Source organism: Oryza glaberrima, chromosome 9 (genome assembly GCF_000147395.1).
Source record: "Oryza glaberrima chromosome 9, OglaRS2, whole genome shotgun sequence".
Taxonomy (NCBI): Eukaryota; Viridiplantae; Streptophyta; class Magnoliopsida; order Poales; family Poaceae; genus Oryza; species Oryza glaberrima.
In genome coordinates, this window is record NC_068334.1 from 14,384,241 (window position 1) to 14,505,747 (window position 121,507).

A 121,507-nucleotide genomic window follows, 5' to 3' on the forward strand; every position below is an offset into this window, starting at 1 on the left:
AAGTTTTGCATGATCGATGCGATGCAATTGTCAGCATAAGAGATTCTTGGTCTGAATCACGACTCCTCCAACTTGCATTGCCACCATTTCTACTCCTCTCGAGCTCGTTCTTGGTAGCTGCTGTTCATCATGTCCTCCTTCCTCTATAAATTTGCACCGCTTCCCGCCATCTCCCACACATTGCCATCGATCAGCAGCTAGCTTTGCAATCGATCAGAATTCAGAAGCTATGAAGGTTATTGTGGCGGCGGCGGAGGGAGGCGTGAGGAGGAGGAGGAGGTACGCGCTGCTGCTGGCGGCGAGGGACTCGGACTACGTGCGCAAGGTGTACGGCGGCTACCTGGAGGTGTTCGTCCGGGCGTTCGGCGACGATGGCGATGTCGGCGACGGCGGCGGCGAGGAGTGGGACATGTTCCGGGCGGTGGACGGCGAGCTCCCCGGCGCGGACGAGGTCGACGGGTACGACGGCTTCGTCATCAGCGGCAGCCCGCACGACGCGTACGCCGACGACCTGTGGATCCTCCGGCTGTGCCTCCTCGTCCGCGACCTCGTCGCCATGCGCAAGCGTCTCCTCGGCATCTGCTTCGGCCACCAGGTAGCTACCTCAATGCAGGCTGCAGCTCTGTCCGGCCGGGCCGGCCATGTCAACCGTGATGTCATCCTCGTCGTCTTCCTCTCGTGCGTCTCATCCAGGTGATATGCCGCGCGCTGGGCGGGCGCGTGGGGAAGGCGAGGGGCGGGTGGGACATCGGCATCAGGGAGGTGGCCATGGCGGAGTCGCTGCCGCCGTACAGGTTCCTTGACGACGCGCTGCAGGGGATCACGGCGGCGGCGGCGCCGTACGCCAAGATCACGGAGGTGCACCAGGACGAGGTGTGGGAGCTGCCGGCGGGCGCCGAGGTGCTCGCCTCCTCGTCCAAGACCGGCGTCGAGATGTTCTGCGCCGGCGACCGCGTGCTCGGCATCCAGGGCCACCCGGAGTACACCGCCGACATCCTCCTCAACCTCGTCGACCGCCTCTCCTCCGCTGGATCCATCACCGTGAGTGTAGCATGACTTCTGCTCTCTCTTTTTTCGCACGCACACACGGTCCCCAAACGGTTAAATGGTACTACCTCGGAGATAGATTCTAATAGCCCCAGTGGACATCCACCCGTTTATTGCATGTCAACTTGATGGTTACGAAAGATTTTCAAAAAACAATTGACAAGATAGATCAATATGTAATATATCACTTCACAAACATGCAAGTTTAAATTCAACTTCTACAAGTTATAAAAAAATAACAAATTTAATTGTAAATATACATATAGTAATTTGAGTTTTGTTTGTTATTTTTGTTACAATTTGTAGAAGTTGAATTTTAACTTGCATGTTTGTGGATTGATATATTACATATTGATCTATCTTATTCATTTTTTTATTTTTTTCATAATCATTTAGATGACATGCAATAAACGGGTGGACATCCACTTGAGCTGTTAAAACACTTTCCCTACTACGTCCATTTTTATATGTATTATGTTGGCTAGCTAGTTAAATTTTAAACTAGCCAGCGTCATATAAAAAGAATTGGAGGGAGTATGTTTTTCGAAAAAAAATTGTAGGAATATTGTATTAAAAAAACCATGTTAATCTATTTTTTAAGTTGTTAGTTACTCCCTCCTTCCAAAAATCTGAGACCTATTTCAAACCTATTTCATTCTTTGGTTTCTCCAAAAATCTGAGCCCTATTTGTAGTCACCATGTGCTAAATTAAATTGTTGATCGGAAACCAAAAAGCCATTCTAGTACTTATTGGTTGTATGTTCATTGGTTTTACCACATGGTGAGTGAGTTAATTGCTTCTTGGTTTTGATGAAAAAGAAATAGGTCTTAGATTTTTGGAAGGAAGGAGTAATACTTAATTAATCGTACGCTAATTCATCGCTCCGTTTTGCGTGCTCAGGAGGGAAGGGCTCCCAACCCCCAAAAGAACACTATCTAAAATCTCATCTAATCGCTTTGTATTAAACACCCAGAAATCAAGAGCATTTGGTCTAGAATCTAAAAGTATGTATGTAATCTAATATATTGACGTAGAAAATTCTTGTAACTTAAAAAAATTACCGGGTAGAGATTCAAATATCAATGATAACCGATCAGATATTGTGATTATTGGACATATCAATATTATCCTATATGCAAAAAACAGCTCAATATTATCAATACAACTATTAGAAAACCTAAAAAATTCACATTTGTGACAAATTTTTTAAAGTTCAATGGGTTTTAGTCGATAATGTAGTTGTTACCACCATCCTTACCACTAGGGAGCGGTTTTCGACTCATCATCATAGTTATAGATTAATCTTGGTATCGAATGGTATCACAATTTCTGGTGTTAATCTACCGCACATTCCACGGTAACTTGCAGATGGCGGTCGCAGAGGGAGTGAGGAGGCAGCTGGAGGATACTGGGCCTGACAGGGAGTTCTGGATCAAGCTGTGCAAAAGCTTCCTCAAGACTGAAGAAGAATAACACATGGCCATACAAATTTTGACATATATACCTTGTATTTGTAGCCTGTGATATGTGTTATGACAGTGTGAGGCACAGATGCCTGTTGCTTCCTAGTTTGTGCTGGTAGTGGTAGGCACAGATGCCCACTTTTAGCATCAAATTTATTGTGAATCAGTGTGTTGAAAGTCTCTATCACCAGTGTTGACCTGCAAAATTGGAATAAACAAAGCTTGATTTTCAGGTCATCTGGTTATGTGTGTGGAATTTTGCATGCTCATGCAAATTAATGGTCTACTTTATTTTGCAAAGAAACTAAGTTTCTGTGTTTGTGAACTAAGAAAAAGCGGCTAGTTTGTCAAAATACCTGAACCTGTTCATATGCCTCTTCCTGTCTTGCATGATAAAATAATACTGAATACTGATGCTGACACCTCGCCCAATAGCCCATGGGCCTCACGAACCGAAGTTTCTTGCCGCCAAGCCTGGACTTTGAATTGTTTCTGGTCTACTGCTAATCATTTGCAGAGTGAACTGGTGTATTTTTCTTCAAAATTTTGTCAGGCACATAGTTGTATAACTAATGCATGTTCTAAAGGAAGCCTGAAAATTGTAAGTGTAAAAACAAGAGCAGCTACTGTGTGACTAAAAACTGAGATTTTGAATAACATGTTATCTTATTTTATCAAATACGTAAAAGTTTTGCACGTCAATATATTAGAAGCACTGAGATACAACGGTGACTCACTATGACGGTCACATGGGGTTTTATAGAGAGGAGTGAAAGAAGATGTTGTCCTTGTCATACTCATACTACAGCCTGCAGCATAAAATGGAGACACCATGAAGCCAAAGATTTGTCCATGCTCCATTTTTCAAATGGACATTTCAAGACATTGACACCTTTGCAAGGTTATTTATAAGTAGTCTGAAAATGATTCAATGGTCCATTCTCCATTTTTAGCAGCCACCACAGAGGTCAAGCCTCCAGATTTGTGCCAAAACAGAGTGGGGCCTCGATGGCTTAGTAAGATCACTGAATCATGTTGATTGTATTTTATTTCCCATCTGTTCCATAAAATGATTATGTGAGCAGGGTTCCTGGAAGAAAAACAGGCATGACAAAATTTCTTCCTAACGAGAAACTGTTTTGTTCATTTCCAGTGGTCAGTCTTGTGTTCATAATCATAGCAAATTTGCTAACACGTAAAGATTCAGATTAACAACCAGAGCTGGTGACAACTGACAAGTGACAACACCATTGGCACCTCTATAGTATAATATGAAGACAGATCTGTTGAATGATCAGACACACCCAAATTAAAACACAAATAGATTAAAGAACACTACTAATGAGTCATACCATGGGACTGAACCATTACATTGTCCAAGAATAAGTTACTCAAAACTGGGTCATTACATTGTCCAAGAATAAGTTACTCAAAACTGGGTCATCAAATTCGTGTGCTTAATAAGATAGTGTGAAATGTGCAACTCCTCAAACATGATATAGAAAACCTATTTAACAGTACAGACAACTCTGCAATTATGCTGAGTAAATCACTCTATAAAATCAGTGAAAATGTGACCAGGCTCTTTCAGAGAAAAACAAACAAACATAACCAATGGACAGAAAATTATGGAAGTTGCAATAGTTATTGAAAATAATCGAGTTACATATCATTCTCCCTTAAAGAGCATCGGCAACAGATAAGAATTCTACTACAATCTGAATTGCTCACTATGGCAGACGCAGCAAACCATCTAGAGCACTTATTTGGGCAGACAGATATAAAAGAACAATGAACAAGTAACATATGCTTTGCCGGTAGCCCAGCCAGCTGCTTAACCGAAACTGCAAGAGCAGAACCAAATAAGGCGTCTCAGAAACTTCAGATGAATCAAACTTGCAACTTGAGGTTGAAGAACTGCCGATTTCTCAGGCATCTGCATCTTTCTTCTTCGCCGCCTTCTCTCCTTCCCAGCAGACACTCATCTCTTTGCTCTTCGCAACCATCTCTGCTCCATCGCTGTTCCAGCCATCCAAGGTCGACCTCGGTGACACAGCACCAGGAGTAACAGCAGTAAAACTCTGATACATCAGCACACCGCCACCAGGAAGCTCTTGCTCAACAAGATCATCGCACATGTAGGAATCAACCTCTGCACCTTTTGCCCATGATTTGGCAAAACCATGCCCACCGAAGATGGTAACAGCGACCGAAAAGTCTGAAGGGCAGAAACAAGCCAGGACCTTCTTGATCAAATCATCGTAGACCAAGGAGCTAGGATTGAAGTTCATTGCTTCATAGCTTGCATAGCTGAAACCTTCCTCAGGAGTGACATGGATCGTGGAGACGGCGGGACCAAAAATGCCATTCATTGAGTACCCACACGGGTCAAACTCAAAGTCACAAATCTCCATCTCAGGGATGATTTCAGAAATCCCAGAGAGCATAGTCATCTCCTTAGCTGATGAGCAGGAGCCATCAGTGGAATCCTTGAAGAACACCTCAGCTTTCTTAGCATCCAGCCCAGTCATGCACATCTCGAGTGTAACCATGGGCTGCTCAGGCTCTTCTGTGGCATAGTAGACATGCCACTTCTTCTTGGGCTTGAATGCATCACCAATGACATAAGCATTGCCACCTGACTTGAGGCCACCAAAGAAGCTGTTGAGCACAGAAACCTCCTCCGAGAAGCTGCGATGCGGTGATGGCTGCGCTCCAGGGAAGATGAACATCCCATGAGAGTACTTCACTGATAGAACAGGCAGTGACAACTCTGCAGCAAGCTCAAGGATGCGAGGAATGGAGAGCAGAAGCTTTGTTGTACCACAGGTCTTCAGAACAACCTTGTGGGGATAAACAAAAAGGCTCGACTCTGAAAGCACATATGAGTCGAAGTGCTTGTTCGAAAGATGGGATACAATGGTACACTTTGCAAGATCCAAGAACGAGTCGATCTGCTCACTTGAGAGGGCACGAAGGCCGCGACCACAGGGGTCCACAAAGACGGGCGCATCAGACAATGTTATCTCAAGGCGCTTCTCATAGCCTTCAAACCCAATGGGCGAGGCAGGGGCAGAGCCCCAAGAATCAGCCAAGGACATCGACATTTGATCAAGTGTTGCAAGGAGCAGTGGACAAGACAGGAAAGAAGAGATCGGAGAAGACAAGGGAAGAGATTGAGAAAGCAGCCAGCCAAGGGAGATTTACTGCAACAAAACAAAGGAAAAATTGCAGGAAATTCCTACTCTACGGGGAAAGGCATGTGAAGGAATATCAGGATGGCTTGCGAGCGCACTGCAAAGGAAAAGATAAACCAAATAAGCATTAGAAACCAGAGTTCATAAATGTAAATATTTTTGTTATTTAAAGTATGCTGCTTAAATCTTTTGGTGCTTACGTTGGAGTAAGCAGCAGACTGGAACTTCTTGATTCCTCCGGCTGGGCGAACGTCCTCAATCTTGTAGCCTAGGGGAGCTTCGTACATGGAACTACTACTGCTAGACTTCTTTTTGCCACCTTTTGACTCCATTAGAACATCAACAAAATGTTCCTTTATGCTGTTAATCAAAATATAATTAGCAATCAGTAATTCAAATAGTGTAGTTTTCTCAGCAGTAGAGCAGCATAAGAATGGAAGGCATTATTCAGATTGTAAGTAGCATATGCAGATCATCAAAACATATTCAGAGGAGACAAAACACTACTAGATAACATAATTGAAGTACTGATAGTGCACAATTTTTAGGCATTAAACCAAGAACCGTGAAACTAAGTATAGAGCATCAGTTGCGCTTATCTAGTTATCTCTCTTCTTTTTTACAACGTCAAATAGAATTGTGTGGGGATGCAAAAAAAAAAAAGATAAGCAGATTGCTGAGATACATAACAGAACGGCCATATGGACAGAGTTTTACTCAAAAACATAGAATGTGAAGAACTGAGAGGCAACTAATTAAGCACTAGAACAACACAGACAAAATTAAGGAAAACAACCAGAAAAGACAAGATCAAAGTATATATCAAACTGACAAGAAAACTAGTGAACTGGCAGGATCTTATTTCTATCTTAAGTTAATAGCTAGGAACTAAAGCATGAATAACTTGGAATGATGCCAATAGGCACAGTGAAGGTAATTTCCCCTTGTTAATCAACAACGAGCAAAACTAGAGCCTAACAAGGAAACCTGGCAGAAACAAAGAACATATATAAACCCAGCGCCTAAATCCCCACTTGTAAATAAACAAGAGCAATCAACAAGGGCGCACAATAAACTGCTCCTTGAAGATTTCAACAATTTGAAATAAAGAATTGAGCACTAGATGTTTCCAACAGAAAGGTTGCTTCTTGGGCATCGCAAACTGGGAAAGGTACGAATATGACAAAGAAAGACAGGACATAGGACAAAAAGCATGAAACTTTCCTGGATTCACCGTATCAGCGATTCAGCTAATAATAACCATTAGCAAAAGAGACACCTTTCTAGAATCGCCCAGGCACCCGAACAGCTCGCAATACGTTCTCTAATAACTAACAGCCCGGTCGCCACAAAGAACAAACAAAATTCCCAACGCATGCAAGAAAGGAACAGGGGAAGACAGGTCCTAAATCCCCTCCCAAATCGATCCCCAAGAAGCTAAATCGGGATCCAGACCCCCAACGCGTTACGAAACGAAACATCTCCGCGACTCGCTAAACAATCCAAGCGCATAGTACATGCAAATATGCAATCTTCTTCTACAGAATAGCACAGCAACATGAGCATAACCACAAGCAGAGGGGGGGGGGGGGGGGGGGGGGACTCGAGACTCACCCAACAATTCTTGTCCAAGAATGCGGCCGCGCTGCGGTTCCTCCTTCCCTGGAAAGATGGCAAGAAACCAGGAGGAAGGCGAAGGAGGAGGGCGCTGGCTGTTCTTCGCGTGGGGGAATTTGGAATAGAAAATCGAGGCAATGGATGCTCTGCGAGGACGAGGAGGGCTTTGGATTGCCGAGGCGTGGGGGAAGATGGGGCTCGCCACCGCCGCTATTTATAGTCGAGCCGGCTAAGCTGTCCCAAAAACCCTAACCTTAGGCTCTGTTTGTGAAACGGCTCCTTCAACGCCAGGTGGTCACGCCGTTAAGCGCAGGGATGCACGCCTAGTTTCCTCTTAATTTCACTTCAAAAAATTAGTATGCTGCGAAGGTTAATTTTAGTGAATTTTGTACTCTATCCATCCCAATATAAGGACACCTTAAACCAAGGACACCAAAATATACATCATACTGAAATTAGTTGTCATCGATCGAGGTGCTTTGTCATTTCGTGTCCAATAAAAATTAACTCACAGTTTAAATGTTGCATAGTTTGAAATGATAGAATTTAAAGGAGCCATCGTTTTGCTTATTCGCAGAATAAGCGAAACGGCATATTTATAAACGAAAAGTAATTTATGAATAAAAGTTTTATATACGTGTTCTTAGCGATGTAAAAGCAAAAGCTGAAAAATAAACTTCGATAAAAATACCTCAAAATCAGCTCCAAATTTAACGTTGAAAATTCAAATTTTGGCTGATAAGTATAAGCATAAGTAAAAAGATGATGACTATCTTGGTTGTCTAGTTGCATGCATACAGGACATTCCACGATACACATTTACTTCTTATAGAAATAAACAAAGAGATATTTTACTAGATGATAATCATTTTGAGAAAATCTCAATAATTTTAGGTGGTGATCAAATTGGAATAGAGGGAGTAGTTGCTTGCAAAACATTAGTGGCTACTAGTACGCTATGGGAGTATTCAATAATTGTTGACTATCTTTCACGCCACTAAATATCAAATGACATAAGAGATATAGTTCCATGATTTTAACCGTGTATGTCCAGTTGAACGTATAGGCTCTGTTTTAAGAATCCATTATTTAAAAAAAATAGCTACCACTACTTACAACTTTTATTTGATTATCTTTTATAATGCAAGTTTAATTGAAATATCATTTTCTTAATTTTTATAGTGATATACTGTATCATTTAATTTATTTGTATTTATGTTTGGGAGCAGACTGTTTTTTTTTCATGGGAGGAAGATACTTCCTGGAATTAAAATTGAAGTGGAAATTCATGACAATAGTGGGGTTTGACTGTGATTCCAAAACCCACATTGCAGTATAACTTGCGTGATAGGATCATACATTTCTGGCACTTCATGATTAAAAAAATGCCCAAAAGCAATGGCTCAGTATCAGTCCACCTTTGATTTACAGTTTATGTTAATTAAAGTTCTTTCAATGGGAGATCAGGAATAAAATCTCACTATAAAAGGCGAGGAAATAATGCTCTTCTACAGAATAAAACCATGCGAGATTTGACTATATATATTGGCGCTTCACATGATCAATATGTAAGATATATATACACACAAACTGAAAAGGACTTGGGTTTTTTTTGTTTCAAAACTGAAAAAGAAAAAGACTTGGTTTTGGCCTGTTTTTCCCCTGTTCCTCGTTGAAATTGTACCGCTAGCTACAGATCAAATAGTAGAGAAATAGTATATCTTAATTAATGACAGGCCTGATAGGTCTTAATTAAACAATAGTTGGAGCCTGATTAGCTCTAACAATAGTTGTAAGCTTATTACTAACAATAGTTGGAGTATTAGATTTGAGAATTGACCAATAAAACGAGTCATTAACTTGTACGAGTAGTACAGCACTAGCTATTAATTACTATATGCGGTTTGCGATAATTGGACATTAGTGGTAAACTAATCCAGGTTAGGAATCGTTCCAATTCCCACATTGAGGCAAGCCGATCTACTTCAGCTTGTCACCACTCACCAGCTTATATTGTACTCTAGAGCAATAATGGATTAATGGGGGGACGCGTGCGCTTCGATTAATAATGCACCATCCATCTCCGTGCCTATGTGGCAATCCAAGCACTACGTACATACATATAAGCACTATCTAGGCATAATAATCCTTTGGTTTCTTGTGTGTTAATTATACCCCTTTAATCTTTCTAAAATGTCGAGTTGTATAGTCTCTCTGGTTAGTAATTTTTATTATACTAGTTGATACCCCACGCTTTGTCGTGGAATTTGCTAGTTTTATCGTCAAATAAAATTAATATTTTAAACAATTAGATATAACTCTGTATATATACAAAATGATAATGCGGCTTCATAAATAGCCTCTGCTATTAAAATACAATTCATGTTTTATTTTTTCAAAAACGTCATTGTGTATTTTTATGGTATACGAAAGTTATTTTCATGCACAATCTGGATTTCGTCATAATTAGGGTAGTTTGTACCTCTTTGCTTTTATCTCAAGCTTGTTTAAAAATAGGTTTAGGTTAATGATGCTTAATTACTATGTGTTATCCAATTGTTTATAACAAAACAAAACTCACATGTTATAAAATAATTTGAGTTGTATTAAATAAATGTGATAAGTTTGCATTATCTTGGAGGATTTGGGAGGAGAAAACATAGTATTATGTGAAAAATAGATAACAATGTCACGCGCGATTATGATCTAAAGGGAGGTGACTGGATAAGTAATCAATGATTAAATTAGGCCCTGTTTGATTCAGCTTAGAATTATGATAATCTGGATTATTAGGAGTAAGTTGAAACAAACAGATAGCTTATTATGATATATTATTATAATCTATAAGCCAGATTACTATAATATGGTAATCCACTCTAAAGGTGCTTTTTCTAGATTATTGGGTGACTAACAGCTAATAATCCAGAGAATCAAGCAGCTAACCGCTTATTCTATATCGGCTTATTATAATCTAGCTTATAGTAATCTGGTTCAATAATCTAGATTATAGTAATCTTAAGCTGAAACAAACATGACCTTAGATGGATGAGTAGCTTCTTGATCCAATGACTGATAACTATGTACTAATGCGATCCAATTGCTCAGAATTATTGATGATGTGACTTTTCTTGCATGCTGTGACATCCCGGCCTAGGGCTTTAATAGGATTAATAGAATACTCATATCAACAAGTTGCAACTTCTTTTCCAGAAGCCAATCTCCAAAGAACTCTGAGGTTAAGCGTGCTTAGCCTAGAGCAATTTGGGATAGGTGACCGACCGGGAAATTCTTCCCGGATGCACACGAGTGAGGACAAATTGTGCAGAGCCGATTAGCCAATTCTCACGGTTTCACGCACTACTGGAAAGCTGATCTTTGCTAGGTCGCCCTAAAACCACAATAGTCCCAGTTCCAAAAAGAACCGGGACTAAAGATGACATCTTTAGTCCCAGTTTAATCTCCCTCTCCTCCTCCCCCCTCCTCCCCTTCCTCCTCCCATCCCTCACGGTTTCACGCACTACTGGAAAGCTGATCTTTGCTGGGTCGCCCTAAAACCACAATAGTCCCAATTCCAAAAAGAACCGGAGACTAAAGATGATCTTTAGTCCCGGTTTAATCTCCCTCTCCTCCTCCCCCCTCCTCCCCTTCCTCCTCCCATCCCGCCTCCTCCCCGTCCTCCCTTCCCATCCGGCTCCCAGCGGGGGTCGTATGCGTCAGGCAGTTAGCGCCATCCGGCGCCCAGCGGGGGTCGCACGCGTCAGGCAGTCAGCGGGGCCGTGCCTGGCAGGGCCGCACGCGGCAGGCGGTCGGCGGGGCCACGCATGTGCCAAGTAGCGAGCGGCGGCAGGCGGCGCTCCGACATCCATTCTTTTTTTTTTACAATTTGTGATTCACTGAGATGTATAATTTTGTGATTTGTTGCATGGATCTGAGATGTATAATATGTGATGTATTTGGTTTGTGTGTAATTTTTTTAAGATTTATGATGTATTTGATTTGTGTGTACAAGTAACTTAAGATTTGTGATGTGAATGTTTTGGGATGTTACTTTGATTTGGGGTTTGATTTGGAAATATGCATCCAACTCGATTTGGGAGAAAATATAGGGATTAAACTCTGGCTAAAAAACAATGAAAAAAAAGAGGAAAGGAGACCTAATGGGACTGCCACTACCCTATCTTTAGTTACCAACCGGGACTAAAGATAGATTTTTAGTCCCAATTATTTCAACCGTCTCGGATTGCTAGTCCCGGTTGGAAAACCGGGACTAAAGAAGGGTTACCAACCGGGAGTATAGATGGTTTCTCCACCAATAACGGGCGCGTGTGTCGCAGTTGCGTAGGCATGGTGCGCATGGCTGGTGTGGACCCGGAGTGGTCACACAGCATGGTACATGCGCTGGCACTGGACACACGGACGTGGCCAAGAGGGGACATTCCTGGCCTAGGGTTGATCGACGGGGACGTTGATCTCTCTTAAGGGGGTGAGGATGTGAGATGGGTAACCGCGGGCCCGGCCTGGGAGAGGCGGGGCGTTACACATGACTTACTTTATAGGAGTATAAATGCTTCTTAGTGAGTACCAACTATATAGGAAGATAGGATTCACAAAAGGTATATATTGGAAACGCTAAACGCTGGCCTTCTCTTTCTTGAATTGCCAAATGACGAAATAGTTGAATGATGCTGTGATAAACTATTCGAAGCTACAAACAAATAAATTAACTATTATAAAGTTGAAAATTAGAGTTATTAAGAAATTTATATATAAGTTTTTTGTTACTGAAAATCGCACTATTTAGTAATCCGAAAAATATTTCTAAAGTTTTTCACATGGATTAAGAAGAAAGATAAAATTAAATGATAGTTTATTGAGATGAGAAAGTAGGTGGAGAAACTAAATAATATATTATTTGATCGGTTGAGACCAGTAGAAGTTACTCCCTCTGTCTCAAAATATAAACATTTTTAGTTATAAACATGGACAACTTTGTATCCAGATATAGTTAAAACTTGTTATATTTGGGACGGAGGTAATACTTAATTATATTCTAGAAAACGATATTATCAACCCAGTATATGAGCACAAGACGAGGTCCAATAAGTTCGGCGTCTACCCATCAAGTTCCTAGAGCAGTTTGTTGCTGTTGTAGTATGATATTTGTGCTTTTGAAATCTAGTTAATTAGATAAGTATTTATCAGTTTCTGTAAAGTTAATTTACAACTTTAATCGAAAAGTTCTTTTTAGTAACAATTGAATCAAATTTAAAATTATATGCGTTAAACCACCAAAGTATCAAATAAAGCCAACGTTTACAACAGTGTTTTACTGCTAAACGTCCATGATGCCTTTGATGCAAGTTACAAATGGTCATGTAAGAAAAGAAAAATGAAACCAGCACGCATGCAATCGAACCCCCAATACAACACCATTCGTGCCCTATACCTGCCATATGCGTCCCCAAGAAAGAAAAAGAGAGGAGATCGAATCTCGCTGCCTCTAATCTTACTCATTTGTACATTAGTCTCCCTAAAGTAAGGAGGGGCGACGGCGTCAGTGGCACAGCGAGAAGAGACAAGTTACAATATTTAAGCTTAAAAGCAGCGTACATAGTCATTAGCTAGGGACAGTACATAGGAGTAGTCATTAGCGTCTTACTAAGAAAAGGGGCAATTATTAGCCATTGTCGCGTGCAGCCAGCGTGAGTCACCACCAGTTCACCGTCCACTAAGCTGAGAGCAGGTATAATAACAGGCTATTAGCCGGCTACAAATATATTTTAATAAGATAAAAGATGAAAGAGAAAAGCAGCGGGCTAAAGATCTATAGCTAGCTGCAGCATGGACTTCAAAACGCAATGTGTGTATGACAGGTGGGACCATATATTAATAGTATAGTAAGCAACTATTGTATGAATTGGCTATTAGATTAGCTATAGATGAATTGAAGCTAGGGCTATACTATCAAACTTGCTCTAAGCCGGGGATGGGAAAGCGACGAAATGGTGCCGGTCTCGAGACGAATAGATGCTAAACACTAATTCAACCCTTTGATAAAACTTATTTAAAGAATGGGTCCACAATTTATTTACAAATGGGCCACAATTTTAGCGCTAAGCACAATAGCATTAAAGTTCGACATCTCAACACCAGATGTTTTTACACCGAACCCTTGTCAACATGACGTCCTAAGCAAGTTGGCGCACGATGTGGTGCACCAACCAAGTGCCTTGTCACTGATCTACCAACCTCAACGCTAATTGATCTGGCTGTGGTAGGGGACTTGAACATGAGTCCTGACTGGAGCTCAAATGAGGGCATGACGTTGTTGGAACTCGGGACGGCGATGATGCCACATGATTTGGATACTATTGTTCTTGTCGAAATCTTGGTCAACTCTTTTACCTAAGAGGGTTGTACAAGCTACCATATCATATTTATGCTTATGTAGAGAAAAGAGGAGAGGAGAGAGAAGAAAATCGAGCTACAAATTTGTACTCCCTCCATTCTATAATATAAGGCACAACTCTGTGTGAGAGATTGGTGGATTAGATATTAATGATGCAATATATACCTATAACTAAATATTGTATGAGTAAGCTATTTAGTTGACTATAGATGATGGTCTAATTTTTAGAGCTAGTAGTCGACTAAACTTGTCCTAGCTAAGTGCCATACCCAACAGCGTTTGAGGTTGGGAGGTCAATGTTAAAGCTTTGCACTTACCGCTCACCATATCAATCAGCCAAGTCGAACCAGAGGCCACGATGGCAAGGAAGTTAGCGCCACTCGCTGGTGCTGAAACGTTGGATATTACCATCATTGCTGTTCAATTTTTTAAAATAAGTTTTTAATGTGGACTATTCTTGAAATAAATTTTCCCAAAGGGCCAAACTGTCAAAATTTTCGGAGCTCACAAAGTCGCAACTCACAAGTGAAAAAGGTCACCCCGCATGCAGCCGTGGCCCCAATCGATCGATCGATTCTGCGATGGGAGGAAAGAGAGGAAATGGACGAAAAGGGAAGCCTTGGGATCAGAGGAGGGCATCGTCCTCTAGCGCCCACTCACCCCGGTGACTCGGTGAGTGCGTGGCTCTGCCTCGCCTTTTTCTGCAACTAGAGCGTGCCCAGCCGTTGCTTCATTGCTCGCTCGCTCGCTATACCAAAGTGTGTAGTATAGTGGAGTACCTAGCCAGCAGCTGCTCGACTTGCTCGGCTAAAGTTTCGGCGAAAGAGAAAAAGGGGGGAGATGCCGAGATCGTAGGCGGAATACGTAGGGGGGAGAGGTCACGGGACACGGGAGAGGCCGGCCGCGCGTGACGATGTGGGTTGTGGTGGGTTGGCCTCACGCGGCGCGGATCGGAATCGAGATCGCTCGCCCGGCGCGATCCCCGCACTCTGCGTGTACGTTGTGAGTTTGTGACCCCCGGGCGCACTGTGCGCGCGTACGCGCCACGCCCCGGCACAGCATGGGACGAGGTGACGCGCGCGCGCGCGCATGCGTGCTCGTGCTGTGTACTGTGTGGCTGTGGCTGTGGGAGTGTGGGCAACGGAGAAGCTGTCCTGTGTGGTTGCGGTTGTGTTGTTCGCGTCGTCACGGCGTCACGTACGTACGTACGTGTGGTCGATCGGATGGGGGCGAGCTGCCTCGATCTGGTCGTCCCACGTCGGAGCCCGGAACCCCACGTGCTGCGTTGCATCGCGACGAGTGGCCCACCGACCGATCAGGACATCTGGTTAATTAGTGCTAGAGCTTCGATACAAACAGGTTACAGGTTGACGAGTGTGCAAACAGAGCAGCTCGTACGGCAACACAAGTGTGTGAGACAATGACTGTGACTGACTGTGAGAAAGTGCAACGACTGGGAGTACTACTCCCACCCTAAAATAAGATAAGTGTAGCCGTGAATATCCGTGCCCAACATTTGACCGTCCGTCTTATTTAAAAAATTTATGAAAAAATTGAAAATATTTAGTCATACATAAAGTACTATTCATGTTTTATCATCTAATAGCAGTAAAAATACCAATCATAAAAAAATTTTAAATAAAACAAACGGTCAAACGTTGAACGTGAATAGTGCAAAACTGCACTTATTTTGGGACGGAGGGAGTAATACAAGAGATAATGGGTAGATGTGACACATCCTAATACAATAAATTTGGACACTTATACTAATATGTGTCACATCCTAATACAATAAATCTGAACACTTATACTAATATGTGTCACATCCACCCAAAATTTCTTATATTATAGGACGAAAGGAGTATATTTTACTACCAGTACCAATTTACTGTAGTATAAGTTATTGGACACACATGCACACAGAGTACATACACGTGGTTTTAGCCATAGGATACCGCATGAACTCACTCTTGAGGGAAAACACCCTATAAACATGATTATTTGCTAATGGACACAACGCCTATTAAAATATTAATTTTCAGTTAAAAATGAGCGATAAATAGCGTGAAAGGTCAAGAAACAAAAAACAAAAAAAAAACCTAACTTCACTTCTCATATTCTTCTTCATCCTTATTTCTCCTCTTCTTCCAATCTCACGCTGACAACTACGATAGGGCTCAGATCACCGAATTTCGGAACGACGATCGGGCCAGGCTGGCAACGCTGGAGTCGGACAGGATATGCGGCACCTTGAGGCGACACGGCCTGCCGCGGGGAGCTCTCACTGCCACGGGAGGAGGCGGCAGCTGCTACTGTTGCTGCGACTGTGAGAGCAGTGGCAGCGCCGGGTGGTGCTTGGGGAGAGGCGGCGGCAACGAGGACGACGTCATGGATAACAGAGACTCCGGGGGGGGGGGGGGGGAGGGCATGGTGTGGAGCACCGGCACGGAGTGCTGGGACACGGCGAGCGACGGGTGGCCCTGCGTGGAGCGGAAGAGCACGGCGGCAGTGAGCACGGAAGGAGTGGAGTTAGTCGGCGTGGGCCGAGGCGAGCTGTTGCTGCTATGCCACCATGTCCTTCTTGTGTCGCTGCCGCTCCATGCACCGTTGCACCGTGTCCTCCAACTCGACCTTGGATGCCGTGCACCTTGTCGCCCCCCGCTAATCGATGTCGCTACCGCCAACTCCGGGCCATGCACCACATGCTACCGTTGGTGCTTCCCACATCCTCCTCCCATGCCTCACCTGTCCTCCGCCGCAACTGCTGCCGCCGATGTCATCGCTTCGGGCGTGAACGTCGTCGCGCAATGTCCACGCACCGCCGCCGTCCTGACCGTTACCGTTCCTCCGTGCACCCCTATCATCACTGCACACTCTGCCTACTGGTCGCGCCACCGCTCGCGGATCGCAATCCTCACTAAAGAAGAGAGAAAGGAGGAAATAGAGGATGAGATAAGGAAGAAAAGGGAATGAGGAAGATAAAGGAGGAACAGTTTGATCACTCCGCATAAAATTGAACCCCCTATCTCCTTGTCAGCACGGATGTATTATTTTAGTGGGCGCGACATCCGCTGACAAATAACAATGTTTAGAAAGTGTTTTTCATCGAAAATGTGTTCGTGCGTGTTCTAAAGGTTCTAAAACCACAAATTCATGATGTTATGTAGTAAAATTTGCATCAAATTGCACTCCCGATCAATCTCACGTAGTAGTTCCGTCCAAACTCCAAAGCCAGTCGCTGCGAACGCATCACTATACTTATAGTTCCGTCCAAACTCCAAAGCCAGCACACACCTAATAATTTTAGCTTGACGATTAGAGCATCTAGCCGAACGAGTGGTCGCTGCGAACGCATCAATATACTTTACACGAGTAGATGCGTGCGTGCGTGCTACCGTGCATGCCCTCCACGCGCCAGTGCTGACCACACGGCTCCTGAGCCTTCCATGTGTCCATGCAGTTTAGCGAGCGCGCGAGACACCTCCTCACCTCGCTGCTACGTAGGCGCGCCGGGGTCTCGATGGCCCGGGCGCATCCAGCTGCTAGTAGCCGCATCCGCGTATATGGTAGTACGCACACCTGCCCCGGCACGTACGGCGCGCGGCACCGGTGAACCGATCGATCGATCATCGATGTGTCGTCATGTGTGTGTATAGGTCACGACAACGCACATATATCATCAGCTGTGAGTGATTAGTTAGCCTCCATCGGTTAGCTAATAGATTTTCAAAATTAATTTTAAGATGTTTTCAATGCAGTTGTTTTATATGTTGACCGGAACCGATGGACTGTTGACTCCCGAAGACCATGAGTACGTATACGTCTCGTAATTTGGTTATTTGTTGCAGACTTGCAGTCACAGTTGATCACTCGACCATCCGGTTCCCGTCAGTATGTACGGACTGCTGGACTGGATTTAGATGCATGATTGAATTCTGTTTAGTTCGCGAAAAGAAAAGTTTTGTGTGTTACATCGGATGTTTGATCGGATGTTGGAAGGGGTTTTTGGACACGAATAAAAAAACTAATTTTATAACTCGCATGGAAACCGGTTTTTGGACACGAATAAAAAAACTAATTTTATAACTCGTATGGAAATCGCGAGACGAATCTTTTGAGTCTAATTAATCTGTCATTAGCACATGTTGATTACTATAGTACTTATGGCTAATCATGGACTATTAGGCTCAAAAGATTCGTCTCGCGATTTATCCTCTAACTGTGCAATTAGTTTTTTAAAAATCTATATTTAATACTCTATAAATGTGTCCAAAGATTCGATGCGATGTTTTTGGGAAAAAACTGCTTGGGAAATAACAGGCCCGCGTTGTATGCATGCTATGCGTGTCAGTACGTACGCGTGGTAGGCGCGGACTTGCTGGGCTTGGCGATCGATCAGCTAGATAGCCAAGCGTAGATAGATTATCGTGTCATCCAAATAGAAATAGCAGTGAGTCGATCATACTAGATATAGTTATAGTTCCTTTTTTCATTTATATATAGTAAAAACTTTTAGTGGGATTTTTGTGGGGCTCTCATAGTTTTCATGTGCTCCTGTACTGGATCCGCACCTGGCGTGTCAATGCAAATAGAACCCAATTTTCTGGATGAAACATGCATGCGCACAATCTAGAATACACTCCCTCCGTTTGTTTTCATGAGACGTACCCCTTCATATTATAGTTGTTTTAGATTTGTACAATATTTATAAAAAACTATAATAAATTTTAACACTAAATAAATATAATATTAAAAATATATCCAATAATTGATTTAAGGGAACTAATCTGAACAAGTTCGGGACACCACTAAAGGGAGAAGTCCCACAGACAGCAGTGTCATATCCCGTATTAGGTTTATTTATTATGAAATGAAGAGAGATAACTCTATTTACATCTTTTTTTAATGCCAAATATACGTATAATTTATAAGTAATTAATGGCAAAAGTTCACAAACTTTGACTTTTGAAACGCTATTATACGCCTTGTAAAAAGAAATAGGAAGGAGTACCATCAACACTTTTGGGCTTTCCAGCCGCATTTGTCTCGCGGACTTCAGTAGGCCGTCGACTGCGTCGAGCTACATCTCCACCGGCGGCCCGGGAGACCGCGAGTCCGGGCCGTGCACGCGAGCGCTATGGCTATGGGCCGCATCGCGCTTATGGGCCGCAACGTCTGGTTTTTCCCGGGCCTTTTCGCGGATTCGCCGGTGGAAAGCGTAGCGGTGGGCGCCCACGGGGAAACACCGAGCACGAGGCCACACGAGATAGGCTGCAACTGCAAGGGCCTGTGCCCTCCTGGGGCCCACGAGTCGGCGAGACGGCAGGTCTTACAGGTGGGCCCCACGTGGCAGATTCCCCACATCACTTTCCCACCTTTCGCCTAGGAAAAGCCGGCCGTCGCCGTCTCCCGCCTTCGTCCTCCCCTCCAGCCGCCGACCGACCGAGCGCGATGGCGGCGGCGCGGCTCCGGCTGCTGTCCGCGGGGCTCCTCTCGCCGGCGGTGTCCAGGGCGCGGCACTCTTCTTCCCTGCAGGGTACTACTAGCTCGGCTGCTCTGCTTGCTGTGTTCCTCTCTCTCTCTCTCTCTGCCTTCGAGGCGTTCGACGTAATGCCGACGCGGCGGTGGCGCTGATGATCGGTTGGTGTGGGGGGTGGCTTGGTATTGCAGGTCTCCGCGCGCTGTCCACGCTCTCCACTACGCTCGGGTCCGGCGCGGGGGAGGACGAGATCGAGCGCATCCGCCGCGAGTTCGAGGACGCCAAGCGGAACTACCTCAGCATCCCCGTCGCCATCAAGGACATGGCCAAGATGAACCCGCAAGGTCTCAGTGTTTGTTCTTTTTACTATCCGCATCCGCTTCTTCTTGCTGTATGAAAAAAATAAGGTTCTTGAATCCGTGCTTGGGGGATGTTGCTTGGTTCGCCTTTGCTGGGTTTTCAGGCATTTATGTGAACAAGAACGTCAAACTGGATGACCTGCAAGTCTATGGTTTTGACTATGACTACACGCTGTCCCACTACTCCGAGCACCTGCAGTGCTTGATCTACGATCTCGCCAAGAAGCACTTGGTCAATGAGGTTTGATTGTTCGTGGCTTTAGTGGCTTACTGGCCTTTCCAGTCTTCTGCATGAGTCACGCTGTTGTGGGTTGTGAGCGGCTGATGTTTTGTGCAGTTGAAGTATCCGGAGAGCTGCTTGAAGTATGAGTATGACCACGGCTTTCCCATCAGGGGGCTCTATTATGACAGATTAAAAGGTTGCCTTTTGAAGCTTGATTTTTTCGGGTCTATCGAACCAGATGGTTGCTTCTTTGGGCGGCATAAGGTGATACATTCACTCATTCATATTTTTTATGTTCAAATGTAAATAAGTATTTTCTTAATATAATCTTATAATTATGTTAGTGATTGGTTGCCTTGTACTGGGTGACTTTTGAATTCAAGCTGATCCAGACAGAATATTGAGAGCTGAATTCTCCTTTAGTCTTTCATTGATCTGAAAGTCTCTGGCCCTGGGGTTATTTGATATTTCTGTGCGCACACTGTTTTGAGTCGATGGTAGATATGGGACCCTCTCCTTAAAAAATCCCATAGTAGTTTATTCATCATTATGGAAAATGTTTTTCATGCCTGCCATTGTCTTCAGCCAAAGCTTTACATTATGGAAAATGTCTTTTTTTTTTGTCAATGACTTACTGATTCTTATCAGTATGTTTCTTGATCAGCTGAGTTTGAGTGAGATAAAAGAACTCTATGGCACACGGCATATTGGCAGAGATCAAGCTCGCCAGCTTGTTGGGCTAATGGATGTCTTCTGTTTTAGTGAGGTACTTTTGAATCGATCCAAACTTCCTCTCACGTTTACTTTATTATCTTCTATTCATGTTGTAGTCTTTCACTTCTGGATTAGGAAAGTACTATCAATGCCCTACTAGAATTTTGTGGACTAAGTAGTGTGGCTTTCAGTTTTCAACCCCCTTGCCTAGATGTTTGCGCTCTTCTATCCATTGTTGTATCATGTAACAACATTGAGAGTTATAATTCACTCAAATGTACCATTGAAATGTCACATAATTTGTTTATTTCATAGAATCACTGTGAGACTGTATCACAAAATTTAACTGGATTTTCAACTGTTCCTAATCTTCACAGGCATGCCTTCTTGCTGATATAGTTCAGCACTTTGTAGATGCCAGGCTGGAGTTTGATGCATCCTATGTATATGAAGACGTAAACCAATCGATTCAGCATGTCCACAGAAGTGGTCTGATTCACAGGAAAATTCTTTCTGAGCCTCAGAAATATCTGATAAAAAATGTACATTACAAATATTCTTCTAAGCATATTGCCTTTCCCCCTCCCCTGCATTTGCCTTTTTTCTAATTATTTTTTATTTTTGCAGAGCAGTGCTTTAACATTCTTGCCTTTTGACTTTCGTTTATTCAATGATATTCGTTCACCAATGCAACTCTCTGAGACCATTGCCTTCTATGTGATCCACAGAGCCAGGTCTTCCGTTTCTTAAAGATGCTAAGAGAGAAGGGGAAAAACCTATTTCTTCTCACCAACTCACCTTTCTACTTTGTGGATGGAGGAATGAGCTACTTGCTTGAGGTCCTTTCTAATTGATCGTCCTTGTAATATGGCAAATCTTTCTCATAAGGCCATCATTTTGTTCACTCATACATTTTGATTTGACTTGTCAATTATTTGATTGAACAGGATGAGCATTTTGATGGGAATTCCTGGAGGGAGCTCTTTGACGTTGTCATTGCGCAGGCAAATAAACCGACTTTCTATAATTCAGACCACCCATTCAGGTAGATCTCCATTCTTCGAAAGAAACAAGAAATGAATTCAATACTTAGCAAAATTATGGAGTTAATGGTTTCATTTACCATTTCCACTGCTGTAATCAGTATTATTGTTGCTTAACCTTTAATGGTTGATTAACAAGAAAGTGTTCTTACTGTGTCTACTCCAATAATTATGTATTCTTAATAATATCTTCTGGTTACTCATAGGGTATATGACACTCAAAAGGATACACTAGCTTTTACTGCAGTTGACAAGTTTCTGCCAAATGAAGTTTATTATCACGGTTGCTTAAAATCATTTCTGCAGATTACAAAGTGGAGAGGCCCAGAGGTTTGTTTGGAACCCACATCATTTTTTCATTCTTTTTTATTTCCATTTCTGCTTATCATTAACCTTTCTGTCCACAGTGATATTATTTTCCATTAACCTTTCTGTCCACAGGGATACTAATTTCCTTTATCAACACACTAATTTTCATATTAAACATATGCACCTCCTGAAGTTAGGAAATTTTCCATTCAAGTCTATCATCTCAAGATGTTTTGGCCATGCTTTAGGTTATATACTTTGGTGATCATCTTCTCAGTGACTTGAGAGGGCCTGCAAAAGCTGGCTGGCGAACAGCTGCTGTAATTCGTGAACTTGAGGTAGACCTTTTCTTTTTGTTGGGATTTACGTCTAAATACACTAGAAAGGAGTGCGTTAAATTCAAGTTTCATTAATTTAACATCAAGATTGACTAGTAACCTCTTAGGTTTTCTTGAATCTTGACCCCTGTTGGTACTAAAGAAGTCGCGTGCTGATGATAACTCATTTTAAACTAAGAAATATATTAAAATCAAACATAATATAACAGGAAGTTCTAATTACCAACCCTTTGATGGTCTTGACCTTGAATAATTTGGGATAAGATGTTACATGGCTTGAAGTTTGTACTTAAAGTGAAAGATCTGAATAATTCTCTTTGATTCTCTTGACGAATTAACATTACATGTCCATCCAATACATATAGTTACATGTTGTACTGTGTATAAAGTTCTATCTTTATCACTTCAGGATGAAATAGAAATCCAGAATGGTGACAGCTACCGGTTCCAACAGGTATATACCATCATCGCCTCTCATATTTAGAAAATGTAACTTAATTTCCATAGAAGGAGTGTGCAAATCAATATGTTGTCCAGTACAATTAAGCCAGATTAGAAATTGAAAATGTTAATCCGTTTAAATTAAAATTATGAAAAACAAAGTATAAAACCTTGTATTACCATATAATATATGTAGGGCAATTATTTTTTTACTGAAACTGTTTGTGAGAAAAATGCTACATGTTCTAAAAACAAGTGTTTATTTTAGTGTGTAAAAAGTGCTGTTATAATGACTACCATACCTCCCTTGTGTGATTAAATAGAAGAATCTGCCCAAAACAGTCTGGTTTCTTGTGTTTTTGGCTTTTGCCAAGGGGGGTTTGGTTTGCTGTCCAAAAATTTGGGCTGCAAGCTTTGACTCCCCAACTATCAGTGAAACGTTTTCCTCTAGTTGGTGGTATCTATAAGCAACATATAAAAGACCTTAACTCTCTTATCATCCTTGTTGCTTGGGAGATTTGGAAGCACCACAATGGATGCGTCTCATCTCAACACAACCATTTCACACTCCAACTTTAATCTCTTGAAAAAAGGGAATATGTAGCTGTATTTTGAGACAGAGGGAGTAGTAAATAAGGCACTTGGGCATGCAAGGGTGATAAATCTTTAAATATATCCACCCTACGTTCCTACCAGCTCATAAAATACGATACACAGACAATCATTTGCACCACAACTTTCGTCCTACAGAAGGATGGTATTATCTTTGTTTACCAGTTTGTATGATTTGGTTCCTCTATCAATATATTGTGACAGTCCATGATTTTCCATCTACATGGATGCTTTGTCAGGTTGCTTTAACTAGTCTTACACTGCAGGCAAAATTAAGTATAATACATGATCTACTTGGGAAAGTTCATGCAACTGTGGTTAGCACTGAGAAAGGACAAGTTTACCGAGCATTGCTTGATGAGTTGAATGCAGAAAGGCGTCAATGTCGATCTGCGATGCGAGATCTTTTCAATAGCTCTTTTGGTGCAACCTTCCTTACAGATACTGGAAGGGAATCATCGTTTGCTTATCACATCCATCAATATGCAGATATTTACACCAGCAAGCTTGAGAATTTCTTGTCATATGCCCCTGAATCATGGCTCCATCCACCTCATGACATAAAGATAATGCCACATAATGCGAAGGTAGCTTATATTTTCTCCCATATGTGGTATTTATATCCACCTGATTAGTTTCAAACTTTCAATAACGGGTACTCTTATGATTATTTTATTTGGTTATTTTCAAACTGAAGCTTGGTCTTTAATTTTTACTGCTCAAGAAATACAATGCATACTGTTTTCGATAAATATAGGGATCCATAACATTTGGTAACTTCTTATACTGTTTGTATGTTTTATTTTCTCCTATCTTAATGGAATTCACTCTTTCAGTCAAAATAAGAAAAGGAATTTACTCTTTGGACGGCAGCAAGCTAGAAAAATCCATTGAAACTGAACACTTGAATTCACCAGCCAAATAGCTCCACCATTTTTATCCAAGTATATTTAATATGCATGCTGAATTGCTGATGTATTGAAATATCGAGTACCACGTGCTGATGCTTTTTGAACATTCCATGTTATAGGTCCCAGCGAGTTTGTTCAGTGGCTCGTAGCTCATTCTATCCATTTCCGATGGAGAACCGTAACACCCATTATGGTTTCTGTGTCCGACCCGAGAGTATGAACTGCCATGCCACTGCATCTGGTTAGCTGATGAATAAAGCTTGGGTACACCCAACCCAACATACGTGGCGCCAACTCAGCAAGATGTGGCTAGTGCTGCGATTGACAGAAGAGAAGTGATGGTTGTTATGTTCTGTACCGTTATTTGAGGATGATTTCGGTCTGACAGGCGTGGTTTTCTGTTTCCAAGACATCCAAAGGACTAAACAACCAACCAAATGATGGTTGCTAATAAGAATTGTTTTCCAATCATCCATCTTGTTTCTCATTGTTCTATTCTCCTTTTGGATGAGATATGTAAAACACACATGATTCGTATTCCGTTAACAGTAAAATCTCCCAAATTATGGGTAATCCTTTTCCTTCAAGCTTCTTTTGAATGATCAGCAAGCAAGGAATGGATAAACATATACAGTATTTGAATTTGACAGCTTCTGACTTCTGAGGTAGTATGAACTTGTAACAACGAAATGCCACATTGCTGTTGCAGTGAATGTTAGATGGTATGCCAGTAAGCCACTGCCATCTTCCTGTTGCAGTTGATAAAATGGCACCACTTAGGGCTTGTTTAGTTCGCGAAAAGAAAATTTTTGGGTGTCACATCGAACATTTGACCGAATGTCGGAAGGGGTTTTCGAACACGAATGAAAAAACTAATTTCATAACTCGCCTGGAAACCGCGAGACGAATTTATTAACACTAATTAATCCTTCATTAGCACAGGTGGGTTATGTAGCACTTATGGCTAATCATGGACTAATTAGGCTTAAAAGATTCGTCTCGTGATTTTCATACAAACTGTGCAATTAATTTTTCATTTTAGAAAAACTAGTCCACGCTATCCGGTGGGGACATGATAGCTTTCTCATCCTCATCCACCCGTATTCTCATACACCCGATCGCTCTGCCTCCGTCGCCATCCTTCTTCTCGCGGGTGCCGGGTAAGCACCTTGCACTTCGACCATGCCGGCGTGACGTCGTCGTCGTCGTCCCCACCACCGCCACTTCCTCCTCCTCCTCCACTGACACCCGCGCCGTCAGTGGCGGCGGCGACAACGCGCACAGGCGCTCGTGCCACCTCACTCCCCTCTGTCTCCCTCTCCCCTCCAGTCTCTCTCTCTCTCTCGGGAGAAGGCTGAGAAGGCGGAGACGAAGCCAGCCGAGAGGAAGGGGTCATCGTTGTCGTCTCCGACGGCCGAGGAGGATGACGACGGCGCGGCCTCGGTGAGGTCGCCCTTAAGCTCACCTCCCTTGCCGCGCCTCTCTGGCTCGCTGCCCTCGTCGGTCTTCTCATCGGCTAGGCATGGCGCCCGCGCTAGGCTATCGCCGTCGTCAGGGACAGCGAACAGCCGCCGCCGGTCACCCCTGCTCTGCCTCCACCTCACGTTGTCGAGGACTTCCGGCCGAACCTCACCACCTTCTGCGTCCGCGCCATAGTCTTCTCCATCAGGTATCAGTCGTGATATCTCAGTATCAGGCCTGGTACCCACAAGTATCAGGCATGGTACCTAGGTACCAGTCGGTACTAAGGTACTAGGTATCAGGTACCCAGGTATTTATGATATCTAGGTACCAAGGTACCATGTACCAATTGATATCCAGTTGGTACTAAAGGTACCAGGTACCAGCTGGTACTAAGGTACTAGGTTCCAGGGGAACCCACCTGGAAGCTCACGGAAAGAAAGGAGGAGTCACTTAAAATATACCGTTCTAACGGGATCTTGTTCTATAGTCTCCCTCTTTTCATTTTACCTATATTTAATGCGCCATGCATGTGCCAAAGATTCAATGTGATGTTTTTGGGAAAAAAAAATTGGGAACTAAACAAGGCCTTAGGTTAGCTTTAGAATATCGCAAACATTTAAATCTTTAAATTTATTTTACTTGCTTTTATATTTTTCAGCTCAAGGCCATTTCCTCACTCAATCAACCCATTCACTGACCGTCCGATCTAACATGGGCGGCCTAGATTCGAGAGTCAGCAGCGTCGACGGGTACGTTTCATACAGGTCCCTCACTTATCTCATATCCTCGTTTTCCAGACCTCCGGCCGCCATGGCCTCGAGCAAACTCATTCCACGGCGAGCCGGCGACGGCGACCCAGAGTGGCCGCCGCCGACCAAGGCTTCGGCGATCAGGTACGATCTGCTCTTCTTCAACCTCCATCCGTTGTAGCGAAAATCGATCTATGTGTGTCCGGTAGCGGTTCACTCCCCGGCCGGGTCACCGCGAGATTCAGGTAAACATTAGAAATTTCACCAAATAGAAATATTAGAGATTCAGGTAAATATTAGTTCATGACAAATAGAAAATTTTATTTGATTTGATTCTGTTCATGTAGAGGTAAGCTATTGTTTAATCTGAGGGGATTTCGCTTGGCATCTGTCAAACTAAGAAAAGTGCTTCCTGTTTCTTTTTTCTTGACATCTAGATAATGGATAAGAACAGAAAATGAGTCTAAAGCTACTTTAAAGCTAGCTAAACTGCTTATACTCTCTAGATCTGATCAACTGGAAACCTGACCAAACCAGAGAAATGTTATTCTATGGTGGGCATTGAGCAAATGGAGCTTGATTGGAGCGAGCAGAAGTGCTACTTGTCCTTGTGTTCTGCAAGCTGGTCATCTTGATCTCCATTGTTTCTGGACATAGTTAACGGCTGCAGCTCCAGTTCCTGCCTGCGTGACCGAGGTGACCTGAGTATCCAAAACAAATGGCAGTTAGACACAAATTCAATCACGCACCGATGATTCATGGGATCTTTTGTTATCATGTTGTGCCTAGCAGCAAATTGCGAAATCTGAAGACTATACTCTGCTGATGCTAGAATGAACAGCACAAAATTCTGAACATGAAACGTGCCTACACACACTCCTTACCTCTGCCATAAACTGGATCTGTTTCCACCTGAGGAGAGCACGGTTGCAGGTGCAGACAAATATCCAGCATCATCTGACGATGAGGTGCTCGTCTTTTCACATTGCAGAACATGGGCAAAATAAATTCTCCGAAAGTTTGTAGATGGAAAGGATAAAAAAAAAAGGATATGCAGATCCTGGTGAGCTGGTGAAAGTTTCAGAAAGAAATGTACTCACATTTTGATGAGACGTGGTCTTCTTCAGCTTACGTGTCTTCTTGTTGTGATTTTTTCCCTTGCCTTTGAGAGCACAGATGCATTTTAAGATGTAATACAGAAGAACACACCCAAGGGATAGCTCAATTGTTAAGGCTGTTCTCAACACTGAAAGTATTTGTAACACGGAGAAATGGTCAGTACAATTTGGTGGATGTAGACATCTAGTGCAGAAGGTTGTGCTAAACACAAAAACCACCAGCATGGACACTTACAAAGATCTCTTGACTTCACAGATTTCCTTATGAGTAGACGAATGGTCTTTATGGTGGACAATGGCGTCCCTGATTTCATTGAACAGTCTGGGTAGCATCCAAAGTATCCCAGGTCATTTACAATAATAACTAAGGTTGTTTCATTGCTTCGACCCTGAAAGAGAAACATAACCCATATTTTAGTCTGAACATTCTCCTAATCTCCTGTGGGGCATGAAATATACCATTTTAGTCTGAACACTTAGGTAATCATTCACAAAGTCAGGCACCAATTCAATCTTTCCAAAAAGCAGTTCATTTGGATTGTCTGAAAAGTTTAGCTTTCCTGAAGTGCAGTAACAGATATGCAATTACAAAGACACCTATGACTTATGCAACGGACTGCATAATTTACCTGGCCGAGGAACACCATATTCACTCAAGAAAGGAGACAAATAATTCATGGAATGAACTAATGAAGTGACCAGAGAAGATAAAATATTTACCTGGTAGAACAACCGCTGCATTGCATTGTTGCAATCAGAGACACTCCCACGGAACCTGATACCAGCTACTCTCAGGACTATGCGATCAGCACTGGAAGTCTGAAGGGGCTGCCAACAGTTGTTCCCTTCAATCTTCACCTCTGCAGTGGCGACGATACCAGCTGTCAAGGTTACCATGAGAGCTCCTTCATGAACTTCTAATGAGAGAACCAGCTGAAGATGGGACTTGTTCCCTGCAAAACGAATGAGAATAAAGCGAGCTAAGTTAATCTGAAAGGCCAAAGAACAACAGTTACATGTCAAAGTAAGCATGATATTCCTCATCTACCAATAATAGAAAGAGGTGATGAAGTACCTGGGAAACTCTGAAGATCTGGTTCAACAATGGAGGACTCAAATGGATCCCTTTGTTTGTCAAAGATTTGATATCCTTCAATTGATTTTTTCCCACCCAAGAAAATCGATTCTGGAGCTAATATAACTGGTGGATCGTTGATTGGCTCTACGAAAATGGGTACTTGAGCATCTTCTCTTCCACTCCTGCTCATGGCATAAATCTTTATAATATCATTTCCGTAGAAGTCTTCGTTTCTGCACATGGTGATAGAATTATGATCATTAGTAAACAACTATATTGACCCTTGTGAAATAAATCCTTGTAAGACTAGGAAGATTCAGATTCTTGATTACTACCCGATATACTTAACAAATTGTAGCGCTCCATTTATTGCTTCGACTGTTCCGTTGAATATCAAATCTTTGCCATATCTATCTCCTGTGCTGATTGAAAGTACGTCATATGATGTCTGATGAAATTTCATTGGCATAGGAGCAAGAGACACATTTCCAGACTGCGCTTGTAGCATAACAGAGATATTTTCTGCTGCATCTGAATATGCTATCTTAATCCCTGGAAACCCACTGCCCAAAACATATCAGCAAGTGATTAGTTCAGAAATCCAAACAAAAGAAGTGATGATAGGTCGGGAGAAACAGCTATTTACCCGAATTGTGGGGCAATCGTGTCTTCAGTAGCATGTAGCTGTTGGGGTAAAGAAATAAACTGGGGTGGTCTGCAGAGAACTGATATGAACACTGTGCCGTATGCAATGTTGTCATGCTTGTCGAATATTATGTACCAAAATGTGTCATTTCCAAAGAATCCTTCGAAAGGTGTGTACCTAAATTTTTTTTGATTGTATTGTAGGACTGACCCATGAAGCGGCTTCAAAAAGGTAGGCACAAAGTCATCATGAATTCCTTGTTTTTTTTTTTAAAAAAAAACAAGGTTATCATGAAATCGAATTGGTGAAATTAAGTAATGGCATGATGAAGTAACTGGAATATTACTCCGATCCACATATTAAAAGACTTTTTTTTGGCTAGATTTATAGTATATTTTAAGTTGGAATATTACTCCGATCCACATATTAAAAGACTTTTTTTTGCTAGATTTGTAGTATATTATAAGTTGTGTTGTTAAAGTGTTAACATGTACAAGACTAATATATCGCATGAGAAAATTTTGTGGTTATCACTAAGAAGTTATAGATAGTTTTGGGGCTGAAAAGACGCGAATATTAGGGAATGACCTAATATCAAATAATTAGAAAGGGTACGGCTTCGAAAAGCCCACCACTTTGTGAAGCTAGCCGAAAGACCCTTGGGTGGTTCTTAGATAGTTTTGGAGCTGATCTGGGGAATTAGTTGACGGCATGGGCTTACCGGATAAAAATTAACTACAGCTTGGCCTCCTGCAATGTAGTCATTTGACAATACATCAAAGGAAACAGATTCATTCTCCCGTACTGAAATTATATCGTTTTGAACCGTGGAGAAGTCTTCATCTGCATGAGATATGTTTTTTTTCAGCTAATCATAGCTATTTAACAATTAAACAGAAGTATTGATGCTCAAATTTTTCTATGATTTTTTTTTGAATTTAACTATGAATCTCATCTGACCAACTGAAATGTTACCTTGAACAACATGCACTTCGAATGGGCAAGGTTTCAGTTGTGCATCCTCAAACTGAATACAAATTCTATATAAACCGGTATTTTTCGCCACATAATAAGTAGTATACGATCCATCTTTGTTGTCAACAAACTCCCCTGCGGTGAAGCTTGGCGCATTCATAGGGGTTGTACTATCTGCAGAGGTTAGCTGAATCCTCAATTTTGATGCCAAGTGTATCATTGGATTCATGAATGGATCAACAAGTTGAACAACTACTTCATTGTGGACTGAAGTTTTGACTTTACGAACGAACGTGACAACTGTTGATAAATCGGTGCTAACTACACCTGCAAGTAGAAAAATGTCATATGGATAGCTAGCATCCTGAAATTGGTTGTTTTGAGCTGCAAGTTAAGGTAAGATGTGATGTAATCATTGGAATTGCAAATGTCTACTGAATCACATCAATATGAAATTGAATTACTAAAAATATACAAAAGAGGTATCAAACCTGTGGAAACTGTCATTTTATAGGGATTTCCACTGTTTATCACTATGTTCCCACACTGAACCCAAATTTCATACTCCCCAGCAAATTTAGGAGTATATGAAACATTAAAACTATTTGGTCGCATGTTTCCTGAAATAATCTGAGGACACAGAGTGTATTTTAGTAACCATGTCAATAAACAATCAAAAGAGGCAGAGAAATAGTACTTTTTCCTGATGGCCAGTAGGTCCTCCACTGAAATGTCCTCCCACAAATGTACTGAAATGTCCTCCCACAAATGTTTCCTCTGCAAATAAATTTAGTTGTTAGAACATACTCCTTATGTCCTAAAATTAGGCGTGTTAGTTTTTTACATGGTATTAACTTCTTTGATTCTTTCATACTCCATCCATCCACAAAAGTTACACCTATTACTTTTGTCACTAAGACCAAGAAAAAATTAAATCATTTTGGATGTTACAAAATCAAGGAGTGAATGTAAGCATGCAACTAATGAGTATTTAGATGACTCCTTGGGTTCTAATTAAATATTTAATTTATCTCTTCATTTAAGTCTCGAATGCATAAAGACTACAAATAGGCCGGAACAACTTATTTGGAAAAACTTAAATGTGAAATATGTCTAACATTTGTGGATGGAGAGAGAGTAATATATTATCATCATCTACAGAGTTAACATCGTGTCAAAGTACTTTCAAATATAAATATATTACATTTGTGACACTAAACATATAAATTACTAGTTTAATATTAGTCAAGAGTAACATATCTTGATTTTCCTAAACATACGGATGCCATATTGGGTCAGAAAAATACTTCTTTTTTCTAGAAAAATATAAGATCAAATGGTTTGATAGCATTACCATTTAATTCTCCTGGAGATATGGTTGAATTTACACTAGCACCATTTTTACTCAAAATCTGTACTTTCAGCCATGCGGATTCAATTGGGGAAGGATAGCTATAGTGATCCTGCAGGTAAACCATAAAATGTGACACTGAACCGGCAACTGAATGTGCTAAACCAGATCCATTAGCAAAACTGTTTGAACCATCGCAATACCCTGTTCAGATTGAACTAACGAAGAGTTAGTTTTGTGATTAATTAGCAAACGGATAGTTGAATATTGAGAAAAAAAAACAGTAGCAACCTCTTAATTTCATAAAACCCCAGGTTTTGAGGTACTTGTAACACAAACATCTAAGTTCTACTATTTGTTTCGAGAAACCCCATGTTTTAGGGCAAAATGTTTCAAGAAACCCCATATTTACTCAAATACTCATAATTTAAATATTATATATGATTTTTAGTATATGTTTAAGCACCAAATACACATCTCATCCTATATAATTTATCTTTTTCCTCACTCTTGAGTTGCACAATTGATAAAAACGCAACATAACCTCATTAATAATGGCACATTAACATATTATTTATACCTATAAACAATCATACTACCCATGACCTATGCTCGTTAAAATGAGGCTAGCATTTATATATACTCAGAAATATCTCGTATTATTTTTTTCAATTATTATGCATAAATATATTAGCCAAAAGCGATGATATAAGCTTAAACATGAGGTTTCTTGAAACATTTTGCCCTAAAACTTAGGGTTCTTCGAAACAAATTGTAATACCTAGAGTTCTGTGTTATAGGTGCCCCAAAACCTAGGGGTTTCTGAAATTCACTCCATAAAAAATGTACACCATGTTGAACATCACAAAATGCAGAAGAAAATTACCTACAAAAACATTATACACGTAGTCCATGTTGGAGATCTTTTGGTTCAGCTTAGGATCGAAAATTGTGAGAACAAACTCTCCAGGATCCACAGCTTTGAAAGAGAGCAGCCGAGTTCCATCGTCCACAACCTCAATCAGTAGATCTGCTACCGGGACGGACAAATTTGTGGCTCGTTTAACTATTCTAGCATCAAATGGATGGATATCTGGAACAGCATTTCCAAAATAATCCTTCTGATGTATGAAAATCTCCAGCTTGGAAAATATCTGCAATACATTAGTCCCATACTTCCAGCTGCATGTGCTTTTAGCTATATCAACAGGGCCTGAAAGAAGTTGATAAAGTTAACTAAATTACTCAAATCCCCACAAAATTATGCATCTGACCGCTAGCATATATTTCCAGCATAATATACTACCACAAATTAATTATGAATTGTATTTCTCGCCACATACAACTAATTTGGTCAAATACATAATCACATAATCTCCAACTCTCCCAAACAACACATATTTTTACTCAAATTTTGCAAATATGTAAATGAATTAGAAGTCAGAAGTTGGAAAACTCGGTATTTACAAATTCTCAAAATTGGCTACAAATCCGCTGCTTCTCATAATTTTAAGCTCCCCTAAACCATGAGTTCTATTATCAATTATTTTTTTAAAAAAAATACTTTGAGAAACTGAATAAGTAGCACTGGCGCTAACCTGGATTGACGGTCAGTAACAATGGCGAACCACGCAATGTGTTGTCATCGCTCTGAACCCGGACAAGGAACGCTCCAGCAACAACCGGAACAAACTCAAGGCTGATGCGTCCATCTTCCGCCCATCCATTGTACCGAAAATCCTTGAATTCCACGATGGCGCCATTGCTACGGGACACCGACACCTTCAAGTTGCCATTGCCGCCGGGCATGTCGGCCCCTCGCGCGACGCCGTTGCCGAACGCGTCCCTGAGAGCGACCGACACGGACGCCTTCGATCCGGCGACGCACGCGCCGGAGTAGGTCCAGGAGGCCAGCGACGCCGACGGGTGCACGCCGGCGGCGGCGACCGCGAACTCGAGCGTCGACTCGGCGACGCCGAACCGCTCCTCGCCGACGAGCACGACGAAGTCGCCGGCGCGCAGCGGCACGAACGTGATGTTCCAGGCGGCCGGCTCGCCGGCGTGGTGCGCCGCGACGTCGGCGATGTAGGTGCTGTTGCCCCGCCTGCCGTTCACCGTCGCCGTGAACGACAGCGACCGCCGCGCCTCGTCCCCGGGCGGGAGGTCGAGCGGCGTGATCTTGATCACCGCGGTGTCGCCGGCGACGAACGACGACCTGTAGTCGAGCCAACTGAACGCGAACGACGGCGGCATCGGCTGCTGCGCCCGCGCCATCGACGCGCGCCGTGCTGCTGCGACGACGCAGAGGAGGAGAAGCCAGAGAGGAGGCAAGGACGAGCGCGGCGAGCCCATGGCGGCCGGCGTTCTTGGCCGGTGTGGAAGGACGTGGAGGGCTGCAGGGTGGATGAACTCCGACGACGGTGTCACTGATCTGCAAGTTTCTGCAACTACATCCCCTTACAAAGAAGTTTTGGCAACTGCAAGGCGGCAATCGGCCTGCAAGTTTTTGCAACTGCAACTCTGCAAGACTGCAACTGCAAGGTGGTTTCCCTTAGCACGTTTTTTAAACTGCTAAATAGTGTTGTTTCGTGTGAAAACTTTCTACATAGAAGTTGATATAAAAATAATCAAATCAATCCATTTTTCAAGTTTTTAATAATTAAAATTTAATTAACCATGTGCTAATGACTTTTCTTGTTTTATGTGCGCACTTAATTTTCATCCTTGTTGGAGAATCAAACAGGGTCGTAGACAGTGGGCTAGTGTCCATGCCTTGGCCATCAACAATTTGAAGATGGGAAAATTTCATCTCTGTGCCTTTATGGCACCTTAAGTTTTTGAAAGAAAAAAGAGTCACGAGTCATTCTCTGTTACCATTAGGGCATCCTCAATGTGTAAAAAAGATAACCTTAAGCAATTAATGCTGCAACAGTACACGACTTTAAGCATTGTGGAGCTACACCATAAGCTTTATGCTAGCAAAAACAACCTTAAGCTTAAGGTATGACACAAGAGAATAAAATACAATTGTTACACTGTTTACAACAATAAAATATACACATCAGTTCAACCGCATTGCTTCTAGCCGTTGTGGCCGTTCCCGCTACACTACTAGCCATTGGCTTCATTTGCTTGCCGCTGATTCCTATAAAACATATGTAGAAAACCCACAAGTGAACGAGCAACACAACCTGATTCATCCATTTCACCACACCATACATGGATCCTTTCAACAAAACTTTTACAAATCTGCTCAATCAAGGTTCCTCAAGCCAAGCAACAGAGAGTGATGGCCCAAACCCTCCTCATCCCCAATTTCCCACAAATTTTCCCCAATATTTGAGACCTAGTTTTCTACATAATTTTCATCCTTTTGGTACTCCAACCAACTACCAGCCATATAGCCACCCTCCTCCAATCTTTCAAGGTACTCACCGACAAGATTATTATGGGCAAACAACTCCATCTAGCTTTCCAGGGGTTCAACTTCAAAAAAGTATGGTATGCTCACCTAATCAAGTGTATGGATTTGCAGCTAGTAGATCATAAGTTGGGATGCAATATAATTCATCACTTGGGGCTGCAGCCAACAACTCTTCCCATGGATCAGAGTCAGCTTCTCCAAGCCTTGCAGGGCAGAAGGAGAAACAAGTAGTTGATCTTGAAGAGGGAAGTGATAGCAGTGAAGAAGGAAGAAGGGGGATACGCATCAATTGGACCAAAGATGACAACATACGACTGATGAGTTCTTGGTTGAACAATTCCGTTGATCCCATAAAAGGCAATGACAAGAAATCAGAACATTATTGGAAGGCAGTGGCTGCAGAGTTTAACACCAATATGCCTAGTAATGGGAACAAAAGGACAGCTAAGCAATGCAGGACACATTGGGATAACGTGAAGAGAGATGTTACAAAGTTTTGTGGATTTTATGCTAAAGCTAGAAATACCCTCACTAGTGGATACTCTGATGAGATGATAATGGAGAAAGCCCGTGAGTGGTACAAAAGTCGAAACAACGATAAACCTTTCACCTTAGAGTACATGTGGAAAGATCTCAAAGATCAACCAAAATGGCTTAGAGTCCTTGAACAATCTAGCAAGAATAAGAGAAACAAGATTTCTGAATCAGGAGCATATACCTCATCATCTAATCAAGACACTGAAGAGGAATCAGTGAGCAAAGAGAAGCGCCCTGAGGGGCAGAAGGCAGCAAAACAAAGGCAAAAGGGGAAATGTGAACCATCACATTTGGGGGACAAGCCAAGTCAAAATATGATTCTCTTTCATGAAGCTGTTACAACTAGAGCAGCAACAATTCTAAGATTAGCAGAAGCAACATTGGTATCAGCAGAAGCTAAAAAAGAAAAGGCAAGAGCTAAAAAAGACAAGGCAAAGGCGAAGAAATACAATACATACTTAAAATTGATGGAGAAGGATACATCAAACTATAGTGAAGAAAAATTGAAGAGACACGAAGATGTGTTGGACCAATTAGCTAGAGAATTAGCCGAGGAATAAAAATCAGTAGCAATGTCGTGTGTAAACAATTCTAGGAATCAGTAGCAAGCAATTAGCAAGGAATGATGCCTATTTTATAATGCCAATGTTCTTATCATATATTAGAATCGTGTGTAACAATGTTGCTTGTAATGTGACCCTATTTATATTCTGCTCTATTATGGTAATATCAATATCAATGTCAATGTCAATGTTGTATGTTACTAATAGGGTATGGAATTACAACATGCTGAGAGAAATCACCTTTCACATGGATCTAGCTGTAAATGTTTTGTCTCCTTCCATGACCAAATCTGCTTATTTTACATCACTTGTACCGTGCCTGTTGTAAACCTGACAAAAGCAAAAGATAGATGTTGGAACACTGCCAAAAGTATACATATCTATTGAAAACCTGACAAAAAGCAAGAGCTAGCTGTTGGAGCACTGATAAAAGCAAAAGCAAAATAGAGCTGTTGTAAACTAAACAAACTAGTTGTTGGAATCTAGCCGTTGGAATGTATCATCTACAAATAGGTGATGTGGTTCAGCAGGACCAGTCATCCTCATTTCCTTCAACTTCATCCCAACAGCTTTCCTCCCACTTTCAAACAAAATGTCCAGCGAGTCACCAAACCAATCTAGTCAGTCAGATGATTCTAGCTCTAGTGACAATCTTGAAGGGTTGATGTGGGAAGAAATCGATGATCCTATGGAGGCTGAGATTGAAGCTGAGATGGAAGCTCAAATTGAAGCTGAACTTCAAGCTCAAATGCAAGCACAAGAAGCTGGTACTTCTAATCGACGTAGAGGCTACAACCGGAGGTACATCAATAGAGATCATGCAGAAGACCACAACAGATTGTTTGCTAAATATTTTTCTACCAATCCTTTATATACCGATAATCAGTTCCGTAGGAGATTTCGCATGAGAAAGCATTTATTTTTTCGCGTTGTTGAAGCTCTTGGCATTTGGTCCCCATATTTTCGTTTACGACGAGATGCATTTGGGAAGGTTGGCCTATCACCGTTGCAGAAATGCACATCTGCCTTATGCATGTTGGCATATGGTACACCAGCCGACCTTATGGATGAGACTTTTGGGGTTGCAGAAAGCACAGCAATGGAGTGCATGATAAAATTTGTTCAAGGTGTTAGACACATATTTGGTCAACAATATCTTCGCAAACCTACTGAACAAGATATCCAGTGTTTACTTCAACAAGGTGAGGCGCGTGAATTCCCCGGCATGTTGGGTAGTGTTGATTGCATGCACTAGGAGTGGCAAAATTGCCCAGTTGCATGGAAGGGCCAATTCACGCGTGGTGATTATGGTGTACCCACTATCATGCTTGAAGCAGTTGCATCTGCTGACATATGGATTTGGCATGCCTTTTTTGGTGCTGCTGGTTCTAACAACGACATTAATGTGTTGGATCAGTCACCATTGTTCACTGAAGTGCTACAAGGAAGAGCTCCTAGTGTTCAATTTACTGTCAATGGGTCAGAATATAACACCGGATACTATCTAGCTGACGGTATTTATCCTGAGTGGGCTGTATTTGTCAAATCAATCATCAGACCTCATGCTGACAAGGCTAAATTGTATGCACAACATCAAGAATCAACAAGAAAAGATGTGGAACGGACATTTGGGGTTTTGCAAAAGCGTTGGGCCATCATCCGTCATCTAGCAAGGATTTGGGAAAGGGATGAACTAGCTGATATCATGTATGCGTGTGTTATTTTGCATAATATGATAGTTGAGGATGAGAGAGACACCTACGAGATACCCGATGACAACACATATGAACAATCACAAAGATCTACACAACTAACAGGATATGATCATGGTCCAATCCATGGATTTGCATAGGTCCTAGAGAAAGACAAGAATATTCGTGATCGATCAACACATCGACGTCTCAAGGCAGATTTGATGGAGCACATATGGCAAAAATATGGTGGTCAGCAACAATAAAACTAGAGTTTATCAGTCCATTATGAACCTTGTATTTTTCTTTTTTATTTAAATCATCAAAATTACTTGTATTCGTAATTGAGAAGGGATCCCTTAGTACTAGCCTATTGTATGACCTCTGCATCACTACATCACAAGCTAAGAAGTATGCAGCAGTACTATTGCATTAATCCCTCGACGGAGCACAAGTTACTTTCAAAACATGTGTATTGTTTCTCAGTTTTTTTTTATTAAGATTTGATGCCGCACAACTAAACGCTCAACCAAAAATCCATGGGAAGGTGAAAGCAACGATTCACATGATGCAAACATAGTTCATCTTCCTGGCAAGACTTGCACAACCAAAAACAAATCATGGATTTAATCACCCGATGGAACGTAAGCAAGAACGTGAAGAAGAAGGGATCAATCACCTCATCCCTAAAACCCTGACGGAGTCGACGCGTACTCGTCAAGGCACGGACGCGGAGGAGCACGGCAACGTGGACCTCGTCCAGCAAGGCGACCACCGCCAGACCATCAGGCTCCATGAGCACGACGCCATCTGCAGGCAAGGCCATGGTGGCGCAAGGTCGGAGTTGCGGCACGGCGAGGTGCTCCCGCCGGCCGCAGATCTCGGCGACCAGATAAGGCATGGGCAGGAGCAGCTGCGAGGTAGACGTGGCCAAATTTCCGCGCCACCGCTAGAGAAATTCTGCCGCTAGAGAAATTGGGGATCGAGTGAAATTAGGGATCGGGCGGAGGAACTGAGGACGCTGATTTTTTCTCGCGCGAATGACTCCATGGTTGTAGATAGGTGTCGATATTTTTTTTACATGGTGGGACCCACCGGGACCCACTTTAACACCTCCCACTCACACTAACCATTGTGAAGAGAGACTTAGCTATTGCTACCTGCACTGGGCCCCACCTTATTGTCCCCGGTTCACACATACATTGGGCTTGCCCTTACACTTGAAACTGTCAAGCAAGAAGAATGTTGACAGCTTGATAGTCAACATTCATCTTTGGGAGTGCAAATTTGTTCACCTTTAACAACGGGAGTTCATTATTTATTTATTTTTATACATATAGAATTTTCATGAGCAAACATAAATTTATAGACACTGGCATGGTGGCAAATTCAACAATTAATTTTCTTATTTCCCATGGCCAGAACCAGAGCCATAGCCATGGCCCTCACCATAGCCTGAGCCTGAACCATTTCCATATCCATTGCCTGAACCTTTACCATATCCTTCGCCATAGCCTGACCCTGATCCTTGGCCATGTCCTGAGCCATGGCCTTCACCATAACCAGATCCTTGACCATAACCGTGGCCCTCACCATGCCCGTCGCCATATCCTGAGCCAGGGGCATTCCCTTGACCATGGCCTTCACCATGCCCCTCACCATATCCTGAGCCAGAGCCATTTCCTTCACCGTAGCCTTCGCCATGCCCCTCACCATATCCTGAGCCAAAGCCATTTCCTTCACCATGTCCCTCGCCATACCCTGACCTTGTGCCTGCTCCATGGCCAGAGCCATAACCTTGACCTTGACCTTCACCTTCACCTTCACCTGTTCCTTGACCTTGATTATAACCAGATCCCGAACCAGCACCAGAGCCAGCATATGAGCCTGCTCCAGAACCAGCGCTAGATCCAGCTGATGACCCTGCGCTTGAACCAGCACTCGACCTTGAGCCAGACCCAGAAGCAGAGCCTGAGCCTAAACTCGAGCCTGAGCCTGAGAAAGAACCTGACCCTGAACCAGACCCAGAGCCGGAGCCACCGGCGCCACCACCTATGCCTATACTAATTCCGGTACCAATTCCAATACCACCACCGCCACCAAGGTCGATGCTTAAGTCTTTACGAGAAATTCGACTCTCAGATGCAAGAACTAGTGTAGCAAGCACAACAATGCCAAGAGCAAAAGTCTTCATATGAGACATTGTGAAACCAACAGTAGGATTATTGTAGGAACCCTAGTATTGCTTCAATGTTTTCAGATGTGTGTATTCTCTAGTTTTCTTCCTTGCCTCCAACAACTCCTGGACATGCAAACACCAAGAGTGCAGTGGTATTTATAGAATCCAAAAGAGGGCTTCCAAAAATAATGCTTAATTTAATTTGTGGCAAGAACCTGTGGTAGTGGCCATTGGACGGCAGATTTTGTTCAGTGGCACCTAGTGGAGCAATGGTGGTGTGCAGGTGTATGGCCCTTAGTGCATAGATAGTGAATTGGAGTGACACGTTTGAACTTTGAAGCATCATGCATGATACTAGCATTAGTAAAAAGGAGCACAAGACCATGCATGCATGCTGCAGATTTTACACTTGCACGCTGTACAATATTTTTCTTTAAAAAGAAATACTTGGAGCATGTTGTAGCATATGCACAGATAATAACATGTTCAACATATGATTATTTCACGTTAAGGGAGGCATGTTATTGTTTCACAGATGCCATTGAATAGTTATTAAAAAATATGAAAAGTTAATTGACAACATATATTATACGATGCCATCACTCTACAAGCATGCATTGCTGAACTTTATTTTTCTTAGTGTTCATCAAAATTTCCATGAATGTATAAAGGAGCGGCATAAATATATATATGGATCTACATCGAAATATCGAATTTTATAATTTTGTATCAATTCCAATACCACCACCGCCACCACTAAGGTCGATGCTTAAAAAAGTCTTTCCGATGCTTAAGGCCTTACCTAATAATCTGCAAAGATAAGTGAAGCGACTTTTGAAGCTCAATGAAGCATGGCATTGGAGGTTTCCAGAAGCTCTTGCTTTTAGTTGGATTGGTAATCAGTGCAAGTTCGCTTGTAAACCTTATCAAGCTGTTGGCCTGTTGCAAGTCCTTTTCATTTGTCAATTTCATTTGTCAATTTCGATTGTCAACTCTGTAGTTGACTTAAATGATTTTCCTTCTTCCATGATCATCTTAATTACCGTTGCCTGAGTAGTGGATATTCTTTCTTTTGACATTAAAGTAGCTAGATGTTCAATTACGCGGTGAACGCTCACATGCACACAAATGTGCACATACAAAAGAAAAAAAAAGAAAGTTCAACTGACAGTTAATTTAGGATTTTTTTACATCATTATGTTGCGCTTTATGTGTAATTGACCTATGATCGAAACCTTGTTGTTGATCTTGATCTTAGAGTAAGGTATTTCAACTTAAGTTGCAAGTCAAGCATTCTGAGTACAGATTTTGTAATAATTAACCAACATATTACCAAATATTATTGATTCTTATATATGCTCCTTTAGTTAGTAAAATATATATCATTACTGAGATATCCGTGTTTCTATAATAGTTACAACTTATCAATATTTTCTAAAAAAAAAACTACTCCCATAACTGAATTTTATGGTAAATTGTAATACTCTTATTCTTATAGGATACCTACAAAAGTTTTTATTCAAGAGAACCATAAGTGATGGGTTATCACTTATCCCTCAGTAATGCATGAGGCTAAAGTATTCTCGGTACGATTGTATCACCTTGGTGTAATTGCTTGGTTTAAATAAAATGTTTCATTATAAAAAAAAGGTGACATTATAATGGAAGTGATTCACTACATCAAAGTAGAAAAAAAAAAAGAAAGTTAATGTTGGCAATGTTTTTTTTTCTCAACAGAAGTCACCAGTGGCTAAATTATGCGGATATATATGTCCACAAACATTTTGATTTCTCAAGAAATCCACTCATATACACCAGTCTTCATAGCCAAACTATACATGAGCACTTGTAAGAATCAGCTGATACATCAAACCTAATTATAATTGATGTAGTTTCAAATCATTATGTATGGTCTACCTGTATGCTAATTTCTAACATGATTAATAGAGAACCAAAGCTCACAGTAACCACAACAATCAATTGTGAACTTGCCTAGTTCTAGACTCAACTCTAGAGGCTGCACTTGATCCTACTCTAGACCCCGCACTAGAGCCTGCAAATGACCCAGCATTACAACCTGAACTAGAGCCTGTAGAGGATGATGTACTTGAACTAGCTGAAGATCCAGCGCTTGAACCACTTCCCAATCTTGATCCAGAGCCAGAAGTTGAAGCCGAGCTTGAAGCCGAACTTGAGCTAGAGCTACTAGTACCGCCAATACCAACTCCAGCTCCAAGCCCAATCCCAAGGCCGCCTGAGCTTGACCCTGAACCAGAAGCTGAAACTGATCCAGAAGCTGATCCTAAGCCTAGACTTGATCCGGAGCCAGACACAGATGTTGAACCGGACCTTGAACTTGAGCCAGAACCACCGCCACCTAGACCAATGCCAATTCCAACTCCAAGTCCAAGGCCAAGGCCTCCTGATCCTGAGCCTAAACCAGACCCCGAACCTGACCCTGAGCTAGAACCTGAGCCAGATCCCGAACCTGAACCTGAGCCACCTACTCCTAAACCTATACCAACTCCAATCCCAAGTCCACCCCCAAGGTTAATACCAAGGTCCTTCCTTGCAAAGCGGCTCTCCCCCACCGGAGCAAGTGATGCAGCAACGGCAACCAAAACTACAAAAGCAATGGACTTCGTGCAAACCATTGTACTATATTGTTTGCGACACGCAACAGCTACTATACTTCGTGCTAGTAATGGAGATGAGATGATGCAGGTGTTTGATAGACCTCATGGGAATTTATACATAGACAGAGATCAGTGCAAGATTGAGCTAGCGATGTGGCTGGTAAAGGTTTCACAGAGTGGTGTAGTTGAGTTGTGCTTGCGTGTTTGCTCTTGAGCGATCGCGTTTGCCTCGCCGTGTGCCTTTTTTTTCGCCGAGATCGAGCGGTGAGAATTCAGCACGAGTGGTGATCTGTGGACAGTGGCGGATCCACCATGGGGTCTCTGGGGTCTCGAGACCCCACTATCCGTATTGTAACCATTCGAGATCCCATGATGACCTCACTAAAATTTTATGTCATACATCTATTAGAAGAGGGGGCTATAATTTTATATGGTTTGTTTAGACCCTCCTGTTAATCTTTTCTGGATCCGGAGATCCCGCCATTCCGGCCGCCGGCCGCGGCCGTGTGTAGTGTAGCTAGTGCGCGGCGGCTGGTATAGTCGTCGCTCCCGGCGAGTGAGCCAGCTATTCTTCAGCGCTGCCGCGACACGTTTGGGCGGCTGAATCCTGAAACTTGTGAGGTGTGGCCGTGTGGGATCGTCAGTGCGCAGAAAAGTTGGCGCATGCATATGCATATGATGGTGCTGCAATTCTGGAAGAAAATGACGGCCGCTTAACTCATGCAAAAAGATTGGTGTGGATTACTGGCTGATGGTAACCATGCATGCTTTAATTTGCTAGCTACGTACAAAGCAGCTGTATATCAACGTCAAATAATCATGGTCCCGTTTCACATGTGGTACTTGGACCTATGGATTTTGTTAGTAGACTTCCTCAAGTATAGCATATTAGCATACTGCATTCTCGGTTTTTCTTATTTTGTTTTTTTAAAAAGTTGACTTGTGTGCATGACGTGCTAATTAATATGGAGTAATTAAGAGAGTCTCTCTTTAATGCTTGGACAGGGGGAAAACTCTGTTCGTGTATAGAACGACTGAGGTCGATCATCCCCTCAGTCTGAGGAAAGAGAGACAGACATAGGAGCAAATTACGGGAGGCAGTTCATGAGAATTTCCTCATTTTCGTTTGTCTGATTGACAGATTGAAGCGCGTGCATGCTCGATCAAAGTAAAAGAGAAAAGATTCATCAGCATCATTCCTGCCACTGCAAGTGTGGAAGTGTGAGAGTCCGAGCGACACCAAGTACGCATGAAAAACGGAACGGTTCATTAGCGCGTGATTAATTAAGTTTTAGTTATTTTCTTTAAAAATAGATTAATTTGATTTTTTAAGCAACTTTCATATAGAATTTTTTTTAGAAAAATACATCGTTTATCAGTTTGAAAAACATGCTCGTGAAAAACGAAAGAGAGGGGTTGGTAAAGGGGTGCCGAACACAACCCCAAGTCGCCAACTACAGCTTTCGTACTGCACGGCTGTGACAACATCGCCGTTTAAAAGAGCTACAGTACAGATTCCCAGTCCACTGGCGAGCATGAATCCCTTTGCAGGTATGGAGCTACCTGCAATTCACACATCCATTGTCCAAGATCCTGATAAAGTTCAGTCATCACCATCTCTATAGTGCATCCGGAGAGATCGATCACGACAAGTACTATTCGATATATGAATTAATCTGCCTAACTGAAGAGTCGCGAACTTTCGACATCATCACCCGATCTCTAAGAACGAGATTGCAGATCGATCGATAGATGAGATGGATCAGGTTATACCAAACCCATCACCTTAGTGCGCGGAGGACGAACGACACGCCGGCCGGTGCGTGCGTACGTTCTCCTGCAGCTACTAACCAAACCGCATGCATCGCAACCACTCCACGCACTAGCCAAATCAATCAATCCATCAATCTGGCAGAGCAGGCACCTTTTTCGCGTTGCACCACCGCGCCACCATCGCGTGCTAGCTCGACCACATGATGAAGCTTGATTCCCGGTACGTTTCGTGCACAAAGCTGAGGGTTTTTTTCCCCACGCCCGACCACCCGATCGATGCTGCGGCCATCGTCCTGTTCCTCTTGGCCTCGCGTGCAGTGCAGACCGCGCCTCCTATAAAAGCTTGCCACCACCGCGCGGCGTTTCGTCCATTGCCAGCTCGGTGAAAAAACGAGGATGGCGGGCGGCAAGGGCGGCGCGGTTGCTGCTCTAGTGGTGGTGGCGCTCCTGTGCGTGATGTCCGGTGGCTGCGTGGAGAGCCGCCGTGTGGCGAGGATGGGCCTCGACATCGGCTTGGGTAGCGGGCAGGGTATTGGGCTAGGGATTGGACTTGGGCTTGGGGTCAGAGCGGGTACGAGAGGTGTCTCTGCTTCTGGGTCTGGGTCTGGTTCCGGCTCGGTGGCTGGGGCTGGGTCTACCTCCGGGTCAAGATCTTGGTCGGTCTCGATTGGAGGGGCTAGTTCTTCTGCTGGGTCGAGTGCCGGATCGTATACCGGGTCAGGTGGATCGGGAGCAGGGTCCTCGGCCGGGTCTAGAGCTGGGTCGGGTAGCGGACAAGGGTATGGCTATGGTGGTGGTAGTGGGTCGGGTTCAGGATCTGGGTATGGTGAGGGTGGAGGATACGGGCGTGGGTCAGGTAATGGATCAGGTTTAGGATTTGGAGAAGGGTATGGTTATGGATCTGGTTCTAGTGGAAATCCTTGAAGTGGACATGATGCTGGTGTAATAGTTACCATGCCAAGTGTACTTTCCATGTATTTTCATTTCTCTATGTGAATTAAATGAAATGCAATAAATGACTATGTCTACTTTTACATAGTTCTTTGTTTAATTATTTTTGGAACTATATAGGGTGTAGAATGGATAATAAACTATAGTGTTTAATTAATTGTCCTCTTTGGTAATATTAAACATCATCCATATTTGGAAAAGGACGGTAAAAGTATAGGTTTGAGTAAAGATTTTACCCCTGAAATGTAGTAGATATATCTATGTCAAATTTATGTTCTGAGCACAAATTAGAAACCCGACCCCCGTGTAGCCCACGTGCGGGCGACTCGGAGGAGAAACCTAGTGCCTCCGCAATCCCTCTCCCCTCCTCTCCCACCCCTTGCCGTCACCGGAGCACGGAAACCGAGCGGCTTAGCTAGGATGGTGGTGGTGAGGCCAAACCTCGATGGTGCTCTGCATCTTTGCGTGGAAGGTGGGTCGGCGCCAAGAGCTAGGGGATGAAAGCATGACATAGAGGCTAAGGATTCGGACTCCCTACGGATGGATCTGGCGCCTCCGCGCTGAATCTGACAGGAGTTGTCGCGCTGGCGATGGCGGCTGGTGGCAGTGGAATGCCTTAGCAGCCGGTGGCGACGAGTGGACGACGTCCGTGAGAAGGCCGCGACGGTGGCGGTGGCAAGGCCGCGTTGGCGACTAGAACAGTGGGAAGGCCGCACCGACAACGGCGGAGGGAGGCCCGCGTGGACGATGACAGCGGGGGACTCTCGTTAGTGATAGTGATGTGAGGCTCGCGTGGGCAATGGCAACAAGAGCTTGTTGCGGCTAGTGGCAAGCATGCCGGTCAGGCTTGGAGGAAGCAGGTGGCCAGTGCGGGTGAGGCCAATGTGGACGGAGGAGAATGACGGCTGTTGCGGCGAGGGGTTGGAATGGCTGCTGGAAGTGTTGGTCGGCGTGGGAGACGGCATTGCGGGAGGCAACATTGGGCTAGCCCACGATGGGGCGCCGGTGTGGTGGACCTGCGAGCTGGTAGAGGTTGTTTGGGCTAAGGAGATTTGGGGTGGCAACGACAGGTTCGGGAGAGAGTGTCGCAGGAGAAAGCCTAGCTTAGGTTTTCTTGAGCTGACAATGTCGATGCCTTTGGGAGTCATGATCCCTTTAGGGGTATTGTCGAGCGGCCACCATTCCTCTACCTGGCAAGACTCGCCAAGTGAAAACCCGGTCCAGCTTGAACGACAACGGTGGCACCTAAGGTGTCATGACCTTCTTGGAGGCGTTGCCTAGGAGGTTTTGTTCCTCGCCTTTGCCGCCTTCTCTTGGTTTGGTCGCCGCCGGTTTTTGGTTGTCATTGTCAGATTGTCACCAGGGACAAGTGGATCTTCTATCCTCTCTCTCTCTCTCTCTCCAACCCCTCTACGTAAGGTTAACCGGGAACTCGTTGACGATCTTCCGGGCGGAGTCGTTGTGCGTGGGGCATTTTGCAACCCTCCTTAGGTCTAGCAGTGATCGACCACGCATAGCGGCGGTCGACTTGGCGCTAGCGACTTCTCCTAGTTTGTGTGAGAAGTTGCTAGTGTACGACAGCGGTGGTGTTTGTTTTTGTTTTGTTTTTTTCCTAGTTACGATCTCTCAGAGATCTATCTTGTATTTTTCTCTGCTATATCAATATGAAACTTCGCACTGTTTGGTGCGGGTCGTTTCAAAATTTATATTTTGGGCATAAACAGTTAATGACAGTCAGTTTCTAATTAGCTTTTTCAAAAAAGAAAAAAATTAAGGGCAGAAGATCTGACATTCATTTCAAGAGAGAAGTATTTTTTAAGTACAGTATAGGACCCCAACCAAGAATACAAGATACCCGAAAGTATTTTTAACACATAGGATATGCATGTGGTATAAATAATTAAATAAATATGTTTTTTTAAAAAATGTAAGATGCATTGCGATCATATAAGTTAGTACACAAACATGCGCATGTTTGTGTCTTTGTTTACAAATTGATCTACACTTACAAAACAAAAAACAACAAATTATGTCTGTGTTTTGCAGTGTCCAATTTTATTGTTTTATAGTTTCTTCAAGTATAGATTATATTAAGCTATGTATGGTTGTATCTTTTATATTTCTAGCATTATACTCCGTAATCAATCTAGTCAGATTTTTTTTTCAATTTTTTCTATGACTATATTTAGTCAACATGTAAGTAATGAGCGCAATCACATCTATTGTTCAACATGCATGTTGGACTAAACTCTGGCAGTCGGCAGTCGTAAGAGCACCAACACCGTTTAGAAGACTTCCAAACAGGCAAACAGCTTTATCATTGCCAAGCTCGTATAGTATTTGGGTGAGGAGGTAATCAACACTGGCAGTCGGCAGTCCTAAGTATACAAGTACAAGGTGGGTGAGTTAGCCTTAAACTAGTACATATGACGATGACCACCATGCTTTATCTTTGCCAAGCTCGTATAGTATTTGGTGATTTGTTATATTTGTATAGTTACAGATTCTTGTTCCTATATTATTTACTCAACCAATCACAGTTCTTTTGTTCTTTGGTGTTGCAAGATCTTCAGAATCCTCCTTATGTGACCTGAGCATCTAATATATTGTTTCTAAAACTGATTTTTAAGGATTTTAGGTGAAAAATTGGATCCAACATATCCTTTTATTTTTTTTATAAAATTTAGGCTTTTCTTTTAAAGTGATCAGTTTATTTACTCGTTAGTTTAACAGAAAGATCCAGATCAATTTATTTACTAGAAAACCTAAAGACATTTTTTTAGGAGGTGATTAGTAATCTCTTGGTGACGCTCTGTAAGCACTCCCCTAACGACTAAAAACACGATTACACTTACGTACAAATAAACTTGGTTTGACCGTTTGAGGCATTTAATTTGATTTCTGTGTCAACGCTACAAAGTTTTCACTTGTGGGCTGCCTGTGGCGTCCATCTTGATGACTTATAAACGATACTAGCTAGATGCGTGGAAAAACCGATGGAATTTTGTGAGCACAAAAGTCTACCACCTAAATTCTGCTTTACAGGAGGTTTAACCTTTTCCCTCAAAAAAAGGAGGTTTAACCTGTCACCTGTCAGTGCTAGCTCTGCAACAGGCAGCGGACAGCATGAGCACCGGCTAAATCCAGCAGCGCGGGCAGCGGGCGAGAACGTCGCGGCCGGCGGTGGCGACGAATTACCGGTCAGAACCCCGTGCGACGGACCAGCCGGCTAGCCGTGGTCACGGTCGTCGCTGCCTGCGCCGAGCACACGGCAACACCCAACATCCCGCGGCGGCGTCCGTCCTGCACCAGCACATTATCCGGCAGGCGCATCACGATTTTTCACAGGTTCACAACAACTCTCCCCACTAGCTTCCAATCAACCAGACAACAACCACATATATCTTTCTCCCCCTTTTTTTCTCCTAATCACCCACCACCGCGACATCTCAACCTCGATGAGTCGCGGTTTGCCCACAGTTATTAGCCAGTAGGCACTAGGCGGCAGTATGGCCGGAGCCACACGACGTCAGTACGTTCGGCGCAAAGGTTGACTCCCATGGCCGGATATCGATCGCGTCACGTTCCACTTGCGTTATGCTCTTTGCAGCTGCTCCTCCTACATAAGCAACGCAAAGCATCACTGCATCTGCTGCACACACTGCACTTGCCTTCTTGCAGAGGCACACGCTAGCTGAAAGAGTACAGTGATTTTGCTCATCAAGAGTTGAGGCCTGGATAAGTAGTGGTTGCGACTTGTGAGGATGGCGAGAAGCAAGGCCTGCAATCTGGCAGCTGCTCTGTTGCTGCTGTTGATGGTGGCCTTCATGTGCATGTCCTCCGGTGGACTCGTGGATGGCCGGCCGGTGGCGAGGAGGGAGGACCTCAGTATTGGGTTGGGTGGTGGTGGTGGCGGTGGCGGCGGCGGTGTTGGGATCGGGGTAGGTGTTGGGGTCGGAGTCGGGTTGGGACCCGGTGGCGTGTCTGTGTCTGGGTCTGGTTCAGGGTCTGGCTCGGCGGCTGGGGTTGGGTCCGCTTCTGGATCGAGGTCTGGCTCGGTCTCTGTAGGAGGGGCTAGTTCGTCTGCTGGGTCTAGTGCAGGTTCCTCCGCTGGGTCAGGTGGATCAAGGACGGGATCCTCTGCTGGATCTTCGGCTGGATCTAGTGGCGGATCAGGGTTAGGCATTGGATTTGGGCAAGGATATGGGTCTGGCTCAAGCGGAAACCCTTGACATTTTTACCATGTTATTTCATTATGGTGGGTTAATTAGACTGCAAAAGAGTGTTTCTTTCTTTGTTGTGAGAGAGATGCAAAAGAGTGTTTCTACACCTGAAGTTATAGTAATAAATCAATAAGATGTCTCCCCTAAACATGCAAGATGTTTGGACTCCCTCTTCCAGCTGTAATCCATCAGTAAAGAACAGGAAAGAAAAGAAGTATTCGATTAGTGAATTGCAATTGTATTTGTACAAAATGTTTAGTTTGCTAAAATGCACAAAACATACTAAAAGCATGTTTATTAGTTTAGCCTGCAAACAACGGTACATGTCCCAACTAGCCATTTTATACCTTCTCCGTGCCAATAATCTTTCTTCGACATGGGCTGAGAGCTCATACTTTCAACAAGACAAGGCTGAAAAGGTTCGGCCTAAAACTTCTTTCAACTTGTTACGGCAGCATATGCTCCGCCCAATCCTATGCGTCCATCTGTGCAAGGCATAAAGTCTACTTCTGATTCCTCATTACTATATGTCGAGTTCCATTCTTATGCCTCAACTGTAAAACCGGCTATAGAGCATCCTCCAACTTTTAAAACTAGCACAAATCAAATCCTCCAGGAGTTTGGGTTGACTTAGCACCTACATAGTATGTAAATAGATCTTTATCTGACGTGAGTCGTGATAGCTGTGGCACTTATGGCTCTCCAATAAAAAAAAATTACGATGGCCCTAGATGGCCGTGAAACATACCATCCCTTCCTCCTTCTCTATTCTCTCTATGTCCTCTTTTCCTGTTTCTTCCAACAAGGAGTGAGGAGTCAACGGCGGTGACGCCCAGTCAATGGCGGATCTAGAAAATTGATTCGTTGGTATCATAACATATCTATCGGTGTCATAGTATGTTAATTATAATTAGATCATAGTGTTATAATATATAGATAAACAGTTTTGCTATAGGTTTTGCTGAAAGTCGTCGGTGTCGCCTGACACTGGCCCTTATACTATAGATCCACCCTAACCTTGACACTGCACCTAGTGAGCTCGAGCTGTGAAAACCACCATGGAACTTGCTTTACACTGATTTAGAAGTTGAGGGATGCTCTATACCTAGCTTTACGGTGGAGGGATGCGAACCAATTTGATCAACCAATGGTTGAGGAACTTAAAGTGGAGAATCTCCCGCGCAATAACCGTGAGATGTAAATGGGCCAACCGCGTTGGGCCTAATCTTCTTTCTGCAATGGACTGCGATCCTCTTTTTATAAGGATCACGCCCACGATCCAAACGACGATGGGCCTATATAGGCCAGTCCATCATTCCGATACGCAGGCCTTAGGCGGCCTGGAATGTGGCAGGCCGACAATACTTAGCGGCCCTGTTTGGGCTGCGAAATTCTCAGTGATGGACGAGCCTATCTGGGCCGCGTGTTCTGACGGCCCAACGTGAAAGAGGAGCCTGACCGGACGTCGTGCTCGAATCCGGTGCCTTCACCGGAACATCAGCGTTGCTTCCATTTCCTCCTCGGATGCATATAGGCAGAACCATAACACGGTGGAACACTGGAATTGGAGGCTACGAACAGCTGAAAGTTTGTGTCTGTTTTGAGACAGATTAGCCATGTGATGGTTGGTGTGTGTGTGTGTGTGGAAGAAGCCAGCGGTGAGAACGTTTGCCCTGTTCTACAGGGCAGGTGAGGCTGGCCCCGTTCGTTTCCACTACAGATAATGGATAAAGTTTTAGATTTTCATAGCACGTTTTTTAAACTACTAAACGGTATGTTCCGTACGAAAATTTTCTGTATAAAAGTTGTTATAAAATATCAGATTAATCATTTTTTAAGTTTGTAATAATTTAAACTCAATTAATCACACATTATTACTATATCGTTTTACGTGAAACACTTAATTTTTATCTTTATCTTTATCTTTAGGATATTCAGAAAAATGCAAAAACAAAAATGCAAGCACATGTGAAATGGAGATTTGTGGACGTCTTCTAGGGAGACCTAGCTGAAGTCAAGCGTCAATATCATCGGTATCAGGACACCACGCGTATGAGCGATCCGTATTCATTGCTTCGGAAAATGAAAGGTGTGCTATTGCTCGCTTGACGAATTCAGAAGCAGGTAGCAGCAGCGTGAGAAGTTGGTACTCAGTACTCACAAAGCTTATAAACTAGCGTTTCATCGCTTGGCGCACACAAAAAGGTCGGTCAGATCAATCAGACCTCGTGCAGCACCTGCTCGATCGCCGATCGGCGTTGTTCCAGTCAAACAAACTCGTTGCTCGGCCGCCATCGTGGCTTCATACTCGCAACTGCTCGATCTTGGCGCCTCGCGACTACTGAATTGTAGTACGTCCCAAAAATAAAAAGATAAGTAAATTACGCTCACGGTATATGAAATTGTGTGGTGGGTGCAAATAAGTACAACAAGTTGTAAATTGCTTATTTCAGTACAATAACTTGCCTAGATTGTGCGAAAGCGAATTGGACCAAAATAATCCAAACAAGCAAAATAAATTGTTCGAACTTAGCACGTATTGATGATGAGGTAGCAGTTTAATGACAAAATTTGCTATAGAACACTCAAAAAATGTGTAATTAGCTGTGGGACACCGCAAAGACGTAAATTTGCCTGACGACACTTAAAAAATGTAGTAATTTGCTGTAGGACACTGAACATATTAAAATATAATATCCACCCAATTGATGAGAGAGAAACCACACAAAATGACAGTTTTGCCCCTATCTTCTTCTCCCCTCTTTCAGTCTTCTTCCAATGCTCACTCTTGCAGTGAGCTCCATTGGCTTGCCCATGGTGGACAGGCGCTCGGCGTAGTTGACGGTGCGGTCACACGGTATGCTGAGAACGAGCGTAGCAGGAAGCTCCTCACGACCGTTTAGATAATTTAAAGGTGACGGATTTCCTCGCTGTTGCCGCCGTACCGGCGTCTACCACCGCGCCGCTACTGCCTGACTTCGAGCCGACGGCGACCACGGTGCCGACACTGTCACTGCCTTACTACCTTGCTCGTTCTCCTTTCAACCAGCTACCATCGCTCCATGCGCTGACGTGGACAGACTTTCAGCGCCATGCCACCAGTACTGCTCTGCGCGTGACCCGCCATGTTCAAGGAGAGAGAGCGCCTCCGCCGGAGCATACATGCCATGCACCGCCACCGCCTCCACTGCACTCTGATGTTGTGGCGATGTGGTCAGCAAGCTCCGAAGCCAGTTCTTGATCATGGCCAGCACAATGCCGCCGTTGCCGTTGGCTCTGTAGTGGCACTCACCATATTGCTGCTGACACCGTCGTGGATGACGAGCTGTGATGAGGTGGCTACCATGACGGAGTCAGCGAAGTGGAGCGAGGAGGAGCTAGGAGGGTACATGTAGCCGACGCTGCTGCCGGAGCTCGCATAGCAAGCGGCACCGGTGCTGCCCTTGCCATGATGCTGCTGTTGCTCCGAGAAGGAGATGATGCCGAGGAAGCCCTCTAGCTTCGGCTCTGCGACGAGTGCCGACAATAAATAAATGGGGTGCTGGGGATTGGGGTCGGCCGGTCGGGGATGGATTGGGGAATCGATGGAGGATTGGGGAGAAGAAGAAGGGCAAAATTGTCATTTTGTATGATTTCTCTCTCATTAATTGAGTGGATATTATATTTTAATGTGTTCAGTGTCCTACAGCAAATTACTACATTTTTAAAGTGTCCTCGGGCAAATTCACGTTTTTGCGGTGTCCCATAGCTAATTATACATTTTTCGAGTGTCCTGTAGCAAATTTTGCCCAGTTTAATTTACATGCTTGATTGTGTTTTGGAGATCTTATTTGCAATCCAAATAAAAAGAGAAATTAGTGATGCAAAAGTTTATTTCATTTCATTTCTCGGGAATTTCCGTTTCTCTATAACTCATCTTATGTTTATTTATATCTTTAGGTCCAAGACAATTTCTGGCATGCCATAGTGCATGTAACACCGGGAAATTCATTTTAATTTCTATGTTCAGAAGCTCCATTTTATTGAAAGTTTATTTTCATGACCGGGCATGTTTAATTGTTTTGGTTTTTTTATCAATCTATATCATGCGGATAATAATAACACATTTTGTAACTTTAAATTTTTATGTGTAATAATAATTGCATATCATTATGCGTCAAGCTAGATCAATTTTGTTTGTATAAATCGTTTTGGCCTAGATTCGTACGAACTAGCCAAGTTATTATACCGAAATGAGCAATTTGCAAGTTGTTGCACCTATTTGCACCCACCACACAAGTTCATGTACTGTGAGTGTAATTTACTCTAAAAAGATTGCAATGCAGATTATACTACTACTACTGTTCAGCAACTTTTTTTTTGGCTGTCTAGATGGCATTTGACAGAAAAACACTTCACAAATCATGCGAATTCTGGACCATTGGATCGCTTTAAGATTCGTGCTGCAGTTCTAACCCTAACCCCTCTCCCTCCCCTCGTCATTCCAGGCCGCCACCACATCTCTCTCGCGCGCAGCTGCCTCCGCCGCCGCCCGGACTCGCCGGCTGGCCGGAAGGGGTCAACGGCGCCGGCAAGCCCCCCTCCTCCCCTATCTCCCCGGCTGGCCTCCTCCCCTACCCCTTACCCCCTCTCTTTCCCAACATACGGTGCGAGTGCCCCTGCCCTGCCGTCTTCCCCGTCTCCGGCGGCTTCCCGCCACTGGATCCGCCACCACTAGCCACCGCCTCCTAACCGCCAACCGCCGGATCTGCCGTCTCCTAGCCGTTTGCCCTAGCCGCCGACGCCGGCCCACCGCCCTCCTCCATCCCCGCGTCTTCGGCGCCGCCACTGGCGCGTCGCCGTCTGCCCGTGTCCACCGCCCACCGCCGTGCCGCCGCCTCCCACGGCCATCCCTTTAAGCCCGGCGATCCCCCCTCTTCCCCCTCCCACCCCCATCCCAATCCGGAACCTAAACCCTAATTCCATTGCTTTCGTCGGGGTCACCGGAGCACGAATCGTAAAGTGAATCCCATGGTTAGTAATCTGTATGACTTTGTGCTCAAAAATCATTCGCCAGCCATTTAGCAATTCCCTTTTTTTTTTTTGTGATCTCTGATGCCTTGGAAAGTTCTGTGTCGCGGATTCTGCACCAGATTTTTCTTACCTCAGTACTATTCGTGGGTGTACCGTGTTCGTGGTTACCATAAGAATGGGTGATCCTCTTTTTTCTACCCCTGTGTTTGTCACTCTGTCTGCATCTTGGGGTAGACTGACTGACGTTCGGGTGAAGTAATTTGCAGAAGCACGGTAAACTGATCGATCATACTGTGCAGGACATTTCTTCAGCGCGTCGATGACATATTACCGTCGCTTTCATCAAATTTGCCGGTGGCACTTACTTATGTTCATCGTCGCGTCGTTGCCAATTTGAAAACCGCCAACAATTTGAGAACGACCCAAACGCGCAAGCAAGACGAGCAATCGTACTACTAACTCGCTTCCCTGCCTTTCCTTATTGCCAGCGGCCATCGAAGGACGTTACAAAATCGAGTACAAAATCTATAAAAACACATATAATTAAATGAAGCTTAGGTAGAGTTTCCCGGTCAATACGCTTGCGTGTGCTTAAGTTGCAAACCGATCAACCACCCACGAACTTTCGTCTCACCACGCGCACGCGTTGCCACTACAAATACCGACGTACACCCACCACCACGTCCACTCACAAACCACGCAGGAAACCTCAGAAAATCACCGTACGCGACGCGGGCCCAAGAAAACTCCGACAGAAACCGCGCGCAGCAACACCACCACCACCACCAGCGGCGGCGGCGGCGATGGCGTTCCGGCTGAGCAACAGCCTGCTCGGGATCCTGAACGCGGTGACGTTCCTCCTGTCGGTGCCCGTGCTGGGCGGCGGCATCTGGCTGGCGACGCGCGCCGACGGCACGGAGTGCGAGCGCTACTTATCGGCGCCGGTGATCGCGTTCGGGGTGTTCCTCCTCCTCGTCTCCCTGGCGGGGCTCGTCGGCGCCTGCTGCCGCGTCAACTGCCTCCTCTGGTTCTACCTCGTCGCCATGTTCGTCCTCATCGTCGTCCTCTTCTGCTTCACCGTCTTCGCCTTCGTCGTCACCAACAAGGGCGCCGGCGAGGCCGTCTCCGGCAGAGGGTACAAGGAGTACAGGCTCGGCGACTACTCCAACTGGCTGCAGAAGCGGATGGAGAACAGCAAGAACTGGAACAGGATCAGGAGCTGCCTCCAGGACTCCAAGGTCTGCAAGAAACTGCAGGACAAGAACTGGGATCAGACCCAGTTCTTCAAAGCCGATCTCTCCCCTCTCGAGGTAACAACAATTAACCAAGTTACCCCATTCGTTTCAGTTCTCAACTTTTTCTTGAAATCAAATTTTATCCAAAATAACTATACCACACATACTAAATTTTTCTTATTAAACTTTTACTAATAATCATCTTAGCCATTTAATTTAGATAGATGGAAGTTATAAAAACTCTAGATAAACTCACAGCATGATACATCGGTTTTAAGTTTTAGTAAGAATTTAGTAAAAAAAAATAATAGTATGTATAGCATTTTCCTAATTGCAGTTGATTGGTCGTCACGTACTTGTTCCAATTGAAAAACAGTTGACATTTCACGAATAGTTCCCGTGAGGATAAGAAGGAAACTGCTAGTGTCACTGTCAAAGAAGCAGAGTTTTGCGAAAGTATATATCTTATCTAGGAGATGATGTTAACGTGTACGGTTGCACCATTAGTAAACCACGGGTAGTATTTTCCAGATGGAAATTAATTATGATAAGGTCATTTGGTGTGCATTATTAGCCTATTAGGTAGGCAAACATCATTTCATTTTGATATATCATCATACTGGTCAGATACTATTTATAACAGTAGCGGGAACAATAGCCTAAAATCTGAACCTTTTTCAGGAATACAAATTCAATTGTCACAGAGTTGAATAATCATATTTTTTTTAAAAAAAAACTCATATTGGGAGTGCTTAGATTAGGAATCACGAGGCATTTGATACTGCTTCATGACTTATGGTGGTCTTCCCAAAAAAAAAAAAAAACCTCCATGGTCTTATTGTCAACGGAAGGATTAGACCTATCTTATGGTGGAGTTTCTTCAACTTAAAGCCATCAACGGACCTGCTGTTGCTCTGAACACATCCACAGTTCTGACCATTTAGGGGAGAAATTTCTTGGTGCCATCTTGGATTCAATGGTCCGGTGCCCTTTCACCGAACTTTTAGGTCACAGAACTCAACTGCCTGACGAAGGTCATGTTTGGCTTCACCTCTATTTCTTCTAAAGCTGGTGCCCAGTCAAAGTGTCAAACAATTTCAGTTTCATCTAAAATAAAACAGGAACGGAGCTTGATGTAGCGCTCTCATAAAATAAACTAGAGAGGTGGAGCTGGGTTTAGGCTGCTCTACAACAACACTCCAGATCCAACTCCTAAACTAAATTTAGGAGTTGGAGCTCTACCAAACATGCCCGAAAAATTCCATTTAGTCACTACTATACACATATGGAACAGATTATTCTATCGGAAGATATCTGAAAGTTTCAGTCTTTAAGATTTTTACAATTAATTTTGTATGAATGGATTAACAAAGAATTATATAATTTCAATATTATGTAAAATATTTTCGGTGGGAATTTTCTAGAAAATAGAGTAAAACCCAGTCTAGTCAATTTTCCATAATCTAAGTCATTCTAGATTCACTAATCTCTATATGAATATGGGAAATGCTAGAATGACTTACATTATGAAACGGAGGGAGTAGCTTTTACATACATTTCCGGTAAAATTTAGTGATTAACCGTGTGTGTGCGTCCATACATTTCTGAACTGAAAACCTCACATTTCTTCCATGTCATCTGCGTGCAGTCCGGATGCTGCAAGCCGCCCACCAGCTGCAACTTCGCCTACATCGGCGGCACGAACTGGACGACGACGCCGGCGTCCACGACGACCCCGTTCTCGGACCCGGACTGCAAAACGTGGAGCAACGACGGCACGCAGCTCTGCTACAACTGCCAGTCGTGCAAGGCCGGCACGGTGGCGACCCTGAAGCGGGACTGGAAGCGCGTCGCCGTCGTCTGCATCGTCTTCCTCGTCTTCATCGTCATCGTCTACTCCCTCGGCTGCTGCGCGTTCAGGAACAACCGGAGGGACAACCGCGGCGCCTACCGCGGTGCCGCGTGGAAGGGCGGATACGCCTGATTTCATTCGATCGATCGATCGATTTGCACGGCGTAATTGATTGGCATGTTCATGCGATCATGTCAGATATCTGTTCATAGGCTTAGCTCTGATATTCTAGCCCTGTACAGGCGAGATTATTCTGGGTTCTGATCGCTTGTTACTCTTTGATCAGGAGTAGTAGGTTTCTGTATGCAGTTCTTTGATGCAACTTAGTTGCACCCTACATCATATTTGTACTCGATCGGATTTATTTCATATATGTAATATAGTATTCCTTTTTATTTGTTTTTCAGTACCGATCTTTCTAAGCTTCATCTTCGAGTACAGCAAATATTTTACCTTCGAGAACAGTTAAAAAATCATCGAAATGCTCTTAGATTACGTTTTGGTTACAAGTTATAGCTAGTACAGTCATGAGTTCTGCAAACTTCTTCAAACGATCATCATCTATCACGTTTACTTTGTAGTAGATGAAAGAAATTAGTACAGGTTTGTTCAGCTAATCGGTGACTGCCAAATTTTGTCTCAGATTGCACACTTATCCCTGGTTTACATGTAATATAGATGTGAAATTTGCAATTTGTGCTACGCAATGCTGCAGGCAAATTGGCAAGGTTCATCACTAAAACTAGTAGGTTGATAGGAAAGAATCTCACAAAGGACAAGACGATGAGAAGGTAATGGCTGGAATTATCGTGCAAGTGAAAGTGAAAGTGAGGATATTTTCAGGGCGTGTTAGGTTCGACTTGTCTCTAACGATGCACCAGCACCACAGCTTTCCTATAATCTCGTCATAGTTGAAACCTTCTTGCTTTTCACTAAATGCAGCATTAGTAGGAAGTTACAAAGTCTTACTAATGCGGTAGTGCCCATTCTTATCTTGTCCTAGTAATGCCAAGACGGTGATGGATTGATGGCTGGTTTGTGTCAAATGTGCTTGCCAGATTATGCTACATGCACAAATAAAAGGACATAAGTTCTATATGTCTCCTTTTGAAGGATAATACTTTCTCCGTTTCACAATCTAAGACTTTCTAGCATTGTCCATATTCATATATATGTTAATGAATCTAGGCATATATATGTGTCTAGATTCATTAATATCTATATAAACATGGGCAATGCTAGAAAGTCTTACATTATGAAACGGAGGGAGTAAGTTGTATATATTTATCAAACTTACTCTGAATAAGTTCCTGAACCATCGGTTGATATATTGTTACTGCGTGTAAATTGCGCTGATGCAGTTTCCAGTAAGAATGCATTCAGAACTACTAGTTGAAAAGCAGGGATTTAAGATATCAGATTTTGATAGGAATGCATATGGAAAACAGATGATGGTAAAACACATGAAAATTATAGGAATAACCGTTTGAATGGGCTAAAAAAAAGAACAATAATTGCATGAGGAAGATACACTCAAAAGAAATTTTCCAAGAGATTGACCTCATACTAATTTTCCTCCAAAACCTCCATACATTGAGCCACTCCAAAAGAATTTCATAGGATTTTGATGGGTACAATGATAGGAAATTTTTTATAGCATTTGAGTCATACAAAATTCCTCCACAAAGCCCTCATTCAAAAGGAGGCCTGAACAAGGAATTCGACCGTTTTAACTACGAAATGCTCTATCGGTGACAGGCTGACGGCAGTATTTTCCTTTTACATGGAAGGTTATATCAGTTTTGACAGCAACCTGCAGCAATCTTCGATTCTTCGTCAAGCATCATGTTGAGCAGTTTGCCAGATTATCCATTTGTTCATTCAGTCTGGTCAAGGACTCTTGAATCATAAACATTTGCCATGCGATGGAAAGTATGAAAAATACCCAGTTCTCAATTCACAGGCAAGTGTCATCAGCATGTCTAAGTATTAGCATTTGCATTACCAGATAACAGTGGTACTGAAAGATTGGTTCCACATTCAACTTTGACGCCTGTACATTCAGGTTCAGTTATCCTTTTGGAATCATTTGACAGGATGGTCAGCCCCTCACTCTTTGCATCATCTGCTTTGCCCCATAGCACAACGTACAACCCAATGATGATTGCAATTGCACCTAATATGCTGCACAAGAGGATACCATTACAACCCAATGATCATTCATGTACACAACAGTACAGACAAAAAAAAAGTATTAAAAGCAAGCAGTTGTATAGTGAAGTAGGAACAACATGGATACCCAAATAATAAATGAAATGAGTAAATATATACCTTCCTATATGAAGTTCCTCATGAAGGAAGATGGTAGATAATATTGTTGTAATCACAGCACTCAGTGGTGTAAAGATTGCGCTATAAAGGGGGCCTTTCACTGATATGCACCAGGATTGGAGAAAGAAGTTTGCGCCAGAGGCAAAAACACCCTACAAAAGTTACTCAATCTTGATCACTTTCTGAACGTCCATACCAGTGCAATTCGAACCAATAAGCACATCAGCGCAGGGCACACATTTTCTTTTATATACTTACTCCATATAAAATGCAGGGGAGCTCCCAAATCGAAGCGAGTTTCCAAATCTCTAAGTAGTTTGATTCTAGGAAGAATGCCATCACGGCGCATTGCAAGGTCGCTAAGAAGCACATCCATGTTGCCAGAGACAGTGGATCAAGGTACGATCTGCAAACCGGCACCTAAGATACAGTGAAACAAAATCCAAAACATTGTTGGTCATCAAATTCATCACTGCTAATTCGGAAACTAAGAAATCCATCTCTTTGCAGAGGAAGAATGGGCAAGTCATAATTTGGCGCAACCTAACAAACCAAGCCTCTTCCTAATGGTTGCAGCACTCACCTGCAAGATGTACCAAATGGAGACGCAGAAAGCATTTCCGATGAGATAGATGCCTCCTTTCACCCAGTCATCATCGGCAGTCGCTGCGACGAGAACCGCACCGAGTAGCTTAGGCCCCTTGAAGAACGCCATGGCCATCGCTCCGGCGAGGCAGACGACGGTGCCGGCGATCTTGGCCAAGCTCCTCGAACTCCTCAAATCCACCTTCTCCAACCTGCGCGCGCACGGATGCAATTTGAACGATTAAACCCTTCGGAATCGCTTAAATAATGGGCCTCAAACGATCCAGCCCATGAATAATCCGGCCCAAAATATCAACTGGGCCGTCGTAATGGGCCACGTGGCAATCCAGCCCAAGAAAGGGGAGAAATCGGCAACCGGACGGCGGCGCCGTCGACGCCGGAGATGGAGACGATGAAGAAGTGGTACCCGATTACGGCGGCGATGGCGAAGGTGATGCCGGGGGCGAGGTTGGTGGTGGCCCTGGCCATGGACGGCGACGCGAGCTGCAGCCCCAGGAAGTAGAAGTACTGCCCCGTCGCGCTGCCGACCAAAATCAACCGGGAGATGAGCTGCCTGCGCCCGATTCGATCCAAGGGCGTGCGAACCAAAATCAGCCAGGAAGTTTCGTGTACCTGGCGAGGGAGGCGGCGAAGAGGAGGGCGAACGCCGGGGCGCCGACGGCTATGTGGCGGCGGAGGTCCCACCCCCTGGCGGCGAGCGAGGCGAGGAGGAGCGTGGCGGCGGCGATCCCCTGGCGGTAGGCGACGAAGACGATGGGGCGCATCCCCATCCCGTACGCCGCCTTGAGCGCCATGTCCACCGCCGCGTAGAACCACTGCACCATCACCATCCCCACGCACGGCCCGTACCGCTCCACCCACCACCCTCCGCCGCCGCCCGCCATGGCGAGATCCGCGAGCTCCGCTCACCCACCACCACCACACAGCTCGCTCGCCAACTAAGCTGGAGCAATCCATCATCCATGTGCAATATTAGTAGTAATTTCGTTTTCGTTCTCTCTGTTTGTTTATGAATTATGATCTCAAATCTAGCGGTCAAACTGATCACGCTGGCTGGGTTGGATGATTGATTGATTAGCTTTGCTTGCTCGAGTTTTTCTCTCGATTTCCTATTATGGCCGTCGCCGTGGCACCGTGACGCCGTCTCGCCGGCGTGATCTGAAATTTTTTAAGCGAGAATTTCTCTTTGACAATCTCCCCTGGTTTTGGCCGCATTTGGCATCGTACGACCAGCCAAATAGCCAAACGTGACACACAGGCTGACAGCGACGGTGTTTTCGTCCCCACATGACAGTATGACACCATGACCATCATTAATTTCCACCGTATAACACTACTTCTTCCATCCTATTTTCTGTGCACAACCTTAACCATCCATCTTATTTTAATTTTCATAAGTCACGTATAAAGTAATATTCATGTTTTATTATCTCATAACAATAAAAATATTAATTATAATTTTTTTAAATGAATGGACGGTTAAAGTTGGGAATAAAAAAATTTATGGTTACATTTAAAATAGGACGGAGGGAGTATCAATCATACTTCATGATAGGCATCGGCAATTCGGCCCACATCTTTAACAAATCAGGCCATTTGCTGGCCGCTCGAATGTCGGAACAGACAACAGGTAAACTAGTCATAAACAGCAAAACTGCACAGATCTGTCGATCCGTTTTTACTAATCATACAAAATAGTGTAGTGTTGTCGTAATGTGTAAACAATCAGAGCTGCTCGCTTGAGACGGCGTCTGCCAGGAGAAGCTCCTCAGCGGCGGTGCGCTCGACGTCGCGACACGAATCCGAGCATGGCTTCGCCGCCGCCGTCGCTGGCTCGCTGCCCCGCTTCATGTCGTCCGCTTTTCCCCACAGGACGACGTGCAACCCGGTGATCACAGCAGCTGCTCCCATCAAGCTGGAAAAAAAAACAGCGTTTGTATGTGTCATCAGAGTTAGATTCAATTATAAGCCATTGTTAAAATGTATCTCATCCATTCCAAAATATAAAAAATCTATTTTCTCCATCCTAAAATATAAAGAGTTTTGGTTAGATAAGACATATCCTAGTACCACGAATCTGGACAAACAGTCAGTCCAAATTTATCGTATTATGATGTATTATATCCAACCAAAACTCCTAATATCTTAAGATGAAGGGAGTAGATTAGATGTGATATAAAGAGCATGTATAGAGTGTTCTTATTATTGGGACGGGTGAGGTTTTTTCTTTTTGTGCGTGTCTGTCGTCGAGAGAAGAGAAGCGTGCCTTCCAATGTGCAGCTCCTCCTGGAGAACGGCGGCGGCGACGATGGTGGTGACCACCGTGCAGACAGGGGTGAACATGGCCGAGTAGAGGGGCCCCCTCACCGAGATGCACCATGATTGCAGGTAGAAGCAGACGCCTGACCCAAACACTCCCTGCATTATTTATGTCCAGCTCTGTTCAGTTCAGATTCAGAAAACCAGAACTTGTCCATTCTGCTGTCCGGGCACACACACAACAAAACGCATGGCAATTCTGAACTCACGGCGAAGGCGTAGCTCGAGAGCTCGAAGAGCGAGTGGATCTTCCATGCGTTCGCGTCCGGGACCAGGAAGACGGCGAGCGCTGCGCATTGCAGCGTCGAGAAGAAGCAGGTCCATGCCGACAGAGACAGAGGATCCACATAAAATTTGCAGATTGGCACCTGAAAAATCAAAATGTTAGAAAATGATCAAGTCGAAGGTTTTTTTTTAATGAGGCGGTGCGAAGTTTATTGATAGAGCAGAAAAAAAAATACAAGATTACAATCCTGAAAGGTCGTAACCAGAAAAAAGGAAAAAAAATATCGATCAAGTCGAAGTTGTGAATGAAGAACAGATCAAGCTAGCTGGCTACGAAATGCCGTTCACTTGTAAAAGAAATTACCTGCAGTATGAGCCAGAGTGACCAGCATGAGCTGCTGACGACGAGGCAGAGCGCGCCGAGAACCCACTTGCTGATCGCCGGCGAGTGGAGGAGCATGTTCAGGTCACCAAGCGTGTAGTTCAGAAGCTTTGGGCCTTTGAAGAACGCCATGGCCATGGCTCCTCCCACGCAGACTATGGTTCCGGATATCTTGGCCATGGTGCCCCGTTCTCTGACGTTAACTCTCCTGCCTGATGATGAGTTAACTGGTTACTACAATTTTAGTAAGATATATTTTGTTTATGCATAATGTGATGTATTTGGTACAATGTGCTACTTTTGCCAAGAAAAGAATTCTTTGATATTAAGAACATATGTGGTTCACGTCCACAATTTATTACAGTTTACCACATCTAATGTTAGACAAGTTTTTGCTGTAGAATCGTTGCTTAGGTTCTACTGTCGTAGCTTTGTGAGGTGGCTTGTGCGACTACGGCCGTGTTTAGTTGTTTTGGCAAAAAAAAAATTTTGACGTATACAGACACACATTTGAAGTATTAAACATAGACTAATAACAAAACAATTACAGAGTCCACATGTAAACTGAGACGAATCTATTAAGCCTCATTAATTCGTCATTAGTAAGTGTTTACTGTAGCACCACATTGTCAAATCATAACGCAACTAGCATGTTGGCCCGCGCAGATTACGCAGCTAGCATCATTATACTTTCTCTCATATAATAGCCTATATGTTTTCCTAATGTATTATTCAAATATATTAAAATGACAACATAATTTTAAATTTTGTACCAACTTTACAAAACTACTAATGTGTAATATTCATATTGTATTTTATATACGTGCTAGTTATTAATTATTTTTAATATCAAATTTTAGTTATTTGTAAATTATATTCCTATATGGACTCTAGACTCGTCTTTCAATATTTTTTTAATTCCGAATTTTCATTATCTGTAAATTATATTTCTATATAGACTCTAGTCTCTTCTTCCAATATTATTTATTTTTAATTCTAATATTTTTATTATTTCTAATTGTATTTTTATGTGGACTCTAAACTCATCTTTCAATATTCTTTAATTTTTAATTTCAAATTTTAGTTACTTCTAAATTGTATTCCTATATTGACTTTAGACTCTTATTCCCTTGTTTTGTTTAAATTCCGAATTTTAGTTATTTGTAAATTATATTTTTATACGGATTCTAAACTCTAGTTTTAATTTTATTATATTTATTTCAAATTTTAGTTAATTTTAAATTCCTATATGGACTCTATACTCTACTTCTAATATTCCTTATTTTTAATTCCGAATTTCTATTATTTATTAATTGTATTTCTATATGAACTCTATACTCTTCTTCTAATATTCTTTATTTTTAATTCCGAATTTCAATTATTTTTAAATTGTATTTCTATATGGACTCTATACTCTTCTTCTAATATTATTTATTTTTTAATTTCGAATTTTTTTATTTATAAATTGTATTTCTATATGGACTCTAATCTCCTCTTCCAATATTCTTTATTTTTTAATTCCGAATTTCAGTTATTTATAAATTGTATTTCTATATGGACTCTAGTCTCCTCTTCCAATATTCCTTTTTTATTAATTACAAATTTCTATTATTTCTTAATTGTATTTCTATATGGACTCTATACTCTTGTTTTAATATTATTTATTTTTTAATTCCGAATTTTAGTTATTTATAAATTGTATTTCTATATGGACTCTAGTCTCCTCTTCCAATATTCCTTATTTTTTAATTCCGAATTTCAACTATTTCTAAATTGTATTTCTATATGGACTCTAGTCTCCTCTTCCAATATTCTTTATTTTTTAATTCCGAATTTCAGTTATTTATAAATTGTATTTCTATATGGACTCTAGTCTCCTCTTCCAATATTCCTTTTTTTTAATTCCAAATTTATATTATTTATTAATTGTATTTCTATATGGACTCTATACTCTTCTTTTAATATTATTTATTTTTTAATTCCGAATTTCAGTTATTTATAAATTGTATTTCTATATGGACTCTAGTCTCCTCTTCCAATGTTCCTTACTTTTTAATTCCGAATTTCAACTATTTCTAAATTGTATTTCTATATAGACTCTGCTTTTCTTTTTCTCCAATTAATGTGGGAATTTTTAAGCCGTGAGAACGAATGTGGAGGCTCCTTTTTCTATTCCTTTAATAAGTTAATATATTAGGCTCAAAAGATTTGTCCCGTATTTTACATGCAAACTGTGCAATTGGGTTTTTTTTTCCACATTTAATGATCCATGCATCTGTCCAAACATTTGATGTGACGGAAAAGTTGAAAGTTTAAAGAGAACTAAACACAGCCTACGTCGACCGCTAACAACACTTGTTTGTATACCAATATTTGTAAACTACTTCTACCTTAATAAAATTGGTCGGAAAACTTTTCGCCTACCCAACGAACAAAAGTTTTATTGAGTTTGACCAAGTGAGACGGTCATTTGGTTGCAGCTACCATTATAACAAGATACTTCCAATAAATTAGGTCCCCTAATTGTTAACTCAAAAAATGTACTCCGTAGCAAATATTTTGAACACTTAGGATCCTAGGCAAGTTTAGCACTTCTTATTGACAAATGGCAACCAAACAGTCCTTAACCCTTTGGTGGCTGTTTTTGAGTTTAGTAGGTACACAGAGAAGGGTATCTGAGAAATGCTATGTTCTGGAAAGAAAAATAAGTAATTTTTTATTGGGAGGTTGACAATGTGAAGTCTTTGATCGCCCACCTTTGCATACGTACAAACCCTGCAGTGGGTTTCACCTTATTTTCTTTTTTCTTTTAAAAAAATGTATATTGTACGTAAGTAACCAGACCAACTTATTTTTAAAGACGTACGTAAGACTGGTATTCATTAAACCTTTTGTTTTGAGGGAAAACTACAATAGTGACCAGCTGGACACAATAATGGCCGGAAGTGAACGCGACCGACAGCAACATGCGCGTCTAGATGCCAATTAATGATCACAAAGATACGTAAACAGAGCAACTGACGAGAACGAGCAGACTCGTTTCATATATGATGTTGTTTAAACATTTTTTTATAAAAAAATATATCATATCTTATTACGTTATACACCCCATAAATATGAATGGCAAAATTCTATTTACATATAAAGAAAAAAACAAACCAGAATATGAAAAGTGTGATCGGATTGGAATTACATTTGAAGAAACACCAATACTCTCTTCGTCCTAAAAAAATAAATCTAGTACTAGATGTGACCATTCTAGTACAACGAATCTGGTATGTCCAGATTCGTAATATTAGGATATGTCACATCCAGTACTATGTTGATTTTTAATGGGACGGATGGAGTATATGTTATCTATTTTTTTAGATTATTTACGACCATTTAGAACACATGCAATGAAATACGGGAAAAAAGCTGCAACCCTCACGAAATTCAGTCAGCTTCGTTAAATTTAAGTTTGATTAAATTTATAAAAAAAAATATAGCAATGAAGGAAGTATTAACGAAGGTGAAATGGCACAAGGATGCAAATGAAACAGTATAATTAAGGCTCTCACCCTGCTGACGCTGCCATCAAGAAAGTTATCGCGGGTATCAAATTGGTCATGGCCGTCGCCATGGATGACGAGCCCAGATGCAGCCCTTGGTAGGTCAGGTTCTGGTTTACCGTCGCCCTGTTCGTCAGAATCAATCCAAGATTGTCGAAAACAAGCTCGCAAAATTAACTACTAGCAGGGTTTCGCGCAGATGAGAAATCAAAGCATAAATACTGCAGAGACGTGTACGTACGTACCCGAGCAAAGCCGTCACAAACACCAAGAACAAGCCTGTCGTCCCAAGGCTCCTCGTCTCCTTCACTTTTGCCCTGGATTTCTCACAAGCACACAAACATGATCAATCGAACAGAGGAGGGTGATGACTACTGACCAGCTAGACATGACCAAATTGATCAATTTAACTAACTATTTAAGTGTATCAATGGTTCAATTGAACAGAAGAGGGTGATGATGATCTGACTGATGATCAGCTAAACATGATCGAAACTGAACAATTTAAGTGTATATATCAATGATTATTGCTATACCTGTTGGCGAGGAGGGTGATGGGGACGAGGACGAGGGTGCCGATGGCCTGGCGGTAGACGACTAAGATCACGGGGCTGACGCCACGGCCGAACATGGCCTTGGCCCAGAGCGTCATGGCCGCGTAGATGCACTGCGCCGCCACCATCGCCGCGCACGGCGTCCACTCCCTCGCCGCGGCCGCGAGCATGAGTGCCATGGTTTGGCTATGGCATATTGGCCTAGCTCGATCTCGATCCGGCAGCGCAGAATTGATGAGATCGCCGGCGCCGCATACAGATGCAGATGCGCGCGCACAAGACGCTCTGCTCGTGCTCGGCTAGCTGAGCGATCGATCGATCTTGCGGTGGTTTGTTTATATATGAGCTTGTGCACTCGGGCAGTAACGGATCCAGAAAATTCGTTGGTGCTATAACGTGTCTATCGGTGTTATAATATATTAATTATGTTTAGATTATACACACCGGTCACCGGTCCTAGTACCGTAGATCCGCCCCTGCGCTCGGGGTTGTGGATGGGCTCGGTTCGGTTTCTGCATGTGCGTCAGCGTGTCACCACGCTGCACGTACTTGTCGTGCTCGCGCGCTTAAGCGGCTGTGTACGCGCGCGCAAGGTGCCAAAGCTAGGTGGGGATGCCAACACCGGAACACAGCGGACAGACGCACTTGGGCTGAGATGGTGGCTGGTAGCCTGGTACACTGGGATAGTGGCACGCACCTCTCTCTTGCGCCTAGCCAGACAGAAAAATACGTCTGAGATTTTTCTCATATTATTATGAGTATTTTCTTTACTTTTTACTAAAGAATTTACTCATGATGGTATAGATAAATCTTGCATCCTACAATAGTTTCTAGGTTTGTACCGTATATTTTTTCCACTAGACCAGAAACCATATTGATATGCAAACCTGGATTAGGCCTTTGGACCTAGAGACGAAAACATCGAATTTCCTGCCGGGGAATACATATCCTCTTCCCTGCTCATGCCAAGTGCCAACTATAATGGGTAACATTTTTTCCCATCCCCATCTCTGCTTAAAAAATCATTTAGAACTTAAATCATATGTGTAATTAATAAATCATCCATAATTTATATAATATATTAGTATATATTTATTACTCACATAATAATAATAATAATACTATATTGTCATTTTTCACTAATTGTAGCACGATTAAACCTTTAGACATGTATAATTCGCATAGTATTTAGACCCTTGTGCTTGTTAATCAGGTCTCTATGGGGAATGGAAATGGGGGATAGAGGATCATCCCCGCCTCTGTTAAACCCAATGGGGACAACTTTTACTCTATTTAATTTCCTGTGGAAAATCACTTTGCAAACATCCCCGTCCCTAATGGGAGAATTCTCCGCAGGGAATTGGGGAACGGGGGCCATTGCCATTCCTATATAGGTCTGGTTCCTGACCTGGCTAAAAAACCTTATTATCAACCATGGTTTAGCGTGTTGTATGGTGTACTTCTAGTTGGTAAATACCTAAAGTTTAAAAACTATTGCATGTTTTTCAGGTAAAAAAGGTTCGAAGATTATATAATATAACTGAGCGAAAATGTCGTTGGACTGGCTATAGCTAGCAGCTAGCACTAGCTCTCTGTTGTGATGTTGGGAGTTTATCTCCCTCTTGTGAAATTTTTTCCCTCTTCCAGCGATTCGGAAGTTCAATTTATTTTTTTTATGGTTAGATTCTGGATGGCTTGCCTTAGGCACCGATTTGACAAGCCGAGTTTAATTCCAAATTTTTTCTTCAAACTTTCAACTTTTCCATCACATCAAAACTTTTCTACACACACAAACTTTCAACTTTTCCATCAGATCGTTTCAATTTCAATCAAACTTTTAATTTTAATGTGGACTAAACATACCCCTAGTATCACACCCCTAGTATGACAATACTAGTTGGTAAATAAAGCCCGGTATATCGCAACTTAATTTTAGGCCCTTTGCTGGTTGTTCAAGTGTCGATACGAACAAACTATATATCAGTGTCAGGGTACTGTAGTAAACAATCAGCGTTCAGCAGCTGGGTCAAACGCTCGACTCGAGGCGTCTCCCAATAGAGGTTCAGTGGCGACGTCGTCGCGCCGAGAATCCGAGGAGCAAGGCTTCGTCGTCCCCGTGGCCGGCTGCTTCATGTCATCCGCTTTGCCCCACAAGACCACATACAGGCCGGCGATCACAGCAGCTGCCCCCAGCAAGCTGAACAGAAAGAACATCGTTCTCGTGTCAGTCGACAGAATCATATACTCCATCCGTTTTAAAATATAAGTACTTTTGATTCTGATACAGTCTCGAAGATACTATTTTAATCTATACTCTCTCCGTACTTGTAAAGGAAGTCGTTTAGAATAATGTTTAAGTCAAACCTTAGGAATATAAATCATGAATAATTCTCAAGTTGTTGAGTTTGAAAATGCAAAATTTATATGAATAGATTTATATTGAAAAATACTTTCATAAAAGTATACATATATCACTTTTCAATATATATTTTTATAGAAACAAAAAGTCAAAGTTGTGATTTGGAGACCGTGTCGCTGTCCAAAACGACTTCCTTTACGAGTACAGAGCGAGTAATATCTACAAAAGTATGATGTTTTAAATAAAAAAGTTACATATTATGATAATTATTTAATGATAAATCTAGTAACATCAATTTTACATGATTGATCTTTTATTTTTTTTTTCTATTAATAGTTAAAGTTATCAATGTTTGACTTATCACTATTTTAAAAATATTTGTATTTTGGGACGAAGGGAGTATCCTTTTCCATTGCTTTTGTCTCGTACCTTCCGATGTGCAGCGCCTCTTGGTGAACGGCAGCGGCGACGGCGGTGGTGAGCACCGTGCAGACGGGCGTAAACATGGCCGGGTAGAGAGGCCCCCTCACCGAAGTGCACCACGACTGCAGGTAGAAGTTGACGCCTGAACCAAAGGCTCCCTGCAGCGTCGCACACACTCGTTAACTCTCTGTATAAAATTCATGTCTCGTTTCGCCGGACGCAATCAAATGCACGGTGTTTCTGAACTCACGGCGAAGAAGTAGCCGGAGAGTTCGAAGAGCGAGTGGATCTTCCAGGCGTCCAGGTCCGGGTCCAGGAAGACGGCGAGCGCCGCGGATTGCAGGGCCGAGAAGAAGCATGTCCATGCCGAGAGAGACAGAGGATCCGCATACGATTTGCACATTGGCACCTGAAAACAAATTAAGTCGAATTTGTGTCTGAACTCTGAATATTACTGAGCCGAGGTGCAGAGTATTGTGGAGAGAAGCAGTGTAAAAAAAAAGGTATTGTGGAGAGAAGCAGTGTAAAAAAAAAAAGGGGGAATTTCACAGTTCTTGAGAAAGTATCTTGAGATACTAAATTTTACACTAGAAAATACGGTGAAATTATCCTTAAAAAATTACTACCTGAGATATGAGCCAGAGTGACCAGCATGAGCTGCTGGCGACGAGGCAGAGCGCGCCTAGCACCCACTTGCTGCTCGCCATGTTCAGGTCACCGAGCGTGTAGTTCAACAGCTTTGGGCCTTTGAAGAACGCCATGGCCATGGCTCCTCCCACACAGATGATGGTGCCAGATATCTTGGCGATGGTGCCCCGCTCTCTGATGTTAACTCTCTCCTGCTTGTTTGATGAATTAACTAGGTACCTCTTATGATGTTTTCACCTTAGCCTTATAGGAGGTATTACAACTCCTAGCCACTTAACCGGCTAAACCAATCAGAGACGGCAAAAAAATTGCTACATGCATCCTTTATTTTAATATATGATGTTTGAACTAATCAATGTCATACATAAAAGAACAATGGGAGTAATAATCAGCAATGTTGAGTTTTTCCTAGTCCTTGAAATGTATTAAGAGGCATATGTACCTCGTAGAGTTAATAAAATAGCACTTACCTTTGTTGGTCTACTTATACCCATACATGTATGGATATGCTAGCCAAACGATAATATACCGATTCGATGCAGGAAAGACTCCAGGCTGTGTTCAGGAGGAGGGGTTCCCAACCCATCCTTCCGGTACGCAAAACGATGTTCGCATTAATGTGTGATTAATTAAGTATTAGCTAATTTTTTAAAAAATAGATCAATATGATTTTTTAAGTAACTTTTATATAGAAACTTTTTGAAAAAAACACACCGTTTAGTAGTATAAAAGGCATGCACACGGAAAATAAGGGTGTGGAGTTGGGAACTGCCAGCAAAGAACACAGCCTAAGTAGGGATATCTCTGGAGCAGATAAGGAATACGAGATCGACTTTGGCAAGGTTGCTAAAGGACCTATCGGGCTTAACCAAGACTACCAAATACCGAGATTATACCTATTACATTTTTGGTAATAGAAAATAAAGATATATAAATCCCATAAGAATATGGAGGATCAAGGGTATAAATATATGGTCCAGGGGAAGTCGGGGCATCCAAACCTACACCGAACAATTAATCCAACAATCTTCCCCACGATGAATTCAATTACTAGCCATATTTGAGCTATCCATGGAGAAGCCTTAATTTGAGCAATCATCAATTTAATGGACGTGACTACACAGTTAGTGGTCTGATTTGTCTAAACCAGCTACCACTCCATCTAAAAGAGACACCATCCACCTATATTTCAAATACAATTTTCTCTTAAACTACTCATTCAATCTACGATCCGATTACATCGTTGTGTTCGTAACAATTAAATCTTTACATCAAGATCTTACATGATTATATTTTGATAAAAAATCACAAATTACTTTTATGATATGTCTAAATTACTTTTAGATTTCACTAAGTTACTTCTTAGACATACAAAAGTAAATTAAGTAAAGCTTAAAAGTAATTTACATATATTATAGAAGTAACTTATAACAAAAAGAAATTAACTTTAATTAATACCTTTTTTCATTGAACAAATTATCATATATATAAATTACTTTTTTTAGATTTGATTAAAATACTTCCTATACATTAATAATGCTCTGAGGTGATTACTTTTATTATTGTTTTTAGTTAATTCCATAATTTGTGCTGATTAATTTAATTTCTAGATATAGTCATGTTTTTATCTCTACAATAGATTTACTTCAAATGACATGCCAAAGTTACATTCGTTTTGTTCTAAGTTACTTCTATAATATATGTAAATTACTTTTAGGCTTTAATAAATTTACTTTTGTATGTCTAATAAGTAACTTAGTGAAATCTAAAAGTAATTTAGACATATTATAAAAGTAATTTATGATTTTTCATCAAAATATAATCATGTGAGATCTTGTTGTAAAGATTTAATTGTTACGAACATAACGGTGTAGTAGGATTATAGATCGGATAAGTAATTTAAGAGAAAATTTCATAAGAAGAAAAAAAAAATGCACAACATGATCTAATCATGTGCGTCGACGTGTGCTCTCGTGCGCTTCAGCGGCTGATCGTATTGACTTCGCTATGGTGGGCCCTGGCAGATAGCGGTTCAGCGATAATTAGAGGACGATTTTGCTATGTATTTATCATCAAATTTCTCTCAAAATTTTTCACAGATATAAGTACATTGTAATTATAGTGTAATTATAATGTAATTTATATGTAACTTTTTACATAACTTTTATATCGTTAGATTTGTTTCTAGATCCATGCAAGTAAAGGGAGGAAAAAAAATCATAGCTGTGTGTATAGGTGAGGAGATTTCATTACGAGACACCCGCTTCACGGAAAGAGTGTGTTACCATTTGAAAGTTACTTATAAGTTATATTATATTTAAATATAAGTTACAATATAATTGTCCTATATTTACATCTGACAAATTTTTGAGAGAAAATTTGACAATAAATATATTGCTAGTCATCACTAAAGGTGACGAAGTCCATTAGAGACATACAGACAGTAAAGCCCATTAGAGATGATTAAGAATGCCAATGGTTCCCCGTCCACCGATCCCCCGTGGTGAATCCTCCCATTAGGAGGTGGGGGTGGTATGAATTATGTCTCCACGGAGGATTAAATGGAGTGAAAACATCCTCCATTGGGTCTAACAGGGGCAGGTTTGGTTCACCGTTCCCTGTCCCCGCTCTCCGTTGAGGCCCGTTGTAATATTTTATGTGTTCCATTTCATGTACATATAGCCCATAGAAACAAGCCCAAGACTCAGAGTATATAAAGCCTCTAGAAACCCTAGCCATCTCTTATCCACTCCCTTGTCCCTTCCGCCCCTAGTCTCCACGTGCCGACAGGTCCCAACGCCCGAGCCGCGCCGCCCAGGTCCCAGCGCCACACCGCCATCCCGTTCCCGGCCTCCTAGGTCACAGCACTGCGCCGTCTCTCCTCAGTCCCTATATTGCTCGTACCTCGTCGACCATGTCCGATCTCTTGGTGGCGCCGAGGACGCCGAGGACTCGGCACTGGCCACCGGGCGTCGACCTCCTCCTCCACCCTCTGTTCATCCATTCCGAATTTCTAATCTGTCACGTGGGCTTATTTGTTTTACTGATGGTGGATGCTCATATGAATTTGTGAACTTGTGTTCTTGTAGTCGTTGCTGATGTGCTGAAATTGATGGCTGGAATGGCTATTTTGAGTGTTAATATTTTGTATCAAAATTATTGTTTGATATATGAAATACATTCATGTTGACTGTTGACTGTTGAGAAACCTGAGAGCGGGGATGAAGGCTCCACGGGGATAAATTACCCGCACGGAGGCGGTGATGGTGAAAGATGTTGCCTCATTGCATTTCACGGGGGCAGGGGTGGAGGAAATTCTCCTCCACAGAGGCGGGTCTGGTGGTGTAACCTCCGATGGGGAATTCCCCGTTGCCATCTCTAGAGATGACGAAGGCCACCGGGGACAACGAAGAGCACCAAAGGCACTACTAGAAGATGACTTGGTGCGGACAGGGCAACAGACGCACGAGCACTGGCTTGGGTGGGGCGGACTCGGCCAGCGATGGCTCGGCTATGACCAGGAGAGGTGCGGACGGGTTCCGACGGCCCTCCACCTTCGGCGGCGGCACGAGGCGGAGCAGGGGCGAGCGTTGCGGCATTGCAACGCCATGGCGGAGCTTTGGGGCGGTTTGGGGTTTGGACGAACGGCGAGTTCTCCGACCAAATTGAGGGGGGGCAGGAGCATCTACGGCGCACGTGGGTTCCGTTTTTCCAGTAAAATAGAAGGGAGAGTCCCCAAGATGGCATGTCCACGGTGACCTCCATGTGCGGAGCTTTGGAGCTCGGGTTTGGCACTGTTATGGCCCAAATCGATGAAATTGATGGGGGAATTAGTTCCAAGGGGACTAGGAGGAGTCACAGGAGCAAGAATTGCCGAGGAAAGAAGGAACGATGAAGTTCAATGTCGTGGAACAGAGGCAGATTGCGTGCCACCCGCATGGCCGCCGTGCCACTGCATCTCGCCGTGCCACCCGCACGGCCGCCACGAGCCCCAGCCGGACGCACCCTACACGGTGTCGCCATGAGCAGCTGCAGCCGCCGCCGCGCCACTACGCCTCGCCGTGCCACCCGCATAGCCTCCGCACCCGCGCTGGACCTCCGCTCGCCGCCTCGCCTCGCAGTACCGCCTGCACGGCCGTCGCGCCCGTGGCGGTCCTCCGCACGCCCCCTCGCCTCTCATACTGACGCTGGAAGGAGGAAGATAGAGAGAGAAAAGAAGAGAGATAGGAAAGCTGACATATGGGCCCAAGGGTATTTTTGATATTTCACGTGATTTCTCTCCTCTTCAACCGGAAATTTTTATTTTAATGAGCGAATATCCAACGTTTGAGAGTGTCCTCTCAAAAGTCACTTTACGCGGTATCGTACAACTAAAACCACGAAGTCGCGATGTCCTGTAGCACATTTGAGAGTGTCTTCCTAAAAGTCACTTCACGCGGTGTCCTACAACTAAAACCACGAAGTCGCGATGTACTATAGCAAAATTTACCTAACATCTCACATGCAAGTTATATACTAGTCAGGGACAAATTCAACGTGGGTGCATGAGGACTTGAGTCCCCCTACATCCACCGGACCCATGGTTCCCCCTGAGTCCCCCTTTGAGTGGCGGCACCGCGGCGTGCAACGCCAGCGGGCGATGGTGCGTTGGCGCGAGGCCGCGAGGCGATCGAGAGTGGCACTGCGGCAACCGGCAAGCAGGCGGGCAACGGAGCATCGGAGCGCAGCCGTGACGGAGCGGCCGCCATAGCATCAGTGCAGCAGGCCGGCTGAGCCGCGGGAGGGCGCTGCGCGCAAGGAGGAGCAGCCGTGCAGCAGCAGAGCCGCGGGAGCGAGCAGGTTTGCAGAGAGCAGCAACAACTGGCAGGCCAGCGGGAAGGTTTGTTTTTTGAAAGAGGTTTTTTATCGTCCAATACCTCCACGCGGTACAAAATCTTGGCCATTCATTGGCAGAGCTCCTGCCTTTCGTTAAAAAAAAATATATATTAGACATTCTTGTTGCTTTCTCCTCTCTAATACAATGGCAGAGCTCCTGCCTTTGGTTAAAAAAAAAAACTATAAGATAGTTACAGAATAATTACACAATAGTTACATTTGAAAATTATCCATACTAAATACTTTCGAATGTTATATAGTTACATCCAAAATACCATGCTCTCCCTACCAGGAGACATAAATAAATAAAAAGAAAAAAAAACGTTTGTAGAAGATACAACTGGCTATCAACTGCAAAATCTCCTCTACCCTACTTCTCGGCCGTGTTGCCGGCCTCTAGGAGCGGCTCCGTGATGCCTTCACCCACGTCGAGCTGCGATTCCGACCGTATCGCCGCCTTCTCCACGTCGTGGCTGTGCTCCGGCACACTCCCGCCGCTCTTGCCGCCGCCATCCGCTGCTTTGCCCCACAGCACGATGTACAGCCCGGCAACAATGGCCGTCGCCCCGAACAAGCTGACACACATTAACCAAACATCTCGTCGTTAGAACAACTCCATTACATGAAATTAGACCAATTGATGGATCGATTTTTCACCTGCCGATGTGCAGCTCCTCGTGGAGGAAGGCCGCGGCGACGACGGTGGCGATGACGGTGCAGAGCGGGTTGAACATGGCGGAGTAGAGAGGGCCCCTGACCGAGATGCACCACGACTGCAGGTAGAACGTCACGCCTGACCCAAACACGCCCTGCGGCAGTGAACATTTATCGAGTTAATTTGTTTGCAACATCACAGTAGAATGATCACCTGAAGAAGAGGCGATCGAGCGAGCTTATAGCTTACGGCGAAAAGGCAGCAGCCGAGCTCGAATAGGGAGTGGATCTTCCAGGCGTTGATGTCCGGCATGAGGAAGGAGACGAGCACCGCCGACTGCAGCGTCGACAGGAAGCACATCCACGCCGACAGCGTCAGGGGATCCATGTACGACTTGCAGATTGGCACCTACAACACATCTTGTCAGGATTATCAGTTCTGGATATATACCAAGATGTACAATTACATCTGAACAAGATTTGGCAATTGGTGGCATGGCTGCATATGGTTGAGTGAGGCGATCGAACTTGGCACCTGCAAGATGAGCCAGAGTGACCAGCAGCAGCTGCTGCAGATGAGGAACAGGGCGCCCATAACCCACTTGCTGCTCGCTGACAAGTGGAGAAGAAAGTTCAGGTCGACGATCAGCGAGGAGGAGTTGAGCAGCCTGGGGCCCTTGAAGAACGCCATGGCCATGGCTCCTCCGACGCAGACGGTGGTGCCGAATATCTTCGCCAAGCTCCTCACTCTCCTGAGGTCCACCTTTTCTAGTCTGTCGGATCAGATCACAGTATCAGATTATCAGTAAGAACACAAAGTAACTGCTTATTCCCTCAAAAAAAAAACAGACTGCTTATGACAGTGTCAGAAAGAGTTTGTTTGTGCGATCATGATACAGTTAAGCAAATGAAAAATCTTGTATGAGTCGCATATTGTCTGTTAACCATAATTGTTTTTCATTATAGTGGTCTAACCGCAATAAACTGTATTATGGATTTTCTAGAATATTTATATTTTGAAAAATCTATAAAGAATCTGCTTATTTGGGGCACAGAAAAAGAATTGCCTTGACAACAAGTAAGTTTTGACCAAAAGTTGTAGTATACTCCTATATGACAAATAGGTGTAGATATAAAATACATTCTCACCAAATCTTAACTCCAAACTTAAGTTCGTTTATGAGAAACAAAAAAGACAAATTTCAGGTGAATAGTGTCATGTTACTATTCACCTGAAATTACCTGAAATTTGTCTTTTTTTTACTTCTAAACGAAGTTGAGTTTGAACTTGAGATTTGGTGAGAATGTATTTCATATCTACACTTATCTCTAGTATTTTTTTTCATGAATTTACAAAACTTTTAGGTATGATTTTCACGAGTTTTCAACACTTAGCTCATTTTCACCGGATATGTCCCCTACCTTAAAATTCCACAAAAAGATGCAAAGAAAATGTAGATTTTGAGACCAGCCCAAGGCATGGGTTTGGACTGGTAACTGGTTCTACCCTATGACTCATTTTACAACAGATTATTGATCGAATTATTGCTCTAGACTACCTATTTAATTATAAAGATAAATAAAATATTTGTAATAAACAAACTTAAAAATAGTTTAAAACAAATAAACTGAGCAATACAGTGAAATTTCTTTTTAAGAAACTGTAGTTTTTTTAAAAAAAATGTAAAGCAAATAATCTGTTCCAACCATATGATGAATTATCTGAAAATACTAAGCCTCAGATGCCCAGGAGTTGGTAATAAACCAAACACGTGCCTATACAAAACCAAATTTTCTTAGCTATGCTCTGCAAACGGGTGTCTAATATAGACTGATTGCTATGCCACTAGTGGTTTACTTTTTTTTTTTTTCCAAACAACAGAACATCAGCATTCAGCAACCAGATTCAGGGGAGGCCAATAGAGTCTCCCTAGTCCCTAGTATATTCTTTCTTTTAGGCTGCAGCGACTATATTCTGGAAACAAGTAGAGACTAATCAATTCTGACACACTTTAATTAAACATGACTAACCCATCATTACGCTCTAATCCGTTGTCTCGAGTGATAACTACGAAATTGATAGCTGGAACCAGTGTTCTCTGCACGAGCAGAAACATGTATGCAGCCTTTGGTTTCTGACAAATTAGTCGGTAACCAAGTACGATGTTTATGACCTGGAAAAGGGTGTGATTCAACGTAGGTCTGCAAAGGCATGTGACAAGGTACGTTCATGCATATGCCATCTCAGGACTTGCTTGATTGATTCAATTAGCCACAATCTTTTTGGATTTGTAGCAAAGTTTAAGCTAAAATCGTTGAGAAACCGAAGAGGAGCTTATGTACAAGTAACTTAGAAGAAGAAAGAGACACACGTTTCGCCATCTGATAGCTTTTTTTTTCCTAATTAACGCAATCTGCTTGCGCTTAGAGATAATTTAATCTGGGCATTTAGCACTTCCCTAATTCGCCTTTTCTTCCCTGAATTTACAGGTCAGAATGATGGCAAATGCTGTTCGATCATGTGCTCTGGTGATTATGTCGATCCGTCCTCTTGTTCCCTCTGCACGTACGTACACAGTAGCTAGCTCGGAGAGAACGCAATTATTGAGTGGTACGATATGCATGTGTTACTTGGTCCCGTTCGTGATTGATGGACACCAACTAATTAAATTTAACCAAATTCTGGAACTAGCTAGAAGGGATCAAGCACAGGATACGCCGTTGCAGAGAGAAGCGAAGAGAACAATGCATGCAGTTTAATTTGCTGTGTTTTACAGTGCATGAACTGACAGAAATTCAGAGAGGTGTATCATCTGTTTGCGAGATGCATGAACTCACCCTACTGACGCTGCCATCACGAAGGTGATCGCGGGTATCAGGTTGCTCATGGCCGTCGCCATCGACGACGATCCCAGATGCAGGCCCTGGTAGTACACGTATTGGTTTACCGTTGCCCTGCAGTCAAACAGAGATCAAACATGGTTAGACTAGTATATCGGAAGAGCAAGTTGATTAATTCTCAGTCGACATTTGATCTTATGATCTTGGCGTGCGCAGGGGATTCAATGTTTCGGATCGTAATTTCCAAAATTTTGGAAATTTTGGGTTACATATTCATTTATTTAATTAAGCACATTTTATTCAAAGTTTAATCAAATTTTGTTTAAATTTCAACTTTTATCAGTCCGAAATTTCCGTGATCTCGGAAAGTTCGTTTCTGTCAATTCCCTCGAAAGAAATGTGCAAACCGGAACCCTGCGCGCCTGCAATTAATTAACAGTTTTTGTGTGATGCTAGCTTGAGCCTTGATTACCCAAAAAGAGAAGCCACGAAGATCAAGGAGAAGCCCGTCATTCCTAGCCTCGTCTCCTTCTTCTTCCTTCTGCAGATCATTTCAGACACCATGCATGAATTAATGAATGAACGTACAAATGAAACTGTCAAGTTTGACAGCTCGAAAGATATACTCCCTCAGTCGAAAAAACCAACCTAAGAAGTGATGTTTCAGATTCATTATACACATCTTCTTCTAGATTGAGGTTCTGAAAAACAAAAAGGAAATATAAATTGGTTGATGGATTACCTGTTGGCAATGATGGCTATGGGGACGAGAAAGACGGTGGCGATAGCCTGGCGGTAGACGACGAAGACCATGGTGCTCATGCCCCCGGTGAACACGGCCTTGGCCCAGAGCGCCAGCGCCGCGTAGATGCACTGCGCCGCCACCATCGCCGCGCACGGCTTGTACTCCTCCCATCCGGCCCCCATTGCTGTTGGCTGTGGCTCTCGGCTGACGCCTCCCGCGAGAGGAAGTGGAGCTCAAGTGCGCAGGCGGCCGGCGGCTCACAGCGAGGAGACGGTGGGGGCGGGGCGAGGCGGTTATATACACACGATCGGGTGGACGCCGATTTTCATTACTCGAGGATGTCCCCTCGTTATTTACATGTCATTTAAATAGTTATTAAAAAAATTTAAAAAAAATTAACAACATAGATTAATATGAAATATATCACTCCACAAACATGCAAGACTAAATTCAACTTCTATAACTTGCAACAAAAATAACAAATTAAACTGAAAATAGTTATCGCACATTCGCAACTATATTTGTTATTTTTATTACAATTTGTAGAAGTTAAATTTAAACTTGTATGTTTGTGTAGTGATATACTACATATTAATCTATGCTGTTAATTTTTTTATATTTTTTTGATATGACATGCACGGAACGAGGTGATATGCTCGGGATGAATTCACTTTCCCCGATCGGGTAGTCTCTCTGCATGTGAAAAGCAAACTTGGCTGCAAGTGTCGCTTGCATCTGACGTTGATGACGTTGCCAAGTTGGCTGCGTGTGTGGGGACGTTTGTCCAGGTAAGGTGGTGGTCTAGAAATTTCTGTTCCTTACAGGGTGCACAACGTGCAAAAATACGAACTGTACGTGCATGGATCTCATTTACAGCGGAGGAGCTGGCCTCTGGGGTACAAGCTCTCTGAAGTATCTCAAGGTTTTAAAATTTTACTCTGAAACATTTTTTTAGAAAAATTACGGTCCTTAAAGTACCTCAAGGTACTTAAATTTTAAGCTAAAAACTTGGTAACTCAAGATAACTATATCTAGAGGTATCAAAGTTTTACACTAAAAAAGATTAATATCTCTTGATATTTTTTTAAAGATTATGGATAATTTTACCACAATTTCCAGTGTAAAATTTAGTATTTCTAAGTACCAAGTCTTTGAGATGTATCAAAAGATATCAAAATTTTTAGTGCAGATTTCCGTACCTCCTAGTACCGAGAGGTATCAAATTTTACAATGAAATGTGGTACCTCCTCAAGAACTATAAAATCACTCAAAATTTTAGTGTAAAATCTTTTTTACCTCTAGATATTTTCTCAAGTACGATGGTAAAATTTATTGGATGATAAAATTACCCAAATTTGATACATCGAGATACCTGGTATGTAGAGATATTAAGTTTTACGCTAAAAAATATGGTACTTCATAAATTGTTTCTCCTTTTCAGCAATATGTGAACAAAGACAAGTCACTAGAATATAGTTAATTAATTATTAAGTATTATAAACTGAAAAAATAGATTTATCTGATCTTTTTAATAAAACTTTCATATAGAAAGTACTTAAAATACACACGTTAATCGTTTAATTGGGATACATACTCATGATAAACGAGACGTGGCCATTCCAAGAAGCACTTTAGAACTTAGCCTTAAACTCTTTTCAAGAGCTCAAGATTTTGAGAAGCACATAGTAAAAATATGGAAAAGATGGTGTTTTATAGCTTTTGGTTTCTAATTTATTTTATATAATCAAGAACTACTAATTCTTATATTTCATATGAGAAATAATTTTTTTTTCGCGAACGTGTAAAAGGATTGCACGTCAATATATTAGACGAAAAGAGTTTTAGTTACACCACACAATCAGCCAGACCAGCTTATGCTAGGGGAAGGGAGAAAAAGCAAAATAAAAAATTAAAGCTAGAGAAACTACGGCGGCTAAGTATAAACTCCAAGCAGCGGGAATAGGCCTAGCCGCGCTACACTCCCAACAAGTCCCCAAAAGCGGCAACGTCAGCTAAAAACCACATATGGCTCTCCGAACGAATGGACTCCAAAACCACTGAGACGAAAGAGAGTGCGGAGTCGAAAACCCTAGAATTTCGTTCCTTCCACAACTGCCAAGATACCAGAAGCACCAGGGAGTAGAAGCCGGCGCGGAGATGCTCAGGTAAGAAGGCCCTGGAGAATGGCCACCAATTCTGGAACCAGCTGCCATGGGGGAGAGAGGGCAGCCCAGCCAGGAGGCGATAACACCCGGAACCAAACCTGTCGAGCGGACATGTAGTCGAGGAGGATGTGGTTCGCTGTCTCAAGATCCTGAGCGCAAAAAGGACAGGCCGAGTGACTATCGATACCACACTTCTGAAGGAGATCAACCGTCCAGCAGCGCTGCGGAAATGCAAACCAAAGAAAGAACCTGCATTTAGCAGGACCCTTTGCGTACCAGAGAAGATCAACACAGGCAAAGGAATGTTGGCCATAGAAGAATGCCTAGTACGCCGAACGCGCTGAGTAGCACTGGTCTGACGTCCATCGCCAAATGAGATGATCTTCGACCCCCGGCGAGAGCTGTACGTGAAGCACAGCATCCCAAATAAGGAGAAACTGGGAGATGACCGGAACAGTGAGGACACCGCAGATGTTAGAGACCCAGGAGTTGTTCGCCAGGGCAGAAGCAACCGTGCGTGAACCTCGAAGACGCTGGAGAACGGCGAAGAGGAGATCTGGAGCCAAGGATGCCACCAAGCGGCCGTCGATCCATTGATGAGAAATAAAATTATTTGGTGAGTTAGAAATTATGTGAAAAGCCTCGGCCTAAATGCGAACGGCTGTCGTGCTTGCCGGATGGTACAAGACGCCATGGGGACAACAGTCGACAGGTAGGTGGACACTAGTGGTTTCTCCAATGGTCTAGCTCGGAGGCATTCCTGACTACTGAAGTTATTGTATGAGAGCAACATGGACAGATTCCTCCGGCGATGAATCTCTAACAGTGACTATTTGGTAGACGCCCACTGTCCAGCGAATATTGTTGTGCAGCTGTGAGGCTGTCAACTACACGTGTAGGGTTCATTTTCTTTTTTACGAGGACACGTATAGGTTTACTAGATAAAATCTCACACGTTGCTACAGAAATTTTATATAACATTAGTAGAAATAACATGTAAAATAGCTATAGTTTATATAATTTTTATCTCTAATCGACTATGGAAGAAAAAAAGGTTATAAACCATTTGATGTGGTTTGTAACCATTAAAATCATATATAGATTGATGTTTAAAAGAGAAACTAACATGATGTGACTATGAGAGAAGGAAAAGAAATAATGTAATATAAATTAATCATTCAAAAACAAAACTAAGGTGATGTGACTTTATAAGATATCAATTACCCAATTATGGCTAAAAACAATTAAGATGATATAGCTTAACGGAAAAAATAGAAAAAAGCGTTAATTACACTTGGTAAGGATCGATGATCTTTATAAATATATATAGGATTTGAGCCACTGTGTATATAGATCTAGATTAATTGTAAGGATTTTATGTTTCCTTCATTATCCGAATGGTTAATTTGTGTTTAATGAACATATATGGGGAAAAACCGTATAGTATACTCCCTCGTCTTAAAAAAAGAAACAAGCACATATATGTTCTAGAATAATAGAATAACTAGCATGGTGGCCCGCGCAGATTGTGCGGCTAGCATCATTATATTTTTCTCTCATATAATAGTATATATGTTTTCTTAATGTAATATTCAAATATTAAAATAATAACATAATTTTAAATTTTGTACTAACTTTACGAAACTACTAATGTGTAATATTCATATTGTATTTTATATATGTGCTAGTTATTAATTATTTTTAGTATTAAATTTTAGTTATTTGTAAATTATATTCCTATATGGATTCTAGACTCGTCTTTCAATATTTCTTTTTTTAATTAATTCCGAATTTTCGTTATCTGTAAATTATATTTCTATATATACTCTAGGCTCTTCTTCCAATATTATTTATTTTTAATTCTGAATTTTTATTATTTCTAATTGTATTTCTATGTGGACTCGAAACTCATCTTTCAATATTTTTCAATTTATAATTTCGAATTTCAGTTACTTCTAAATTGTATTCCTATATTAACTTTTAGACTTTTCTTCCCATGTTTTTTTTTAATTTCGAATTTTATTTATTTGTAAATTGTATTTTTATGCAAACTCTAAACTCAACTTTTAATTTTATTATGTTTATTCTGAATTTTAGTTAGTTTTAAATTCCTATATGGACTGTATACTCTACTTCTAATATTCCTTATTTTAATTCTGAATTTCTATTATTTCTTAATTGTATTTCTACATGAACTATATACTCTACTTCCAATATTCATTTTTTTTAATTCCGAATTTCTATTATTTCTTAATTGTATTTCTATATGGACTCTATACTCTACTTCTAATATTCCTTATTTTTAATTCCGAATTTATATTATTTCTTAATTATATTTCTATATGGACTCTAGTCTCGTCTTCTAATATTTCTTATTTTTAATTCCGAATTTCAACTATTTCTAGATTGTATTTCTATATGGACTCTGTTTTTCTTTTTCTCCGATTAATATGAGAATTTCTAGGCCGTGAGAGCGAACGTGGAGGCTCATTTTTCTATTCCTTTAATAAGTTAATAGATTTGTTATTTGGTCAATCCCTTATGTATCTATCATCCTCTCAATAATCAAGAATTAAGGACCAACTTACTAGTAAGATATACTCCCTCCGTCCCATAATATATATAAAAAAATTTGAAGGGATGTTACATTTCCTAATACTATGAATATGAACAAAGAGTTTGTCTAGATTTATAATAGTAGAAAATATCACATCTCTCTAAAATCCCATATATTTTAGGATGGAGGGAGTATATTACGCGCAAAGAAGAGACCATATGAATTTGACAATAACAAATACGAACTCTATGTTCTAACTCAAACACTCTACGATTCCATCCACTTGTGACTAACATCTGCTAGTGGTCGGTAAGAACCTAGCTTGGCACTTCTCCTTTTGCCTTTCTAGCAAAAACGTACTGGGTCTGTCCCATTATAAGTGTAGCCATAATTTTCCATACCCAATTTTGACCGTTTGTCTCATTTAAAAAAATTTTGAAAAAAATTGAGAACATAAGTCACGTATAGAGTACTATTCATATTTTATCATCTTATAACAATAAAAATACTAATTATAAAAAAAATTAAATAAGACAGAGGATCAAAATTAGGCACGAAAACTTATGGTTGTGCTTATAATAGGACCGGGACGGATGGAGTAGTTTACATAAATAGAAACAACATAAACCATCTTCAGCAATACTCCCGTCAATCAAATCTTGCCTGTCTAAGCGAGAGGTTACATCAGAAAGGATCACATTATTGCACGTATTTTCAAACAAGATCACGCTACGATATACTCCCTCCGTCTAATAAAAAAACCAATCTAATATTAAGTTAGTGCTATGAATATGTCACATCTCGTTCTAAGTTTATTTTTTATGCGACGAAGGAAGTATACCCTTTATGCGACGAAGGAAGTATACACCTGCGCAACCGAGCATATGGCCAAATCATAGCCACCACCCATTGGATTCCCATCATATCACCGCTGCGTCGCGACGCGCTCGTCCTCGATCGATCACAGCGTGGCGCCTAACGAAATCGAAGCCCCCCGGCCGCTCGCTAAATTAGGAATCATCATCGCGTCGCGTGTGTGGCCTCGAGCCAACAAGGCCAAGGGCCCAAGGCGATTTCTTTTTCCGCGTATCGATCAACGGGCGGGGGGCTCTTTGCCCCTCGCCACCACTGGTCCCGCGCGCCCCCAATAATTTTGCCTCCCGTCTCCGTCCCGGCCGACGACGTCCCCGCGGCCGCGAGCGGCGGAGCACGCGGCTGCACCCATGCGCCTCTCCCGGAAGAAGCGGAGGAGCAAGCAAAGCAATGGAGGGAGAGCGCGCGCGTGGTGTGGGAACGAGCGCGGCAGCGCAAAGCAGCGAGGTGTGAGGCTCTCGCTTGCCGCGGGTACGCGCGTGAGGAGGATCTGCGGTTGAGTTGATAGCAGGGTTAAACCTTTGTGTTTAGCCGATTTGATGGGACCTCACCGAAATATCCATGGAAATTTCGGTCTGAAATTTTCAAAATCTTTAAACAAAAGTTAATTGAATTTAAACAAATATTACAAAAATTTACGAAAAAATTGAAAAACTGAAAAATTTCAGCCGAAATAATACCGTATCGAAGGGTCCGAAATGACCGAAATTTCGAAAATTTCAGTCCGAAATTTCCAACCCTGGTTAATAGTGGTATGGAAAGCATTTTCTACACCCAGGTATGGTAGCATTTAGGTGTATTCATACGGTTTAAGTGGTTATATAAAACATTAAAAATTTTGATAAGATAGATTATTATTATAATATCAGACACTAGACGAACATACAAGTCTAAATTCGATCTAAATGCAAAAAAATAACAAATTTTATTTGTGTTGTACATTTACTATTCACGGTCTAATTTTACTAATTTGTTTCTTGATGTGCTCGTTTCCTTGTGTTGGGAACTAATTCCCTCCGCACAGAAAACGGGATACCTTATTAGCGCATGATTAATTACATATTAGTTAAAAAAACTTGAAAATGGATTAATACAATTTTCTATAACAACTTTTCTATAGAATTTTTTTGCAAAAAAAAATGTTGTTTAATAGTTTAAAAGCATGCGTGCGGAAAATGAGGGAGTGAAGTTAGGAAAGTTATCCAAAGAACATAGCCAGTTGTAGATCAAATTTGATTAGTCCTTCATATTTATCTATAGACTTATGTCATCTCAATTGATATTACCAATTTTTTATAACTATTTAAGTGGTATGCAAATAATCGTATCCATGACATCTATGTATAGAAACACCCTGTCCATAGTAGTATAACTAGTTCTGGACGACATGTTGCCAACTTGCCACAGTGGTGGTTAGGGTGTGCTTTATACTGTGGTTGGAGGCAACTTTTGGGTCATTTTCTTCAATAATGCAGCCGGGAGGTTTCACATCGATGGATCGGCAGAAATACCAAGCATGATTCATTCCACGTTTTCATGATATGATTTGTCTAGCTCAATTTAGAGCACAATAATTCACAATTCCGTTTTGAAAAGGAACTGGCAAATCACTATACCATGAAACCGACTTTTCCTTAAGAACGGAGGACATAATTAATTGTTTCTTTTGTGTGTGAAAGGTTTTTTCTTAAATGCATGTCATGTAAGACGTACATACAAAGATATCACTATGCACCATTGCACACACTAAGATTGCACTTCCTTAACGCATGCTAAAAATACTACTCCCTTCGTTTCACAATGTAAAACTTTCTAGCATTGTCCACATTCATCAAAATGTGAATGAATCTAAATATTTATATGTGTCTAGATTCATTAACATATCTATATGAATATGGTCAATGCTAAAAAGTCTTACATTGTGAAACGGAGGAAGTAGACAGTAGGCCTAAGGAAAAATTCTAACCTATCTCACTACATTTGGATTAAAAGCAAAGACATACATACGTAATTGAGCAATCTTATGATCCTTGAGGAGGTATCACACGAGGTACCAATTTATCTATTGTAAATTTGACCTCTTGGTACCTATGTACTAGGAGATACCAAATTTTACACTAAATTTTTTTTACCTCATGGTACTTTCTCAAGAACTGTAAATTGCTTTACATAATTACATATATGACATATGTAGTCATCAAGATTTAAATTAGATATAGTTATGTCACTAATAACTTCAACACTATAATATCGATGCTTCTTTTAAAATAACATGATATAAAGGGAAACAACAGGACAAACAACAAAGAGAGATGGGACCTAAATCTGCACGCTATTTAGAGAAGTGGAATTGAACCATGAGCATAAGAGAATATCGGCTAGACAAGATTATTAATATGGACAAAGACGATAGTTCTCATTATAACCCTGACACGATTCAAATTTGAATTTGAATTATATCCAATTTAAATTTAAATTTAAATTCAAATATTTTATATATATATATATATATATATATATATATATATATATATATATATATAGTATTTCTATACATCTAAAGTTTATACTCCTAAAGTTTATAGACTCAAAGTTTATAAGTCAAAAGTTTACATACATGTTTTAAATTTGAATTTGAATTCAATTTTTTTATATATAGTATTTTCTATACATAATTTATTTTAACTTTGTGTTTTTTATTTTTTTAAAAAATTTATAGTGTAGTAGGAAGAGAAGAAGAGGAGGAGGAAGGGGGAGAGTAGTATATAGGGGGGATGGGGGTGATCGCCTGGGGCGGACACCCGCCCATTAGCCGCCCCCCACATAGATGGGCTAGTTCACATGCACAACTAGAGAAGTTGGCTAACGCGCTGATGTGGCGGGGGACACGTTTGCACGACCCTTCATGCCATAGTAGAAATACTCGGATGGGTGGTTGACCCCGTCCACATCTCGGTTCATTGGTCCTATGGTCTGACCAGTGAATCAGACAGTCAAACCATAGTTCACTTATGTGGATGTACCCTCTATGTCCTATAGTAACACACTATGAAGATGACAGGATGGCTACTAGAGTCTACTCACAACCGTAACAAAGATATCGACTCCCCATTCCGCTCCTTTTTAAGAACTAACTAGGCCTTGATGCATCCCATTTTAAAACATTGATGTCTCCTAGTTCGGTCCGATCAGAGGCGGTTTATTACCCAATTCATCATAAAATCGATCAGTTCAAGCGGTTCAAAGTGGTTCAATTATATATCCAGTCTCTTAATTTATGCAATCAGATAGTTTAAACCCACAACGCAAATCCAAAACTGTTAAATGCGTTTGTTTCAAGTGGGCCAGTAATAAATACCACGTAATCGGGTTCCACTGCTAGTATTAACCTGTTATTATAGTTGGCCAACTGGGCGGCACGGCATAGCTTCGTGCCTGGGCCGAGATTAGTTGGGCCAGCATGGCCCGACCGACATGCCAGGCCGTGCCGTGCCAGCCCACGGGCTGCATACACCGCATAGGCACAGGCCAATACAGCTTGGGCCATGCCAGGCCGGCCTGAAGGCATGATGACCCATCGTGCTTCTCCACAGAAAAAGTCTATTTTTCATCCCTCAACTCTGTGGGTTGTGTTCATATGGCTGGAAATTAAATAAGTCTGTTTTGTATTCCTCTTCTCTTTGGGCATTGCCTTATACGGTTATTTAAGTCTATTATGCATCTCTATATTTTATTCGATAGTGCTATGTCGGGCTGGGCCAAAATGGCATGCCTTGGGTCGGGCCGCGAGCCTCGGGCCATATGGCCATACCTGTTATGGCCCAAATCTGGCAGCATCCACTCCTGTTACACGGAAAAACTACGCAAGTTTTTTTTCTTTTTTTTTGCGATTTTTTTTCCGTGATTTTTTTTTCATTTTCATCTTTATTTTTTCTGAAAGTTTTGAATTTGAGTTAAAAGTTTTCAAGATTGGAGTTGAAAGTTTTTAAGTTTTGGGATGACAGTTTTCAAATTTGAGTTGAATATTTTTTGAATCTAGGATGAAATTTTTTAAATCTAAGTTGAAAGTTTTCAATATTTAGTAGAAAGTTTTTAAATTCGAATTGAAAGTTTTTAAATCTTGACTTGAATAGTTAAAAGTCTTTAAGATTTGAGTTGAAAGTTTTTAATTTTTGACATGAAAGTTTTTTAATTTGAGTTGAATGTTTATGAATCTAAGATGAAAGTTTTTAAATCTAAGTTGAAAGTTTTCAAATAAATAGTTGAAAGTTTTTAAATTCGAGTTGAAAGTTTTCAAATCTTAACTTGAATTTTTTTCAAATCTGACTTGAAAGTTTTCAAATCAAGATTTTGAAAGTTTCAAAATCTGAGTTGAAAATTTTTTAAATCTAAGTTGAAAGCATTCAAATCTTGATTTGAAAATTTTAAACCTAAGTTCAAATCTGGACTTAAATTTTGTTTAAGTCAACTAAAAAAATTGAAGAAAGATGCGTGACGAATTTTTATCTAAAAAAAAGAAAAACATTAGCGCTATACGCTCTTAGCGCCGAAACCCCCTGCGTCACGAGTCAAGCGCGGACGCGCACTTCTTCCTTATCCTTCGCGCAACATGCTTATTCCCGATCCGTTGTGTTGCCAGCTGCTTGTCGCCGCACCCCCGGAAAAGAGGGTGGCAGAGCCGATGGAGGTGTGGATCAATGGATGGGCGCGGAGGTTAGAAAGGACATTGGGGCCGACGGGGCAGTCGTAGCTTGCTAGATCTCCAGATCCTGACTGCCAGGGGCGGATCCAGCATGGGGGCGGCGGGCTCTTGAGCCTCCACTACTGTCGTGAAGACTATGAAAGCCCCTACGAAGGTCCCAGTAAAATTTTTTATCATATATAGATGGGAGGGGGAACTGTAACTTTATCTAGTTTGTTTAGATCCGCCGCTGCTGACCAGCGACGGCGGTGTAGGATATGGCTCGAAGGAGTAGGGGATTGTCGGCCATAGCTGTTGTCGACCTCGAGTACTCGACAGACTTGACAATGACGAACGGTCAAACTATGGCCTGTTGGTGCACACTATGGCCTTATGTGGAGCAAGTGCGTTCTTCTTCATCTTTTTGCTCTACTAAGAAAATTGGATTTGGTCTTATGGTTCATGTGCATGAACATACAGAGGAAGAAAAAAAAATCCAATTGTGCTTAAATTATGTTGAATTTGTTTTGTCTATCTACTACTTGTTTCTGAATTTGTGGATCGATGCAAATCATCCAAAAAAAATCATTCTTTTTTTTGTTCACTCGAAAATTTCATTCTGCAAATGCACTTTTCTATCTCCTTCAGCTTCGTTTCATTACAGCCATCCAAACAGTGTATAATGGAGGTGTTACCGTTACATTGAGGAACCAAACAAATCAAGTAAATTGATACACTGTAATCACTTTTTTTTCTGCAATCACTTTCGTTACCGGCCGTTTACGTAGTATGTTCCAACCAAACACCACACTAGTTCTGGTTAAAACACCAGGCCGGTTTTTTAACTATGCTTAACGCTTAGCCGGTTAGCCCCACCCCGGCCCCAATACCCCATGGTCACCAATTGGAGCCTAGCACCTACATCAACACGGCAACAGTATATTTTAGGCTGATAGTAGACTACCTAATGCACGGTTACGTACAGGTTTTATCATGGGAACAATCCGGATGCGAATACATGCCATTGTTACTTAGCAAGTGATTTGATTTGAGCCGTTAGATTCCCATCGGACGGCATGGAAGCCCTACCGAACGCGTGGTGCGAGGAGCCTCAGGAGAACGCGTCGCAACTCGCAAGCCGTTCGGCCCGTTACTAAATTTAGCCCACACGTTTTCATATTGTTTTGATTAGGGATCCTCTCTGCTCGCACGACGCGGCCCAAAGTAGCATGAAGCGCAAAGCACCGCATGTCCCCCAAAGAAATAAGTTCACCGAGTGTTCCCCAAAGGAATAAGTTCACTTACCATCCCTCATATTTCTATCGAGTTTAATTAGCATCTAAACTGCAATACCAGAAATCTTCGCCCCTCATCTTTGCAAAACCGTCCAAATCAGGTTATAAGGTAGTATGGATGCATGTTTAGCTCACGTGCCATCTTAATCAAAAAGAAAGGGACGGAAAGTGGACTTATTCCTCCCCATTACTGCCTTAGGACCTCAGTTAGATGGTTTTGCAAGGATTAGGGGTGAAAATTCTTGGACTATGGTTTTGAGATGTCATTTAAACTTGATGCAAAGATTAGGGACGGAAAGTGGACTTGTCCTCCCCTAAACGATCGGCTCGAGTAGGACTGGGCTGTGGGTGTGTGGGCTTGTGGCCCGAGCCAGCGAGCCTAGCGCATCGCGCGCTTGTGGCCCACTATGGTTGATGGGTTGGGCAAGGCAAGTCTTTCCTGGCGTGTCGGGCTTGTGCCGGAATAAGTTCACTTTGTGACCATCAAAGTGATCGAAATCTAATTCGTGACCCTAAACCACAAAACTGGATATCTCAACCCCTAAACTCTTAAAACCGGTGCAATTTGACTCTCTCGGCTGTTTTGGAGGGCGGTTTCGTTGACGTGGTGCCTACGTGGCGATGTTGACTCGGTATTCGGTCCACATGGAGCTGACATGGCACTTATGCATACTAGAATTGAAAAAATATATGCAGGACCCACTTGTCATTCATACCAAAATAATAATGTATAGCCATTGACATGTGGGGCCCATATGTCAGTCCTCTTTCCTTCTTCCTCTTCCTCCTCCCTTCATGTCCCTTCTCTCTCCTATTTCTCTTCTTCTTCGTCTGCAGGCGGCGGCGGGCGCTCGAGGGTCCGAGCGGCCGCAGCGGCGAGCGGGAGCGGAGGCAGCGACCCGACGGCGGCAGGAGGAGACGCTGCTCATCGGGTGATGCGCCATCCCAGAGTATGACGCCCTTGAGCTCCTCGCCCACCACGACGCGCTCCACCTGCGCGCTCTCGTCGGGCGGATTCATACCGCCGCCGCATGCCAGGCCGATGCCGCTTATCCTCAAAAGAATCCTACCGTCATTAATGGCATTCCTAGCCTTCTTCTTTTTGCTTTGACCCAGCAAGCAAGAAACTCCTCCAGCGTCTAGTCACCTCAACCACGAACTTAAATCCGTTGCTCTGCTACTGCTGCTGCAATTGTTGCGCTTTGAGTGTGACTACAGTGTCTGCTGCTACTACTACTACTACTCAGCTTTGCCACTACCTGGTTCGCAGGAAGGTGGTGAGAGGGAGAGTGTGAGGAGAGGGAGAGGGATTGGGATGGAGTTCTTGGTGGCTCAAGCGCTCCTTCTCCTTGTCGTCGTCTCCAACTCCCTCCTGCTCCCTTCCTTGGGTCTTGCTGCTAATGGTGGCATGTCAGATTCATACCGCCACTGCCGCCGCCACCGGGTCGCCGCCTCCCCTTCCGCTCGCCGCGGCCGCTCGGGCCCGCCGCAGCCTGCAGACGAAGACGAAGAGAAATGGGAGAGAGAGAAAAAGAGAGAGAAGGGAGGAGGAAGAGGAAGAAGGAAAGAGGGCCCATGGCCCCACATGTCAGTGGTTCCACATTTATTTTTTTTTAATGACAAATGGTACTGAACATATTTTTTTAATTCTAGTACACATAAGCGTCACGTTAACTCCACGTGGACCGAAGACTGAGTCAACATCGCCACGTAGACGCCATGTCAGCAAAACCACCCTCCAGAACCGCTGATGGAGTTAAATTGCACCGGTTTTAAGAGTTGAGGGGTCGACATATCCGGTTTTATGGTTTAGGGTCACAGATTTGATTTCAATCACATTTGAGGGTCACAAAGTGAACTTATTACGGCTTGTGCCTCGCTCACTCAGTCACTCCTAGGTTGGGCTGGGCTGGTCTGGTCCAAGCCATCGCCACATATTGGACCAAACAGAAACCGGCAAACCAGTAGCGTGTGCACCATGCGCATCAGCCCCATCTAAAAGACGGGCGAATCCGGCAGGTGCAGCATGTAGTAAAAGGTAAGGTGCTGAGCTGCTGACGAGGAAAAGCGTCATCAGGTAGTCAGGTGATAGAATTGGCCAAGGACTCACGGGGCATGGGCGAATGGCACGGATGCGATAGAGAAGATGGAACAAACTCACCGTCTCGTTGTAAACCGTATGGAAGTATATGGAAGGAAGTATGGAACAGTGGATGCCTCCACATCCTGGAGGGAGCACACACCAGCAGCTTAAGCCACCCAAGCCCATTTCTCCTTAAACCCTGTTCCGACACGACCGACACACTTCAAATCTCTGAGACAAAATTTCGGATTTCGCAAGAGGCTCGCAACCTCATCGTACGGGAATAGGACATCCTTCTTAATTACGGCAGCTCCATTTTCCAACGTCTTTTCTACTTTTGCGCTCGCTACTCCATGCTACTCGCTCGACAATTAACGAGAGTGTACTGTGAGGTGAGCCTATAGGTATATGCTGCCCACTAATAATATCTAGGCTCACCTATTATACATACAATGTTTTAAAGTATGTGCTATAAATCTGTAATCCGTTTTTCTTCTATCGTCCCCTTTATATGTGTTTATAGCTGACTTATACTTTGCTATTGTAATTGCTCTAAAAATTAGGGATCTCACGCTTTTATATTTCAATCATAAATTCCGAAGTAATTAAAGTCCTATAGTACCATTTTTAAAAGTTATTGGTTCTTCTTTTATTAATTTGGTTACAACTGTCTTGTTTTCTTCTACTCAGATAAGTATTTGAGGATAATCATGGTCGACGTAAAGAGCTACGGCTCATAACGACGATATGTACGTGTGTTCCAGGCATTAAAATTATTTTATTTAATAAAAAAATAAATCACTACATCAAGTAACAATTCTTTCTATAACTTTGATTTTTTTAAAAATAATCAACCGACTTAGTACAGTACCCGCTGCCAATTTATTATGTTGTTTATTGCCATCTTCTAAACATGGAGGGCTTAATTTGTGTTCCACATTAGGGCCTCAAATTGTTAGATACAAGTCCCGTTCATTTCTCCCGTAAGAGTTGGACGAAGGTAAAGATTTTCGTGGCACGTTTTTTAAACTGTTAAATGATGTGTTTTGTGCGAAAACTTTCTATATAAAAGTTGCTCTGAAATATCGTATTAATCTATTTTCAAATTTATAATAATGAAAACTCAATTAATCATACGTTAATAGCACCTCGTTTTGCGTAAAAAACTTAATCTTTATCTTTATCTCCATCTTCAGGAGAAAAGAACACCACCACATTCTTGGCCCGATTGCATTATCACTAGCCCCGAGTCCCCTTTCAGCTCCATGATCTAGGCCCCTCCTTATCCACCAGCACCGCTGTCAACCCTAGAATCCTCTCCGTGTCCCTACTTCATTGCCGCTCAACTCCTCCTCTAGCACTAGCCCCATTGTTCCTCCTCCAATGCCACCGCACACCTCACCACCCTCTTTGGGCCCTATTTATTTTGCGAAAATAAAATTTTTGAGTGTCACATCGGATATTTGACTGGATGTCAAATGTAGTTTTTGGACACGAATGAAAAAACTAATTTCATAACTCGCCTGGAAATCGCGGGACAAATCTTTTAAGCCTAATTAAGCTATCATTAGCGCATGTGGATTATTGTAGCACTTATGGCTAATCATGGACTAATTAGGCTCAAAAGATTCGTTTCGCGATTTTCATACAAACTGTGTAATTAGTTTTTTTTATCTATATTGAATGCTCCATACTTGTGTCCAAAGATTTGATGTGATGTTTTTGGGAAAAAATAGTTTTTATTTTTATCTATATTGAATGCTCTATGCACGTGTCCAAGATTCGATGTGATGTTTTTAGGAAAAAAATTTTGGGGAACTAGACCATGCTTTAGGGTGTGTTCGCCCGTTCCAGTTGGGAACTCATGTCTCACGTACGAAAAACGAAGCGATCCATTAGCACGTGATTAATTAAGTATTAGCAAAAAAATTTTCAAAAATAGACTAATTTGATTTTTTTTAAAGCAGCTTTCATATAGAATTTTTTTTGCAAAAAACATACCGTTTAACCGTTTAAAAAGCGTGCGTGTGGAAAACGAGAAAGGGGAGGTGGGAACCTTGGGGGGAAAGAACACGACCGTAATGTCGTCGCCACCTTTGTTCCACCTCCAGCGCCCATGCACACCTTGAAGTTCCTTCCAACGGCACCAACCCCTCCAGCGCAAACAGTGTACCTTGTCTCCACTCTCTACCCCTAGTGGAGCAGTCGATCGACCTCGGTCTCCTCTTTTTGTGCCGCCGAGGGGAGAGAGCTGAGGGCAGAGAGATATCAGTGTAGAGTGAGTGACCGAGTTAATTTAGTTTGATGTAGCACTACTACTTAGTGCACGATATTTTTTAAAAGTATTTTGCAGTGATTTAATCATTGTTTTGGTGCAAATTTATTAATGTTTTTTTAGTGAAATTTTTTTTAGAGAATTCCATGGAAGTAACTATATTTCATCAATTCTAAATATAGGTTTTGACGGAATGGAACTATAGTTATTTGGCTAAAAAAAAATTAAGTGTTGGAAATAGCAATTGCAAAATGGTACTCTCTCCTATTCCAAAATATAAGGGGTTTTAGAGGGATGTGACAATTTCTAGTACTATGAATTTGGACACATCATATCTAAATTCGTAGTATTAGAAAATATCACATCTCTAAAATCTGTTATATTTAAGGATGGAAGAAGTACTAATTAAAAGAAGTTTATAGAATATAGATGAATGAAAATATGCGTTTGTACCGTACTTCACAGAAAAAAGAAAGAAAAATAGGGGGCCAGAATTAAGGAGTACACTTAACTACTGAAGTACGTGGAGAAATAGAACAGTAATTTGGACAGTGAGGGGGTGTTTAGATAAGGGGCGTAAAATTTTGGCGTGTTATATCGGGTATTATATAGGGTGTCGCATGGGGTGTTTGGGCACTAATAGAAAAACTAATTACAGAATCTGTGCACTAATAGAAAAACTAATTACAGAAACCGTGCACTAATAGAAAAACTAATTACAGAATCCGTCAGTAAACAGCGAGACAAATTTATTGAGCCTAATTAATCTGTTATTAGCAAATATTTACTGTAGCACCACATTGTCAAATCATGTAGCAATTAGACTTAAAAGATTCATCTTGCAAATTAGTTGCAATCTGTGTAATTAGTTGTTTTTTAGCCTATACCCCCTCAATCCACAAAAGTTACATGTATTACTTTTGTTACCAAGACCAAAGAGAAATTAAATCAACTTGGATGTTACAAAATCGAGGAGTGAATGCAAGCATGCAACCAATGAGTATTTGAATGACTCTTTAGGTTCTAATCAAACATTTAATTTATCTCTTTATTTAAGTTTTGAATGCATAAAAACTACAAATATGAACAACTTATTTGGAAAAACTCAAATGTAAAATATGTGTAATTTTTATGGATGAAGGGAGTATTTAATATTTTATGCATATGTTCAAATGTTCGATGTGACAGGGTGTAAACTTTTTACTCCCTCCGTCCAAAAAAAAAAGACAAACTTTAGGTTTTCATGTCCAACGTTTGACTGTTGACTGTCCGTCTTATATGAAATTTTTTTATAATTAGTATTTTCATTGTTGTTAGATGATAAAACATGATTAATACTTTATACGTGACTTGTATTTTTAATTTTTTTTATAATTTTTTTAAATAAGACGAATGGTCAAACGTTGGACACGAAAACTCGGGGTTTATTTTTTTTTAGGACGGAGGTAGTATGTGGTAAAAAAACAGGGCCAGGTTCCCTCTACCCTGAACAGGAAGGCAGAGGTCGGGAGATGCTCCTCAGAACTCTGAACTGCCAGAGCCGTATATCCTCATTAATTTCCACCCAAGAAAGAAGTCAACAGCACCTGCTAACCAACACCAACCGCCGCGATTCTGCACGACCCAATGAATCATCGTCGTCTTCTTTGTTCGGTCAAAAGCAAGCGGAAAGAAAAAAGAATCTTAATCCACCACTATTCGATTGCCACAAGTCACAAGCAACCCGTGGCTACACCAGCTGGTATTACAGTTACATAAGTACTATAATTAACCAGTACAGTACTAGGTATACTTGTGTAGAAGTGGTAGTATTAGGTAGATTGGCCATGGTCAAATTTGGGTTCAGTCAGAGAGAATTTATAGGCTGAAAGGAACCGGGTACAAAAATTAAACCGCAGGTGATCCACCGCACTGCACGAACATACGCAACGCTCATGTACAGGACAACAGGTCGTCTCTGCAATAAAGCCTGATGGTGCTTATGCAGTTCGTTGCCCTTTTCAGGACAGCTGAACTGAGCTACAGTGAGATAACACATACCTGCTGGCCAAATCCTCTGCAATTAGTTGAGTTTGATATCTGTCGTTGTTCAGCTAGGAACGCCTAGCTGCAGTACGTGTTATTATTGTTCTATATCACCCCCAATTAACTTGCCAATAATTTGGATGGCAGCTACTTGCACCGTCGAGATACGGATCTCTCTTTCCGACTGCGAAGTAACAGGGAAATGAGGAGAAATCCAACATCTTTCTTGTGGATAGCAAGCAAGAGAGATGCGCGCTCACACAATTTCTTCCTTAAAAAAATATTTGGAGGAACGTATCTCCCTCAAATCTTGTTCTTTTAATTAGCAATCAAGAAAAATATGTTACATAGCATCATCCTAGAATATGCTAAGATATACATGACAGTGATTTTAGAGTCGTTGAAAAGATACCATATTTTTAAGCGGGTGTTTAGATCCAGTGGTGTAAAGTTTTAGCGTGTCACACCAGGTATTATATAGGGTGTCGCATGGGGTATTCGGACACTAATAAAAAAACTAATTACAGAATCCATCAGTAAACAGCGAGATAAATTTATTAAGCCTAACTAATCCACCATTAGCAAATGTTTATTGTAGCACCACATTGCTAAATCATGGAACAATTAGGCTTAAAAGATTCGTCTCGCAAATTAGTCGTAATATGTGCAATTAGTTATTTTTAGCCTATATTTAATACTTCATACAGGTGTTCAAACGTTCGATGTGACAGGGTGTAAAATTTTTGTGTGGAACTAAACAGGGCCTAAGTGTAAAATTTAATATTTTTTATATCTTCGTGTCATTAGTATTTCGGTATTAGGGGGTAACAAAAATTTTGGTATCTTTGGTAGCTATTAAGGATTATAAAATTTTTCTATGCATAATGTCTGCAATTAAGGATTCTTGCCCCCGCGTCGCTCCTAGGGCAGGGGCGACACGGGTGGCGACCGCCACCACCGCAGCACTACCACCCCGCCTCCTTCCCTTCTTCGCCTCGCCGCCACCCGAGCGGGCCGCTGGAAACTGCGTGGCCGCAAGGACGGCGGCGGCGGGGCCTCCTTTCTTCCCCCGAGGACGCGGTTTGGAGCCCACGACCCCACCTAGATCTGGGGTGCCAACGGCCTCGACGGAGCTGGGTGAAGGGCTAGCTCCCAGTGGTGGCGGCAACGGGGAGAGCGGCAGCGTCGACGGTGAGGCGGAGACGACCGGAACAACGGGCAGAGATAGTGTCGGCAAGGGTGACGACAGCGACGTGGCGTCACCGGATTTGGCATCCCCTGGCCAGATCCGGCCACCCTCGTCCGAATCCGGCCTCCCCAGCGCGGGAGGCCAGCTCTCGAGCCGGCTGCGGTGATGAGGCGGCACGAGGTGGCGAGGCACGGCTGGGTGGCGCGGGAGGTCGGCTCCTAAGCCGGCAGCGGGGATGAGGTGCCGTCGTGGTGACGGCGGCGGCAGTCGACGGCGATGGCCGACGGCGGCAGTTGAGGCAGCCGCGGCTATGGCCCATGGTGGCGGTGGCGGCTGTGCTCGCGGCGTTGCCTACTGCGGCGGCAGCTGGCGACGGTGGTGGAGGATGCAGTGGCCTCGCGGGCGGCGACAGCGGGGGCCGGTGGCTACAGGCTGCGACGACGGACGGATTGTGGCAATGGCCGTGGCGACCGTGGACGTGGCTGCAGCGGAGGAGGTGAGGATGGCGACGGCGAGGCGGCAGGGCCTTTCGGTAGCTGGGGCTGCGGTGGCGGTGACTGGCATGGCAGCCTCGGACGGCTAGCCAAGGGCGTGGCAGACGGCTGCATCTGATCGGCGCGGCTTCGTTTGAAGGAGGGGTTGGAGACCGGCTTGGCGTAGAGAGGCGCAGCCGATGGCATCGGAGGCCAGCTCGGCGCGAGAGGCACGGGCGGCGGAGATGGAGACCGGCTTGGCACGAAAGGCGCGGCCGAGGGAGGGAGGCCGGATTGGTGCGAGGGGCGCGTCCGGTGGAGGAGGCCGGCTTGGCACGAGAGGCGCAGCCGGCGATAGAGGAGGCGACCTCGGTGTGAGGAGGAGCTGCCGATGGGTGTGGCGCGGTCTTCGGCGCACGAAGGCTGGCCGGCGGGGGACGCCTGTGCAGGGATCCCTCATGTTGGCAGAGCTTGAGTAGTGATGGAGCATCGGTGCGTCAGCCGTTGAATCACAGGTGGTGAGCGGTGGATGAAAACCCAGCCCGGCATTAGCTGGCCCGACAACGATGCCCCTCTTGAGGGCGTTGCCATGCTGTTTCACCCCTCAAGGGTGGTTGCCGGGCGAAAGCCCAATCTTGGCTCCTTTGAGCCCCGACGGACGGCGGCAACGGTTTTTCTGTCGCTTCTTTTCTTGAAGACGTCGTTTTGGCATCCCTTAGGGGGCGATCTCGTCTGTGTTCCTTTATTGGTCTTACGGCGGTCGGTCACGCTTAGCGGCGGCCGATCCGGTGCTAGCCTTCTCCCGGGTTGTGTGTTGGCGCTGTCGGTGTGTGGGTGGTGGTATTTTCTTTTTTCCTGGTTACGACCCTCTTGGGTTATAATCTTGTAATTTTTTTTCTTCTCTATCAATAGAACTTCGCACGAGTCGTTAAAAAAAAATAGCACGCTACTGCAGCGGCGTGTGTGAATCCATCGCTTGATGACAATGGCGTGGCGCAGCTTTCACCATGGCTCCACGGGCTACAGTAGGCGACACAATGCACCATGCACTAATTAATCCCTCTCCTTTTCATCTCCTAATGAAATGCAAATGCTGCATTAATTTTAATTTCTGAGCTCAACAAAAAGAAATAGGATATCTGCTTAACCAGTGGCGTAGCCAGGTTTTCAAGGTGGGGTGGTCCAACTCAACTTATTATTTTTAACACTATATTTTCAAGGTGGGGTTGTCCCACTCAACTTATTATTTTTAACACTATAGATGTAAACTTATTATTTTTAATATTATGGATGTAACATGCCGACGTACGCACAGAGATAAAATTTAACAACCATATTCTCATCAAATAATTAAAGAGGTCTTACTAATATCTTAAAATAAATAAGTCTAAAAGTTGCTTATTTCTAAAAAAGAGATGCAATATCTCCATCCCTCTTCATTTTTCAGCAAATCTACAATGGGATTATACAGGATTGCAAGGTTTCAATTTACCATCCCAACTCCAATCGGATATCCTAAAATTGAAATGAGATTGAACGTTTGAACCTAAAGGAAAATTCCTACTGTTAGGGCCTTTAGAGGAGAAAGAGAGAAGCAAGGGCTGCAGGGGGAGATGAGAAGTTGAGAACCTACTGCCGTGTTGTGCTGTGGTGCTGCATGCCTGCTGGCGATGAGTGCTGCTGACTGCTTGCTCCATGCTGGATGCCGCTGGTCTGCTGCGGCGCTGCGCGCTTCCTGCCTGCCCGCGGCTGCCGCCGTCACACGTTCGTGCCTCACTGCCTTAGTTGTCGTCGCTGACTCATCCACTCGCGCGATCGAAAATTGGGAACGACAATTGCGATGGAAACGAAAGGACGCGGTGCTTGTTGCAGCGAAAAAACGAAGCAAAACAGTTGCCATTGATATTTTTCTAGAAGTAACGCATAGGGGTGATGGGCCTTGGGCTAGATTTCTATGGTGGTCCATAGACCACAGTGTAGCTCCGCTCCTGTGCTTAACTCTTATTCTTATTTTTAAAGAAAATCCGCTTTATAGATGGATGAACGAGAACGGATAATGCGCCCGACAAATTAGGGATACCTTCTTTTGTGGTTTTCTTTTTTTTTTTTGCCGGTTCGGCGGAAGAAACACCGACCAAATTTCATTAAGATTGAAAGAAGTTACATGCATCCGACATTAGACCGTCGAGTTAAGGCGAGAAGACCTAAAAAGCAAAACAAAAGAAAAACTGAGAGAAGAATGTAAAGGGCAAGTGCACTTAGGGCTACTCCTCACTAAACCTTCTTTTGTGGATTGATGCATCAAAAAACTATATGTACTAGGTTACATCGTGTTTTTTTTTTCGTTTTCGTCTCATTCTCTGCTTCGGCCTGCCGTCTGCGTGACAGTTATACCGTTAATTCGATGATGACTCCAGACTTCATTCATGAATATATTTCTACTATAGATATACAACCCTCGCTCCTCTATGTTTATCTTCATTTTCATCTTCAGGAGATTCAAACACCACCTCTTAAAAATGAAGATGAAGATAAAAATTAAGTGTTTCACGTAAAACGATGTATTAATAACATGTGATTAATTGAGTTTTAATTGTTATAAACTTGAAAAATGAATTAGTATGATATTTTAGAGCAACTTTCATATATAAAATTTTCGCACGAGACGTACCGTTTAACAGTTTGAAAAGCATGTCACGAGTATCCAAAAATTTAATCTTGTGCTTGCAGAAGAAACGAAGAGGGCCTAACCCATATAACCTGCGTCATTAATCTATAGCTTAGCAAAGTTTACTTTTTTGCCTGCCTCCTGGCACAGGAACGCCGACGAAGAAAAACCTACAGGCTTTCTCAACTATGATTCCTTCCTCAACCTGTGAACTCTGGCGACAGGAGGACGACAGGGGTGTATGTGGAGCAGATAATGCACAGTAATAATCCAATCCTTAGGACTTACAAACTGCTGGAATGAACTGACCAAGTACGTTTAGAACGTAGGAATTTTGACTTATACATTCATAGTGTGATTTGTACGTGAAATACATTAATTAATTTTCTGAATTTGTTTCCAATTTCTCGTCGTCAGGCAATGCCGCAATGCCTTGTCTTAAAGATTGCAAATTGAATGCGCCATCTCCATCGATCTCTCTATCTCCATTGATGGCTGCCCAAAAAATAAAAAATAAAAAGAGCCGACAATGTTTAAGGAGAGAAGCATTCGCGCACGTTTCGTGATGAAACATACATGCAAGACTAATTTCGAATTATATATCACATATTCGCTCTCTGAATGAGCGTATCGTGTATTTGGAATTTCGTTTGATATGTAAAAGTTGAATTTTAGGTTACTTTTTTTGGAATAATATATCATAAATTAATATTTTTTATAACTATTTACGTGACATATTTACGTGACATGTAAATGACGAGCTGATATCAGTTTAGGATAATTTCCTCGCTAGGTGATTGAACGAACCCTGCACGCGGCAGACGTCGTGGCTACTACTATCTAGCTAGCTAGCGTTGGTTACGCGTGGCTACTATCCAGCCAGAATTGGTTACGCCGTCGCCCATCGATCCGCCACACCACGCCAAACGCGAACTTAATTGCTACTATCCGATAGTATGTACGCGTACTACACAAAAGTGGGGAAAAGAAGGTTGTCCTGACTCCATGAGAAGACGATCCAAAACACGGGGCCGGACAACCAAACAAGCTAGCTAGCGGCCGGCGGCGAGCCACCGTCGTCGTTGCTGAAGACGTCGACTAATTTGGCCTCCCGGCCGGCGCCATCGATCATCTCAAAATTAATACTCCCTCCGTCCGATAATATAAGGGATTTTGAGTTTTATTAAAATAATTTGTGACAATATAAAAAACGAGAAGTTGTGCTTAAAATACTTCGGATAATAAAGTAAGTAAAAAAATAAATAATAATTCTAAAAAAATTTTAATAAAATGAGTGTATAAACAATACAAGTAAAAACTCAAAATCACTTATATTATGGGGCGGAGGGAGTATATAGTATCCAAAAATCATCTCAAAATTAAAACCGAATCGAAACTCGCCGGGCCGCGGCCCGCCCGGCCGTCCTGGCCCAATTAATTCCGGCGACCGCTGCATGCAACGCTCCGTACGTGATCGCCCAGCGGCTCGCGCGCGCACCACGCGTCCACGCGTCTCTCTCCTTTATACATGGACAATGGATTAATTTACTTGTAGAAAAAAAAACACGAGGCTAGCTTAGCTTGTGCCCGGCCCGGCCCGGCCCAGCCGCGTGCGTGATTTCCCCAAGTTCACAACCTGTACGTGTGTGTGGTACGTAGCGGTCGCAATCCCGTTTCAAATCTCGATCGTGTGTGGTGCCATTAACTCCGTCTAGTTGGGGAAGCCGGTGGCGGATAGCCCGACTGACAGGTGCTGTGGCCTGGCGCCCGGCCGGCCAATCGATGGATGGACGGATGGATCCCATCGATGATCCTTCGTTGATTCGCGTCAACCTCTCGCTGCCCGAATCGGACTCTCACCTTCCCCGCCCTCCACCGCTGTGACCGCGCGCTGTCTGTCCCTTGGCTACATACCAGTCGCAGTGCAACTGTGCAAGAGTTTCACGTATATAAAAGCATCCCGAGACGCAGCGCGCATGACCAGCCGCGTTGGGTGCAAAACCACAACCGCCAACATCTTCTAACTCCCCTCACGGCTCTCCCTCTCCCCGCACGCACAACACCGGTGAACCCCTACGTACTACTGAGCTGAGCTGAGAGGACGAAGAAGAAGATCAAGCGCTCGAGGGGCTTGCGATCATGGGTGCCGCATTCTTGTCGTCGTGGCCATGGGATAACCTCGGCGCGTACAAGGTATTTGTGCAGTTTGCTACGTTCGTTGGGTTGATCAGTTTCCGGCGTTGTTGATGGTGGATTGATTGTGTATTTGTGTGTGTGCGCAGTATGTGTTGTACGCGCCGCTGGTGGGCAAGGCGGTGGCGGGGCGGGCGTGGGAGCGGGCGAGCCCCGACCACTGGCTGCTGCTGCTGCTCGTCTTCTTCGGCGTCAGGGCCTTGACCTACCAGCTCTGGAGCTCGTTCAGCAACATGCTCTTCGCCACCCGCCGCCGCCGCATCGTCCGCGACGGCGTCGACTTCGGCCAGATCGACAGGGAGTGGGACTGGTACGCACGAACGCGCGCTCGCCGCCGGTGCAACTTAGCTCGATCGATCGGCCAGCTGAATAATCTGTGTGTTGGGGTTTGCTTCTGCAGGGACAACTTCTTGATACTGCAGGTGCACATGGCGGCGGCGGCGTTCTACGCGTTCCCGTCGCTGCGGCACCTCCCGCTGTGGGACGCCAGGGGCCTCGCCGTCGTCGCGCTCCTCCACGTCGCCGCCACCGAGCCCCTGTTCTACGCCGCGCACAGGGCGTTCCACCGCGGCCACCTCTTCTCCTGCTACCACTCGCAACACCACTCCGCCAAGGTGCCCCAGCCATTCACAGGTAAGCATGCATCTCGCGCGCGCCGCCCACAGATCGAGTACCGATCCGCCGCCGGCGATCGATCGAAGCTAATTAACTCCGTCAATCGATCGCCGGTGCATGCGCAGCGGGGTTCGCGACGCCGCTGGAGCAGCTGGTGCTGGGGGCGCTCATGGCGGTGCCGCTGGCGGCGGCGTGCGCGGCGGGGCACGGCTCCGTCGCGCTGGCCTTCGCCTACGTGCTGGGCTTCGACAACCTCCGCGCCATGGGCCACTGCAACGTCGAGGTGTTCCCCGGCGGCCTCTTCCAGTCGCTCCCCGTCCTCAAATACCTTATCTACACCCCAACGTACGTACACTCCATTTCAATTCCTTTTCAAATTCAGAAAACAGTTTCGAAATTCTGACCCAAAATTTAAATCTTCATCAAAATTAACGGAAACAAACCCCCCGACCAACAACATGTACTGGCTCTGGCTGCAAATATTCCAACTAGAGACATGCAGTGATTCTGATGAACCTGATCGACCAAACAACCTGTAGTGCTGTACTTGCAAGGCAACAAAAGCCGGCAGACGAGCCAAACTCTATCTCCCTAAGAACAGGCAGCTTAATTAAGCTTCCCGGCTGCTCTAATTAATTCTTGCCGGGTAGCGACCACCCTAACCACTTCACTGCTCACCATTCATCCCATGAATGAACTATCAAATGGTTGATGTCTTCATCCAATCGCGTACGCAATTCAGTCGATCATTAAATGCGTTGGATGCATGCCCTTTTCGCATTTTTCACAGGCATTAATCGGATCTCTGAACTACACCGGCTTAATTTGCTTCCTGATCATTGGTTCTCTCCCGTACGCGCGTGTCTGTGACTGCTGGTCCGAATCCCTGCAGGTACCACACGATCCATCACACCAAGGAGGATGCCAACTTCTGCCTGTTCATGCCGCTGTTCGACCTCATCGGTGGCACCCTCGACGCCCAGTCCTGGGAGATGCAGAAGAAAACCAGCGCAGGTATGAATCAAATCGAATCGAAATTTAATTAAGATCGCCCGCGAGAGAGAAGTTTGGATGGTGTTTAATTATGGCCCATATATGCACGAGATATGCGCATATCACCGGCCTTAAATTTCACATGCTGCTGCTGTTCGATTGCGTTTTGCGTGACGCATGGACGACCCGAGCTACCTGCCGTTAGGGAGCGTTCCAATCCAACCAATTTTTAGTCTTTGCAGAAAAAAAGCAAGAGAGATTAGGTTGATAGGCACCATGCATGCATCATGCGTTTTCTCAGATCAACCGCAAGCCGTTAGAGAAATTTTACAGTTCCTCAGAGATACAAATTTTTAATGCAAATTTGATATCTTCCATAACTCTTAACTCACCATACCTTCTTAATTATCGTAAAATCACTCAAGCCGTTAAAGCTCGAATTAGTAATTAAGCAAGTTTGTTGTGGAAAATTAACGATGCATGTGTACGCGGAAGGTTTTGCATGCGTGCCGATGATTAGTGCACGATTGGACCAGGGCCAAATTAGTGTATGTATCCGTCTTGAGAGGACAGGTGCCCACAGGAGTAGACCGTCCTGTTCGCCGTAATGATCTATCCGCTACACACGTTACGTACAGCGACGGAGCGACCCCGACCGTGACATGCCATCCAACCGTCTCTCGCTTTTAAACGCTGCATGCCGCTGTCGCCGGCCGCGACTCCGACCGTACCGGATCGCCGGCGGCTGGCACGGCCAAAAAAAAACGTACAGAATCTGCTCTTGGTTTCTCTTTTTCTTGACGATTTTAATTAGACCCGTGTCGCGCCACCCGCGGCGAGGCAGAGAAGCTGACGAATGGACGGTGTGGTGTGGTGTGGGTGTGTGCAGGGGTGGACGAGGTGCCGGAGTTCGTGTTCCTGGCGCACGTGGTGGACGTGATGCAGTCGCTGCACGTGCCGTTCGTGCTGCGGACGTTCGCGTCGACGCCCTTCTCGGTGCAGCCGTTCCTGCTGCCCATGTGGCCGTTCGCGTTCCTCGTCATGCTCATGATGTGGGCGTGGTCCAAGACCTTCGTCATCTCCTGCTACCGCCTCCGCGGCCGCCTCCACCAGATGTGGGCCGTCCCCCGCTACGGCTTCCACGTAATCCTCTCTCACACACACTAATATTGTACTCCTTTCTGATCGATGCTACTACTGAGTTACTATCATTGTTGTGTTTTTCGCTGCAGTACTTCCTGCCGTTCGCCAAGGACGGCATCAACAACCAGATCGAGCTCGCCATCCTCAGGGCGGACAAGATGGGCGCCAAGGTGGTCAGCCTCGCCGCTCTCAACAAGGTTGGGTCACTGTTCAACAGCAACGTTGCAAAAGGTAAAGGTTGGGGAACTGTCTACTGATGATGATGGCGTGCGTTGCGTGCGTGCAGAATGAGGCGCTGAACGGTGGCGGGACGCTGTTCGTGAACAAGCACCCGGGGCTCCGGGTGCGCGTCGTCCACGGCAACACGCTGACGGCGGCGGTGATCCTCAACGAGATCCCGCAGGGCACCACCGAGGTGTTCATGACCGGCGCCACGTCCAAGCTCGGCCGCGCCATCGCCCTCTACCTCTGCAGGAAGAAAGTCCGCGTCATGGTAATCAACCCCAACACCACCACCCAACTACTAATTTCTAGCTGCATATTGATGGCGATCGATCGGTCGCTGTTGCTGAGACGTATGATGTGTGGTGCAGATGATGACGCTGTCGACGGAGAGGTTCCAGAAGATACAGAGGGAGGCGACGCCGGAGCACCAGCAGTACCTGGTGCAGGTGACCAAGTACAGGTCGGCGCAGCACTGCAAGACGTGGATCGTCGGCAAGTGGCTGTCGCCGAGGGAGCAGCGGTGGGCGCCGCCGGGGACGCACTTCCACCAGTTCGTCGTCCCCCCAATCATCGGCTTCCGCCGCGACTGCACCTACGGCAAGCTCGCCGCCATGCGCCTCCCCAAGGACGTCCAGGGCCTCGGCGCCTGCGAGGTCAGAACCACAACCTGAAATCAATTCAGCCTCCTCCTCGTCGTCTTCCTTTGCTGGTTTGCAGATCGATCACACATGACTGATCTGATCTTGTGCAGTACTCGCTGGAGCGCGGGGTGGTGCACGCGTGCCACGCCGGCGGCGTGGTGCACTTTCTGGAGGGGTACACGCACCACGAGGTGGGCGCCATCGACGTGGACCGCATCGACGTCGTGTGGGAGGCGGCGCTCAGGCACGGCCTCCGGCCCGTCTGATCGGAACCCGCGCCGTTCGTCTCGTCGATCCAACGGCCGCGGCGCGTTCTGGCCCCCACCAAACCGGGCCCAAGCCCTCGTCGTCGTCGTCATCGTCGTCGTTCTTCTCTTTCTCCTTTCCCTTTTCACAGGTTAATTTAAAAACGTCGTCGTCGTCGTCGTCATGGTCATCGATCACCATCAAATTAAATCATTCTTGTGTGGCTCCTGACTGTTCAATTTGCTGCCACACCGGCAAATCCTCCCCCCGCACCGTGTTTTGATTTCTCTGCACGTATATGTATAAGTATATATACTTTGATTTGGCGTTGGATACATAAAGAGATGAGCTGTATGAACGTGTAGATATATTTATATGCCTAAAAAATGAGCAGTATATATAGCTGCGTTATTTTTATCAGCGTATTTCTGTGATTTCTTTATGGGCTATTTAATGGTCGTGATATATCGATATCTCGTGCCACCAGCGGTACTGCTCGTCAATATGCATGGAGCTGTTTAATTGGAAGTTTATCTATTCTATAATAAAAATTAAAATTGATTACTTCAGAAATTTCAAACATATTTGGCTGCCTAATATATTTTCGGGACTGTCTAAAAATCATTCGACAGATTTTTAGTAGAAAATCAGTCGGATTTTCAAGCCACCACGACGTACGGTTGAAATGAAAACATATCCACGTACGTCAGTCACCGGACGGTAATCACGTCAATGATGCTTAAAGAAAAGGAAAAACAAGCAACTTACATCTATTTACATCAACTTACATATATAATTTTAAAATTTACAGTGTAAATACACCGAAATTACATATGTAATTTTGAAACTTATACTGTAAATACACTAAAATTATATATGTAACTTTGGGTACTGTCACACCCCAATCCGGTACCGCCGTACAACGGCACCTGACTGGAGTGTGTCGTAGGAAAAACGGCACGAACCGCTTCCTACAAAACCGCGATCTAAGTACCAGTCTCAGGACATAGCGCTGGTACCCACGGTGACAAATATGAATCATTGCAAATCTTTAAAATAAATAGAGGACTTATTTACCTTAACTTAGGTTGCAGCTCAGAACAGCCCGAGAATGCAACCGACGACGCGGACGAGGAAACACCAACAACAGCAGCAGCAGCGGAACCAATGAACTAGCACCCAACACCACAGGCGACGGCTGGGAACCAGGACGAAACCCTAATCTTCACTTCACTTTATCTTCTCTTCAGGGCGGAGGAACTATATATATTTATATAGAGCAAGGGTGAGTACTTTCGTACTCAGCAAGTCACGAGAATTTAGGTGTTTAATGCAAGCTTGGAAGAGAGGCAAGGTTGTTTTGCAAATCCTTTGTTTGAAATCCATTTTGAAACCACTAAGTGATCTATTTCTTTTTGAGTTTGGATCGAAAAGAGACTTGTGTCTCGATTCGACTTAAGAGATGCTTTTCAACAACTCAAATGGTAATGTACCGACCTCCCGGGTCAGATCATTACTTCTTGGCTCCCAGAGCCATTTCACTAGATTAAGCGGCTCCCAGAGCCTTATTCATTTTCTCGGACTCCCAGAGTCCAGCTGCCCAGCAGCACAACACATTCCGCTTCCACTCCGGAAGCCTAGTCTATGATGCCCGTAGACATCCCGAATCACACAGATTCGTTTCTGACCACTCAGGTCATTCATCTGCCACATAGGCTGATTCTGGTTATGATTCCCACACCACAACAACTTTTCACAAAGCACGGGCAAACAAATCTACGCAACGGGAACCACCTCACATCCGCCCATGACCGTGGGCACGGCTGTTCGAACAGTTAGTTAACCTCTGCAGAGGGGTACACTTTACCCACAAGATATGAACTTATTCCGAACACCCGTCGGTATCGGAGGTTCTCAACAAAGCCTTTTCAAAGCCAACCTAGGGTTACCTCATGCCACATAGAAGGATCAAATCCTCACGTAAGTATATGCCATTTTAGGCATTCACAAATCAATTCCAACCACCTTGATCGGTAAGTGAGCAAGCTTCTCGTCCTTGCCTTACCAGGAACTCGTTTTGTCCGACCCCGCCCCGGCGTTCCCAACTATTGGCATGCGAGGTTTCCCTGAACCGACTAGTTACTTAGCCAGGGTGTCCCATTCCACCTTGTGGTTGCACTTTGATTATGCTCGATGAGTTTCCCATAGGAATCGGTCCTTATATGCGAATACGGGACAGCGCCACGTAGGCACGGCTCCCGCATCGCGAGTTTTCGCAATTCATTTTATTTTCAAACATGCAGACACCACATGTCGGGTTTCAAGGCTTCACAAACCCATTTCCCAAGTTTACGACAATCAACGGTGTATGTGGAATATTTGGTATGCATGCTCAGAGAGCACGGATACTGAAGTACCACAAGGGTGGAGCGACAAGGAATTAGGGTAGTACAACCTACAGGAATTAGTGCGACTACTGGGTAGGTCCGTCCGGTTTGGCATGCAAACGAGGACAAGCAAATTAAGTGTGTGATTCTAATAATGCAAGTTACAAACAAAATAATAATGATTTTCCAATTATAGGAGCAATTGATCAAAGGGTGACTTGCCTTGCTCAAGGACTTTACGGAGCTTCACGAATCTTCGAGAAAACCATGATCGACGAAAAATCCGGTAACCACAACTATATGCAAACAATTGAAAACCTAGACAAAAGACCAAAAGAAAGATCCTAATTAGACTAAATAATAGTGCCATTAAATAGATCTCAATTTTACGGAATTACTGGAAGTGGAACGGGGTCAATCAGAGTTACGGATCGAGAGATATGAATTTTGGAAGCTCGAATGGGATTTTCCGGACTAGGCAATGATTTATCGGAATTTTCTGGAATACGAGGAATGGTTTGTGGAATTTATAGAAATAATATTCTGAAGAATATTATTGACAGTCGCTGACATGCGGGACCAAAGGAAATGATTTATGGAATCTTGGAATAGAGAATTGATTTATGGAACAAGGGAAAAAGGATTTATTGAATTTAAAGAAATAATAATTAAATTGGTGGAATTTTTAGAAAAGAATATTCTTTGCTTTCATTGACATGTGGGGCCAAAAGGGGGTAGTTAGACATTTGTGTAAGAGAGCTGATTTGGTGGAGAGAGGAACGAGGGAGCAAGGATAGACTTCATTCCCTGGGCAGCTAGTTTGGAGGGGGGTATATATGGACTTCGGTTCACGGGCCGATGGAAAGGGGGCAGACCAGTGGGCCAAGCCCAAGGGCGGGAGGGGCTGAGGAGGTGGCTGACCGGGTCGCTGCTGACTCGGTCAAGCGGGCCCGGCCGCTGAGGTGGCGGCCATGTCGGATGGGGAGGGAGAGGAGGCCGGGACGGCGCATCGAACGGCCGGCGGCGAGCGGCGCATACCGGCGGGCGGCGGCGAACCAGGAGGGGCGGCATGCACCGGAAGCAAGTGGAGGTCAAGGGGAGCTGATTCAATGGTGCGGATGAGGGAGAGGCGGTGCGACGGCGGCAGGCGACGGCGGCCGTGCGGCGGCGGGATGGGCGGCACGGCGCGGGCGCGGCCGGCGAGGCGGGCGGCCGCGGTGGCGCGCCGGGTAGGTTCAAGGGGTCCTGCGGACTGCGGCGGTGAGAGGAATCGCTGGGTTTCGAGCCGACGGCGGCGCATGGCCGAGCGTGACGGCGGATGGCGACAGCGGCTATCGCCGGCGAGCAAAGAGGGGTTTCTCGCCGGAGCGACGAGGGGTCAATTCGCCGGTGCTGGAGCATCTACGTGAGGTCGCGAACTCATTCCACCGGTCGAGAGGGCACGGGCGGCGCCGAGAGAGGCCGGCGACGGCGAGCTCGTGCGCGGCACAGAGCGACTACACAGCGGCGAGCTCTCTAGCAGCCTAAGGAGGAGGAAAAACAGAGAGAGGGGCGGAGGGAGTCACCGCGACGGGGAGAGGCGGCGGGAGACGGCCGGTGGCACGAGACGCGATCACGGCGAACTCGGGTCGGGCAAGGGAAGAAGACGGCGCCCGGAGTCCCGCGTCACGCACCCACGCACTCACCGGCTCCCCCGGTGCTCGGCGACGGACAGCGACGGCGAGAACAGCGGGAAGGCAACAATGGCACGGTGGAGGTGGAGAGTGAAGCGGGAGGGATTGAGAGGAGGTGCTCGGCTTTATAGCGGAGGCGAGGTCGGTTCGAAGCGGGAGCGAGTGGCAAAGGCGGTTCGTGGGCGACATGGGGACGGCGACGGCGTGGATGCAAGGGACGATGGAGGCGGTAGATCGGACGGCGAAGAATCGGGTCACGAGCGCGGGAGGAGCAATATGGCGCGGTCAAGGTGGGGGCACTGGCGCGGCGGGACATCGTCGGCGTCCTCTGCCTCCGCGCGCAAGAAGACAAAGACGGGAGAGAGAGAGGCCGGGCTTAGAAGGGAAAAAGGGAGGGACAACAATGGAAAGGGAGGCCTGTCCCTTCCGTTTTGGGCGGCGGGCAGGCGAGGCGCGGCACGGGCGGTGCAGGCGGCGACCACGCAGGCGCGCGCGCGCGCGACGCGAGGGCGCGGCGGAATTCAAAGGTGGTGGCGAAAATCGATTCACGGCGCGTAGGCATCGAGAGAGAGAGAGAACCGAGAGGAAGGAGAGAGCTTTCTCTCCCGAGCGGCTCGCGTGCGGCGCACGTGAGAAGAGGGAAGGCGGCTGAGAGAGAGAGGAGGGCTGAGGGAGAGAAGTGGGCTGATGGGAGGAAATCCGGCCATCCAAAACAGGAGGAGGCAAAATAGACTTTTACTGGAAAATCTGATTTGGAGAGAAATTTGATATGGAGTTTGAATTTGAATGCAAAATGGGAATTTGGATATTTTTGGAGTCGGGCGGATATTTGGCAAGGTTTTCAAGAGAGGATTTGAATTTCGAATACTTGAATCGGAATAGGGATTTCGAGGAGAAGGATTTGATGGCGACGAGAGGGATCAAGGACGGATTTGAATTGAGATCCACGGCACAACTTAGACTCGCACACAAGGAACAATAATTTTCACAATTAGGATTTTGCCGAATTAGTTTTTAACGTCTCACGAAAAGCGGAGCGTTACAGGTACTTACAATGTAAAATTTTTTTATAGTCCCAAATATATCAAATCATACCTCAAACAATTAAGTTAACTATAGTGCAACAAAACAACGATGAGTAAAAAATTCCGTACATGTAAAACAAAAATTACATTGTGCACTTACGTTTTAATCGTGGTATAACTATGTTGTGAGTGGATGTAGTGGAACTGCAGTGAAAGTTTTTTAAAACACGTATAGAAAGAATGTAGTCGTTTGCTGCTTGCTCAGTTGGTACGATGCATGTCGTAGCATCCCGACAACATGGGTTCGATTCGCTGTTCTAGCGACATTTTTTTTTCATTCAACAAATCGACTGATTTTTAATAGAAAATCTGTCGCCAGATATGTAGCAATTCCGTATATGGTCACTTGTCAGGGAGTTATTCTGTGCCTATGAAATCTTTACTACTTAAAAAAATTCGCAGTGGTGGTGGGGAGTTCTGATCAATCGAACGGCTGACATCTGTTTTAGCATCCTCCCATATGATCCAACGCACCAGCCTGCTCCCCATCCTTCTGCACTCGCATCGCCCGCAACAACCCGTCCGCATCCGTCGCCTCACGCCTTGCGCCATCCTCCCCCTTGCTCGCGCCCGCTCGCCGCCTCGTCCTCGCCGTCCTCAGTCGCGCCAGCGTCGCCGCCGCCATCGATCCTCCCCGACGCCCTCTCCGTCCTCCTCGCCGCCGCCATCGCCGTCCTTCCCCACAAGCGTGGACGCCGTCGATCCTTCCCGCCTCCCTGTCCTCGGTCGCGCAAGCGACGCCACCGCCGCCCCAACGCCGCTCCCGGATCGATCCTCTCCCTTCGCGGCGCTCCCCTCGCGCTTCTCCCTCCTCCGCCTGCACCCCCGTCGATCCCCTTGCGCTTCACCGCCCCCATTGTCTCTCGCCTTACCGGTATCCTCCGTCACAAGAGGGCTCAGGGCGACCCCAGCGGCGCATGAGGGTGAGGGCACACGACGACCTGGGCCACCGGAAGCCAATCTCCTCCGCGCCACCCCATTACGCGAGTCGTTCGCCTCCTCCACCCCGCCCCTGATCTCCGCCGCCTTTTCTCCCGCCTCGCAGGTATCCTCCGACACAAGAGGGCTGAGGGTGAGCACGGCGGCGCATGGCGTGCTGAGGGTGAGTGCAGCTGACGACGGCACATGACGATCCCATCCGGCTGCACGGTATCTACCCCCAAACCCTAAAATTTTCCCATCTCTTTCTTCAAATCCATCTAGAAATTTTCAGATTGGGGAATTTGTCTTTGCCTGTGATATCTGTACAATAACATGTTGTATGCATGCTGGGATTCCTGAATGTATGGTTGCTGATGATGGAATCAGAAAATGGTAAGTTCTTCAGTATTTTCAAATGCGAATGCTGTTTTAGAATTTGAGAATGTTGGCTCATGATGACAACAACTCTGTACATGGACATTCTGCAGGTAGAGAAGCTTTTCTTGATGGAAGCATTTTAAGACTTGTACTACACCAGACTTGCCCCCTTGAGAAACAAAGGTTAGTATTCTTCTATCGAGTTTTTTTAGATTGTAGCAAATAGAGATTTTGTTAATTTTTAATCAACTGTGAAGGTAAACTGTTTTCCATAATTCAGGTAGTGCTTTTTTGGGAATGCCATCAGGGGCAAGGATCTGAGTGTAGTCAAAATCCTTCAAATTTTCAAATCCATTTGGTAAAAGTTACCACTTTCTAAATTTCATGCAAGGACTGACTTTTGAAAATTTGACTCTATATTATTGTTCTATAATTTGTTTATAAAACTAATGCAGTAATGCTATAGGAATGATGGGACCTTAGGAGTTAGTGGCATATATCATCGACACACTTGCATGGCTAGGGGAATCGCAACTCAGGTGCTCACCGAGGATCAACTGTCCAGGATCCAGGATTTTTAGCATTTATTTTTATTGAACGCTGGAATTACATTTCTCCTCGTGCCATCTAAAGGTAACTTCAAAGCTAAATGGCTGGCCATGTATAATCTTAGGAATCTTTGTTTTTCGTTAGTGACTGCTTTGAACTATTTTAGAATAGATAATGGTGAAGGCTGTTGATGTGGTACTTAGTCAAGGGTACCATTCTATACTGATTAATCAATGTAGTACCTCAAATGGTTCATTTAGTAAGTATATACGAATCCTAAATTGCTGTGCCACGATCTGCCGCCCAGATGTCCTCTCCTCCGCCCCAGGTGTCCTCGCCGTCAACTCCACCTTTTCGCAATCGCACCGCAACTCCGCAAGTTTTTCTTCTTTGGTAGCTTTTGGTTTTGCAGGGTGAATTGTAGCAAATTAATGAGGTTTTTGATCATGGCGGCCGTCCGGTGGGTGGTTCTTGCATACATCGTCGTCGTCAGCTGCGACGACAGTGAGCATGTGCTGTTGAGGATTGCCATCGAGAGGGTTGCTGTTGTTGATTCAGCTAGCGTTGGTGTTCACTAACGTTTCTTGGCTTGAAGGTTAATTTGCTCATTTGTTTACATACGTCATACCATGAAAGCTGCTTAATTATTAGCTATCTCCAAGGCATGATTATATATCGTAGTCTCGATCACCTTCTGTAAGATTAAGATCAGTGAAATTTTATGAATTACCTTTTTGTTGTGGCTATTTATGTTTCAGGGTCCAGTACTGATTGGGTGGTGGTTGAGTTCTTCCATCTGAAACCCTCGATGACGATTGGCTTTAGGATTTTGGTCAGCTGCAAGCTTGTGCTAATTTACATACATGATACATCTCACCTATAATTGCATACTAGCTAGGACTACGTATGGAACAAGTAGATGGTAGTACCTGAACAATTCTAGCTCTGAAATATGCCAGCCTGAATATTATGGAGACCTCCCACCCTGTCTGTGTACAACACCTGTGAAGGTTGGTGCTCTCCTTTAATTTCCATGTCAATCTATTGATGATGCACCATGTATTGAGTTTTGGAAAGTTATATGCAGTTCCAGGTTGCAAGTTTCAAATGATGCCTATAAAAGAAGTGGCAAGGGGCAAGGGCTCCTTGATGCTGCAATTACTGAACCTTCATATTTGCACTCTTTTTAGGAGGTATTTCTGCTGTAGGATTTCAGTATATTATCTCACAATTTTTGAAAGTGGCATTTCCTGACAATTTTTCACACTTTTAGCATCCAAAACTGATTGTTGTCTCAAACAAAGTATCCTTTGAGAATCCAAAGGCACCCGTCTACTCTCCGTTACAGCAAAGGAGATCCTAGAATGAAGTGAGCCCAATCTCCTTTCTTATTTACCAATGGAAGTGGACATGTTAATTGCTTAAATCAGTCATTTAGCTCACGTTTTACTTGTTCAGGCAGAAATAGATGGTCCTGACATGTATGGAAACTATGAGCTATTTCTGCATGAACAAGTCAAACATGAGCTAAAGGAGTGAACTAAGCAATTAATTCTTTTAGGTAACACATATATCTGTTTGGGAAACAAAGAAATACTCAGTTCAGTGCCAAAGCAAATACAAGTCCATATCAAAGTTATCATACTGCCAGAGGTCTAAAGATGAAACCTTTTTTTCCTAACAAATTAGAAAATAGAGCACATGATGTCCAGAAATACTTGCAAATGTGATCAACAAAATGTTGTCTTCTTTGTAGAACTTCAAAATTTGGAAGCTTTTAATCAAAACCTGGGACGTCTGACCTTCATTTTTTTTAACAAAGTCTGACCTTCATTCCAAAATAAAATAAAATAAAATCGGTGCTCTTCAACCATGTTGGCAACATATCTCAATGTGGATTGTTAGGGATGATTATTCTTTCCTAATTATTAGTTTGGTGAGATTTGAGATTTCTAATTATTCTTAACAATCATTACTTGCGTATTACAGATCTTTTATGTGTTTTAGACGGATATCGATCTGCCAAGGTGAGAAAGCAAATTGCCTAGGCTTATTTCATTGGACAATACACATTGTCTTAATTTTGAGAAAGCAACCTGTTTTCTTGATTATATCTCTGAATCTGAAAAACTCTCATTGGGTACTGTTTCCTTTATAATGCTACAGTGGAATGGCAATCTTACTTATTGGATATTGGATTCCTTGCCTCACTGAAATTCAAAGAACCGATGCTGCTTGTGACTGTAGTTAGACCTTTTATTTTGGAGAATATTGATAAAGGATTTGAAGGTATGTTTTCAGAACATTATTTACTTGCATGATTTTTCATGTAGAGATCAACTGTGATCCACTGTTATAGAAACATAATGTGTTGATTACCAGTCTGTTAACTCTAGGTACATATGGAGTTATTGTCCTGGACGTGGACAATTAGGTTAGTACAATCAAACAATAATTAGTCATGTATATTTCTATGCTAAAAAGGCCGAAACGATATTATATTCGCTCTCTGTTCATGTCTATTTGTTATATATTGCTGCTTGTACTCTAAAAAACTGTGTCACCTACCAAACAACTTTTCTATTTGCTACTATTCCAAATCCAATAATTGTGCTATATCTGCTATATAAACTCTCTGGACTTTGTGCCATGGTTGCTTCCTATTTCAAATTTATATGTTATCTACGCCAAATGACCAATATACTTGTCAAGAATAAATAGGCCATTTTCTAATATGAGATGTGTTGTTTCAGGGTAAACTTACCAATGTGCTAGCATAACTAGCTGAAGCACTCTTAGATTTAGCCAGTGAAAAAACTTGGCCATCAATTACATAACTTCTTTAGTTTGAGAGAATACTTGTTGTTTCAGCTCTCGAGTGTTCCCTGGCATATCTTGAGAGGGGGAGAGCAGCTAAAAAGGAGCTGCTTTGGAAGCTGATGTGTCATCGTAGAATTATTGTTGAATCGAAGGCAAAAGAGGATGTTGCAAGGGTCTTGATTTGGATGGACATCTGAGATACACTTCAAATCCAACTTGATGGAAAATATACAGTTCCTCAACACTACTCAGGAGAGATTTGGCTTGATGCCAATGGGTTGGACAGGAGGAAAGGACATAAAAACCCATTGCTAAATCTGCTTGTTCAGCTGTATGTGAAGTGTTGGCACTGCCTATTTGAAATATAAAGGAATTGGTTTTGTTGTCGAAATGGGTCAACCTAGACTTAAGTTTTTCTTTAACATGCCTTGATAGTTAGTTTCTGAAGTTTGAAAGAAGATTAGCATCAGGATTACTGTTAATTTGTATGTTCAACAATCTCAATGAACAATTCCAAATTGCAATTAACCTATTCTTGTTGTATTAACCACTATATACCATTGGGCATACGTAGTAAGAATGTAAGATGCAACAATCAAAGTGCTTAAGCCCTGAGCGGGTTAGTATCGATTTGCTGCATGAGTTTATAAACTTTGAGCTTTGTTTTCTCATAAATTATCCTTAGTAACAGTAATACTAATAGTGTCAAAATACCTTCTCACATGAATCAGTATAGTAAGCAGTTCTGAATAAGAATTACATGTCAAAATATCCTGTAGGAAGTCAACATGAATATACATAGAATCGACAATATAATTTGGCGTGTGGCCAATAAATTGAGTTTCATGCTATAATCACTTCGCTGCATCTATCAATATGTAAGATCTTGTTTTCACCTAACAGAATTTATGAATAGAGGGAGACAAATGTATTCGTTCGCTCAAATGGTCAAATTTGAAATCATAAGTATTTTTACTAGAATGTAGTTTAGCAAACCAGTGAACTTTGTTAGCTTTAAAATATTTTTATCCCCGTTGCAACGCACGGGCACTTAACTAGTCTGCAAAATTTATTTAGGGAAAGAGTAAGATATCTAGTTAATGGGCTGCATCCATTAAGGCAGTGGGTGTTTCAAATCGGAATAAGTTCACTATAGGTACCTTAATCTGTCCTCGAGTTTGTAATTCGTCCTTAAACCAACAATAATAGGTATAGCCCGTCCCCGACTTGCAAAACCGTATCAACTTACGTAAAGCAATATGGCTCTTGGTTTTCGTTTGACGTGGAGCTTTGAGTACGGTCAACTGTGCTGAGTCAGTGTGGGACCCACATGATTCCCACATATCAGCAACATTTCCCTCTCTTCCCCATCCTCACCAATCAAGGAGGCAGGGGTGGCCTGACGTGGAGAAGGGCGGCGGCCGGCATCCCAGGGAGGCGAACAGGCCCGTCCTTGAGGGCGTACGACATGAGCGCTTGCACAGGTCCCCAAGCCCATATATTTGCCTTCCGTGATTCAATCCCATTGATCCAATTGATAACAACAGAAGGCATGGAGGCTGCTGGAGCATGAGAGTGAGCTCAATTAATGAGAGAATAACGTTGCACACGCATGATGGTTCCTTTTTTCAGATCGATCTCAACGCCTATCCGCTGGCCTGCTGCCCAATCGCCTCGCTCCCTCGCTACGTTTTCTTTATTTTAAGATCAATCCCACCGTCGGTCCATTCATCTACCGCCCTGCCGCCCTATCCCTTGCCGGATGACCCTGTTTCCGATGCCGGAGCGCTGCATCTCTGTAGTCTGCACGATGAAACCACCACACCGGCAAAACATCACGACGGCTGTAGGCGTTGTCTTGTGTTTTTTCAAGAGAAGATTATGTGAAGGTATATTTTTTTCTATTATTTAGTTGGTACAAAACATATCTTTAAGTTTAAATTGTTATTATCTTTTTTTTATTATCACTTTTGTTTAGGTTGTGTTTAAGATTTTACACAGGGCCCCCAAATTTTACGGGACGGCCCTGGAGCCGAAGTTCGTGGAGGAGGCTGCTGGGACGCCGAGGCATGGTTCGTGGAGGCGAAGGCGGTAACAAATTGAAAGATCGAAAATGAACTTTTTCCAAATCTTCTTCTGGATCACATGGGGGGCATGGCTAGCTCGCGCATGCGGGCCTCCGCCGACAATGACGTCACTAATTCTAACAATTAGCATTAATCATGGTGACTAGTAATGTTCCCGTGCTAACGCTACGGTGTCACTTGAATGGCTTGCTACCAAAACCAGAAATTGATAAGCAGTAATATAGGTGATATAGCAGGAAAAGATACCGTGTCAAAATGCATATAAAGATTATTACAAATTTGGTCATTGACATAATACTACATTTCATCAGAGTTACTGGTGAAAAATAATGTCTCGCGGTTATAAAGACAAGGCAACAAAGATAATAAATGGATGAATTCGTATCATTGAAAATAAACCCTTGTTTCGCCTTCCAAGTCGTTGAAGATGGTAATTGATGGCTTTGTTGCATTCTTTAACCTCACTTTCTATGATCAAGTCCTAAGCAATCATCATAAATATGGAAGGCACGTGGATTAAAATCTGGGTAAACAATTCGAAAGGATTAAAAAAATGAAATGGCGATTAAGACCTGAGTCCTAGTAAAAAGCAACCAAGAGATTCGTCTGCTGGACATTCTGTAGAATATATCTTTCAACATTAAGCACCTATAAGAATGACAATACCAAAAAATGTAGTAGCGGACCACTTAGTTTGTTTCATGTAGAAGCAGTGATGTCATTAGACTAATATATAAGACACCTAATATATATACCTGTATTAAAAAGTGAACTCCAAATCAATTGTCTTGTGTTTGTGAGCTGAATCAAGAAGCTCATGGAATAGCAATAAGTGGAATAGTCACGCGGGGAAAAAAATAAGTGTGTGCTTATTGCTTACGCTACAGCAACATTTGATAATGCCTCATATATTTTTGCAAGCAAAAAATATATAACAAATATATAATCCTATCCACAAAATGTAATACTTAAATTACATACTTCATTTTTTACCATATTTCTTATGAAAAGCAAGTCCGTGAGGAAATCGTCTTTAAGAAATGTTGGTACATCTTAGGAAACAACGAAATACAAAAAAAAAAAAAAGCAATTATCTTTAAGAAAAAAAATAGAACATGTATATAGGTGCTAAC

The 121,507-nt window shown here is 43.4% G+C and overlaps 13 protein-coding genes, 1 long non-coding RNA gene and 1 pseudogene across 18 annotated transcripts; 7 read left to right on the plus strand and 8 right to left on the minus strand.

Moving 5' to 3' along the window:
- Positions 1-130: 130 nt before the first annotated feature.
- Positions 131-2,797, plus strand: LOC127784692 (gamma-glutamyl peptidase 3-like). The gene is made up of 3 exons (XM_052312038.1): positions 131-595; positions 694-1,041; positions 2,417-2,797. The coding sequence occupies exons 1-3, from the start codon at positions 230-232 to the stop codon at positions 2,519-2,521; spliced, it is 819 nt and encodes a 272-aa protein (XP_052167998.1). The 5' UTR covers positions 131-229; the 3' UTR covers positions 2,522-2,797.
- Positions 2,798-4,137: 1,340 nt separating this feature from the next.
- LOC127784691 (S-adenosylmethionine decarboxylase proenzyme-like) lies at positions 4,138-5,774 on the minus strand. The gene has a single exon (XM_052312037.1). It carries the CDS (start codon positions 5,616-5,618, stop codon positions 4,440-4,442), a length of 1,179 nt encoding a protein of 392 aa, XP_052167997.1. The 5' UTR covers positions 5,619-5,774; the 3' UTR covers positions 4,138-4,439.
- A 13,341-nt stretch (positions 5,775-19,115) lies between these two features.
- LOC127785412 (uncharacterized) lies at positions 19,116-24,750 on the plus strand. The gene is made up of 13 exons (XM_052312852.1): positions 19,116-19,270; positions 19,405-19,557; positions 19,677-19,813; positions 19,910-20,059; positions 20,460-20,561; positions 20,887-21,051; positions 21,238-21,348; positions 21,457-21,554; positions 21,759-21,882; positions 22,110-22,199; positions 22,609-22,653; positions 23,519-23,839; positions 24,283-24,750. The coding sequence occupies exons 1-13, from the start codon at positions 19,186-19,188 to the stop codon at positions 24,310-24,312; spliced, it is 1,611 nt and encodes a 536-aa protein (XP_052168812.1). The 5' UTR covers positions 19,116-19,185; the 3' UTR covers positions 24,313-24,750.
- Positions 24,751-26,697: 1,947 nt separating this feature from the next.
- LOC127784828 (protein GAMETE EXPRESSED 2) lies at positions 26,698-34,067 on the minus strand. The gene is made up of 15 exons (XM_052312219.1): positions 33,143-34,067; positions 32,431-32,757; positions 31,548-31,748; positions 30,891-30,970; positions 30,685-30,823; positions 30,194-30,520; positions 29,940-30,061; positions 29,219-29,439; positions 28,908-29,135; positions 28,570-28,805; positions 28,215-28,447; positions 27,730-27,883; positions 27,477-27,622; positions 27,261-27,352; positions 26,698-27,077 (listed from the first exon to the last, which is right to left on the minus strand). The coding sequence occupies exons 1-15, from the start codon at positions 33,894-33,896 to the stop codon at positions 26,975-26,977; spliced, it is 3,363 nt and encodes a 1,120-aa protein (XP_052168179.1). The 5' UTR covers positions 33,897-34,067; the 3' UTR covers positions 26,698-26,974.
- Positions 34,068-38,799: 4,732 nt separating this feature from the next.
- Positions 38,800-40,063, minus strand: LOC127784963 (uncharacterized). The gene has a single exon (XM_052312390.1). The coding sequence runs from the start codon at positions 39,960-39,962 to the stop codon at positions 39,165-39,167; it is 798 nt and encodes a 265-aa protein (XP_052168350.1). The 5' UTR covers positions 39,963-40,063; the 3' UTR covers positions 38,800-39,164.
- Positions 40,064-41,776: 1,713 nt separating this feature from the next.
- On the plus strand, positions 41,777-42,788 carry LOC127783776 (uncharacterized). The gene is made up of 2 exons (XM_052310942.1): positions 41,777-41,786; positions 41,935-42,788. The coding sequence occupies exons 1-2, from the start codon at positions 41,777-41,779 to the stop codon at positions 42,786-42,788; spliced, it is 864 nt and encodes a 287-aa protein (XP_052166902.1).
- A 1,955-nt stretch (positions 42,789-44,743) lies between these two features.
- Positions 44,744-45,271, plus strand: LOC127783777 (cell wall protein IFF6-like). Its single transcript, XM_052310943.1, has one exon. The coding sequence runs from the start codon at positions 44,744-44,746 to the stop codon at positions 45,269-45,271; it is 528 nt and encodes a 175-aa protein (XP_052166903.1).
- Positions 45,272-48,795: 3,524 nt separating this feature from the next.
- On the minus strand, positions 48,796-49,484 carry LOC127783778 (uncharacterized). The gene is made up of 2 exons (XM_052310944.1): positions 49,055-49,484; positions 48,796-48,917 (listed from the first exon to the last, which is right to left on the minus strand). The coding sequence occupies exons 1-2, from the start codon at positions 49,482-49,484 to the stop codon at positions 48,796-48,798; spliced, it is 552 nt and encodes a 183-aa protein (XP_052166904.1).
- Positions 49,485-55,137: 5,653 nt separating this feature from the next.
- LOC127785404 (tetraspanin-8) lies at positions 55,138-58,027 on the plus strand. Its single transcript, XM_052312844.1, has 2 exons — positions 55,138-55,844; positions 57,418-58,027. Exons 1-2 carry the CDS (start codon positions 55,338-55,340, stop codon positions 57,751-57,753), a joined length of 843 nt encoding a protein of 280 aa, XP_052168804.1. The 5' UTR covers positions 55,138-55,337; the 3' UTR covers positions 57,754-58,027.
- A 1,216-nt stretch (positions 58,028-59,243) lies between these two features.
- LOC127784889 (WAT1-related protein At4g28040-like) lies at positions 59,244-61,526 on the minus strand. The gene is made up of 6 exons (XM_052312304.1): positions 61,171-61,526; positions 60,965-61,078; positions 60,536-60,749; positions 60,211-60,372; positions 59,953-60,104; positions 59,244-59,805 (listed from the first exon to the last, which is right to left on the minus strand). Exons 1-6 carry the CDS (start codon positions 61,440-61,442, stop codon positions 59,604-59,606), a joined length of 1,116 nt encoding a protein of 371 aa, XP_052168264.1. The 5' UTR covers positions 61,443-61,526; the 3' UTR covers positions 59,244-59,603.
- A 537-nt stretch (positions 61,527-62,063) lies between these two features.
- LOC127784890 (WAT1-related protein At4g30420-like) lies at positions 62,064-67,882 on the minus strand (annotated as a pseudogene).
- A 2,712-nt stretch (positions 67,883-70,594) lies between these two features.
- Positions 70,595-74,395, minus strand: LOC127783780 (WAT1-related protein At4g30420-like). The gene is made up of 3 exons (XM_052310945.1): positions 74,267-74,395; positions 70,998-71,240; positions 70,595-70,780 (listed from the first exon to the last, which is right to left on the minus strand). Exons 1-3 carry the CDS (start codon positions 74,393-74,395, stop codon positions 70,595-70,597), a joined length of 558 nt encoding a protein of 185 aa, XP_052166905.1.
- Positions 74,396-75,979: 1,584 nt separating this feature from the next.
- Positions 75,980-80,416, minus strand: LOC127784888 (WAT1-related protein At4g30420-like). The gene is made up of 7 exons (XM_052312303.1): positions 80,132-80,416; positions 79,862-79,930; positions 79,387-79,503; positions 77,084-77,321; positions 76,799-76,957; positions 76,552-76,703; positions 75,980-76,469 (listed from the first exon to the last, which is right to left on the minus strand). The coding sequence occupies exons 1-7, from the start codon at positions 80,314-80,316 to the stop codon at positions 76,265-76,267; spliced, it is 1,125 nt and encodes a 374-aa protein (XP_052168263.1). The 5' UTR covers positions 80,317-80,416; the 3' UTR covers positions 75,980-76,264.
- Positions 80,417-104,385: 23,969 nt separating this feature from the next.
- LOC127783554 (very-long-chain aldehyde decarbonylase GL1-1) lies at positions 104,386-108,894 on the plus strand. Its single transcript, XM_052310747.1, has 10 exons — positions 104,386-104,611; positions 104,701-104,921; positions 105,012-105,244; positions 105,352-105,571; positions 106,119-106,240; positions 107,109-107,362; positions 107,452-107,559; positions 107,649-107,855; positions 107,956-108,240; positions 108,339-108,894. The coding sequence occupies exons 1-10, from the start codon at positions 104,558-104,560 to the stop codon at positions 108,492-108,494; spliced, it is 1,860 nt and encodes a 619-aa protein (XP_052166707.1). The 5' UTR covers positions 104,386-104,557; the 3' UTR covers positions 108,495-108,894.
- Positions 108,895-114,108: 5,214 nt separating this feature from the next.
- On the plus strand, positions 114,109-118,908 carry LOC127785321 (uncharacterized). 5 transcript variants are annotated; one of them, XR_008019705.1, is made up of 12 exons: positions 114,109-114,542; positions 114,665-114,933; positions 115,029-115,101; positions 115,199-115,276; positions 115,385-116,062; positions 116,226-116,477; positions 116,555-116,660; positions 116,741-116,836; positions 117,457-117,494; positions 117,634-117,756; positions 117,864-117,901; positions 118,339-118,908. It is a non-coding gene; the product is annotated as an uncharacterized LOC127785321 (long non-coding RNA). The 5 variants fall into 5 exon arrangements; XR_008019707.1 differs by lacking the exon at positions 117,864-117,901 and having other exon boundaries at positions 115,385-115,551; positions 115,634-116,062; XR_008019708.1 differs by lacking the exon at positions 117,864-117,901 and having other exon boundaries at positions 115,385-115,551; positions 115,775-116,062.
- The last annotated feature ends 2,599 nt before the right edge of the window (positions 118,909-121,507 follow it).

Bases quoted from the DNA above. Each gene is read 5' to 3' on its own strand.
- LOC127784692 (XM_052312038.1), top strand. From the start codon at position 230: ATGAAGGTTATTGTGGCGGCGGCGGAGGGAGGCGTGAGGAGGAGGAGG. The intron at 596-693 runs GTAGCTACCTCA...CGTCTCATCCAG, and splicing joins GCATCTGCTTCGGCCACCAG to GTGATATGCCGCGCGCTGGG. The intron at 1,042-2,416 runs GTGAGTGTAGCA...GGTAACTTGCAG, and splicing joins CCTCCGCTGGATCCATCACC to ATGGCGGTCGCAGAGGGAGT.
- LOC127784691 (XM_052312037.1), bottom strand. From the start codon at position 5,618: ATGTCGATGTCCTTGGCTGATTCTTGGGGCTCTGCCCCTGCCTCGCCC.
- LOC127785412 (XM_052312852.1), top strand. From the start codon at position 19,186: ATGGCGGCGGCGCGGCTCCGGCTGCTGTCCGCGGGGCTCCTCTCGCCG. The intron at 21,349-21,456 runs GTCCTTTCTAAT...TTGATTGAACAG, and splicing joins GAATGAGCTACTTGCTTGAG to GATGAGCATTTTGATGGGAA. The intron at 22,654-23,518 runs GTATATACCATC...CTTACACTGCAG, and splicing joins ACAGCTACCGGTTCCAACAG to GCAAAATTAAGTATAATACA.
- LOC127784828 (XM_052312219.1), bottom strand. From the start codon at position 33,896: ATGGGCTCGCCGCGCTCGTCCTTGCCTCCTCTCTGGCTTCTCCTCCTC. The intron at 30,521-30,684 runs GTTTGATACCTC...TTCTACTTGCAG, and splicing joins TAAAATGACAGTTTCCACAG to GTGTAGTTAGCACCGATTTA. The intron at 28,806-28,907 runs GTAGTAATCAAG...CACCATGTGCAG, and splicing joins CAATTTGTTAAGTATATCGG to AAACGAAGACTTCTACGGAA.
- LOC127784963 (XM_052312390.1), bottom strand. From the start codon at position 39,962: ATGTCTCATATGAAGACTTTTGCTCTTGGCATTGTTGTGCTTGCTACA.
- LOC127783777 (XM_052310943.1), top strand. From the start codon at position 44,744: ATGGCGGGCGGCAAGGGCGGCGCGGTTGCTGCTCTAGTGGTGGTGGCG.
- LOC127783778 (XM_052310944.1), bottom strand. From the start codon at position 49,484: ATGCCTAACCCTGATCCGCCACTAGATCCAGCCGAAGATCCAGCAGAG. The intron at 48,918-49,054 runs GTCGCAACCACT...TTGCTTATGTAG, and splicing joins GCTTCTCGCCATCCTCACAA to GAGGAGCAGCTGCAAAGAGC.
- LOC127785404 (XM_052312844.1), top strand. From the start codon at position 55,338: ATGGCGTTCCGGCTGAGCAACAGCCTGCTCGGGATCCTGAACGCGGTG. The intron at 55,845-57,417 runs GTAACAACAATT...ATCTGCGTGCAG, and splicing joins CCGATCTCTCCCCTCTCGAG to TCCGGATGCTGCAAGCCGCC.
- LOC127784889 (XM_052312304.1), bottom strand. From the start codon at position 61,442: ATGGCGGGCGGCGGCGGAGGGTGGTGGGTGGAGCGGTACGGGCCGTGC. The intron at 60,750-60,964 runs GTACCACTTCTT...GTGCGCGCGCAG, and splicing joins GCCATCGCCGCCGTAATCGG to GTTGGAGAAGGTGGATTTGA. The intron at 60,373-60,535 runs GTGAGTGCTGCA...ACTGTATCTTAG, and splicing joins CCATTTGGTACATCTTGCAG to GTGCCGGTTTGCAGATCGTA.
- LOC127783780 (XM_052310945.1), bottom strand. From the start codon at position 74,395: ATGGCAACGGGGAATTCCCCATCGGAGGTTACACCACCAGACCCGCCT. The intron at 71,241-74,266 runs GTAATTTATCCC...AAACATCATAAG, and splicing joins CCATCACCGCCTCCGTGCGG to AGGTACCTAGTTAATTCATC. The intron at 70,781-70,997 runs GTAGTAATTTTT...ATTTGTTTTCAG, and splicing joins CACTCTGGCTCATATCTCAG to GTGCCAATGTGCAAATCGTA.
- LOC127784888 (XM_052312303.1), bottom strand. From the start codon at position 80,316: ATGGGGGCCGGATGGGAGGAGTACAAGCCGTGCGCGGCGATGGTGGCG. The intron at 79,931-80,131 runs GTAATCCATCAA...AATGATCTGCAG, and splicing joins ATAGCCATCATTGCCAACAG to AAGGAAGAAGAAGGAGACGA. The intron at 79,504-79,861 runs GTAATCAAGGCT...GTTTGACTGCAG, and splicing joins TTCGTGGCTTCTCTTTTTGG to GGCAACGGTAAACCAATACG.
- LOC127783554 (XM_052310747.1), top strand. From the start codon at position 104,558: ATGGGTGCCGCATTCTTGTCGTCGTGGCCATGGGATAACCTCGGCGCG. The intron at 107,560-107,648 runs GTTGGGTCACTG...GCGTGCGTGCAG, and splicing joins GCCTCGCCGCTCTCAACAAG to AATGAGGCGCTGAACGGTGG. The intron at 108,241-108,338 runs GTCAGAACCACA...GATCTTGTGCAG, and splicing joins AGGGCCTCGGCGCCTGCGAG to TACTCGCTGGAGCGCGGGGT.